At 39.7% G+C, this 135,868-nt stretch overlaps 1 protein-coding gene across 1 annotated transcript; it reads right to left on the reverse strand.

Moving 5' to 3' along the window:
* Window positions 1-29,847: 29,847 nt before the first annotated feature.
* ANO6 (anoctamin 6) lies at window positions 29,848-100,555 on the reverse strand. The gene is made up of 20 exons (XM_066550711.1): window positions 100,462-100,555; window positions 74,080-74,156; window positions 65,425-65,553; window positions 57,464-57,529; window positions 55,631-55,909; window positions 55,156-55,269; window positions 53,191-53,306; window positions 52,645-52,779; window positions 51,230-51,335; window positions 49,947-50,007; window positions 46,472-46,617; window positions 44,979-45,056; window positions 43,301-43,526; window positions 42,252-42,421; window positions 41,606-41,703; window positions 40,841-40,971; window positions 39,829-40,034; window positions 35,528-35,727; window positions 34,969-35,074; window positions 29,848-34,038 (listed from the first exon to the last, which is right to left on the reverse strand). Exons 1-20 carry the CDS (start codon window positions 100,553-100,555, stop codon window positions 33,832-33,834), a joined length of 2,745 nt encoding a protein of 914 aa, XP_066406808.1. The 3' UTR covers window positions 29,848-33,831.
* Window positions 100,556-135,868: the final 35,313 nt, after the last annotated feature.

Genomic DNA, 135,868 nt, shown 5'->3' on the forward strand with positions numbered 1-135,868 from the left:
AGAAGTGCACTCCAAGAGGACTCACTGAATGATTTCCTGAGGAAACAATAGTAGGCTGAGCAGTCTGCAGTTCCCTGGGTAGGTTTTTGTGCCCTTTTGAAGAGGAATGAAACACTTTATGTCAAAGGAAGAGAGTAGAGGGAATAAAATAGAAGATTGGACCATTTTAAGCTCTGTCTTACAGCTTTTCAGCTTCCAGATTTTCAGCTAGGCCAGAAAGAATCAGAAAGAACCCTGAAAGATCTATGAATTGTATTCTGGAATGTGAGAAGGACTAATTAGGTCAAATTATGACTCTGCTACAAAATGCTAAATCTTTTAGTGATCAGTGTAAGATGCCTAGGGTTTGGGTATTAGAAAGAATATAAATGAAGGGTTCTCCTGTGTAGAACACCATCTGGTACCCCAGGACACCATCTCATCTTCAGCAGTCATTGAGTTTGGACTGCTGGGCTCTCAATTCCACCTAAACCACTCTGGTAAACAGTCCTGGTAATCCCATTGTTTACAAACTCACTAAATTCCTTTATAGCTCATTATAACTTTGGTAGCAATAAATTGCATCATTAAATTCTCTGTTATGTTGGAAAAAATGTTTCCTTGTGTTTGACTTAAGCATAGAGTTGAGGCTGTCCCCTAGCTCTTGTGTACCAGGAAACAATGGGAAACATACAATTCCCCGTTCACCTTCTTTCCACGGTGTACAGTTCTCTTAGATCCCATCAAAGCTGCTCTTGAGCATTTTCTTTCCTGATGAACTTCCTTTGGGATACATTTCATATGTCCATCTGTCTCTCATCCCCTTCCCATGTGTCTCTCCCACAAACACCAGTTTGAGAACTGTTTACAAAACAGTCCACAGATCTCCTGGCAGACTCTTAAGCAAAACACAGCCTCTAGCCAAAGTCTGTGTTTTGGAAACTGTTTTTCTTAAGTAAGTATAGTTTCATTTTTATTTTATTATCTCCATTTGCTAAATGTGGTTAGCTGGCATTTTACAACAGCTATATTTCATCAGCTGGAAAGAGAGGAGAGACTCTTGTGCTGTATTTGGAAATAGGAGTGAAACATGTCAGGAATGGCCTTCACCAAGGTCTTTCAAGTTTTTTGTATTCAGAGGGCTCCCCACATCCCATGTCAAGGTGACTGCCCCATGGAGGCCATTGCTGCCACTCAGGAATTCAGGTGGGAGGCTTTGGAGGAGGACTTGGAGATTGGAAATGAGAGGCAAAACAAGGATGTTGGGGTGTGAGTGCCTGCACACAGCGCCTGCTGGCATCTGCCCTCTGGGCATCCTGCCAGAGCGGTGCCTGCTCACAGTCCTGGCTGCCTCATTCCCTCAGGAACTGGAATAATGCTTTTCACACCAGCACCTTTACCTTTGCCTGGGGCTGGGTGCAGCACCTTTGCTGTGCCAGCACTGGGTGCAACACTTCCTCTGTATCAGTGCTCCTGCAGAGCACAAGACAGTCTTAAAATATTACTCTTGGTGCAGTCAGTATTTTGGTTTTAGTGACCTTAGAATTAATAGTGATATAAAACAGTGCTGGAAAATTATTTCTTGCTGTGAAGGGAGAGTTTCAGCACACTGAGGTGATGAAGCAGCTTGTCCTGGACTCACTGTACGCACAACTCCATGCACTGTTCTATGAGGCTTTAGTATCCATCACGTGGCAGAGAACCTCCTTTCCATTGTTTTTATCATATGGAACTGTAAAGTTGCATTTTATCCTTTTATTAGCAAGCCAGGTCCACCAATAATTTTAATTCTGCGGGGAGAACTTACTTTAGGGGTAACTTTTCTAGTCATTCAGTTCAGAGTTGCACATGTTGTCCCTACAAAGCAAACTCCTTTCTCTGTGTCTCATCCTGTCTCTGATAAACACAAAACCCACCAACTGGAGACATTATTCTAAACAGAGCTGGGAAAGGCCAATGTATTGTTTTTTCCTTACAGTGACCAATAATGGTTATCAAGTATAAAAAAGAATAACAAGGCAAAGCTACTGATTCTGTCCTGGGTGAAATTTGGTTTTAGTCTAGGCTATGGAAAACGTAGAGCATTTTCTTTAAGTTTACTGTATTTTATGTGTATCTAACTTATTTCTCAGGTTTGAGTTTGAGCAGAAGTGTGGGCCTTCAAGACATGTTTGTAGTTTGTGGGTGGAATATGGGGAACTTCCTCAGATAAAGCCTCTGAATTTTCTGTTTCAGGAGTCTTTAACATTTCCTTATTAGGTAGTTTAGTGCAGTAAGGGTGGGGCTGCTCAGCCTGGAGAAGAGAAGGTTGTGGGGAGACCTCATCTCAACCTCCCAGTATCTGAAGGGGGCCTGCAGGGAAGCTGGAGAAGAGCACTTCATCAGGAACTGCAGTGACAGGACAAGGGAGTAAAGGGGACAAATTGAAAGACATTAGGTTTAGATCAGATGTTAGAAAGAAACTCTTTACTGTGAGGGTGGTGAGACACTGGAACAGGTTGTCCAGAGAAGCTGTGGATGTCCCATCCCTGGAAGTGTTCAGGGACATGTTGGATGGGCTTTGAGCAGTCTGGTCTAGTAGGAAGTGCCAGGCCCACGGTGGTGGAGTTCAAACAAGATAATTATTGAGGTCCCTTCCAACTCAAACCATTCCAAGATTCTATGATTCTATATCAATGCTCCAGCCCTTATGTTTTCTCTTCCACAAATAAAGCCTTTTGTTTTCTAGCAGCTCCATTGCCATGACAAGCCACAGAGATAGTGTCTGGATCTAGAAAACTGATATTTTTCTATTTTCCTGTCACAGTAAAAAGAGCCAGCTGAAGGTACTGAATAAAGTCGATGTGCATTTTGTTTGGCAGTAGTGTCAATACTTTGAAGATCTTTCACTTTTTTTTTTTAATTCAGCCATTTAGTACATTGTATAAGTTTTCTTTAATACCATTATGTGCTAGAACTTTTCTTCTTTTCTTATCCAGACTTCTCTTCTAATGGCCGCAAGCCTTAATTGTGTAAAGAGAAGAGAAGGCCATAACGCATTTGTTTAGCCAGTGCAGATAGCATACAGAAGATAAGAGCATTTACCTATGGCTTACTCCAGTGCAATCTCTTAAAAGACTGTGCTGAAAATATGCAGACAGGCAATCTGCATAAGGTTTCTGTGTGTGCTCTGGACAATATTTCTGACTAGATCCTCAGCTAATTTAGATCAGCATGCATATGCTGACTTTAAAATTATTTCAGTTATGTGCAGTGAACATGTTTATCTCAAATTTAAACAAAGTTTAAAGATAGCCAAACATCACAAGCTCTATTAACCAAGAACCCATTTATTCCTAGTTGAGTGACAGAAATTTTAAAGCTGGTTAAAACTGTTATGCAGCCAAATGGTTTTCATTGGGCAAACTTAAAAACCTGATTCAGAAAAGCTTCCAGTATATATTCAGTCTCTTTGCTACTCAGTAAAAAGAATTAATGCAGTACAGAAAAGTTCCACAAGTTTTAAGAAAAAAAAATCCATATTAACTCCACAGAATTCATATGGGGGAAAAAGAAAAAAGTAGAATTTGATTTAAAATAAATTTTCATGTGACCCATAAAATTGCAAACCTACCAGTGAAAGAAACAGACAAATATTTAAAATGCGCTTTCTGCAGGCAGTGTTTCAGATTATGATACTTTGTTTCAAAATTTATCAGTTTGAAGTTACAATTCCTATGCACTCTTACTCTTTGAAGTAGTTCTATTTTGCTACATTATGATGAACACTAATAGGATTACCATGGGTATTTTGAAAAATGTTCTCTATAGATGTCTGTATTCCATTGTGTGTATTGTTACATCAGGTTAAATTCTGTTAAATCCTATCTCATAACTCTACGGGTGATCTTATTTTCATTTATGATTAAAAATTATTGATGGTTTCTATTTTCAAAATTTTTCAAGAGATAAATTTATAAACCTTAGTTCATATACATATTCATCTCTAGTACTAGGGTTATAATTCATTAACTAGAAATAAATAATATACACATTTATTTTGTATACTGTCTAATTACACTTACTTTATACAATCTAAATTACTTATGCTAATTTTTTTTCTCTGAGATATACATAACATTTATTTTCCACTTTGGTTAGTTTTATTTAGCAAGTAACTATGACAGATTTTATTTATTCACACCTCTGTTTTTCAGTGAGGGTATTTTCCTCTCAAAACTACACTTAGACATTTTTTCATGTGTAGCTGTAGATGTACTTGTATTGCTGGACAAATCAGAAAAGTTGAGGTATTGTCCTTCATCAATGTTCTTGGTGGGCATACTTTATTTTTAAAGGACTTGTGGAAAATGTGGATATAATTTAAGGAAAGAGTCAGTTTAGGACTTAGACTTTGTTAGACATTGAAAAGAGTTTGAGGAAACTACAGTACTTAATCAAAGTGCTTGAAGATCCTATTTCCTAAAGTATGAGAAAAGAAAGAAATCAATATTTTATTAAATAAGCTGTTAACCACAAAGGTTTACATCATCAAGCATGAGTTTCTGAACAAGGGAAAGGTTAAAAAAAAAAGCAGAAATTCCCCTGCTTTACGTCCCCATGGAGGACCTGGGCGAATTCCTGCCTCCATGGTGAACATTTCAGTGTCCCCTGTGCCATGGTGGGAACTGGAGGAAGCAGAGCCCCCACAGCCAGTGCCACTGACATTGCTGTGCCACTGCCACAGTCCCTCTGCCCTGTCCTCCTGCCCCTGCCTGGCTTTTGCTCTCTCTTCTGCTCTGGGAGCAAGTTAATAGAGGGTCCATAAAGAAAACTGAGCTTGTGCCTCTCTCCAGTAAGGATTATCTCTGTATTTTTCCAGTCTCTGAAAAGGTTGAAGTTGAAACATTCTGTTTAAGCCCACATGAGTACAGGACAGTTGAATATTTAGCTGGCTCTATTTTATTTCAAGAAGGACAGAATAGAATCTGATGCATTTCTAAGTGATTGCAGTATCTGGAAATACATCTTTCTTTCCTGCATGGAGCTGTTGTATACCCATTCTGAAGTACATGGAAGAAGATTTCTGCTTCTTTTTAATTCTTCTTCTGACATTTTTCATAGTCTTACTGTTTCTGGAAAGTCTCCAATATGGAAACTGCTAATTCACAAATTTTTGTTGTGTTTTGTTAAATTTTTAGTTTTTGGCAGTTCTGAAGAATCAATCTTCAATCAACAGCCTAGACATTTTCCCCAATGCCTATATTCAGACTGTTAAAATATTCTATATTTATATATAAATATATATTTATATCACATATGCTATTATCAAACATAATTCAGTTCTGCAGGGTCTTTCTGAGGTCATCTGCTGTGGAAAGTTCACAGTTCTGATCAATCTGTTAGATCTACAAGTCTTTCAGTGTTTTCTACCCTTTGTCATAGTTTTCTGTTTCACAGTGAGTTATTAGGACCCTTTTAAGCCTTGCCCCTTAAGCAATGCCCTAGGCTCCCTGTCCTTGTGCTAAAGCTAACTCTGGATGCTTAACCTCAGCAAGGGCACATGCTTCCTTCAGATTCACACACAACAGGCCAGCAAGAATGCTCTCTTTCTACTTTGACACCATGCTGTTAGAGGGTTAAGAAACTATTTATTTGACTTATCTTCCATTACACACAGGGATTCTCCAAGATCCATATATCTCTCAGCTCTCTGTTTGAATCCTTCACTCTGCACAGCCTTCCCGGCAGTTCCCTGCCTCTCCAGTCACATGTTGTATGGTTTTAGCTCCTTTTAGTTTTCTGTTTGTTCTCTCAATCTCTAGTTTCCCCTAAAGGTTGGAACACCTTTATGACGTTCCCACCCACACCCTGCTCCTGGGATCTGGCTGCAGTGTCTCAGTGTTCCATGGTTAAAACTCCCCCAGGTACCCCACGATGCTTTTGTCCACATGCCTGTGACGACAAGCCAGTTCTGACATTGATAGAATTGCAAAAATGAATAACCAGCAACTTCTCCACACCACGCCTCATTTCATTCCCCTTAAATATCTTTTTGCACATAATGAGTTCTGCTGGTTTAATATTTCCCCGTTTGGAAGATATTCCCACTTCTGGACCATCCCCACTGTGTTTCTCCTACACCTGTACCATTTCTGTGATGATTTTTTAAATAGCTGGACCTGAACTGTCACCAGTAAGGGTAATTTCACCTCATCTACATAACACATAATTTCTGGTTTTACTGTTATTCCTTTCTTACATATTGACACAGTCAATAGGCTGGCTCTCTGCAATCACTTGGCAGAGCACAGGGGAGCAGAGAGACCAATGCCGTCCAAATGTTTGTTCCCTGTGTTCATGGTTAATAAAGCTACCCTCTGACCTGTCCTACGTTATACTTATGTTATGAAGCACTTGGTATCCCCAGATATGACACTTGACAAAACTATGTGTCTTTCTGATTGCTATTAACAGTGAACTGAGTGCTTCCCACAGACCTACCAGCAGTGACTCCTATTTCCTTCTTCTGTATGGTGATAGACAGTTTAAAATCCATCAATTTATATATGCCTAGTTAAAAGTGTTTCCCTCCATATTCATTATTTTACATTTATTGCCATTGAATTTTTGTCTGTTATTTTACAGCCTGTATATCCAGAGCCTGTTCATCAGACTAAATGAAGGAAAACATCATCTGAGCCAGGTACCATGTGATCCCATTATAGGCAGCAGAGAGAAAGAGGCATCTCCAGGGCCATGATTCCTCCAAGTCTAATGTATATATCCCAAACAGACCAGGGGAATCCAGCCCGTTTCTCTCCACTGAGTACAAAATGAGCCTCAGGTGGTTCTTTGTTTCTCTAACAGCTATGCTGTGCTTAGGTAAAATAAATCCCACCTGTTGTGAGCTGTCTCTTTCACATTGCAGGCAGCCTTTGTTTATATTGCCCTAAACTATTTTGTATCATCTACAAACACTGCCATGCTGCTATTCGCTTTTCTCAGATGATTTTTGTGTGAATGGGACAGGCACACAGGTCCACAGATGCTGGTGGGACTGCTCTGGAAATGTCCTTTTAAAAAAACCCAAGAAAGCCCCCATGACAATTTGTTCCTACCCTTTCTTTCCAACTGTAAGAGCTTTATCTATTTAACATTCTTTTGGGAAGGATGTTCTCAAAACCACTTCAGAAACACAAACATGCTTCTTTAACAGCACCACCATAATCTTGCTCTCACTAACTATGTCCAAGGAGCTCAGTGGATTTATGATGTAAGATTTACTCCCTATGGAAGTTCTAGGCTTTATTGTAAGTTTTCCTAAGTCGGTGTTCCTAGGTCAGCATTACACATCTATAGGTGTTTGGACCTTTTCTAATTTTCTTTTCAAAACTGAGTTCACATCTACCTGTTAAGGGGAGGGCTGAGCAGTTTTAGCTGTTCTTTTACAACTCTGGGGAAATACCTTAGGGTTCTGCTGATTCATTACTACCTATTTTATTGTTCTGTCCTAAGTAGTCCCGTACTATATTTGAGCTGCTCCTATTTGCTGTCATTAGGAAAGCCTATGCAGTGGGACTGTCCCTCAGTTCTTCTTTATGGTCACAATCCCACCTAGTTTTCCTCTTTCTGGAAACCCCATTGGCCCTATTGATTCCCTGATTGCCCACAGCAAGTTTGAGAGAGATTTCACTACATCTTTTGGTTCTTTTTGCAAATTGTCTTCAAAATGTTTTTCAGACCTGACTCCTTATGACCTTACCTTTTGCTTACCAGAACACAATCTACACCTACTTCCTGGAGATTTTTCTTTGATGTTGTTAATATTGATAAATTTTTTTTTGTTCTGTTTTGTAGAGAAAAACAGTATTCCAATAATAGTGGATTAGATTAAGTGAAGCTATGACCTATATTAGGCACATATCTGATTATTATGGTGAAGATGTAGTTTGCCTATTTCTGCTCATGGTTGGTAGTTTTGGTAACAAGAAAGAGAGTACATCCCATTAGTCTGGGATGGCCCAAGGTGGGCAGCAGAGGTATTTGTTCTTTGGTACCCATCCTTTTCATGGCATTTTTAGAATGCTCTCTGCTTCATTAAAAAAAGAAGAAACACCTTCCATTTTAAAATTAATTGAGTTAATATTGTCTTCACGAGAGAGGAGATTCCTCAGAGGAAGGTCAATAACATAATTAGCAAAATATAATTAAGACGGGGGTGCTGAAGAACAAGAATCAGGTCATTGGCCAGATGCTTCCCTTAGTATAACTGGTAGGTTGCTTCTGTCCTTTGGCTAGGCTTGTAAAAAAGACAGAATTTAACAAGAAAAAAAAAGCTCTTGGGTCTGAATATCTGGCCCTTGAAAGTCAGCACGTACTACGATTTGCAACTCAATTTTTTGCAACTTTGCATCATGAGCAAGAAAAAAGGCATCTTTTATGTTCTTAACTTCAAAAGTTAATTTTATGTCACATATTAATTTGTAATATTCCGTGGTTTCCATTTGCCCTTTCATGTATATTTGCAGACATGAGCCTGACTGAAGCCTAAAACAAGGCCACTAGTATGGCCTACCAATGCAGTCCATACTCTCAATTATGTTATCTTAATGAATACTCAGATCTCTGGGACATTTTATAGAAATAAAAACTAATTTTAAATAATAGCCATATTTGAAAGTTTGAACTTTTGTTTGTGACAGTTTGTAAAGAGGAGAATCAAGAATTATCCAGTAAATTACTGGCAATGAGTTATTGTTCTTCCTCCGTTGATAATCATGGGAACAGAAGAATTTCTGTAGTTTAGCAGACGTCTACTGCGATGAGTCTGTTACCAGTTCTTGCACAGAGATCAATTCCTTATGTTTCAAAGGCATATTATGTAGTAACCCACACAAAGGAACAGTTTTTAATCTCTGGAAACTACTGCCTGATTTAGAGCCTGAAACATGGCAGTGAAAGTCCCAAGTGTTTCAACTCATCTTTTCTTAAAATTACTCCTGTGAATACCTGAAATGCCAAGACCTGGTTCTACCTGCACATGGTAGGTTTGGTTCTGTTCTTAGTTTTTAAAGAAGAGTTAATGGGATTTCATGTGTTTACTTGGCATCTTTAGAAAAAAATGCATCTTTATTTATCTCTTTGACAGATCCTGGAAAGGCAGGAGTTTCCCCACACAGCTTTATGGGGGCAAAGTAACCACAGCATTAACAGAGGGAATGAAATCTGTCTTACCTCCTCATTTTTGTTTTTCAAACTCCAGACTTTTTTCCATGAGAGCACAAGGTGCAGCTGGCTTCTCATTGCTGCTAACTGGATTAAGACTAATTTTACATACAGGAATGCAATTTTCCAATTGCTAAGCACTATTATCTTTCAGCAGGTTTGTTTTTATTAACAAGGGGAAATCTATGTGTATTTTTTATTGTTTGTAACCCTTTTTCTTTGTATGATCCAATTCTCACCTGGGTATATAATTCCAGAAAGACTGTAAACTCCAGTAATTCAGTCACCCAGAGTGCATCTTTAGGTGTTTAAATGCTCTAAATATGCTTTCCTGAAGTTCATTGATTAACACAGGGCTCCCGATTTTATTTAGTGGCCAGTGATTGTTTCTATAAATATATTTTTGGTCATGGCTTTAATTCTTTTGGAAACCTTACTTAGGCATAGATGATGGATGGACCATTACAAGTCATTCACTGTGGTGAAGGTTAATCAGACAAATCTTCTCATTAACCTGAATCTGATTCTCTTCTTTATTATTGAAAGAAAATTTACATTTTCACAGTGAGGTTAAGGAATGAGTTATTATGTTATAAAATATGTCTATTTATTGAGCATGTGTGCAGTTTATATGAGAGTTTGTAGAATAAGGAATATATTGTGCAAAAGCATTTTGTAGTGCTATTCAATCAGAAAAAAACCCACAGTACACTTAAATGAATAGAAGACTGTTCTTTTCCAGTGTACAAGTGCATAAAAATGACCTTGATAGCTCTTTTCTTTTTTTTCTATTTCTGTGTTCCTATGTTCCTATATTGTCTTTTTTTTTCATTCTGCCAATACTTTTTTCATTGTTTTATATTGATGTTTCATTTTCATTGGGCTGCTTATTTGCTTAAATGCATGATTTTCCACTCCCTTCAGTGGTGATCTCCATATTACTTTGTCTAGCCTTTTCCCATTCTTGCACATAGCCCTAGGAACCTTATAGGTGGCACAATGTTGTCTCCAAGTAGTATGTTCACATTTTTGAAACAGATCTAAACATCGTGAGCTTTATTTCTCAGACTAATGGGTAAACCCCTATTTATTTATCTTATTTGGCAAACATGCTATGCCAATATGCCATGAGGAGTGGTATGTAGACTGCAGGCCAACTCATTCCTTCTGTCATTCAAAAATGACATACTTATTTATACAATTTTGGATTATGTATGGCAGTGTGCTACATGTGTGCCTCCATCTATATGTGGGAGAGGGAAAGACACTGAGTCCTCTTTTTTTGCAGTCACTGGACTTTCCCTTAAGATTCACATTGAGAAATCTGGAAGCAGTAGGATTTCCTAACACATCCTACACACTTATAGGGATGCTAAACCACAATTAAATACTTAAAATCTTGTTTCTGTTGCTAGCTAACCCTGGCAGAATCATAAGTCTCTAGGCATCTACATTTCTGCCAGAAAAATCCTTAATTTTTTGAATGGTATGTTGGGAACATGACCAACACCATCTCGTTGCTGAGAGTCACTAGGTGTTCTCATATATCAACTAAACATAGTAATTTCTTCTGTTAGATCAATGTTTTGATTTCTTCTCCAATCAATGTTTTATATCAAAAAACTGAAAAATCTTGAGAGCAGAAACTGTAATGACATAGTCTTCCATGCTTTCTCCAAGTGACTAGATTAGAGTAATTCTCTGACTTGCTAGCTCAACAGACGTGCAATCATTTAAGTAAAACTGGAAAATTAACCTGAAGAAACTGGAGAATGACATACAGTTCTATGTTTCTGGCCACCACCAGATTTAGGTTAAAACTGCCTTGGCAGAGGTGAATGGGCAAGGCTCCCACAGACCTGGATGGTTGTCCTCATTGCTCCTAGAAAGCAAGGAAACCAAGAAGGTTGCATCAGCAACTTCCTGGGGCTGAGGGAGAAAAGGTTTTCCCCCACAGCTCAGTGCTAGCTAGATGAGAGAGTTCTGTATTCCTTCTGGTGGCTTTCCCAGATCCTGCTCAGAGACATGTGGATGTCCCCACATACACAACAGGGAGCCTAGGTATATAACTCAGGGCTGGATGTTTCTGTGTGGGATAAGATATTGGATTCATCCCATGTAAGAGTCAGCCTGAATTATTGCTCGGAATTCTCCGTTAACTTCAGAGGACCTCTGTAAGTCCTTTGTTTCTGGCTAAGGTTCCCAAAGTTAGCGGGATGAAGCTGGCTGAAAGTGTCAGAAGTTCAGAATTGCGACACTTGATATTGCAACTTCTAAAGGCTTTTGTGGAATGACCTGGTGGGGAAATTTTTGGTTAGGTAAATGCAGTGATATTTTACGATTGACTTTAATAGCTCTGGAAGTAATTTAAAGAATTTTGTAAAATAGCTAATGCCACTACTCTAGAAGTAGGTATTAACTGCCTTTGGTCCAATAATATTGAGGGATCAAAGCCGTTCCTCCTAGGTCTTGCTGTAATGAAAGATGGGGTTTTAACCATTCTTTAAAAGCATTGAATCGTTTCAATTCTTTCTCTCCTGAAAGCTCTTTCTATCAAATGTATTTTGATAGAGATAGAATCATGTCCCTGTTTTCTTACTAAATGTTCCTATTTATATGTTAAAAAAGCTGGCAGGTTTGCAAGTACTGAAAAAAAACCTCAAGGGGACAGCATTTTTTAAATGGAATGGTATTCAAAGTGAGAATTCATGAATATGCCTTTGGCTGGCTATGACTGCAATTCTTAGAGAGATCTGTGACACTCTCATTCAGCAGAGTCCAGCTGGGAACTGGCATGTTGTGTCTGTGTAGCCCTTTGCTCTCTGCATCCGTAGAGAAGGAGGTCAGTCCCAAGCCCCGCGGAGGGGGAGGACATGGGAGCTCTGGTGCAGCTTGGGGAGGGGCTGTGGTTATAGCTGGAGAGTAAGATCTCTGCAGGGGGTCATGAAACCTGGATCCTGGGCTACTGTCAGCCTTTTATTTGGTTCTTGATGAAGAAACTGCGGACTGGGGAAACCTTCCTGAGCTCAGTACTAACACACACATCACTAGAAATCTGTTTTGGCATTTGCTGGTTTCCTCTCTTTGACCACTGACTCTACAGAATAGAAATTACATATTGTGCTGTGCATCCTTAATACAGAAAGCAATTATAGTCACTGCCAAGTCAAAAACATCTGCCTGAGGGAAGATCTTGCTTCCAGGCCATGAAGCTGTTGCTGTGAGGTTATTCCAGCAATAACCATTTATGGTTATTCCAGCACTGTTCTGTTATGTGGCTCAGTTCACTTCTTCTGATGGTGCTTCCATCTCACTCTTTTTCTACATTCCCATAAACTTTGGGATGAAAAAGGCCTTAGGAGCTGAGAGGGTCTGGAAGAACTACTGTCAGCTGCCACAGATAAAGTGCTGTGAGGGCTAGAGGGAGGTAGGAAAGATGGCACCAATCAAGATACTGGTCTAAATTCTTTTGCCTGATTGAAAGTCACTAAAGTCTAACAACATACACAAAGATAAGTCATTATTGTACTTAATGGGCAGTTAGTTGTATTGCATCAGGTTTCCTTTATGTTACAGAGTAGTTGCACAAAGCAGAGTCTTGCCATACCAACAGGCATCGTCTAAAAGCCAGGAAATATTTCTGTATATAGAGATGGAGGGACCACAGCTGCTTGATTCAGAGAACGAATTAAAAAAGTAAATGTATGAATAGAGTCAATATGGAATGGAAGATGCACAAAAAAATAAATGTTTAGAAAATCAAGGTCTCCTATTTATTCTTGAGCATAATGCCAAAACAAGGTAATTTGAAAGGGAAGTGAAAAGCAGCATATCCTGAGTGGTATTTTATTAATTTATGGCATTGATTGGCTCATCAAAATGAAGGATTTAGTAAAAATAAAAGCAAGGAGAAATCTCTGTATGGATAATGAGACAATCTGAAACCTGTTAGACAGCACTGGATGACACAAGCCATGGGAACAAAAGGCAGGGCCTTAATTAATTGGCAGTAGATTTCTTGTCCCTTCATTTTGGCAGCAATCTAAACAGGAGTTTCAGATGGCCAGATCATTTCTCTGGTCACGTGTTGCCATGCTGTACAGTCAAGCTTAGACATGATTTTGCTAAAATGCTCAGAAAGGCTTTTGTGTATCCACATTTCCAGCTAAAATATGTTTAACATTACTTCAATTGCATGTGCCATGGACAGCCTGGTGTCAGCCACAGTTGCTTTTCACAGCCTAAGCAGCATTAAGGAACGTGAATTTGACAAGAAACAGCTGAAGAGGAGTACACTCATTCCTAAGGTAACTCCACTGACCTTGCTAGAGCTGATCCAAAGTTCAGTTTAGCCTTGACCTCTTTTGCTGTAGTTTGCAAGTTGTGTGCCTGGAGAACTGCATCTACTTCTGCTCTTCTATCCATCTTTGTTCAAGGTGATAACAAAAGAAGTAAAAAAGGTTCAGGGAATGGCGACAAACATAATTGGAGCACAGGAAAACTCTCATATGAAGGGAGGTTAATAAGATTGGAGGGGTTTCTCTTAGAGATAAGACAAATCAAAAGGAGGCCAACAAAAAGAAATCTAGAAGGACTCATCCATGTACCCCTTGTGACCCACTAAAAGCCCTTTAGAGGTCTACAGCCGTGGAATTGAACTAAACTGCTGCTACCTGCTGCTCCCTGCCAGCTGGATGTGAAGTTGGGCTCTCTGCCTTGTGTCTTTTGGGGTATAAAAGCTAAAAATCATCCATACGATATAGGGAAGGAACAGTTGTTGTGCCTGTTTCCCACACAACAGAAAATAGGGAGAGTCACAGAAAATCTGGGAGTATTCCAAATAAAAGGAAAGGAAGATACCTTTCAATGTGGTACATAAATATCCATGGAACCAGGCAATTAATAGTGTTTGAACTTATTGTGGTTTGTAACAAGACTTTTCTGGCTTATAAGTGATCCTGGTGAAGCTGAGTGCAACTGTGCAGCCTAGGGGATGCTGCATGCTCCATGGGTGGAAAGGGGATACACAAAGACTGGCAGCGAGCATGCTTCCCAGGAAAAGGCAAGGCTGAGCTGTCTGAGGCTTCAGCCACCCTGGGGAGTCAGCTGCCTGAGTCCGGTCATTATCCTGCATCATCTGAGCCAAGAGAGTCAGCCCAGCTTGTGAATGTAGCCTGTGGTCAGTGTGGACAGCAGCATTCACAGAGGGATGAAACTGGGTCAGAGCAAGCACAGTTTCTCACGCATTTGCAGTAGACAGGCAGCAGAAACAAGCAATCAGTTACCATGGTTCAGCTGGTGTTTACTAACTCGGGGGTGATGGTGAAATATCACAAGACCAAGTCCTAAAAACATGCCACCTCGTACCTCTGTATTTCACAGGCAGCAACCATTGTAACCATCTCTGAGGAGTCACCAAACAAGTTCCCTAAGCAGCTGATGATAGTGCTGTACTTTCTCAGCAAATTCAATTTCATGGCAGTGTACTTTATTTGATGAGTATTTCTTTTTTTGCTTCAGGGCTTCAGCAGCAGTGTGGATGGAGACTGCCATGCCCTTGCTTCCTACCATGTGGTTCACTCACAGCACACCTGGGTTTGTACCCCAGCAAGTCCCAGAAATTGTATAAATGCATCTTTTGTGCCTGAGCTGGGTACTCTGGCATGTTCCTCACTGCCCAACAAAGACCTACAGACTTGGCTGTCATTTGGGAACTGGGACGGATCAAGGCAGTTCCTGGGACATTGCGGGACCAAGCGCCAGAGATGACTGCTCCCGAGCCTGGTGAGAGATCTGAGTCTCTGGGGCTCTTCTTTCTAACTTCTCCATCTTCCTTAGAGAGTCTTTCAATTCCAGTTTATTCTTCACTTGATATGAAGGGATTTACACTGATCACTCTCGTTAATAACTGTTAATGGGAATTTTATTCTTGAATCTCCTGTGTTTGGAAGTATAATTTTGTTTTCAGAGCAAATTTAAATTTCTAAGTGTTCATGGGAAGAAAAAGTTATCAGACCACCTTCTGCACTTCCTAGCTGATGTTATACAGCCTTGTCTGATTAGCCTTTAAAAACTATTTTTAGCTTAAATATGTAGCATAGAGACCTAGACACAAAGCTTGATGGTGCTTATCACTTCAAATACACTATCAACAACCTCCTCCCAAAAGAAACAGATTGTAGGTGTGTAAGGGACTCCCTTTTTTCCTCCTGCAGAGAGTCTTCACTTTTGATATCAAAAAGCTTGGCTGCAGTGAGTCCCCCAGCTGCTTCAGCCTGACTCCAGAGATGGCTGAGGCTGCAGGTGAGCTCCCTGCAAAAACTGGGGCAACCCCAAGTTCAAAGTGAAGCAGCTGGAGCTGGATGGGATGCATTCCACAGACACTTCTCCATTTTTAAAAATTCCCTTTGCTCTATTATATTATAATATTTCTCTTTTACTTCTCATTTTTTCTGACCCAATTAATGTCTTTGCACTTGAAATGGTTGATACAATTGTTAGGATTTGAGGAGAGATAGCAGAGTAATGCTGTAAAAGCTGGGAGGTTTTATCCTGTAGCCCTCTGTAAGTGCCCCTCTTTGTACTCTCAGAGGCCTTTGGACATGGTAACTTTACTTAGGGGAGTTTATCTAAGGAATTGAGGTTGTCATACAGATCTTAGTTTGTGGGGATGGTTGGGTGGATTTGGGATGCTTATGTGAAATTGAGTATATATATGAGGGTAAAAATAATAGTAGAATAAAAGAATATGTAAAGTAATAGCATTTCAGATGCCCAGGCAAAAGTAACAGGTTTGTGTGTCCTAAAGCACATAGGATGAGCTTTCTGGTGACTAGGTGTAGGAATGCTTACTTATGCCTTAAATACCACATTGCATTTTGCTTTTTCTTTCTTTTTTTTTTTAATGCATGTGAAAATAATTTGAGAAGTCAGCTCTAAAAATAATAGTGCTGTGCAGCAACTGCAGTATTTTTTCAGGTGAGGTTTGAAATCTAGTGTTTGTGTATATAGTTAAGAACATATAAGTTCTTCCATCCCAGTCTCTCACATCTGTTGAGCTGATGTCTTGTATATTTGCTCTTTTCTAGGATAAAATGACTTGCTTTTAGGTTGAGCAAAAGTTTCTCAAGGACCTCAAGTAGAAAATGGTAGGAAATATGGCATAATCATCTTTTTTTCTTGTGAAATTTTCCCAATTTGAGAGGTTCCGAAGCTACTCTTCAGAATATGGATGCAAAGGTTAAATTATAAAGGTTTCTGGCAAATTATTTTTATAATGGATTTAGAAAACTGCCCTGCATTGCTGCAAGTGAGGATGGATAGGTATTTACCATTTCTGCCATAGCAGCCAATCTCTAGAAATGGGTCTGGCCATTTCGTCTTCCTTATTCTGATAGAAGAAGGAAGACAAGTGTAACAATCTGTATTTCATTAACATTCAAAGTTGGTTGAGTTTTCATGGTAATAGGCTTTTAATGATTTTGCATGGGAGAATGTTTAATGAAAGCGGAAACAGCTGTTAAGTTCAAACATAGGAAAAATAATTTAATATAACTCATGTAGCATGGCAGCATATTGAAATTTTTATTGTAACTTGTGCTGCCTCAGTTGTGAAGTGCCCTCATCTTTATTCCATTCCATATACAGTTTAGTACTCAGCTGAAAGACTGTTAGTGACTGTTTATTTTTAAAACCTTCACTAACAGCATTATTTTGCAGCCCATTTTCAATCTAGGATGCATTTTAGGAATAGACCCTTTTTTAGGTCGCATCATATAGGTCTCTATTCCAGAGGGCAAAAATAAGATGCTTAAATGACTTAATTTTTGCCTCAGTGGATGCTTGTACAGGCCACTCTGAGCCATCAGCTGATGGGTGTGGATGCTGTGGTGGGCAGGTGGTTGTGTCTGCTCCCTCTGAGCAGCCTCCATGGAGACTCTGCTGGGGAGGGATTTCTCACACACCCCTGCAGCCACCAGCAACAGCTGCCCCACTGTCCTTAGCTCTGCATCACTGGGGAACACATTGATGGATGACAGCACATTTTCCTCTGATCTAGAGACATTTCTGAACCTTACTAAAGCTGCCTTTTGCTTCAGCCAAGGGACAACTAAATTCACTTAAAAGGAAGAACCTAAAATCAGAAGTGCTATAGATAAATGAGTACAGAAAAAAATAATTCAGTTGCTGCCTTGCTCTTGTTCACCCGGTCTTTTGAAATTGTAGTGAAACTCCACACCACTTTCAGGTGAAGAGCAGAGCTGTCTGTGACTTACAGGCTTTACTTTACACAAGGAGGGATTGCTCTCCTAATCCATCAGCCAGCTGAACTGCATTGCATTTTGCCAGTAAAAGGTGGATATTGGAGGAAAGAGCCAATTAAATTACCATTACCTAGGCCTAGAGAGATATTCCTGAAGAAACAGATCACAAAGGTGTGAAAGAGCAACCAAGTCTCTCCTCAGCTCCTAGTTTTTTGGGTTTGAAAAACAGGCAGCAGTGGTGCCTATGTCTGGGTGAGTCATGCAGCTTAGAGCAAGGACTTTTAAGATCTTCTTATCCATTGGAGAGAGACACGTGTGCTACACCTGCTGTGTGTTACGTGTGAGCTGTAAATCAGATGCTGTAGAGGCCTTTTCCACAACTGAACCCCCAAAATGCCTCCTGATAGGCAGGGTCAGACCCAAGGGCAGAGGAGAGGCAGCCTCTGCCCTGGGACAGCCTGCAGCAAGTGGCTCTCCCCTCAGCCACCCCTTCCTCAGACCTGGCAGTAAATGGGCTTGGCCACTCTCCGGTGCTGGTTTTGGTTTTGTGTGATTCCCACGCCGTGCAGGCCGGGTGAGGCAGGGGCTGCTGCACAGCTCAGTGAAGGCTCTGGGTGGGAGAGCAGGAGCCAGGCTGGGCATGGGCTGGCAGTGCCTTCCCACCTCACCAAGTTTTGGTCCTGGGATCCCCCAGGTCTGAGCCCTCAGACCTGCTCAGCCTCACCTGGCTCCCCTCAGGGATCCTTTAGCTCATTACCCTAGCAGAAGATGAATAAAGCAGTTGTATTGCCTTCTTTTTTATCTGCAGGAAAAAAAAAAGAAAAAAACTAGCCAAAAACTTAATTTGAATTCTGGTTTGGGGACTGGCTTTACAATGAAGAAAATGGGTTTTAATATAAATCCAGCCTTTGCAAAGCAATGCAAACCAGTACTTCATTTCATGCAGTATCTGTACATCTCCTTTTATTTGTAAGCTAAACTATCATTCACAAGTGGAAGGTAAAGATCAGAAAATATTGCATACATTTGTAAATGGTGTAAATAACCAAGTGATTTTTTTTTTTCAAATTACAAGATTCCTTGTGAATTGTCCTTTTCCCTAATTTAAAATCCTCGAAATTTGTTCAGCTAAATTTGGTATGTTCCTAAGATCCAGATCCAAAAATGCTCAGATGTCTTAGCTGAAAATTCCTCTAACACTTAAATTGACAATGATGAATCTTAAAATCCAGCTAGCATCTATGTAGCTTTTTTTACTAATCAATTCAAAAGTGATGGAACTTTACCACCCTTCTACAAGTTACACTGCACATACAAGGCACTGCTCAGGTTTTCATCAAGCCTCCCAGCAAGGATAAAACACACTTCTTGACAGCTACAGACCACTGAAAATCAGCCTTAAAGTGAAATGGAAACAATAATAAAATTGACTTTTTGGATCAGCTTTGGATTGCAAATGGTCTCAAAACATATATCAGTGTCGCTAAGTGGACAGGGTCACATAAAAACTTGATTCTTTAAAAATTTCCATCAAATTGCATGACAAAACTAGGAAAAGTTAGGTCTCAGCTGTTATCTGCTCTATGTTGTGGACTTAGATGTGTCTTAGCAGCAATATTTATAAAATGTTAATTTTCACACTGTGAGATCTATAGGTTAGTATGGCTTTTTTCACATTGACACACTTTCTAAGGAGTTAATCACTTTAACTTTTTTTTTTCTTTTAAACCTATTATTCTAAATTGAAGCTGTTAAGAAAAAATATTCATTTTCGTATGAACACACAGAAATCCTTACAGAAAGGCTCCTGACTAAAGTGAGGTGTTTCTGGTCCAAGCTAGGAGGAAGAGTGAGGAGAGGAGGAGGGGAAAGAGGAGAGCAGGAGGGAACGTTTCTCTTCTTTCTTTCACTGTTGGGGAATGTCCCAGGCCCCTCCCTGGGATTCTGAAATCTTTGACTGAAGTCAAGCTTCCCTGGTTTCAAACTTGGCAGGAGTGTGCCCAGATGCTGGATGGTAGCTGGAATAAGAATTAACTGGGAAGGACTCACTGAGTTACTTCTAATGAAATAATTTTGTACCATAATTTTAGATAATTAGACATTGGCATAGAACCTCAGTCTACTTTCCCCAAAGCCCTGGCGGAAAAGCTTTACTCCAGCCTTTTCCAGACTTTTAAATATGTTTGTGGAAAGCTTCCCAAGGTCTTGGGTTTTCCTTTGGTTGCAAAATATGTAAGTTTGGACTCTTAGAAACTATCTGGGGAGGAAAAATATTTCCTATTCAGCTCTTGTAACAAAACAAAAGAAAAAAGAAAAAAGACCTTTTTCTTTTTTACTTAATTATAAAGGTTGCTAAGAGATAGATGCTTCATTCCTTAAAATTGCTTTTTCATGGAACAGTACAAATGTTAGCAGACAAAGCAAGCTGGTCTTGCTGTATTGTAAGGTGTTGCAGAGAACAGGCCAATAAATAGATTGAAAAGCAAAAATGGTGGGCAATGCTTGCTATGAAATTAATTAGATATTTAAATAGGAGGAGCTGATTTCTGTAAAAGCAAGAGGATTTCTGTAAAACCAAGAGTGCCTTTTAATCTTTCATAGTGGTTCAGAGATTCAGTCCTTGAGTGAAGAAATCCTAAAGGACAGCTCTAATGTGTTGGCAAGCAAAAAACATGGAGCAGTGAATAAGAAGGCAGTATCTGCTTTATAAATACATAGAGACAGCTTCACCTCTATAAAGTATTCATCATGAAGCATTAAAAGCACTTTGGCCCCATGTCTTGAGGAACATTAAAGTGTTACTGTTACTGCAGTACATTGCCTGTCCTGCTTAATGTTACTGCACACTCAGGGTATCTTTTGGGCTTGTAATGGTGGTATGTTGCAGGGTATTTCTTTCTATTTAAATAATCATGGCCCTAATTTTCAGAGAGTGTCAATATGTCTGGCTGAAATGGAATCAATGGTACCAAACTCCTTTATATTACCTAAGGAGCTTGGTCCTGTGTGCTTAAAAATAACCTAATGAGGGAAGGACCTACTTCCCTCATAAAATAACCTACTGAGAGGTTTCGTGACCTACTTCTGCAGCTCTCCTGCTCTTCTGGGAAAGATCTGCTGGGCTTCTGGTTCTTCATCTCCTTGGTCTCCCCCAAATCACTCACAAAAGCAAATTCCACGAGAGAGAGAGAGAAAGAGAGAGAGAGAGAGAGAGAAAGAGAGACAGCTGCTTCTTCATATATGAATAATACAAAGCCCTATAAATGATTAATAAAAGCTAGCAGTGACTTTGAATGATGGTGTAGTAATTCACACTAAGCTGTTTAGATGGTTCCCAGCCTTCATCCTGGCAGTGCACGAGGCACCTGGGATGAATGATTATCCTGTCATGCAGACTGTTGTTTCCAGTTGCTTAAATTGAACTCTGCACATATTGGACAGCATCATGCAGCCAATTATGGCCCACCACATGGATGGTCATAGTCAGAATTATTAACTTTTTAAATTGCTCAAAGATGCATCTGTGGGAATGGTGTCAGCCACAGACTGTGAGAGCTTCATCCTTTGACATGCTGGAACCTAGAGCTGGACCAAACAAACATCTAAACTTGATCATATTTCATGTAATCACATGTGCAGATAGTCTGGTGAATCCTGTGGAGTGCCTAGTACAGAGCAAAGTCCTGTTGCTCCTCTGGTGGTGGATATGTTCATGTTATCATTCTCCAGCAGTTCACTCCATGGGAAGTCATTGCACTCTCTGCTGTGCCTCTCTGAGCTCTCCATGGTGATTACGTTTGTGTGAGATCTATCCCTAAAAAGGGGATAACAATTTTTTAAAAAGCCTTGCAAAAATGAAATTGTATTTAAAACTAACAAACAAAAAACCCAAAAGTGAGAAGCTGGGTGTTAACTGAGTAGCTGGGAGCTGAGTAAGAGAAGCTGTCCATGGGAGATAGAGAAGAGGAGCAGAAATCCAACCCTGTCACCTGCAGACAACTCAGCTTACATCCACCGCATCCCAATGTCAATCAAAATGGATCAGAAAGATGACACGTGAGAGGTGCCAATTTTTCTCTGTTAATTACAAAGGGATCCTGAGGTGGCTTGGTAAAGTATAGATGTCTACCCTCCAGAGCCCTAAAACTCAAGGAGGTGAGGCTTACCTTTTAAATCCCTGTATTCCCTGTTCTCTGCAGTGTTCTGTTAGGCTGCCAGTACACAGAAGAGTAAAAGGCCACAGCTTAACTAACAACCTGTTGATCAAATAAATGTGCTAAAATGCTGTAGTGGAGAAGTGACTGCTGATGCAGAGTTTGTAGGGGTGTAAAATCTCCACAGACACCTTGTCTCTGACTATGGCCTGCAAAGGGGAGGTGGAAAACCTGGTTGGATTATCCCAGATAGAAGGAAAAACACCAAAGTATTTAGATCAACAAGTGAGGCTTCCCTCCTCTTCAGGGGAAAAAACAGGGCCCCAGAAGGAGTTTGGTGCCTTTGTGCTGGTTTCTGAGTGAAGCAAACCTTTGAGGGGAAACAATACTAATAGAGTCATCGCTTTGGCACATGAGCCCTGCTAGAAAGGAAGCCTGTTAATCCCCTCTATAGCCTCTCTATTTATACCCTCAGGCTGCACATAAACTGGCCAAGTACAGGAACAAAAGCTGACTAGAAAAATCACTCCTGTGATTGTTACTCTCATGAGCTATTATCCCCTTTATTAAGGACCAGGCTCAGAACAACCTCTCTTAAGGACAATATTTGTGTAGAAATGTGATTATTATGCTGATTTAGGTGAAACTTGGCCCTCTAGCAGCCTCTCCCTCTGCCCTCCCTGCCCATTTTCCTTATTGTGCTCTTAAGTGGTGGTGCCATCCCCAGGCTGGAGGAATGCCCGGACCCCAGCCCTGCCCCTTGCCTCTTCCGGAGATCGGTACCAACCTACAAGGTAAGTTTGTCTTCCCAGCCATTACTTAAAGACATTTGGTTATAGAAGTTTTGCAGTAAAAAGAAAAAAAAAGGATTACGAATTTGTGTGTAATTTTAGAGGTGGGATCTTCTATAGAAGGACAAGGTGTGGAACTGTTCACCAGATTACTGGTGTCCTTTCTGATGTTTTTTTACTTATGATAATATAGAAATCAGTGTTTGTGATATTTAGTTTTTTTCTTTAGTATATCTGAAACTCGTTAATATTTGGGATTATCCTCTCTGCAGTTTTTACTTAAGAATAAAAATCCTCCCCAATTTTTCAGTCACATGTTTCACTGTGACTGAATGGAGATGCATCTTCTCAAAGCTGGGCGGCAATAGAGCGCAGGTTTGTTTGTGTCAGTCAAATTACAAGAGGAAAAAGATGGCTCTTCTGATCTTTCTGCAAAGAACATTTCCAGAGGCTTTTGAAGAAACTCATCCTTCATTGAAATGCACTTGACTGAGAAGATACATTGAAAATATAGAGTGCAAACAACTCCTCCAGTGGTTTTGTTGGAGGAAAGGGAGCAGGAGGGATTCATCATACTTGGCTATACTGAGCATGGAACGTCTTCTTTGGAAAACTGTCTGCATCAAGAATAGCTGTGTTGCAGCTTATATTCCTGCAATGAAAATTGTTAAAAAGATCAGGTTAGACTTATCTGTGAAAATTTTACAAATTTTGACTAAATGTAACATTTCCATTAATGTATTGCCAGTATGATTGAGGATAATTCATTAGGTTAACATGGACTTAAGGGGCCTATGAAGTGAATAATGGAGATTCTTGAAGTAGAGTAGTAAATATATTTTTCAGACTATGTGCTTACAGTTTGCTAGCCCTTCCAGTGTTGGGCAATCAAAAATTTTATCTGCAGGATACCCTGACTTTTGAAGTCACAATCCTATTTAAGGCCAGACAACAGGAATAAATGAAATCAATGTAAAGAGCCATACATTATTTTGTGGGATTGTTTGTACTCTATAAGCTATTTGTGAAATGAAATTAAGTTACTCTAATAATGGTTTAATTAGGTAGTCCAGATGAGACTGTTGGTATTTAAAGACAAGGAATGGGTATATTTAAAGAGACGAAACTCCTGTCACACTGGAAAGATAAAGAAAAAATAAAAGGATGATAAGATAGAGTGGTGTTTAGGCTTATGTCTGAGGCTGACTGGAGCTAGATGTTGGATTTAGATGTGGTGGTTTCTGGATTCTTATGAGCTTTCTGCTGCTGAGGGTGCACCAGAGTGGGGCAGAGAAGTTTCCTCACGTTGTTGTGACCATAAGCTGCAAAGTACAAGTATAGTCAGTCCTCCTTCTTTTGAAGACCAAGTGAAAACCAGAAGCGACAAGAGAAATCAAAGGTTTGGGAAATTTTGCACAAATGTGACTCATTATGGGATATTAAGTGGTCAAATTGGGTGTATCTAATTTTTGCAAAAGCCAGACAAATAAGAGGATGTTTATTAGGTCATATGTACAAATCAGTCACTTCTGCAGCTGGAGGGAAGGAAAACCTTTCTGGTTCAGAACTGAGGCTTGGGCACACTTATATCTTATTCCTGGGTGAAGAAGAGGGAACTGGGAGACCTTTTGGCCACCATGCTGAATACACATGGGCTTGGCTGTCTGAACCTGCAGATCATCTCTTGCACATTTAATCAGGAATAATCTCGGAAGGTGCTGCACAAAGCCCCCAGCACCCATGTAGGACCTCCGGTAGCAAATATGAGAGAACAACCACTGGGAATGTCCTGACTCATTATTCTAAGAATTTCTTTTTCTATTAAAATATCTATTTAAATATTTCATAAGTTTTTATTTTCATGAGAATTCAACTTTAATTGAAGAAGGATATCTGAAAAATGAAGTGGTATTCCTGAGCCAGATGTTTGCCAGCATTATTAGTGACTTTTTGAGAAGCCAGTCATGTGAACAGGGCTTGCTCTGTCACAGGTCCTTCAGTATTCTCCTGGCCAAGCCTTGGTAGATGTTCATCTTTCTCAGAGGGCATGATTTTGGTCTCCTTCCACTTTCCTTCTGGCCTCGCCAATGCATTTTGAAGATGCATATTCACAAGTTAAGACATCACACATTGCTTTCTCCTGCTCTAGCACAAACAGGATTTAATATTAATATTTTTTACTTAACAGTGTAAGTTGTGTTTAATCTAAGACCTGTTAAATTTAATACTGATAAATTGAGCACTTTCTTAATGTATGTTCACATTCATTGAACATTCATACATTCAGTCACATTTATAATCTATTATATATGTGCAGTATAGATGTGATGCATTGGCTTTGTAAACAACAACAAAAAAGACAAGAATAAAAAAAGCATTTTCAAGCTAAGTAACTATTCTGTGAAATAATGGAACTCTGAGAGCTGCAGTTCATTCCATGGGCTCGGCTGATCTAAGATATCATAAACCCTGACAGAGCTTGATCCCCCAGGTTTGACTCTGTGTTCCTTCAGCTCTTGCTCTGATTCTGGTGGTGTTTGGATCTGTAATGAATCAGGTTGACTCACTTATCCAGAATAAAATTGAAGAGATAAAAATGGGGTAATTTTGACTTGGGTTAATGAGTTCAATCATCTTCACAAAGGGCCTGGGGAATGCTGTGCATAGTGAAGGTTGATGGAGAGGGAGAATGATGACTCTTTGGTAGTAGAGATCTGTTAGACCCCCTTAGCTGCCTCTTCCACCTCCCCAGCCAGAACACCAGGATCTACAAGACTTCAAAGCACTCCAAGCGGGTCTTGCTGTCCTACCCTGCTTTGCAGTGACATGGTGCCTTGCTCTTTCTGTGCACCACCAGCTGTGCCCACTGGCCCTGTGATGAGCTGGTAGAAGAATATTCAGTATTTGTATGATTTTAGTTAGGTCTCTCCCAGTTTTGCATCTTGAGCTGATTCTTCAGGATGTCAAGTAAACACAAGTGATAGTTGAAAAATTATCAGGAAAGCATGGGGACACAGGATGTGATTGAGCTCTGACAGGGGTGGTTTAGATTACTTGAAGCTGTAGGCTTCACTGCTACAACAACCTGTTTTCTGCATTTTTGTTTCCCCTTTGCTTGGGTGGATTTGAGAGGCACAGTTAAATTTTCTGAAACTGACTGATTTTTCATCTGCACAAAGCCATATGTATACAAGGGACCTAACTCTGATGTCTGGGTTGCAAAACTCTCTTTGTACCCACAAGATACTGAGAGCAGGCTACAAGAAGTTGAATCTATCTCAAGAACAAAGATACATTAATAATTTTAATAAGATTGTACGCAGACATGACAATTTAAACCCAAATCGCCAACTCATATTTGCTCATCAAAAATATCTGCAGCTGGTCTAAAGAATTTGATGAGGTACAGAAATCAGCAAATAATTTGTCATAGACTCTGACAAGACAAAATCAGATTGCAAGAAATAGATGGACCTGTATTTCCAGGCTGATCCATGTGTCAAGTACAGTGTTATGGAAAAGTTCCAGCTCTGTTCCCATATGTACCATAGATCTTCCTTTCACTGCTTGCTACTTTGGGCACACCTCATGTAGTCAGGTCTCTGTACTTGACTGAGTTTGTGGTGTGGGTGTGAACTATGCACACCTTCTGTGTGCCTGGGACTGCTAAAGGCCATTGGAGAACTAGAGCAGACATTGTCTGTGATTTAGCAGTAAAACCTGTTTTCATTACTAGGTCTCAGGTACTGAAGACAGCCCAAATCCTCCAGTACTGGAGCTTTCAATAAGACATTGTTTGTTCTGCTGCACTGTCAATAAGATGTCATTACTTCAACTGCAAGATAAGAAAGGATTTGTTAATGGCTCCTCTTGGGGGATGGTGACATTTTTTTCCCCTCATAGATCACTGGGGAAAAAATACAGGAGCAGGCTGACAAGGAAAGAAAATCAGTTTAGCACTTTTTTATTTTCTTTTGTTTTTCAATTAAAAAAATTATTTATGCTTCTCAGTAAAAGCTGTAAGTTATGAAAAACACAAATTCAGCCTTTTTCTTTTATTTGTAGTCATGTGCAAAACCAGTGATATAATGTTAAATGTTCACGTGCCTATACTTTTCAAGAGATTAAAAGAAATACTTTAGCATATTTTAAAAAGAAAGCTGCTGTGAGCTGTAACAGGTCTATAACCTTTCATTAATCTGGAGGTACAGTACTCCAGGAGAGGCAGATCAGTTTTTGCCTTTCCCAGGTCCAAGTAAGTAGTTATTAATTAACAGCAGATATGGCAAGAAGTTTTCAGTCCTTGCTTTGGCATAGCTGTCAGTGCTGTAACCCGGGGGCTGCATGGCTGGGCAGGGGGCTGCTGCTGCCCTTGCCCTGAGACCTCTGCCTCTGGCCAAGACCTCCTGCAAGTACCCTTGTCTTGTGTCACCTCTGTCCCAGGCTGCATGGCTGGCTCCTTCACGGTGCTGCATGAAATTCCCACATTGTCCTGGGGCTTTGGGAGTCCAGGTGACATTCTGGCAGTCTCTGATAGAACAATGACATATTTTTTGCAAAACCACATTTAGGACAATGATAAAGGGCCCGATCCTGTGAGTTTTTAGCCATCTGTATAGTCTTCTATATAGTTAAAGATGCGAGCACACAGACAGCATGTCTGAACTTGGAAAATTCATTTGGCTTCAGGTGAAGCTTGAGCTCAAAGCACAATAGCTCCACCTGAATAGGGATATTCAGAGGACACAGAGCAGGTGCCAAGACCAGACCTGCTTGTTTGCAGCTGCGCAGGGGATTCTTAAAGGCACAAGCCTGCCCATTCATCTGTGTAACCAGCTCAGGCAGGCAGGCAGGTCCCTCTTTTTTAAACTCATTAAAATAACTATGGGATGAGGAGCCCATTTGGCTGTGCTTTGGTAGAGTTTTTGGGCCAGAGGCTGCCCTGCAACTGGGCTACCTCTCCCACCATCTCATCTCTACTTCCCACCCTGTGTGACCCCCTGTGGCCACAGCCACGCATGCCAGCACAGCCACCGTGTCAGCACAGCCACTGTGCCAGCACAACCATCCATGCAGCCGCACTCCCCTGCCCAGTGCACAGCTGCACAAACACGGGGCTTGGCAGGAGGCAGCTCCAGGGCAGCAGGGAGAAGGCAGAGCCCCTGCCTCCTTATGCTGGCATGGCTGCCAAAATATTTTCACAGGACAAGTAATCTTAACCCCTGTCAGCCTGGGTACTCTGAGCTCCATAAAACTCAAGAACACAACAAACCCCAAGCACCCTCAGTCCTCAGTGGAGGGGATGGATATTGAGGGCTGAATGCCAGGCTGGGGGTGTCAGTCACAATTTCCATTGGCTTTCCTGGCTCCAGCAAGCGAAGATCTGCAGTGCCCATCCAGAGAGGCTCACAAGTTACTGCTCACTCGGAGCAGCCAGACCGGTTTAGAGCATGACTGCATGACTGAGCACAGTATGGCTGTAACAGGACACCAAGTGGGATCCCAGAGAATGGGAGGTAAGGCAACAGCTGCAGGGGGCTGTGGATCCCAGCACAGCTTACTTAGGCACTTGTGGGCATCATAGTTTCTCAAAAAGCTGAGAAATTACGTGAGAGACTTACACAGATACTATACAAATACCTAACATCCCCTGCCCTGATATTATGTTAATGCTATAAGAGTTGGTTGTAATTTCTCTTGTGTAGCACAATTTAAGATATGATTTTCTCCCCCACCTTGTTCTCCCCCCAGCTCCCTCTTCATATGCTAGAGGTGGCTTTTTGATGTCCTGGCCTGTGCATGCTGCACTGTGGAATGCAGTGGGATTTTCTCCTTGGTCTGTGTTGTGTACTTTTTCTTCTTTTTCTTTCTCTTCAGCATTTAGGATATTACCATAGCCTACATATTTTTAGAGAAGAGTATATCTTGATACAATTGATACAATTCCTGATTCATTAACTATAAGGTTAATCTCAGCAATTAGCATTGTTTTTACAGGATGTATCAGAGAATGCAGCAGAAATTGTAGAAAGCAATTTTAAAAGACTCTTGTTTTGAGGCACTTCCAGCTTGTAAATAAAACCCACTTTCTTCAACTTTCCTAAAAATAATTTTTTACTATTATCAGGCTATTAAAACACATTATTTTCTTATGAGGAAAATACTGCTCCAAGCTGTGTTGAGATTATTTATTACTAACTACATCCATATCTTTTCAGTGTTTTGCATACCTGCTGCTGATCCATGCTTCAGGTCCACAAAAATGCAAATAAAATAAAACTTGCAGCTGCCATCACTTGCTCCCCTGTATTGGAAAAGCAGCCTTATGTAACAGACTGGAAATGACAGGTAGGCATACCAGAGAAAAATCTAGACTTGGTGTGAATTGCTCATACCTTTGCTGACATCTCTGGTGATGTGCAGGCAGAGCACAATAACAGGGTTGGGTGTTCCAGGTGGGGCAGAACACAGTGTGCTTTCATCTGGTATAGACTGACTATCCAAAATCAGTGCACTTCATCTTTTCTATGACAGAAAGAATTACATTCTAACATTACCAGAAATAAAATCCTATGCTTTGACTATTTATATTAAGTAGAAAAATAAGTAAAGGCTGTTGTTTGAACAATTTAAAATGTGTAAATCAATTCAAAACTGCACAATCCTCACATGGATTTGGGCTATGATGATACTTTATCTTTCTGCTTGTAGGACAATAATCCTTTTATGCTTTATTCTAAAGTTTCTGCTGTTCTTACTCTGACAAAGCCACATTGAAGCAAGAATGGCAGGGCAATGTGGGTACTGGCATGGGTAAGACACATAGCCCTTAGTCAGCAGAAACCAGGTTGGAAGTCGTGGTACTTCTGCTTCTACAACTGTCATAAAGCTGCTGGAAGCAGATCCTGAGAATCTCTGTGTGAAATAAAACCAACACACTGCAGAGCAAAGAAGATATCAGTTTAAAATTACCCTCTAACCTTTCTGTTCTCTACATCTTAGGAAAGGATTTCCCAGAAGCAGAGAGCAGGACCCAGAGCAGAAGAGAACTGATGGCTGGATGGCAGGGAGAGAGAGACAGAGTGGGTTGCCTAGAGGTGGGAGCATCTCAGAATTGATCCAGATGAAGAAATAAATGATGACTCTGAAACATAACACAAGGTTTATCATGACAGGAGTGAAAGGTTATAAAGACCTAAACTGTTTATTTGTATGAGAACATTATGGTTCTTGTCATTGATATGGTGTTGGAAGGAATGACTTCCATCTAGGGGATGCAGAAAAACCCAGAAGATAAATTTTAGCACTAGTAACACTTTAATGGAATAAGATTGAAAAGGAGGATGAATATGGAAATTAAGACAGGGATGACACTGTAAAAATTTAAGTGTAGCATTTGGCAGCAGCAGTATCATTCAAGGAAAAACAAACAACACTAATCAACATCAGATGTATTGATATTTTAAAATAGACTTTATTTAATGACAATAAATATAAAGAAATCTTAATATTCAGAAACTAATTGCAAACATTCTTAGAAAAAATAAAAAATACACTCTTACATTCTGAATTTTATTGACATACACAGAGTCTAAAACAGTGGTGATAGTCTGTAATTTATGTTGCTCGGTAAGGCAATGAAATGGTCACTGGTTCAAATTCACCCGGACTTCAATAGATCTGTACAAAGTAGGAGTCTGGTCTACGTATCAAGTGTAGAAAAAAGGTAAAATGGATTCAGTTTAAAACAAATGCTGATTTTTCCTTCAAGCAGATCTTTAATTAAAGACAAAGGCTAGGAAAAAAAAATACAAATACTCATATGCTGGCAACTGGCCCCCAGCATTTTTTTCCTTAAGCCTCCGCAGAGCTACCGGCATGCAAGCAGAGCACATTTCAGCAGCTGGAGGTAGAGGCTTCAGAAACTGCATAGCTTAAATCAAACTATTAAAATGCAATTATTAGGCACCTGTGGTTTCCCTCTTCTTTCTCTGATTCAGAACTCTGCTGTGAATAACACTGAGCACATAGCAAACTGAACTGAGCTCCTGATGTAATGTCTTCTGAAATGAAATCTTACAGCTACATTAGCAAGGAGCATGGCATTTCAGAAGCAAATCACTCAAGCAAAAAGTTAATGTTGGCTAGGTGATGCCCATGCAGAGCTCACCACTCTCTTCAGCCCAGCTCTGGTTTCAGCAGACTAAGGGCCTGTCAGTGACCATTAAGTGCATATCTAAAAGCTGCCTTCTGGCTCAGTTTGAACCAAAAGGAACCCAGTCCATGTGTGCCCAGACTAATCTGTGATGCCTCCCAGAAAATGGAGACAAGTGGATGACCGGTTTCCAAAGCACATTTGTCATTTGAACAAAAAAGGTTACATAGAAACACACTCAGGGCTGATTAGGATTTTATTATGGGAGGAGCCCAAGCCACTGGCACATAGGCTTTGCTGATGTAGCAGGTTTTTTAATTGTTATTTTAAAGGCGGGAACATAAACTCTTTATGACACTGAGAGCTAACTCTCCCTTTAGGAAATGATGACAAATGATGTAGGAAGAAACAACTTGGAGACTCCCCAGGTATCAAACAGGGAGCATAAGTCTAGGCACTTCTGAAAATCAGCCTTAAGCTCTGCCACTGCTCAGAGTATGACAATTAGTTTGTTTCCTAGTCTCTTTAACTCTCAAAGAGCTTCCTTAAGACCAAATAATTACCTGAAATGGTCCATTTTGTGCTGCATTTCCCCCCACTTTATCACAGGATGCCTCCTTACCTGCCCTCTAACACCACATCTGGAAAGGTATTTTAGGCACACTGATACTATGATCACTGATGAAGGAATAAAAATGGCATCTCTCATCTGAACACAACTGCAAATGAGAAAGGTCCAGTTGAAAGTGAAAATCAAAAGCTCCAAGTATGAAAGGAGCCGACTGTCCTTTCTAAACCAACTCATTTTACACAGGGAAATCCTGACTACTTCACTAAAATTGTTCCTTGAATAAAGTTTTTGGACAAAACTTTGTTTTAACTGAAAGTTTGGTATATTATGCAGTGACAGGACAAGAGGCAGAAACTGAAACACTTTTTCACTCTGAGGATGACTGAGCAGTGGAACAGGTGGCCCAGAGAGGTTGTAGAGTCTCCATCCCTGGAAATATTCAAAAGAAGAGAAGACCAGCCTGGCTGAACAGGGAGCTTTGGCTGGAACTCAGGTAAAAAAGGAAGAGTTGATGACCTTTGGAAGAATGGCCAGGCAGCACAGGAAGACTAATGCTATGAGGTTTTGCAGGAAGAAAATTAGAAAGGACAAAGCCCCACTAGAACTTAATCTAGCTACTGCTACAAAAGACAATATAATGTTTCTATAAACATATTAACAACAAAAGGAGGGCTAAGGAGACTCTCAATCCTTTATTGGATGTGGTGGAAAACACACAGACAAAAATGAGGAAAAGGCTGAGGTACTCAAGGCCGTTTTTGCCTCAGTCTTTAGTAGTAAGACCAGTTGTTCTCTGAGAGCCCAGCCCCCTGGGATGGGGGGAGACAGGGGCAGGGAACAGAATTAAGCACTCATGATCCAGGGGGAAACATTCAGTGACCTAATACACCACTTAGTCAGACACAAGTCCCTTGTGCTGAATGGGTGCTGATCTGCTCACAGCTTGGGCAGACCTACTGCTGGCTAGATAAAAACCTGGCTGGATGGCTGGGCTCAGAGAGTGGTATTTAAAAGACATGTAGATGTGGCACTCAGGGACATGGTTTGGTTGTGGACATGGCAGTGTCAGGTTAATGGTTAGGCTTGATAATCTTAAAGGTCTTTTCCAGTCTGAATGATCTTATGATTCTATAGGGTTTGCTTCAAAAGACAGGCTTGAGTTACATGGCACTGAGTATTTGGAGATTTTGCTGCAAAGTTCATAGGTTTAATTCCTTCTGATTATTGACTGGATAAAATGCATCTTCCAAATGCTATTTAATTTCTGTAAATGTACTTCATACTTAAAAAGTTATATGAATGATCTGCCTGAAAATTCTGCATATCTATTGCATTTAAGAAGAGTACAAAATTACAAACATAATCACCTGATCTATAGAGCACAGGCATATTTTTCTTTTTTTAAAAGGTTTTGGTTTTCATGATTTATATCAATTTGTTCATTAAAAGTGTTAAAAGAGAAAGCAAGTTAATAATCTGCAATATCACTTCTTCAGGCACAAAATAACCTTCCACCTATGTGCCTAATCTGTAATTCTCTAATTCCCAGTTTGCAGCTGGAGCCAAAATAAGCGGGGAGATCGGCAGCCTGATTTGAAGATGACTGATGGCTGTAGCACATGCCTCCACACCCCTGACATCCTTCCATATTATTCAAAGCTTCACAGCATGGTTAAGGCCTATAAAATGGTTTATTCCAATCTCCAATTCCAACAGATTCATAGTCTTGTCAGAATTCACTTTATCACGCAATGTTGTATCAAAATGTTCAGCTGCACATTCGTCCTATGTCAAAACCTCAGTTAAGAGCACGTTCTGGCGTGACAGAAATGCAAAAGACAGCCCTCCACAAATATTGATTTAGTATGTGAAAAGACTTTTAACACTTATTGCTTTTACAGGTAGGAGACCTTCAGGGCTATGAGCATTTAGCTCAGAATGGGCGAGTGAACTAATGAAAGTACATTGACTGGGGAAAGATAAAATGCCTGAGTTTTCTACTCACTTGGCGTGCTATAAGGTCAGTTTGTATGCATTGATTTCAAAGGCAATTCTCCTGTTTACACAGAGATTGATGAACAGGATGGGCTTACAGTCCTGTTGCTTCTTGTGATCCAAATCCATGATTAATTGAAATATCTTGTTATCCATTTAAGTCTCAGTATGCATAGCTAATTCAGAGTAGCAAACAACCATGCTTAGTATGTCAACTCCAATGGCTTAACAGTGGGATTTTGACTTGTATTTTCTTTCTTTTTCCTTCATGTTTTGGCTTTTCCTCTTCATTTTATAGCCAAGGTCTGTTTAGCAAGCAATCAAAACTCCTTCATTGGATGCGATGATATTCTTATAGCAAATCATTCTTGTTCTTAAGGTTTATTCAAGTTAGACTAGTTATCTAATAGCTGATGCCTAAGAAAAGTAGAAAGCAGCCTAGGTGTTTGGGAATTAATCTGCATCTTCTTAAGAGGATAAATAATTTTCACTTTTTTCTTTTTTTTTCTTTTTTTAATATGTTCTAAAAATCTGTTAAAAAATGATAACTCTTATCTGCATTGCAGCGGTTGCATTTGTCCAAGGGAAACTGGTAAATGAGCATGTAAGAGTTGCAAGAAAGAATGTTTAGTAAATCCAAAGTGCTTGATAGCTTTTGGTAATATCTGGACAAATATTAGCTGTCCAAGTACTGTTATTCCATATGAAAAAGTACTTATTCATCTTTAGGTTGGAAAGTGCTGTCTGCTCCTTTGATGATTTTGTCAGCTATTTTGCCCATGGTTTTTTTCACACCTTTGAGATCATTCTCGTGTAATAGTTTCTGTGTGAGGTACTTCTCTCGTTTGACCTTGCTCTTGGTCTTCTCCGATACATCCGGAATTACATATGAAATAATAAACTTCACAAAGTATATGACATGCTGGGAAAGGTGAAAATGAAAAAATGTCAGTCAGGCTGAACAGGACATTATTATCATTCTAAATGAAATGTCACTTTTTGTCTTAAGACACTGAGCCGATTCAGTGCCAGTATCTAACACTGTAGAAAAAGATTTTAAAAAGACATGACTAATAAGGTAGAATAATTATCTGATAAACAAGAATTTCTGATTTTCCAATCCTGATTTGGGCAAGGACTTCTATGCTTGCTTTGGGGAAACCCTGGTACACAGCACTTCCCTCCTGCATGGAAGCACTTTTTACCGTTTCCTATAAGATGTTTTATCTTTGTTCAAATGACTCTGGGGCAATTACTTTTCTGTGATACAGGAAATCTGCTCTAACCAGTTTCTGATGACTTCAGTAGTCCCTGTATCAGGACCTAAACACATTTTATAATTAAATAATACTCAATATTTCTCTCTCTTCATCTTGGACTGATTTCCATCTTTCATAAGCCCAGGCTGTAGCTGCAGAGGAAGGAGCAATTGTTTTTTGATGATCATCTAGAGATGATCACTTCTTACAGGGACTGTCTTTATAGACTTCACTCTGCCATGTATTGTACCTGCATTATGTACATGCATTACAAACAGGTATCGTGCACATGCATTCAGGACGCTGTGTGCAAACTTCCTCTGAGTACATGTATTCTATTTCTGCCACTAAAAATTATTCTACAGTTCTTGAGAAAAGAAGCTGCAGCTCTGTGGGGCAATCTTCAGCTGATGTCATGATTTCAGAGAATTATTTTTCCAGTGCTGCTACTCTTAATTTACATCTCCCAAGTTCTTGCTCATGCTAGCACAGATCACAGCTCTGATAGCTGTGCCTGGACCGAAAGCCTCTGAAGGATTTTCCACAGGGAGGGAAGAGACTAAATAGCAATGCTCAAACCCCCATACACCGACCTCCATGACGATGATGAAAGCCAGCTTGGCTGCAATGACATGCCAGTAGTAGATGTTGTGCTCGTATTGGTGCTGGTGACCAGGAGGGTAGCGGAGATCCCGGTATCTGAAAGCAAACAGGAAAGTCAGGAGCTGGTCTCTGGCATCTCTGCAGTATGGCGCTGCGGCCAGAGGATGGAGCACCACATGGCCCTGCTTAATGTGTCCTGGAACAGTCAGCTCGGGGAACTACTGTGATGGGTAAAACCATATCTGCAAGATAAGCTATATTTGGCTGAAACGTCGGGTTTTTTGCCATTTTATTAAGAATTACTGATAAAAATTGTAAGGTGCTTTTTTGGAAAACTATCAGCTAGGAGAAAGCCAAATTAAAAAAAAAGAATTTTCTGAGTAGCACTTATGGGTGAATACTTCCATTCCATTCTGCCATTCAAAATAAGCTGGGTTTTCCTGTGTTTTAATGTTTCTTAAGGGATATTGTTTACTGAATTAGATGGCTCAGATATAAAACCCACTATTTTTGCAATTGGAAAATGACAAATACTTATTTGACACTTGCCTGCATGTTGTTTGTTTCCCAAGCCAAGGGGAAGAAGGCTTGCTTTCATTCTTGAAGTCTGATATATTGAAGACAGAAAGTGTGCTGTTTATATACCCCTCCATAGTGTGAGTGCTGTGGCTCCCGTAAGGAGGGACCGAAAAGGACCAGTAATAAACCAGACGAGGAATCATGTCAGATGTAAAAGCAATGATCAAAGCCTGCATTTCAGACAGAGAAGACAAAAGAGCAGAGCAGCATTAAAGAAATAAGCTTTAAAATGCATTCCTTTGCCATATACTTATTGTCTCAAAAGTTAGCATAGGAGCTAAAAATAGAAAATATGTTCTTTTCCCGTCAGTGGTTGTTCATTCTGTAAATGAGCATGTAGTCTCTCATGGGCACAAAACAATCCCTTTCTGGCATGTGTACTCTGTACAGTTCCTAAATTCTGCTAGCTCTGCTGAATGTCTTAAAACAGCTATACTATAAAACACTTCTTTCACGTGCATGCAGAGAAGATCAGCAAATGTGCTTCTTATGAGTACTAATGAGATGCTTGAAGAAATTCTGCCTGATGAAACTAATGGAAACAACAGAAGATTTTTTCAGTAATAGAGAATTAAATGTCACCAGGTTCTCCAATGTTTGAGTAAAGGAATTAAATAAATTAGATATATAACTGATCCATCTCTGATCCTAGAAACCTCCCACCCCTTCTGAGGTGCTAGCCAGCCCAAATTCATCTTGGTACTTGTTGCCTCCTACTACAGCGTAGTACGTGTGGAAACTACTCTTGATGCCAAGATAATTTTTTTTAGTAGCAGCTGCACAGTGCTGTTTTACATGACGTGACCATTTGTTTTTATCTTGCTCCCAAGAGAGTCCCTGTCCTACTCAGTCTACTAGTCACAAACTGGGTAGGAAATATGATCTGTGGGTTTGTTGTGGGAAGTCTTTTCTAAACTCATGAGCTTCCCAAAACATCCTATTCTGGAGGACAGGTTAACTATGTTTAATCCAATTTCCTCCCCTGCTACTTCAAGTTCAAAAGGTTTCCCTGTGAGGAAGACTTTCCACTGGCAAGATCTGCAGCTGAGTATTTAGCAAGAGGCTGCCCAGCCAACTCATGACAACAGGCGTCTCTGGTGCCCAGCACCTCGGAAGGAGTGACCAGCTGCACTCCAGCACCCCAAGAGAAGTGTTTTGTCCCATACCAGGATAAAAATACCCACTTGACAACATGGATGGAAAGAACCAGGCCAGAGACATGGAAGAGAAAGATGTGAAGTAGGGATCTGATGAGATCAGGCGGAAGGAGTTTTAGGCACAGATGTATAAAAGAGGCAGAAAAAACTACAGGAAAATCATAGGACAGAGTTAGGAGCAAAGTCAAGCAATAATGGGTAACAGAGGAGCACAAAAACTGGTTCATATCTGTTTCCTATTCCCCTTCATGCCAGTCTGTAATCAATGAGATCTGTATTTCCTTATTTTGATGACATGGGACAAAAAAAAAATCCATTTTTGTGCAGCATTTCCAGCCAGACAATCCCAGACTGAGGAGGTATTTGTAACAGTTGCAGAAAAAGGGAAGGGGAGAGAGGAGAAAGGGTGAAAAATAAAAGTGGATAACTCTTCTACAGTTCCTCGGACAATGTTTTGGTGGCAGTGCTAGCTAAATCAACATCCTGCATCTGCCTCTTGCAGTTGACTTGTGCTCTGTGCTGGCTTGGGCAGTCCTGGCCCCATTCAGCAGATCAGATGAAGATGCTGATCTGACTGGGAATCACCACTGAATCCTTTCCCTGGTCTGATTCATCATGTGTTTATACAGCACTGGTGCCAGCACAATGCAAGAGGCAGGACCAAGGGGGAAAGACAGCAAAGGGAAAGAGCAGGGAATTGAAAAGGGGGCAAGACCCACCCTATCTCAAGTAGCACCACTGCCAAATGATGAATAATATCCTAGTGTCTGACCTTTTGAGTTGGCTTACTTTGAAGAACCTGAGAAGCTAAACTGTAGTTAAGATAAAAGTTGCAGAAACAATCTTTCTGAGACTGTGGCCTAAGATCTGTATTTAGTTCTCCAGAATATTGTTACAAGTGAATTCAGCTGAGAGAAAGTTTGGCTGATAAGAAATAAAATAAGGCATCCTAGGTCTAAAACTCATTGAAAATTTTCAAGGATAAGGTGTTTTTCTTGTACTGCACTTTGGCTTAAATCAAATGTAGTTGGCATGCACTTTTAAAAACTGTTTTTAAGCATTACATGCCAGTGTGAAATGAAGTGAAAATTATGTGTTGTTTATATTTACATGCTGAGTAGGAGTTTTTGACTGACAAGAAGTATATATTACTGTGTCTTGCAGCTGCAGGGAGACGACCTCACAGCTAAATTACTCTGTTTTTAACTCTGAAGTAGAGTTAAAAGTAGAGTACAAGTAGAGTATTTGTAGTCTGAATTACAAGCATAGAAAATTTTTGTTAAATAAACTTTGTTTCTGTTCATTAGCTCATCTAGTCAGACCATAAATGAATTAATATCAACTTAACAGTAAGGCAAAAAAATTTCTTCTCCCTTTGGACCAAATGAGTTTGATGCTGCTTCTTTGTATCAGAAAGACGCTGGAATATGGTATTTACAGAGCTTAATATTTGATCTTACTGAATCTTTTTTGCAAGGCCCCAGGTCTCTCATCATCCTAAATCTGAGCCTTGTCTCACTCTCCTCCCTCTCTCAGAATGATCTCCAGATGTGCTCCGGAGAGCTTCAAGGACAGAAATACGAGAACTAATCCTACGGCATCGTCTCAAAGGAAAAACTTTTTTCCTCTTGAATTATGGGCTGCATTTCAGACTATTGCACTGGAGAACTACAAACAAACAGCACATTCTTTGCTTCCCAAGTCTTACTGCACACAGTTTTCCATTTATACCATAACTAATTAAAATCAGTCTTCAAATCAACAACAGATACAATAGCAAGTCCAGTGCCTCACGGCAATTCTCAAAACTGGTAGCTTTGTGCAAAAGCTGATTGCAAGCACTAGCAGTTGCTACAAAGGTAACATGCATGAGGGAGAAGATGCACCAAGGGGAAGATGTTACACTACCCAAGTATAATTAGCTGTAACAAGTCATGTAGAAGAGAAGAAACACGTTCTGCGTACTAAGGTAAAATCAAGGCAGGGTTGTTAAAGACTGGTGACTTGGCTCAGTTCCTGGATGTCAAACAAGGAAAGAAACACACTTAAAGGAGGAAAACAGCTTCTAGCATTTGCTCAAGCACATGGCTTCATGGCCCACACTTCATTAGCAATAAATACCAATCTCTTTGAGGTCCTCACAACATGTGCAGCAGGGCTGTTGGAACGTGACAGTCTCTGGAGCTGAGCCCCTCACACGCGACAGGCCCCGGAGGTGAGCAGCTGATGCCCTGCTTGCACACTGACATCACCTGCAGAAAGCATTCCTGACAGAATTCCTGACACATTCCTGACAGAAGCCTACACATGGCCAAGTCAACATGAGGTCACCAAAGCCACTGTAACTCTGCCCTGAATACCATGAGAACTGTGATAAGGCACAATATTTTAAAGTAATCTTAAGATAGATGTTCAATTTCTGGTTTCATATTGGTATTACAAGATCCAGCTGGATTGACTAGGAAATACAGTTATCCAGTAGCATAACATATTTGGATCTCTCTGAAAACAGAAGAAAACAGCGACCTTGTTGAGAAAGGCTATTCCCCATGGATAGTCTGAGGTGTTAATTGTGCCTGCAGAAGAAACCAGTGGTCATTATTCCTTTAAAAAAGGCCAACAGGAAGAATTTTCTGTAAGTTAATACATACTAGGTCCTGTTTAGTATCCCACAAATAGTCCACAGTGATAAATAATAATGGCTTATTTTTCTTCCCACAACGCAGCCTACAAATAAAATATTGGTGAATTGGTACAAAAACCATGAAATGTCTAAATTTCATTGTTATAAGTATATTAATCAAAATTTTTTCTTAATAATTTCAAGAAACTCTTGAAAAACTCCCTTAAAATTCAGTTTATTGTGTACTTAAAAAATTAAGTACAACTGAAGAACAGATTAGAGTCCAAATTCTCAGAAAATTCATTCTGATACGCAATTTTGAACACATGTGGTATTTTTAGGCACACAAGAAAGAAGCTGAATTTCTATTTTCAGAAGGTGTGCCTTAAGGATCATTCCAGTTGCACTGCCACACACAGCATTCCCACATTTGGATGTAGCACCTGCAAAGAAGGCATTTTCTCTTTTGCAGCTGCTGGCACTGTACTTACATTGGTGACCACGGCCAGAATGGCTATGCCCTGCAGGATGGGCTGCCAGGCTCCAATGTCCTGTGCCTTCTGTGGCACCATGCGCCTGAACTGCGTTGTCAGCTTCCACGCATCCAGCCGGATTTCCAGCATGTTGTTAATGAGAGCCAGAAGAGGAGCCAGGGGGAACGACGCCACAAACAGGGTGACAAAGCCAAACTGTATAACTGTGAAAGGGAGAGGTTACATGCATTGGTGAGGCCTTCATTTCCTGGAGATAAGCAAGTGCAGGCATGTATAGTTTTTGTACTCCAAATTCAGGTGGAAGAAACAAGAAAGTGTAGCTCGATTCCTCATGACTCTTTTTTGGATGAGAAAATAGTAGCACAACAGTACTGGAGAAACCTGCTAGGTGAAGGTGACAGGAAAATATTACAAATCACAACACTGCATGAGGAACTATTCTGGGTATTAGAATATCCATTTCTTTCTGACATCTTTATCATGAAGACCTGGAAATCTCATGACTATCTGTCCCCATACTGAACTGGAAGGCCCAAATCAACAATCATCATACTGGTGTCTGGGTACTGCCTTAAGCACACTGGCAATGCTGTCACAGAATGGATGATGTCAACAAACCAGCCATGGCCTGCCAGCTCCCAGATTACCATCAATGAGTCCTGGTGACTGCAGAGCTCCAGCAGAGCAGTGTGACACAGGGCTCTGCTGTGCAGCACCAGAACATGACAGGGGTCTGCCCTCTGAATGCATTTCTCACAGGATTAGGCAAGGAAGCAGCAGTACTCCTCCTTGTACAATCACATGCTGATTCCTAGTTATAAAATGGATTAAGGCTTAGCTGCTTAATAAAAGCTTGTAAAACCATCTGTAATGGCTCAATCAAAACTTGTCTCAGAAAACATTAACGTCTCCTCTGCCCACCATATTCCACATTGCTTGTGTGAAGATTTTCTTTAGAACATGTTTGTATCCAGCAGTGGTAGTGAATCCAGACTAAACTGTTCCTTACCCATTTCAAGATACTCATAAAATAGTCCAAGTTTTCCAATGGGTTGGAGGTGGTAGTCATGCTCCCAACGGGGAACAACTTTTTCTGATCTAGCAGCTGCAGAATATCTTCCAATTAGATTCTTGACCAAACTATCAGACAGGAAGAAAAGGAACACTAACATTGGTAAAAGAACCTAAGAAGTCCAGTAAATGCAAAAAAAATTTGGCATTTCTGCTTTTACATTTCTGCTATAGATTTAAACAACAGATTTATTTATTTATTTATGAATTATTCAAAACTTTCTTCCTAAGAAAGGCAACTTTTGTTGCCTTACCCTTCAAGTGGGTTTTTACAAGCCATAAATGAGAGTGTAAATATACCAGAATCACAGTGATTTATATCTACTAAATGAGTTTAAATAGTAACTTATACATGACTTTTAAAATCTTGATGTATAACAACAAATCATTCCAATAAATATTAAGCAAGTCTTCAGTTTAATATTGTCATAGCTTTTACTACCTCAGTTTTGAATATTTAACCTTAAACACATCGAGTTTGATGTGCAGAGGAAGGAAGAATTTCTGATTAGAATTAAAATCAGTTAAAACAACAGAGACAGGAGCCCAGACTACCAGACCAAAAAAGACTCTGAAGACAAGTCTTATTCTTTCAGAACACAATATGCAGTTACCAAACTTAGTGACCAAATGCCTGAAGGCATCAAGCAAAACAGTATTTTTCAACTATGAAAGAGCAGATTACTTAATAGTTTGAACTTACGGAACGAGCACTTCCTGAATGTTGTTCCAGATAGCTTTCCCTCCCACTATGATGGCAAGCTGGGTTGTGAGCTCCAGGAGACATCCACCTGGATCACACTGAAGGTTGGGAGAGACAGGAAAATTTTTTTGAGGTTGGGTAACTTTTCAAGCATGCATGAAACATTTAAAATTATGCATCCCTGATTAATTATAACAACATGACTGAAAGCATTCGAAGGAGACTATCTAGGCAAACTTTTGCAGTAAGGTATTCAAAAGCAAAATCCAGGCCACATATGGTAGGTTGACAGAATACCAGTGGAAGAGTGAAATACCAGGTGAAGTCATGCAGTTCTGTGCTATCACCAGGTCAGGGTCACCCAGTAAAACAGGAATGCTTCCACTGATATCCTCTGTTTTCTGTGTGCCCAGTCACAGATTGTAGGACCATGGTAAAATACAGTTTTCTGGGTATGTGCAATACATTTCTAAGCCCAACTGGTCTTGTGCCATACTCTTTCATGCTAGGGGTTAGTAAGGAGGTAATTACCTTGTGAGGCAGTCACTTTTAAACCCTAAGGTTAAATATGTACAACTGTGTTTTACTTTATACACTCCAAACTGCAGCACAATACCTGGACTAATTATACATTCTACATTCTTACCTCTTCATTGCGATACTTTCCCAGCCAATAAACTGGGCTTCCAGGGTGACCCACAAATTTACCCTTAAAGAAGGCTATGTAGAAGCATGAAGAATAGTAGTTGACAAACTGAAACAAGAACATCTTGGTAGTCAGACTGTTTTCATAATCAGTCTGTGTCCTTGGAAGTTCTGCAATGAAAAAAAGTAAATAAATTTTAAAAACCCCAACCCAATCTTCAAGTAACCTACAAACTGTTCCAGAGCCTCAGCTGCAAAGTATCTGTAAGCCTCATATTCCTTTATATGACTGAGAGCATTACCATTTAGATTGTACCTAATCCCCATGTATACTGTAACCATTATATAATTCTAAAACTGTATGGGTTGTAAAAAGAAGAGAACTTGTTCCCTGACAATAAAGAAAGAGAAGAAGCAAAAATTCTAATAACTCAGAGGAAGAAAAAGCACCCAAATCCAACGGACTCGACAAAGATGCAAATGTAACACTTTGAACTGATGAAACAGTATTAAGTGAAAACACCAAACTACTTCATGCATCTAAAGTAAAATAGCTACTTTGATGTTGATGGCTGGGATATAGAGAATAATATTTTTGTTACTGTTTATCTGTTTAAGAACATCAGAGTGGTATGCAGCTTTGGAATGGTGATCTTAGTTCAATAATTTACAAGAAAATAGCTATTTTCCCCATAAACAAAAGCTAATATAATTGAACGTGTTATGCCTTACTGATCTGTTTTCATAAAGCTTGGTTGTTGTAGTAATTTTCTTTGTTTTGCATGTTTCACAAGCACAAAACTGTAAACAATTGATCTTTCATGCTGCCTATGTAAGGACTTTTCAGGCAAAGAACTGAATGTCATATTTCTCTGATATTGAGAAAATCTATATTGGAAAATTTCTAGGTGGTATCGTGTGATTTTGTGGGAAAATTCTGAAAGATGTGGTACAGGTGTTCACCTACTGTAATACCTACTACACACATAAATGCGATTTTTTCTAGCTATTTTACCCCATGTTTCCACCTGAGGTAGAGCAGCAGCATACCAAAGTCAGTGATCAGGATTGCCACTTTTTCGTAGACGATGTTGAGAATCATAATGACAACAAAGCTGATGAGGGAGGCGGTCACTGACGTGGCCGTCTGCGGAGTCAGGTACTTGCGGAGGGCCTCCGTTCCATTGACGTGCTGTGACAACTTTGAGGAGAACGCCAGGAAAACTGAGAGCCTGTAGACAATGATTCCAACAACTGAAGCAATAATCAAAAGGATCTGCCAAGGGAATGCAAGAAAATATGTTCATATTCAACCACTGGGTTAGGAAAAAGTGAGTTCAAAACGCTTTTTATGATAGGCAAAAGGAAAGCAATTTTGTGCCTGTCATTCCATTGCAAGAGGATGATCAAATAAGATACAAAGCAATAAATAGAGAACCCATGAAAGAAGCATTTTTTCATGTAACATAGTAAATCTGCAGGAAAGAAAAGAGATGGTTTGTTTTATGACTAAGAACAAGGGTTTTTACTGATGTAAGCCAATATAACAAGAAGTGTAATCAAATCTTGCACCTAGAGGCATGTGATGGGAGAAAACTCTTCATATTGGACAACTGGCAGGATGGCAAATGTACTAGTGAGTCTACATTGATTATGAAGGGGGCTGCACCTTCTCTTCCACATGATACTATTACAGACTAAAGACCCCCTCAAAGGAAAAGAAAAAATTTAAGCCAAGTCATGTAGTCTGCAGGAACTGGAGTAATGATCCAGGCACCCCATCTTGCTTGCCATCCCCTCTTTCTGTGTCTCTTCCTGCTTTTATTTTTTGCTAGTTCTCTAGCTATTGTTCAGTTTAAGGCCCACAGGCTACGTATCTTTTTTTCACTATCTCAGCAAATTGCCATGAACTACCTTCCCTGACCCAGCACACAGTAACTGTGCAGTAACACAAGTGACAAACCCAGAACAAATCTCTTCCCTGCAACACGGAGTCTGCCCTATTTAAATCCAACTGCAAATGGGTATTTCTTCCTTTGTGTTTCAAATGTGTCAATGCTGAGGCTCTCCTGGGCTGCCAGACACCACTCTATCTCCTCTCTGCATCTTTTCACTGAGAATGAGGTCTTTTCCAGCTGCTATTTGTGCTACAGATGAGGAGCATGCTAAAACACAGAGCTTTTCAAGGCGATCTCTCTAGGCCTGCTCATTGTGTTATATATTGTGTCATGGTTGACTGGACTGCTTTCAAGGTTTAGTTTTAATTAAAGTAGCAGCTCTGGAAGATTAAAGAGCTCCCAGCTTTGCTCTGTTAAGTGAAACACAAAACCTGAAAGAGGTCATGGACTGTGAGACACAATATGGAAGAACACAGCTGGAACAAATCAGACAGAAACTAGCAAGGAGTGCATATAAACCAAAGTCTTCCCCTTACTGCCCCCCTAAAAGCAAAGGCATTTATCTTAAAATAATGAAGGAAAAATCAATGGACCACCTTCACAAGCATAACTCACAAGCTACAGCTGCAGGATATTTTGATACTGTATGCTAATGACTACTGGGTGACTACAGCTACCTTCTCCATGTGGGTCCATACCTTATGGGCTTGATTTATGCATGAGATGGAAATCCAGCTGAACCTGCTCCATTCTCATTTTTTGTTCAGTTCAGGAGGACAGTTACTAGAAAAGTGAATTTATGAGGGGAAAGGATAAGAGAAGAACTTTACCCAGAAGAAGATGGCACTTGTACAAAAAGTCATCCGCACACACTTCCCACATGCAGTGTATGGCACATGTTCTTCTTGCTGTAAAAGATTAGGAAACAGATCAAGGAAGCACACAATCCTCTTTCATTTTTTTGTGTGCTCCAATTGAACTCTATTATACTGAGGGAAGAAAAAAAGGAAAAAACTACCTTTTTTTGTTTCCTGGAAACTCAACATTTATTCACAATTTCAGAAGTCTTGCCTGATTACAGGTGTCTTTTTTGCTGCCGCTTCTAAGACAAAAATGACTTCCATAGAGTTGGAGGGTTCTCAGATCTTATTTACTTCAGCCATTACAGAGTACATACTCCTTTTGAATGGACCCATCCTTCTTGGCTGATCATGGCATCCAAAGTCATTATCTTTCAAACTTCAATGGCTAAATTTAGCAGGCACTAAAAATTTTGGTCCTTGATCTCTGTATTTCTCAGTGTATTCCATACGAACAATGGGATGGCTTCCCCAAGGAAAATGACTACCTCAATGTGGTACTGTGAAAATTCACTGAGTCTTTAATGAATCTCTGAGGATCAAAATAAAATATTTTAGCATATTCTTCACTCTTTGAACTGTCTGGAAGGAACTTTCTAGCTATGACTTTATATATTCAAGGTGGCATAGGTTTATAAGCTTTTTGATAGCACAAGATATAAAAAGATCAGTATAGGATAGTTTCAACTATGGCAGTTAATTTTGAAACTTTTCAAGTGCCCTCTAATAAACATTACTATAAGATGGATGGAATGTGAAAGCAGTGCAAATGATTAGACAAAAGACAGAGTAATCTATTGACAGAGAATAATAAAAAGTGAAACTGAACTTGAGTAAGCTGCCAAAGCTAAAGCTACTGAAATGTATAATAAATAGAAATCTAAACTAAGATCCTCATAAATATGAATCCTCTATCATTGAAATGAGGCTTATCCTTGTCTCTGCAAATTTGTTGTTATTAATCATAATTTCATCCATATGCACTTAGCAACAATAGCTATTTATACATGTTTCAAACAGAAACATCTTCAGTTAAAAAATATTCCTGGCATAATGTACAATAATGCATTGTTTCCCTTTATTCACCTTTTTTTTCCTGATGCATTCCTAGGTAAAGATAGCAAATTCTCTGTGATGTTGGCCTCTGGCAGCAACAATTAACAATTTCTTGGGGGATTTAATAAAGTAGACTTAGTCTTCTAAGCTGGGGATGATGCCTACTTCTGTTTATTTAAGACAGAGGAACCTCAGCAGTTCAATGTCCTCAAACAGGCAACTACTTTAAAGTGCTTTCAGTTAGATTTCAATTCCCTCTCCCTGCATCTGTACTTTATCAAGTCACTGTTTTCAGAGCAGCTTATCAATTTGAGGCACTGCTGATTTATAAAGCTCCAGTCCTGAGTCACCATTTTCACAGTGTCCGCTCACAGCATGACTACACCAGTTGTCAAAATATTCCTTACCTGTGTGATTTCATTCATCACTACGTGAGTGCAGCGAGCTTCATATTCAGGGCGAACTTGCTCCTCTTGCTCTAAGTACTCAACTGTGTCCCATTCATACTCCAGCTCAGCCTGCCGTCGCTTCCAAAACTCCAAAAAAAAGGTAACTATCCAAAGGATAGACAAAATGAGCAATACCATGTGAGTACTGGATACTGTTTTCCCCCTCTGGGCTATAACACATGGCTCAGTATTCCATACAGCTTTTCACAGACACGGAATAAAACCTTTATTGGCTAATGCAATGGGTGAAAACAACTGGATCTACTCCTATATGCAATTATGATTTTGGATGTATATGTACTTTAATATGAGAAACCTGAGGTAAATGATGGTGTAACCACATGCTAAAGAATGTATATACTTTATCTATGTATTTTCTTTCTGCCTGAGGCGAAAATATGAGTACTTTGGATTTTATATTACAGACTGCTTTGAAAAAGTTCAACATGGGATACTTAAGAAACTAATTTGTTTGGATACGTGAAGACAAAATGCTGGAAAATGCAGACTTCTAGAAAAATTAAACTCAGTATGCGAAAAGTTGTCACAGGGAAGAGCTCATGCTCATTCACACTGCAATTTTTGTGTAGACAAGTTATCAAGTTGCAGGCTACAAAACCAATGTTTGTTCAGGTAAAATTACTTAAATACAGCTGTCTTTCCTGCTCTGCAAGCACAAAAGTCTGTAGAGACTGCAGCTCTTTCATATGGCATGGAGCTTAGAAACTCCCTGGGCTGGGCCAGCTGTTTTCCTAGACTGTGCTCCTGCAGCTGGAAGTGCTGAGGGATCAGGTACCCAGATGCCTAAGTGATAACAGTTAAATATGAATCCAGCCAAACTCATGACCTTGTCCCAGGACATTACACAGGCAGATCTGGCAGCAGAGGCAATGACAAACCCAGATGGGAAGGCTGGGAGGAGCTCAGGATGCTGGGTGTCAGAACCATGCTCCCTGGCACACACCTGGATGCTTCATTCTTGAAGAGGGTGCAGTCTCAGATTAAATGAGTGGTGTGGCTCTGCAGCACTGTTTCCAGGAGGAGTAGTACCCAATCACTCCACTTTCATTACTCTCATTGTTTGTAAGTAATTAATCCTACAATTTGGGGTTTTTTTTACTAGTTTGGCCCCTCATTCTGAATGATGAAACCTCAGCGGCATGCAGTTACAAGTCCAAACATTAAAGGTTATGTCTAAAATCAGGTGTGGTTGAAAAATCCCAAACTGAAACTTTTAAAAGCCAGGAAACTCCATGGGCTGGGCTGTGAGATGACCTTGGCATCTGCAAATGCAAAACTCCAGAAAACCCCGCTCCCCTGATTCCTCAGGGGCCGCTTTCACAAGGACTTCCCCACCCCTTCATGCTTGGAAGCAGCAAGGACACTGCAAGCAGAGGACCAGAGGATCTCATCTGCTTTCTCTTGCAGAGCAAGGACATTAGTCTTCCATAAAACTTTAATTGCTGCCCAGCCCAAATCACAGGAATCTACAGGCTACAGTGATTTCTTCCAGCTGCAAATTCAGCTGCTGCTGGAGAGCCCAGAAGTGCAGGGACTCCTTCTGTGATGGCAGCCTTATACGTTAACTGCGACAGAAGGGCACATAACACAGGGACAACTCTCACAGCCCCCTATTAGCTGTGTTGTGTCTTTCAGAGCAGGAAAGGAGCTCCTCCTGGATTTGCCATTTTCCTTTTCTTTTTGAAGCAAGACTGTTTCAACAGTGGAAACACATGACATTTCAGAATCAGGAGATCAAAGCAGTCATTTCATGTCATTTTGAATGGTGTCCCCTTTTGTGTGTTCCCCAACACTGCCCTTCAGGCTGGCCCAGGTATTCTGCCTCTGAAGCTGTGTCACCAAGGTCTGACAAGAAGTGCCTCCATTAGAGAACATTTCTGGGCTTAACTGACCTTGCTTAGGGAGGGGATCCAGGAATGGCAGCAAGTGAAGTGGAAGCTGCCTCTTGCTCATGACCTCTGCCAATCTAGTCTTACCAGCAAAGGGAGAATTGGCCGAGCATCAATGTATAAAAAGGGCTAACTCCTGAGGCCAAATTCCCTGGTGTTTTATAGTGCTTTAAGATTTTTGAAGGGAATACACACATGAAAATATGCTCTTATTAGAAGTGTATTGATGCTAATGATGCAATAATATATCTAAGAGTCTAGTATTAATTTTAATTGTTTTGGACAAGGAGGTCTAAAAAAGTAATAGAGCAAGATAAAAATTACAGCTGGAATTACACCAGGACCATGGGTCATTTGGATGCAGTACAATTTTGGCTGAATTTCTGTAATATAATTCACCTCTTTATATAGTGGACTTACAACAAGAATACTAATAGACCTTGCAGCCATCTCTATAACCATGAAGCTTAACTTTGTAATTATTGCTTCTGGAACCATTCTTCAAAACAGGAAGCACAATTTTAATTAAAAACCAAATTGCCAATAAATTAACTCTTGACGTGATGGGAGAAGATTACATTAGTATCAAACTTCTAATAACTTTTAATTTAGTGAATTCCCTGCTGGTATTTTGACTTCAGCACATGTTTAGGAAAAAACTTCCTTTTGAAGTTATACATTTCATCTTACATTTCTTTAAAGGAAGAGTTATTTTGAAGCACTTTAGGTCATCATAGGGAAATAAAAATACAATATGTTTTACGAAGAAAGCAAATTTTGCATTCTTGTCAGCCTATATATGAATTCAAAGTATTATATGAGATACATTCTCCATAGCAACTGATATGCAGACCTAACATGGAACTTAATTTCTACAATTACTGGATAAGACACTGCAATAAAAGCCAATTAATAAAGCTGCTAATATGAACAAAATAATTTTTTCTAGGGAAATAAACCTTGCCTAATCCCTTGAATATAGCACCAAGTGTTTTCACCTGAGGGAAACATTCTGATTTCATATATATTTTCTCTGCTAAAAGATAAATCTAGTGCTTATTACCTACTACACTTTTTACAATCAGCTTCTTAACTATAGACAGAAGGAAAAAATTCCTGGGAAATATAACAAATGACTATTTTTCAATTGCATTGTGCAGTTACACAGCTGTTAATAGCACAAGCATCTCCATAAGTCTTTGGGAAAAAACCCAGCTCCTCTGACAGATATACTTAAGCATGTGGCTGGCTCCTGCTGGACGAACATGTAGCAGTATTAACCACCTCTCTCAGACTTTTCTTCAAGTCATCAAAACAGAAAAGATACTGATGGCTCATTTTTAAGACTACAATTTTTTGTTTGTTTGTTATGAGTTCCTGTGAATGTGCTTGTTTTCTATGGAACTACCGTCTAGTGAATTCCTAAGTGCTAGCAAATGAAGTCAGTGCAAATTTATCCTTGGCTGATGCTGGAGGCTTGGCCAAAATTAGATAACAAACCACAGTTGTTGAAACTGACTTACCCCATATTCCCATAAATACTGCAAACACCAGTGTTCCATAGCTATCAAATATACAGAGTTTCTGGAAAAGTGGAAAAGAAAAAAAAAAGTCTTAAAATATAACTGACCATTTTTTATTCTTCTACACCAACCCAGAACAGAACCCAGAAGCTGCTTACTGAAAATGTTGATTTTCAGTTTTTGTGTAGTTTCATAAACAACCCTTGTGGATAGTGTTTCCTCAATTTCTGTCCATGCACACCACTCTCCAGTAAATAAAGGAAATTAAATGCAAAGTTCAGAATTAAAAATAAAAGCCATATATGCATTATGAGTGATAGTAAAATGGAGTGCTATCAAACTTCCTTCCATCTGGTGCTTACTAAGAGGAAAAACAGTGCTTCTGGTCTGGGAACTCATGATAGAATTATGGATTTTTAGTACAGCCACTAAGGCCATGGGCACATCTGGTTCTCATAAGCAGGATAACAAATAAGTTAGTTAGTAAAACTACACTGATGAAATACCTTTGTGGTCACTATCTCCCTTTTTTTCCATTATAGCCTTTTCCCTGCAATCTTATTTCTTTTACTATGTAAGTGTGCTGATGCAACACATTAAAGTTGGGCAAAATATTTTTGATGAATAGCTGAAAAATTGCAGTTTTGGGACTGAATCTACAGAGAGGAATGATGAAAGGCTAACATTAGCTTAGTGAGACAAGGTAATGGGGAAAGAAAGTGAGATTCCTTTTGACAGGAATAAAGAGCAGACAACAGGACATGGCTGTGTGACAGCTTCTGTCATAGCCAACACCAGCCTCCCCTTGTACCCATCTTCTCCTTGGCAACACGGATCAAATTCAAGGCATAGATCCAGATAACTTCTTCATGCAGGGAGGAGGCAGAAATTAGAAATGTCAAAACAAGCTTTAAATGTTTCCTTAGAAAAATTGATTCAGAGTTACTGGATCAAAGTTTTAACTGAATCTTTCCTTCCCTCAAAAAGAAGTACCCCCAAATGAAAACAATTTTCAATTGAAATAACATTTTATTCTCCTACCAAGTATCGGCAGCAATGTGAAAAAAAAAGACTAAATTTTTCATCTTAGATCAAGTTGGAGCAATTAATGTTGTTGTTGTTACTTTTCGAAGTTGAGTCAGTGTATCAAAAGGAGCAACTATTTGCACATCTTTAGCAGTTCTGCAGGATGCTGATGGAGTACCAACATTGTTTTATATGTAGTACTAGGGAAAGTGCAACTAAAGACCAAAAGTGTGTCTAGAAGCTGGAAATGGAGTTACCTTGGATGATTCACAAGTGATGGTGAGGTTCCAGTAGGTACATGCTCTATCACACTGAGGGCACATTATGATATTACCTCCTATGTTGGGGTCACACACTTCTTGGCTAAAAACAAAACTAGTCAGTCACTCACCAACACTAAATAATTCTTTAGTCCTTTTTCACACATGAAGACAGTGCAATAATCTCAGGGAATTAGGGAATAATTTACCAGTGATCTCCACTGAAGAATTCCACCCCTTGCCCTGGCAACATATCCCCATTTCCATTCATAGTCCTCATCTCAAAAATGGATGACACATAAAGGAAAATCATTTCCATCCCTTGTACATGGTGATAATTCTCAAAACTGCCCACACTAAAAATAAAACTCTTAAATAAAGCTCTTAAAAGATCTAACTCTCTTCAGTAGGAAACCCACAGTTGCATGCTCAGGCTTGCTATTGTAGCAAGTCTAAAGGGAGAAGAAAGAGCAGCACTGTCTAGCAGAACAAGGAATAGCTGCAGAGCCACAAGGACTTCCTAGTCCCTGTGGTCTCCTAAACAGGATCAGACTGGAAATTGTGCAGAGGGGAGCTGCTGCAAGGATTCATGGGTTTACAGATCCATCCCCTAAGATATGGCAAAAGAGCTGCCATCTCACACACACTAACCCAGCATGGTGGAGACCGAAAGGTAATGTAATTACTTCCTACCTTACATCAGGGGGGTGAACACCAGGGAGGGAGCTGCTGCTTAAATGAATTATAATTCTGGAAAAAAGCTAAATGGGTATAAATTGGGCACAGGAGTGGAGCTGTGGAAAAGCCCTTCAGCATGGAATGTGAACACCCTTCCAGGAGGGATATACAACTGTATGGTCTGTAGGTCCTTTGACACAATGCCATCATTTTCTTTCCCCTGAGTCATTTGGCCGTGATTGAATTTTGTTGTGTTCTGATGAGAGGATCTGTGTCATGGCTATGCCTTGGCATAGATCCAAGGTATCCTAAGCAGCTGAAGGCCCCTGTGCTGTTGCTCTTCCTATATTTTCCCAAATTAAAGGAAAGAAACTTTTAACATCTTTGGGTACTTAGTGTAAGGATTACCACAGTGAAAATTATGTATTATGTCAATTCGTATTGACTTCTGATTGTCACTCTTTTCTTTGTGTTTCTACACCAGCAATGGTGAACCTCATGCAAAATAGAAATAAAATTATGAAATAGCAAACTCCCAGATGTCTATCACTGTAATGGTCCATGGATATCCATTATTTATCTAATATTTTATGCCTTTGCCTTCAAATCCACCACGGCAGTTGTTCTCGGGCCCTTTAATTTTTCTTCCTTTATTAAGCAATGTCTTGCAAGCCCTGTACTGTCCCTCTGTGTACAGGACTGACCAAAATTGTATGTGATATTAAACCAGGTACCTCCATGTGCAGTTGTCCTTTGTCAGGTATCCATAGAAAAAACAGCCAACTCCTACAACTGCAGCCACAGTCAGCATATTTGTGTAAAAGCCCAGCCAAGCAAAGTAGATGCCAATTTTCTCTCCATAGTATTTCCTGTGGAGGAGAAAGGTGTTGTTTTTTTTTTTCCTGAAATGCAAGTAAATTTGCATTTCTGTTTCAAATGGCTCTTCATTTCACACATTTTATGCCAACCCATATTGTCATAGTCCTCTGGTTTCAAGTTTGGGATTGCAGTAGTATTGCATGCTTTTGTAAAAGGATAGAAATGGGGGGGAAAGGAAAAAGAGAAAAGATCATGGCTTGCAAAGAAAAATTTTAAGTGGTTGCCTTTTCATAAATCAGCTCATCATAAAACCAATCTCAAATTATGCTCCTGTGCATGAGCTGATCTGGGTGTATGTATCTTCCCTCAGAACTGACCTGTGTCTCTGACTTCCCCAAAACCAGGCCTATGATGTAGATTTCTCTTTCTCCCTGCATTAGTCCAGTGCCAGTTACACCAACCTGATGAAATCCAGGGGTTGCAGTTTGAAAATGTTTTTAGGATGAGCCCATTCTCTGTAGAGGAGATATCGTTCACTTGGGCAGCTGGGGTCAGTCGACAGGTGCCTAAAACTTGACTGCAAAACAGAACGAGCATGAGAAGACAGCACTAAAATCTAACCAGAGCTGCTCATCTCTCATCTCTACAGATGACTTCTATGCCACAAAGCTACAGTCTGGAGTAGCTTTTAGACAGTCTTTCTGCAAGCTAGGAAAAGGAGCAGCAGCTCTGAGAGCACACCAGGATTCAGAATAGAAGATTGCCAGAAAGGCACTGAATGCTAAAGTAAATGCTGTACATATGTGAGCTGAAAATAACAGGGACTCATCATGAACTTAAGCTAAGCACATGTCAGCATCTTGGCACTTAGGAATAGAAAATAAAAAAGGATCCATTCTAATTAGAGAACAGGACTGAACTAAAATGGATTTTAAGTAGCTTTAACATCCTACACGTGCTTTGCTTCAATACTGTACTAGAATACAGGCTGGAAAGACTGAGAGAAAAATCCAGGGCCTCTAGTCTCTGTTTTAAATTTAAAAGAGAGTCCACATGGAGATAATCTTTGTATTTCTTAGTAGGCTATTAAAAAAGCTATTCCAATAAAACCTGTTTTGTTTGAGATATTTTCCATTCTATATCTGTGATGCAACAACATGAGTAATGTTTGTAGAAATTTATCTGCTACTTTTCATTTTCAGCATTGCTGTTATGTATAATTTCAACTGTATAAGACAGTAATTTATTACTCGTCATACTGAGTCCAAATTTCCCCTGCTATGATAAAAATATCCTGCAAGGCAGGTTTTAAACCTTTAAAAGGAAACCTTAAAAATGGCTAGTCACAAATTATATGAATTCTATTCTGTAAATCTTTGATTACTTACAAGAAACATGGTTTGTCTTGATTCTGCCTTAAAAATTTCTGTGAAAACCTTGGAGGCCTCCTAAATATTTTAAGCCAAGTCCATGCGGCTGAAACAGTTATCATTCCTGACCTCCCATGTTCTCAATGTCTCCTCGACAGAACACACCTTGGACACAGAATGGTGGCTCTGAGGGGGACAAGTTGGGATGTTGCAGTTATGCAATAGATAGAATACAGAAAATCAGCCCTCAGTCTTTGCTCACTTTGCATTCACAGACTCACATGGAGTTTTTTCTTTGTCAAATATTCTGAAATCTGATTTTTTTCTCCTTGATTTTTTTGGTGCTATTGCTAGCCTCAGTATGCAAAACAATTTTCAGTATAACTTTCTTATTCAAATTATATAATTTGAAAAGCTTCAGAAGTGTAGCTGCAAAAACTGGATTTTTTATTATTGCGAGGTGAAATTGAAAGCAGTGAAGCTTTTCTCTGCAAGATTCTGACAACACCTTGGACTGGCTGGGCAGTGTCCTCCTATGGAAACCTGAGTCTCATGCATGTGTGCTGCAATGTTTGGGAACCAAGGGACTACTTCTCACTGTGCAAGACTTTCACACATCCTAAAATGAGATTTGTAGTCTCCATCTTTATTAACAATGTTGATAGGAATTTTAATATTGGAAAATTGCATACTAACGAAACATTGATTTAGGATTGATAATGCTGTGTGTCATGGGAACTATCTCTCAGTCCAGGTACTTTACTGAAATACATCTCCCAGAAAATACAAGTCTAAGAACTTTCAAGTGAAATATATTGTTTTTCATTTATAGAAACACATTTTTAACCAAAAGTGCTTTGGAAGAAAATCTCTTTAGCAAAACCACATCCTGTTCTTCTATGTAGATATAATACCAGTCCAGGAATAAGGCAATGTATAGTGCTTCTGTCCTTTGATATACCTAGAGGATATATATATCTAGATATAGTTCAGACCTCTAGATATATTTCAGACCTCTATTTCAAAGTGTATTTTAGTTACAAGCACCAGACTTACATCATGAAGGGGAAATGCTGCTTTGTAGATTCCAGTGTCCAGTAATTTGTTAATGCCAAACTTTTTCACATTATTTTTTGTTGCATATTCCACACGGGACAGGATAAAATGAACCTGAAATTTAAAAAAAATGTATTTTTGTGTCCTTGCAACCTGAAAAAAATCATATCCAGCTATATCTGTCTCAGTATACAATCAGTATACATGTATACAAGTATACAAGTTAAGAAAGAGTAAGCAGTGTAGAGAAAATTAATTGCACAGGGTGTACAAACCATTTAAATTCAGGTGGAAGAGAAATAGGATAAATGTAACTAAAGTTTTCCTTCTGGATTGCCCAGGCTATTTAATAAATCACACAGGACTGTTGCATCCCAAACATTTTTAGGATGTTCTACTGAGATAATTACACTGATTTGATAAAAGGATTAGTTTCTTTTTCTGGGTAAATGCTAGAAATATTTTATGGACTTACAATTCGGCTTCTGGTTGCAGGATTGAAAAACGTGTCTTTGTCTTGGATGTAGAAGTTGGACAAATGTTCCTTTTGAAAAGGGGCAGTGAAAAACTCTTGCTCAGGTTTGATGATATTTTCGTCCACCCTGAAGAGTCTACTGAACCAGTTGAAAGCTGACTTTCGGGTTTTCAGGTCATTGTGTTGCAGGGGCAATTTGATGTGCATAACCTCGGCGTACGTGCACAGCACTTCCCAAGGTGCATGCACCTTCACAAAAATAAGTTTCTCATCCAAAACCTGAGATGAAAGAATACTGAAAATAAGTATGCAAGCAAAGAACTTCTCATTGTAATAATTCCTGAGCTATCTAGATGCTATCTAGATGCTATCTAGATGCAAAGTTGCATTCATTGTCCATCCCAATATATCATTGGCTTTTGTAAAAGCACTGACATGAGGAAACACCCATGCAAATGAAGGTATATAAAGGTATAGAAAAATGTTAAATCTTCCCTTAATGCTTAATGTTTACATCTCTGCCAAGTACTTTACACAGCAAAAGTGTAACACTTTGCCCATACAGGGTCATTAGGACTCTTTTTACTTGTTCTTTGACAGGGCAGGCATGGCTCTGGAGCTGCCAGCAACTCCCCAGCAGCTCAGTTACAACCCAATATGATGGGAGCAGGCTAGGCACCCATGGGTGCTCCTGGGCAGCAAGAATTCCAAGCTTCCTAGAGAGAATGGGAAGAGGGAAAGGGAAATTAGAAACTGCTGAAAAAGACAGCATGGGGCACATTTGCCCCCAGGGGAATGGCCAAACCAGCAGCAATATGCAGTGGGAACCCTGACAGCCACTCCTGCCTCCTGTCCACATGAGGCCTGTAGTCCTACTGCTGCCCTGCATTAGTGAGTGTCAGCCACATGAAATTTCCTTATGTAGCTCATTGGCTCAGGGGTACTGGTCAGCTATCTGATCCAGCCTGGGGAAATGTCCAGTTTCAAATGTTTTTCAGTCCTAATCACAGCAGAACTATTGAAGACTGCAACAAGTAAGTATTGCACCAGGTCTACAGCAGCCTTCCAGACAGCAAGCATTTACTTTTTTATGAATGTGAAGAACCAGGCTGCATTCTTGGACATGCAGCAGGAGCCCTCACAGCAGACAAATAAATACTGTGATGCCATAGATTCTGGGTAATTTGGGAGGAAGGGGCAAAGCGACCATTTCTGGACCTCTATAGACTACCAAACAACAACAAATTTAGACTGGAGTGATTGTCCTGGAGAGGGAGACACAGATGGAGCACTGCAGTCCTGCAGGGTAGGAAAAAAGAGAAGGCATTTGGAGGGGCTATAATCCTCTCTGCCAGAGACAGCAGCTCTGCAGCTGGTGTGCATTACCTCAGTGCTCTTGAACTGCCTGCAGGCGACATCGCGGCATTTCGAGAAGCAGGGTCATGCACTGCTCTTCTGGCAGGGGCATTCTGCCCCAGACACACACTAGCCTCCCACCTGTACTACACAGCCAGAGTATGGGAAGTACCTCTCTGCAGGATACAGACAGTAATTTTTATCTTGCAAGCTCTGAGCAAACATGACCTATGTAATCTCCCAGATTCATGATGTAATCTTCCAGCTTCCCCTCTTTTATTTTGCAGAGGAAGGAGCCAACATAAGTTAAAAAAGATTTTGCATCAGATCTCAAAGACACTGCTAATGGAAGAAAGGTGGGATTTTTTTTTCTTGAGGGGAGAGAAATCTTACAGTGAATTAATATATCCAGTTTCCTTAATCCCACAGGGCAGCTCTGCTCTCAGAACAGCCATTCACACAGAGAATAGCACTCACCGACCTCGTCGCTTCTAGTTGCAAGCCATTGTTTATCAGGTTTGATTCATATACTTGTCTCTTCCTCTGTTAAAAGATATTGAACACTGTAAAATATCTGTTCCAAATTTCACAAAAAATGTATGCATAGAAAAATGGAATTGCCTCCCAAAACCTTCATTATGTTATCTCTATAACACTTGATAGCTACTGTGGTGATATGTACAGTCCTACCTACTAATTAATCTGGATCAGTTTTTTTGTCTGAGGTGCAATATTGTCCTCAAGTGCAATTGTGGAGAACTTATCCTCTCATTTTCTGGTATATTTCAGAGGTGTAAGTATGACTCAGATTTTGAAAATTTGTAAATCTGCTCCAGAAATTTTGATCTCTTTTGCCTTTAGTCACTAAGTGAACTACATTAATCTTTCTTTAGAAAGTCTTCATCTCAAATGCTTTCCACCCCACATTCCTTCCAGAAACCTGTAACTTTATGCTTCTTTCACAGTAACCATATGAGTTCACACTGTGGTTCAAACTGTAGTATCCCAATATATTTTAGTCCATGGACTACATCCTCAAAGGAAGAAGCTGAGAGCTGTAGTACTTGTAGAGTCAGTGGTGCTATTCCAGGAGCATTTAGTGTCCCCAGAAGGACATAACAAGTTTTTCTCAGTAAAAAACAAATGTGTCGTTCATTTTAATTTCACCTCATAGTTACCAGCACTTGGCACATAGTGAGTGACAAAAAACCTGAAACGTCTTTCCAATCTTGAATCTGCTTCTCCATACAGATGACCTCCTCCCAAGAAACACAGAAACATCCCCTTTCCCCTCAAATAAATAATGTACAACTCCATATGGGATTAACAAGAAATTTTGAAACTTTGTGTGAAGCAATCAAATTTAAAGCTATCTGCACCAACTGGGTAGTTTCTCAATGATTTATTTGATTATGTGAGTCAAGGGTAGCCAGCTCTCCCTGAACTACAGACTGCATGTGAAAATACCAGCCTGGGTAATGGGGGGCACCTGTACGTAGCTGGGGCTGAGGCTCTTTAGTGAGCAGTTTGCTGGAAGAAGATGAATTTAATGTAAAGCTGAGAGCTTTATTCCTGTACCAGGGCTAGGGCTGAAGTGAGGAATGACTTGGGCATACTACTTTCTTACTTTCAGATTCCTTTCATGCCACTGGCCAATTTTTTGTTGATTAATATGTGCTTAAAGGAATTGGCATCTCCCACCATAGGAACTTAAAGAAGAAGGTCCCAGTGCTTTTTGTCATGTGGTTCTCTATAGGAATTCTAGCTGCCTTAAGATCTATGCACAGGATCCAGACCTGCTGCTACCATGGATGACCAGAGTCAGTGAATGACCCTCTAGATAAAGTCTTGGGAACTTTGATAGGTACGAAGAAAGTGGTCCTCAGGGCTAGACTCAAGGCTCACCTGCTCTAGGGGCAAAAACATGCTTCAGCAAATGGTAAAAATGGTAAAAATCTTCAGAAGTTCCACAGGAACAGGTCAGTTGTATACCCAAATAAGTTTCATCCAGTTCTTGAATATTTTAAGATGGTTTTAAGTCCCCAAACAAGAAAATGCTATTTTTCCAAAACTCTAGCAAGTCTTGAAATTAATAATTATAGAACTGAATAACAATATGAATAGCTTGTTACTTCCCAGCTGCAGCAGATGCATGTGAAAATGATCTCAATAGACTAATTTCATATTTTGTGAAAAAGCATTTTTCTTATCTGTTTTGGGTTTTCTGCCTTTTTATTCCAGTGAATATCACCTTCTACTCGAGCTAGGCACAAGAAGAGCCAAATATCTCAACCTGTTTTTTGGTTTTTTTTCTCATCAATACTTATCACTTTTCTCCTTATTCCTTGCTTTTTTCAGGACAAAACCACAAACCCAGACTTTGATAGCACTCTCCATGGAGGCATCTCTCCATGTCTCAGTCATTCACTTGGCTATTGGTGACAATATAATGCTGTTTCTATTTTTTCCTTGTATATATATGTGTGTGTAATACAGACATTTATGATGTGCACATCTAATTATCTTTGTTGTACTGACAGCTCTAACTTAAAATCACAAATGTGAATGAGTGTTTCTCTTGCAGTAATATATTTTCTTGCATTTTCAAGATATTCACTATCTATTTCATAGATATTAGTGTTCTCCAGTCTCCTTTAAAGCTAAAGGTTTTCAGCCACCTTGGCTTCTAAGTAAACTATATAATGATTTCCCCTGCAATTTTTGTTTTATCAAAACTCAACCCTCTTCCCAGTTCATTAATATATGTAGTACACAACACACAGGAGTTTGTCACTCTAGTAGTAACTCTCCTGCCATTTCATCCCACCTCTTTGCTTCTTCCATATTCACATGGTTGTTTCTAAAGTGAATACTACTCAGTCATGAAATATTTCAACCCAAGTTCTGCTTTGTTCCAGCAAATAAAACAGGCAGGGGGCTAAATACCTATTTGATTTTCTTTCTAAATAGCATAAAAATAGATTCAGAGCAATTCTCATTTGTAGAAGTCTAATACTATTTTTAAAAAACTTTTAATCAGATTCCTTTAATAATTGATTATGGTAATAAGTTCCCAAAATTAATTTTGCCCTCAAAATCTTAGATGAATGTTGACAATATTAAGGTTTCTAATAATGCATAAATTCAAATAGTGAGAAAAAAAGCCTCTGGGAGGCTTTGCTAATTAGGGGCTTTGCTATTTTATATAAATGATTGAATTATGTGTATAATGATCTATGGAGGAGCTAGACTTTTACCCAGAGGAATCTATAGTTTTGCATTCACTGGGGAATACAGTATATAGATATAACAGTTTATTAGGCAGGAAGGTGGAGACCATCCAAAGTTTATTTTAGTATCTGGCATTTTGCTCAGCTACCTGCAAGCCTAAGTTGCAATAATAAAGTAATCATGGTAATGCTGCTGATCTAAATCTGACATAGGTTTTGATGATTGAATGGCTAGTCAATAGACTAAGACACCTAGGATGCATAATCATATACAGTCTTAAGAAAATGAAAGCAGAATGTAAGTAAATGCCAAGTATTACAGGCATGTGGAAGGATCAGCTTTCGTGAGCTCCATTTTCACCATGGTGCTTTCAATTTCTGGTGATTGTCTTGCCAAGCTGAGGAGATTAACAAGATTGTGGGTCTGGAAATTGGTAGCAGACCAGTAGCATCTTTCCCCCTGTGTGTTGTAAATGGTAGGGAAGACTTGCTTTGATGACAATGACAGAAGAACACCAACTCATATCTTTGCTAAGTTTCTTTTGTGCGAAGAGGAAAGTTCCCTATCACAATATCCATGGGGGTTCAGGGAAAAAATCCTAAATAAAAAAGAGAGCTTGAATAGCCTCCTCTGCCTTATCTGACAGGCAACAGATAAATCACAGTCAATAAGAGAAAGTACATGGGGCCCAAAGCCTCCCCTATGAAAAACAGCTGAAGGAAGTGAAGAGGATCATTGTAGCAATATTAGCTGCCTCACAGTTTCTTTGATGGTGTTTGGAAGCTTTCCTCACAGTCCCAGCTGTCAGCATCAGAAAACTAATTGACTGAGCAGCTTGGCTCTGTAAGCTTCTTCCCCTTATGTTTGAAGACAATCATAAAAATGAGAAGCAGGACATGCAATAGAGAATAAGCCCCCAAAAATGCAAACCCAAAGAACTCCAAATACATATTTTCTGATATACCCTTTGATTTTAAGCCAGCTTCATGGTTTTTTGCAACCTGATCCGTGACTGCACAGAACTGGTAATACTGCAGTCTAGCCCTGCCCTCAACAACAGCTTCCAGTCAGCCTGTTTGGAAAGACCCATTTCTGTCTTACAAATGTATGTAGTAACTGGAGAGTAACTCCTCCTTCTATCTGTCTTCATGTTCTTCTGTCATCCTTCCTTCCAAAGTAGTAAAATTTGGGTTTGTGGTTGCCTCAGGAGCAGAGGTTTTATTTCAGTGAGTTTCAGCTTCAAAACCATCCAGCTGAGATGCAGGCAGGTGTGGCTGCCTTCCTCCCAGCGCCAGAGGTCCCTTCCATACTTATCAGACTTCCTGAGTAGGTTGGCTGAGCACACCACAGGCATGCAGAGCCTGTCATTCTCTACTGCCTCACATCACTGCATAAAATGGCACAGAGATACCCTTTTACTGTAAACCTGAGTGCTGTTCTCTCATTGCAGGTATGACACATGCTAAGCAGTGGGATAAGTGTAATTCTTGTTTGAAAAGTTACACAAGCTTATTTTTGGTAATTTTTTTTCTTTTTGTGGTTTTACTGTTGTTGGTTATCTGAACTAGACAAGTAGAGAGGCAGGAACTGTTCATTGTTTGCTTATGAAAACAAAATTCTCCAGCTCTGATGAATTTGTCAGAAACACTGTACTTAAAAACCCAAACAAGATGTGTGTAATATTCTCCATGAGTGATAGTTTCATTCAATTTGGAAAAAAAAATCAATACATCTATTTCTGAGAAGCACAGATTCCTCCATGGCTGGAAATGAAGGTTTTGCCCACATTCAAATTTAAATTGTTGACAGTCTTTCTGTTTATTTCTGTTGGGGGGAAATAGATGGACTAAAATGACATTCTGCATTGATTTATCTTGAATTTACCTTTCTGGCCCTGATCCTTTGACTTTCAACAGTGAGCTCCTTGAGGACCTCAATAGATGAAACTGGTATTTGGGAACATTCCTGAAGAGACTGGCGATATTTAAATTCTATTCTGATGGTAAGCTATCCTGACAAATAGGGTACATAAACTGTAGATTTAAAAGATATGCTTTGAGCAAGAATTTCAATTGCTTGCAAGGTACAGTTTCTGGAATCTTCTCCTGGCAGTCTCATTTTTGCTAGTGCTTGCAAAATTAATTGTATACCAACTTTAAAAAGTTTGGAGTTTGAATTGAGTTGCATATTTGAAACTTACCTACTATCTTTTGCATCTATAAATTATGTTAGACACTTCCCTGAGGCTGTCATTTCATTAGTTTGACTTTGCCTACCCAAAACCAGATTTCAGAAACAGATGAAAATAAGAGAAGCCCTGTGGATCTCCAAGAGCTTCAGAATCCCATATATTTTTTTCCTTCCATCAAATCACACCCATGTTTTATTTCCTGCTGTCCTCTGAGCTATTTTCCCAAGAATATTGCTTACTACTATAAACTAATGCTGGACCTTTCCATTACATTTATCCAATTATTCAGAAAAAGAGCAGAAGTCATTCAAATCCAATACAATGATACTCCCAGGATCTGAGTCTTCACTTGCTGCAGAAGAACAAATGGATCTGTGCCCTGTTTCTCTGAATCTGGTCAATTGGATACCTAGGTTGTGGCCTGATTTTCAAATACTGTCTAAATGCAGTAAAAATTTGGGGACTCCTCCACATTCATAATGTATCATAAAAAAACCACCCACTGCAGCACACAAAACATTTCCCTTCAGAAATCTACAGGTGTCCACTAATAATTTGAATTCTGAAGTGACTTCCACATCATGCAATTGGGTGGGGTGCTGTGTGTGTTGGACAGATTTTTTCCCAGCGACAAATCTCTAGATTTCACAGACCTGTAACATTGCCCACAAACAGCAGAAAACTTGCTCCTGATTCCAGTGACTTGAGGATATCGTCCTACAAGAACAGACTTCACTGAATCTTCTATATTTTGGTAAGCTGGAGTATCCAAATCCTGTGCACAATAAAGCTCTGGATAATACCTCTATAAAACTGTCAGGGAAGTCAAAGAAAGAGTAGCACGGGCAAGGAACCTAATCATGCTTAAAGCACACTGAATTACACAAGATACTACCTATAAAATTGGGTGTTTTCAGTTCATCATTGATCAGACAGTGATGTATGCAGCATTTAAAACTGATTGTACATGGCAATACTCCTTATTTTAGTTCCATTTCATCACAAGGGTGGAAGCAATTTTTCTCAGAAAAAATTACAACCAAATCAACAACAATGTCAGTGAAGACAGGCTATAAAGTAGGTTTTATGCCAACATTGAGGAAATCTGAGTGTATCTTGGGCAGTACCAACCCCACACCATTCTGGGAACTGTGATAGGCCAAAATGTTAATTTCCTTCCTGGAATTCTAAGGATGTAAAGCTGCACCATAAAGGTAATCTTAATTTCAATCTCAGATATAAGGTATACGTGCACAGTCCCCCTGTTGCTTCAGCTTCTACTTCTGCATGGAAATACTGGTTTTGGCTTCCTTCTGACACATCCCAGTCACCCTAGGCTCGTGTGTCACTCTCCTGGCTGTACTTCTGTCCATACAGGTTTTGTTGGCCACTTTGCTGTCAGGCTGCACAGTTGGCTCTTGTTCAGCTTGCTCTCCACAAAAACCACTGGGCCTCTTCCACAGAACTGCTCCCCAGCCACTCAGTGTTCCCCCTATCTGGTCACTTGTCTGATATGGTCTTGTCCTCACACGTATTGCGTGTAGGTAGATTGCTTCCTCTTCCTCAGCACACCACAGAGCCAACGTGGCTGCAGATCTTTGTGGAACTAAGACCTTGGAAAGTAAAGTTTTTATGCAAGCATCTACCCACAATCTCCTGGTCTAATTATTAATGGTTTCATTCTGGCTAATGTCTTAACATTAATGCTGCACTGAAAATACTACTCCACTGCTCACATTTAATTTCCATCACTACTTAGAAAAGATGCTCATTATATTTTTAATATATTTGGGCAATGGCCAAGTATTACAAACATAAATGTAAAATGCTAATTGATAAAAACAATTCTTTCCAAAGGGGCAGCTTTTTGTCTAATTACCTCTTTCAATTAATTTATATTGCTGATCCTGTGATCATGTGTAATACAACACCCACCCACGGCAGGACTCCCTCAAACCCTACTAACGACATTCCTTATGGCTGTCCTCCTAATGCCAACAACAACACTGTGTAATGAGTATCAACCAACTTAGCTACAGGCCTTTTTACTCCTACTCTTCTATTTCCTAACTGCAAATTATTATTTGTATACAAGCTGCTTTCAGTGATATCTTTGTTCCAGCCTCTCTCTACCAGAGGCTGCTGCTGGGACATGGATATTACTGAATCAGAGGAGGATGTGGGTGGGTGGGGGAGTGTAGATGCCAAGGGAACAATCTCATGGATGCTTATTTCTCAGACAGTTCAGTGACATGGCTGAGCTCATTTTTGTGACTCTGTGTGCCATAAAGAATGTAGTCTTCTGATGAAACTGATGAAATTATTAAAGAATAATACTTTATCTATTATTGTGCTTCATTGATAAGGAGCTATGGAGCTGTGGATGCTAAGGAGCATCAAAAAGTCACTGGCTTGAGTCAGAAACTTTGCAAGGTCTCTAGCAAGGGCGAAGCTGCTGAAGTGCCAAGGGAAAGAATTATACAAGAAAATTTCTGGTGGCAGATGTGCAGCTATTTCCCTTGTTTACCTTAGCGATGTTATCAGAAGTCAGAAGAATGTCAGCAGCTGTGTTCATAACTGCGATCTGGTGCAACTGGACATCCACCTCCTTCGGGTTCCCCTGAATACTCTGATTTTATTGCCAAAGTCCATTAGGGGCCTAATTGAATCACTATAGGTACAGAAAACTTTCCCAGTGTGAAGATCTTGGTGTCTAAATCTAACCTGACACTGGCATTTTCCTGCTCACATCTTCTGAAGGGTGGCCTCCCATCCAGGAGGGTGCTCTGAGGTCCCGAAGCACACACTGACAGACACGATGTGCAGTGCTCTGCCCACCCACACAGCAATCTAGCAGCTTCCAGGAGCCCTGTTCCCTCCCTTCTCATTTGATGGGCTTCAGTCTCCCAGCTCCCAAGAGTACTCTGAGGATAAGGCAAAGCAATTGCTGTTCTGGGTGAGGGCACTGTCCTTTCTGCCCACAGCTCTAACACCCAGTATATGAAAAATAACTCACCTTTTGCTTTTTACGATCACTCCTCCTATGAGTCATCTTTTTACTTTCATCTTCATACACCAAAACAAAGTCAATTCTTCGCTGCCCATCTTTGAAGAACAAGGAGTCAGGCTTATCATCAAAATCCACCTGAAAGGCAGGTGCCATAGGTTAATATGAAGATCTTTACTTGCTAGTTCCTTACTTGCTTCCGTTTACACAGTATTTCACTGAACACAGAAATTCAACATAAATCAGCCTTGTGTAACAGGAAGCCCAAAATGACAAAGTCGCACAGAGTAAAATGAAGAAAAATAAATTATCCAAAGGAATTTGTCAGGTCTCTGCATGACATCAAATCAACAGAACCTTGACCTAACTTTCTTCTTTAAAAATGGTACATTGGCTTTTCATAATGAGAGAAGTACTGGGATGCAGCACCAGTACCAAATAATGCATCTGTCTAGTAATTTGTACACCATAATGGACATATCATTAGACAGTTTGTCTAGAAAATTGCTATTGCCTGATGGGAGTCTCAGAATTAGTGCATTCCCATCTGTTCCCTTACCTGAAAAAATGTAAGAATCTCTGCAATTACTAAAAAAAAAAAGCAAAAAAAAAGCAAAAAAAAAAGCAGTCGTTTCATGCATGCTTACTTAAACCCACCACTGCCAAGAGAACAAAGAACATGGTCAGAGCAGAGATGAGATCTCCAAACAGACACATATTATGTGGATTTATTTCTCATTTTATCTGCAACAACTCAGCAAGCAAAACCACATTGTTGTGTGCCACACATCCATCATGTTATAACAGATGCCAAAATCAAAAGTTTTAATATATCCATAAGCCATTATCTAGTCCCTGGAGGAAAGTAGGATAGATTGTCATATCCACTAATAACATCTTAATGTGTTATTTCATGTGTGAAACGATACAGATACTTCTGTGACAGGGAAACCTGAACGCTTGAATAATGATTCTGTAGTTTCTTAGAATACTCTGGGGCAATATCACACATTACCACCCCCCTCCTTTCAGGTAATATACAGCTGTAACATTATCCAAGTCATGCTATGTAATGTGCACCAGCCTCTCAGGTACTTGGCCAAATCCGTCCATGCTGTTAACAGAGGTGGTGCCACTGGAGTTGATCCCGAAGGCTTGAAGTGGGACTCAGCATGGCATCAGAGACAGGAACATCTCCAAAGCTGGCAAGGCTCCCACTCAGAACTGCAGAGGAGCCTTGGCCTCCAGCTGACTGGGCATGGAGTGTTGGCTAAGCCGGGATCAGATCAGGAAAAATGAAACAGAATAATCTCTTACATTTGCTGTGGATGTGGCAATGATTCCCAGATGTCCCTTCCCCTGGAATTCCCCTGTCAGTTCATACCAAATTTCGTGAGACATGCAAGGTCAGGTTTTGGAGGTCTAGGATGTCTGGTCCACAGAAAGACCACAGAAATGTGGTTATGGTGTCAGAAACCACAGCAGTGCAGCCTGAAATGGCTGTTCTTCAACTGTGAAGAACCAAGAGGAATGTCAGTCTTCAGTCAGGAACACCCAAGTTCCAGGGAGCATATAGTGTTTTAGGAACCACATGTCAGTTTTTCCAAAACAAATTTTCTCATGGTTTTTTTTTGCAAAACATCTCCCTGTAGATTATTTTGTAACTGTTTATTGGCTGAACCAAAACAGGTGACCAAGATGTGTCCCCCTGTAATTATGATAAAATTTCCATATTTTAAATAAACTCGGGGGAGTTTAAACTCACAATTTTTTATGTTGCATGTGCAAAGGCTAGGACCTGCTGCAAACAGGTTCTGTTGACTTAGTTGCTTCAAAAGTCTGAGCAGATTCTTGAATAGAACAGTTTTCTTTGAATGCCACCTGTGTGCTGGGATTTGTGACAAACCTGACAGCAAGCAGCTGCTGACACACATACACATATGGCCAGTATACACACAGTCTGCATGTTAGTTTCACAGCCTGGGATAGGATTTAGAGACTACCTATGCAGTCACCAAATCAACATACAATTGCATACTGTGAAAAAAGTTTTAGGAAAAAAAAAGGCAATCAATTTCCAGATGACATCACCAGACCACAATGACACCAAGTATCTCTATCAGCCAAAGCAAGTCACAGGTGTGAATTTCTAAATTCTTGAGAGATGAAGTTGGCATAGTCCTATCAAGAAATCGGAACTGGCCGTGACAAGCTCTCCTCCTGCTGAGGACTAGTCACAGGTGTAAAATGCAGCCTTGCTGCTATAATTTCCAATCTCATTTAAAACATAACCACGATGATTTCACGTTGACAAGATTCACTGCTGGGAGGAAAGCACCACCAACAACCAACAGCCCCTGTTGGGACACAGCCTGGAAGGTGCCTGAGCAGCAGGCACAGAGCCCAGCCTGGGAGCTGCTGCTCTCCCCTGGGACCCCAGCTGGCTGTGGCACATCATGGGCTATGATGGCTCCTGTTGCAATGTGGAAACACAGGGCCCAGATCCTGTGAAAATGAATAACAGGGGGAAGGGTTGCCACTGCATAAAGCATGAGGTCTTTTAACTGGTCTTTTTCCTCTTTGCAACCTTAGAAACATCATAATAACTTCTGTTTAAAGACACAGAGTTTAGTTGTGAAAGTCAAGCACTCAGAAGCATAAAAGTAGTAATAGCTTTAACTTTTTTTCACGGCAGCTTTTAGCACATCCTGTCCTCAAGATAAAGAAAGACATGGAAAAGAGCAAACATCAAATCAAGTTTTGATAGAAGAGGATTTGATGGTAATTTGTGTTTGCATAATTTCACTGAGTACTTTTCCTTTAAATGTAGTCTTTTTTAAGATTAAAAAAGTAGTGATAATTGGATTATCAATAATAATTTATCACATTAAAAACTATATATACAATAGTTATAAAAAACAATTTATAAAATAAAATCTGCCTGTTAACCAGCATTCTGACTGATAAATTTACTTACATAAGTGTTGTCATTCACGTGTGTATAACTGTTATTGTATGCATGCACCTTTATCTCTCTCTTTCACACACTATGCATATATAAATTGAATATAGCTGAAAGATTAATAAATATTGGACTGCATGAATCCAGATACACAGAAGCTTATACTTATGGAGCTAACTTCTTATATGTAATCTCCATTGCTTTTAATCACAAGGACATTGTTCAGCTGGCCTTTCCATGGATACTTTATATATCAATAAAATAATAAAGAATTGATTCATGAAGGCTGAATACTTAAGAGATCAAGATTTAGATCTACACAAATAGATTGTTATGTAGCTCATAATAAATTAAATATTGCTCAATTAAAATTAAGAAGTAAAACATAAAAGATAAGGTAATAGCCAAGTTTCCAACATCCACATTAACTTACATGTGTGGTGTATTTTGTAATCCCTACTGGATAGCTGGTAATGAAAAATCATATATTATTCAACATAACTACCCAGGGAAAAACAGGACTGGAAACCAAAACGATGTAGTGTACTTTGAAGTTAGCATTTCCTTTGAGACAATGTTTGTTTTGGGTTTTTTAAAATATGTAATATTATTTGACAGTTTTACAAATGTTACTATCATACCAATGCACACAAGCTTGCATGCATAGACAAATTAATGGGGCTGAAATTTCAAGACATAGTTTTTTAAAGTATCAGTAGCAGATTATAGCCCTAAATAACCAACAGGCCCATTGGCACCTCTTCTAAAACACAGGACTATTTACTGCACTATTTAATTTTCTAGCCTTGGCATAAACACGTTTTTAAGTACTGATGGAGGCAATCAGTTGTGCACTCTAATGTTTTAATAATACTCTAATGGACAGCAGGTTAATACTGATTAACACCGCTAATAAATATATATATATATCTATATAGCTGTGAAATACTAATTATACTTAGCACACAATCTGCAGCCTTTAATAACTGTCCAGGAGCTGCACAACCAACTGCTGCCTACCAGGGAACTATCAGCTGCTTTTTTAACAGAAGGAATCTGAAGGAGAGAAGGACCTGGCCACGAATAAAGTTTTTTGTAACACTGAGGTTACACTTCTGTGGGTTATCCTAGAGGCAGCACAGCCACGTCCATGTGGCTGTACCTCTGTGTTTCAGTTTGGAGCAGGTCAGATCAGGTGAGCACCACAGGCTCTTCACTCCAGAGAATGAGACCAGAGGAGCCTGTGGCAACCAAAAGCCCAGAAATGTGTGTAAAGCACACATCACCTCCTCAGCACCAAAGCCTTCTCCACAGCCCCACTGCTGGGGCCTCACTGCCAGCAATGCACACCAGGTGGTGGGTGTGGGATCCTGCTGCAGCTGGGAAGTGCTGCACTGCTGCAGCCACACTGAAGGCGCTGGTCATAAGCAGTGCCATGCCATCAGTGCCAAGAGTGCTTTGCCATGCACTCCCCTTCCCTTACACACCTTATCTTCCTGCTCCCTGAGTGTGTTCCCCTGTGGCCACTTTGGCAAAGGAACATAGAGCTTCCTGCCCTCTGGTAATCTGCCACAAGCCATCACCAGCCAGCAGCACCAGCTCTCCCAGACCCTGGGACACAGCAGCACTTGGAAAAGGGCAAGTGGGACAGGGAGACAAGTTTGCCCCAGCATAGGAGGCTGAGGGAACTGTTTTGGCTTCAAATGCCCACACCATGGAAGGTCTCCTCAGCCCCTTGACTCAGAGTTCATCAGGAGGGAGACTTCTGCATGCCCTCCTCAGGTGTAACCAGGCTGGCTGGTGTCTAAGGGAGCTGCTGTGTGTCACTCAGAGCTGCTCCTGTAGCCATGGCTACACACGATGCCTGCACTACATTAAAGGAGAACGTGCAGGCAGAAAGCTCCTTTCAGCAGCAGCTGCGCTCCAGGGAGGAAAAATGGTTGCACTTCCAAGAAACCTGCCTCACTTTTCCAGGCTTCTTTAGACATGATATAGTTAAATATTCAGTGGGGATAATGGTGGGATGGGCAGCACAGAGACAAGTGTGAAGAAAAATATGTGAACAGGAATTGCAGCTATTTATTGTTTACTATACCCTGAACAAGCACAGTATTGTAAGCTGGATTTTTTAAATAACAAGAGATTCTGCAGGAATGATTTATCTAACTGGAAAGATGATAGAAGTGCTTTATTTTGCCTGCAAGAGCCTTTGGTGTGACTGTCAATAGTGCCAAATGTAATCATTACGGGAGGGATAAACTACTTGTCTGCAACCTCACATAATATTCAGATATGCTTCAAAATAGCATCTTGCAGCATGCCAGTGAATAAATCAGTACTGGGAAAGAGGAGAGCAGAGCAGAGCCTGTGTAACATTGCCTCTGCTGATAGGCACCTGCAAAAAATCCTCCCACGGGCACAGAGACAGGCTCATGGGGGATCTGCAGGTTGCACTTCAGTTGTGGGTTTTATGAAGGGGAAAATTTCAGAGTGACTAATTAGGAGCACAGTTATTTCTCTCTGTCTGCTTCAGGAAACTTGAAAATAGTTTTCAAGTAAAAAACCAAGTAAATAAAAAGAAAACAATCTATATTACCAGGGTATCAGGAAACATAATTATTTATAAATGACTTTGAGATCATCTGAAGAAAATGTTACAGAAATACAAAGTTCTTCTTACTATCACAGCCATATAAAAAGATTTTTATTGCTTTAGGTTCTGAGCAACCTATAGAGACAACTTTCTACATTAAGACCAACACAAGCATTTATTTCTGGATTATAGTGATATATATAATATATAAGATAGTACTGGAAGATGTAAGTTTATTTGGATAGTGCATAATAATGTTGGTCTGTCTCCAGAGGACCATAAAACTGCTGTGCCTTTAACATTTTCCTTTATTATTCATATTTTTAAATAACAACAGAGGACTGTTTTCATTCTCTTTTTAGCAATAATGCGAATATTAGCAAGCATTTCATCAGAAGAAGGGTTTTTTTTTTCTTTTCCTCAACACACAAAGGAATTTCAGCTATGTAACAAATTGAAATAAACTGAAACTAAAGAGAAGTAGAAAAAATATGGGGTGTCACTAGAGTCATGCATTTCTGTCAGCAGAAAGCAGCTGGTAACTGGCCAGGCATTGGGATGCCTTGTCCCCTGAGCTAAGTTTGGACCAGACACCCACTTGACTTCCTGTCAGAGCGTCAGGTTGCTGCTGCTGCAGGAGGAGTTCCAGTCACTCCTGATTAGAGAGAGACTAAATGGCCTTGCTTTTAAAGAAAATGAAGAAAGTGCTCACTGAGAACCTGCTTTTCAGCAACTCCCATCTTTCATGAGATGCAAGAGGTGGGAAATTCACTCTTTTGAACTTCCCAGAAGCCTTCTTGCAAAAGAAATTGTACGTGAGGGGCAGCAGTAATAGAAAGTTTGAAGAAGTTAACCTTCTCCCTGCAGATATTCACTATCAAATTATTGTTACATGCCAATTCAAATTATCTACCTACAAAGTAGATAAGCTGCAAAATGAAACACTTCAAGGAAAACCCTTGAATTAATGCTTTCTGTGCGGTTTTGTCTTCCTTGTACATGTTGTTTATGATACATTATTAAATTGTAGCATCACGTACCATATTTCTGGGCTCCTTGTAGTAGCTATGGAATACTCCTTATTACCATCTTCATTTAATGTCTAGTGGGTTTTTTTTGGTTGTTTCTTTTTGTTTGTTTGTTGGTTTTTGTTTGTTTGGGTTTTTTTGTTTTTTTGGCTACACCTCATTTAAATAGCTCAAATGCTTAAAATAGGGATTTCCTTCTGACTATGCTTTTGGTATTCTCCTCATAGAATCTCAGTGTTTTGCAAATGTTGTGAAAATTTTAAAAGATCTTCCAGGACAGAAAGCAACAGTATAACCCTCATTTTAATGGTCATAAGGCATCTAAACATCTATACCAAAACCTGTTCACTGTCTCCTAAGTTTGGAGTTACAGCTTTATACAGCAGGACAGTGGCATCTTTCCAGAGAGCTTAGCAATTCTCTCTCTTCAAAGAGCAATACACTCAATTCCAGGTCCACATGTCACTCTCTTGCAAATGCCAAGGATGTTCTCCTTTGGCACTCAGGAAAATGAAAATCTGGCTGCAACTCTACAAGTCTTGCACAAAAATCCTTTAGCAGGGGTTGTCCAATTATCTAGGACTAAACTCGGTTTTTCTAGTGGTAAGAGCCTTTCATTCCTTCGCTGCAATTTCCTGCCACATTTAAAGCTTTATGAAGTACCACAAACAATATCCTCACAGATTTTTGGCTTTTTGGAGATAATTGTCCTATTCATGTGCCAAATGAGGCAGGGATCCTGTGGCAAACTTAGCTTATGATCCTGTAATTAGAGAAAGCACCATAAGAAGAACAGGACTGTTTCTATTAGCCAATAATTTACTTAGTTTTGGCTCCTCAGAAGAACTTGCAGAATCAAATCAAATTTCCAGAATACTTCTGGCTGCAACACATGATCTAAGTTTAGACAAAAGGCACAGTACTTCCCTTCTATTCAACTGTTTCGGGTCAGGCTTCCTCTTCAGTCTCTGTTTCTAGCTACAATTAGCTAGAAACAATATGCAATAATGCATTTAGCAGAGGTTCAGCAGCTGTCAATTATATCTTTCTGTCTCCTCCAACACACTGAAATTATCTAGATCAACTGTTCCAGAAGGAGCACTGCAGAAATGCTGCTAAAACTGAGAAGAAACTACAATTGCTGGTAAACATGAGTAACCAAAAATAAAAATCAATTTTGACCATCAATTTTCAGTAGAAATAAAAATAAATTCTACCAAGACTGTTCAGAGGAGACTGTTCTAACCACAAGGTATACAACATTCCAGCTGTTTTGATGCTATTTCACTTCATAAAAATACATAAAAAATCAATGAACCACAAGGAGACTCTGAGAAGGATTTTTATAACATCAAAGTCTAGGCACTCATTTGGGAAATGGAAGCTCTTGATTGCACCTCATGCTTCAAAAATGTTTAAACAGCTTCAAATGAACATGTTGCTGCAAAACACAGGGTCAGGGGAGGTGAGGATGTCCACCTCCCAGAAGGAAACTCATTTCCAGTTACTTTGGATATTGGTTTCCTATGAGATCTGAAGCAGGGGTTCTTGAGCTAGAGCCAGCAGCCTGTTAGCTGCAGAAAATCTTAGGTGAGCTGGGAACCTGGAACTTTGGACAAAGGGAATGGACACCTCCAAGTCTTTTTTTTTCATGTCAGTTCAGTGTCTGGAGTAAGGAATTTCTTAGTGTCTCCAAGCTTTCTTAGAGCTTTCTTGGGTATGTGTGTTTATATGTAGGGTGTGTTCAGAACTACTTATTCTTGTACACACATAGAGAAATCCTATGCATTTGTGAACAAAACTACATAGAGAGAGAAGGTGTATGTGTATATATCAGTTTACAGTGAGTTTATATGGGTCACTAATAACTGAGTCCAGTGCCTGTGACAACCTGTGCTTTCAGATCTGGGCCAATTACTTCAGGTACCTTTAGGGAAATGGGGATTACAGCATCGCAGATTTAAGCACAAAGATGAACTGTGTGTGATGCAAATGCAAAGGAATGCTAGCCTTCTGGACTGCTGCACACCTACAAGAGAGAATTTTACAGGTATTCACAGTTAAAGTAAACAGGTACCCACCCATTCAGGTGTGTGAAGGTTTTGCTGGTCCGGCACAGTTCCATAAGTGGGAATAATCACCTGGTTCAGTTCCAAGACTAAAATTAAACATAAAAAAAAAGAAAATATGTTAGCATTTTTTGTGTTATGGCTTTTTATGGGTTTATAGTTTTAAAATTATTTTTATTAATGCTTTGGGAAGAAGCCAGTTTATTGCACTTATTTAGTGTTTCAGAAATGGAACAATTGTGTGTCACACTTCAGTTACAATCAGCAGGTGGCAAGAAAATGAAACACCAGGATGACAAGGTAATGCTAGAAGAACATTTTGTCAGTGATGCATCCCTACAGTGATTCAAACAGCATCCCTTTGCTAGTATTTTACTAGTTATTTAGTGTTTCGGAAACTCCATGGACAGTGTAGCAGAAGTTTATTTTTCAATGAATAAGGGCGCCAGCACTGGCTCCAGCTGTGCCAATAACCACAGCTCATACTGGCTGTACCTGTCAGGCAAGAACAAGTAACAGTAGCAAGAATTCTTCACAAGGCTTGGAATGGGTGCTGTACAGGTGTGATGCTGTAACATTCATTCAGTGACACATAACCTAAAAACACACCTACAACTTCAGTGGGTATTGATGCCTCAGCTACTCCTCACCCATTCCATCAATACCTGTTAAAAACGAACAACCTGGAAACTGAATTGGTTTCCTGAAAATACAACATGAACTAAAAATGACTTTTTCAAATATGCTACTGCATGAAGCCATTATCAAGCACACCGGGAATACTGGCTACCAAATCAAGCCCCGGATAACACACAAATTCATCCTAATAAAGCTACTGGAAATAAGGTACAGAAGCTCTACAATTGCTGCAAGGTTTTGCAAGGTTTTGTATCTTCACAACTATTTTTGTTTCTTAAGGAGAAGTCAGATAACATCCTGAGGCTGAAGATAACATCAAGTAGCTGAAGGGAGCAGGCTGCTTCCTGCCTATGCATGGCAGGCAGATGGATCCCATCTGTTATTTTTAGATCCTTAAATCTGAGACATATCTTAGTTGTCCTGTGCTGAGGAAGGGCCATGGATAATACAGGTACTTAAATGCCAGTGTTGTCTGGAAAGGATAGCCTCAACCTACCAAAAAATACTATAATACTAAAAGAAGATCTCCAAACTCTAAAATAATTAGCCTATAGTACTTTTAGAATAGCTCAACACCCATTAGATACAAAGCCAGGAAAAACACAGCTGATATTCCTAGTTATGTTTTGGCTTAGTTTAGCTTTTTTTTTTTGTTTGGTTTTGGGGTTTTTTGGCTTAAAACCTTAATTGCTAAATGGCCACATTTTCAAGACATTTTAAGAAGCTTTTCTTTTTCACTGATGATGCTCATTTATACCAGCTGAAGATATGTCAAAACTTAGAAAAATAGTACAACAAGATTACAAATCAACAGAACTCTCACATGGCCTCCAAGCAAAAAATTCTTGTTTAAATACCCTTTCATAGAGTTTGGTAGGGACTCAGTTCTAGGTGGTGTTGTCAATTTCCAGATCTCTGCTCTGGTGATAGTAAATGCTCCAGGGAGAAGACAAAAGCAAGTCAATCTTTTCTGAAACATTAGAGCCATAACCCAAAGGTCTGCCCAGTTGAATAATCAAGGTCTGTGAGCTCTCAACAACATTAAAATGTTCAGAAACATTCCCAGAATGAAACAAACAAAAAAAAAAAGAGATGGAAAATGTGGACTAGTGCAGCATTCAAACGTCACATGGTGAGACAATAACATTCAGACTCAGAAAACACAAGCACCTCTCAGCAGCTACTGAAAAATTGCTGAACATGTGCATCATTATGGTTTAATGGATTCAGTTTAGACTAGGGTGAGAAGGGAAATATATATTCTCAATGTCAGTGTAATGGACATCTCCCTGCATTTCCTTCATTCTTTACTCTCTGTGTGGACACAAAGATATCCAGATACAAAGTATTTCTGAAAACCCACAGGAGAAAGAATGTTTCTGCCCACATGTAATGAATGGGCAGAGGGAAGCAGAAATATAAGCATCTTGTTTTGAAATATAAACAGTTGCTCTGAAACTCTGTGTGCCATTACACAAAACATGCAGGTATGGACACAGACATGAAGACTCCCAGCCACTGAACTGCAGAATCAGGAGTTAAAGTTGCCTTTTTGCTAAGTAACCACTCCCCCATGACCAGTTCTGTCTAGAGAACCCATCAGACAAAACTGAAGCTGGGAACATGGCATTCACAAGAATTCCAACTCTCCCAAATCCTGATGGATCTGGGGCTGGTCAGAAATATCTTTGTGGAATTTGTGAGTGATTACAGTTTGTCTCTGCATCAGGGTCTCTGTCCAGAGTACCTTCCTCCTGATAAGCTGAATGTCATGGAAACTTTAGAATTGGGTCTATATTTAACATCTTAACACATTTGTACTTGAAATAATGCCCAAGGGAGTCCCTGGGTCATTGTCCCTAAGGAAGACTTTATGTAAAAGGGGCCTGCCACTCTCACCTCTCATGAGACAATAGCCAAGTACTTCTCTCAAATTAATTACAGCTTAACGTTCATGTGAATCCAAAATTACAAAGCCTTGACACTACTTGAATGGGTACTTAGATAAGATTTGTTTTGACAGTGGTTTGCAGGGGCAGCTGTGCCAATTTGTGCAGTTTTTATCTGGAAGAGACCATTCTAGTCTCTCAGAAATACAAAAACAGTACTGCAAAACTCAGCTTTGCCAGAAAAAGGTGCACCCACACAAAGTCCTTTTTATTCCCCCAAAATCACTTAATTTATTTCTCCTCTGTCCCCTCCAGCATTATGGTAAAGTCAGTTTTAAGTATGGAAGGAAAAAAAAAATACAGCATAAAAGTCTGGTGCTAGACACTAAGAAAAACTTCCTAACAGCAAGAACAGCAGAAGAGAGTGCCTGGGAAGGCAGGTGAGGTCATGTGAGGTCTTTAACATCAGAGATTATTTAGCAGAGATGAATTAAATATCCTGGAACAATTTAGGCCGTGTTGAATCTGGCGTCACCTTTATGAGGTTGGCCTAGAGGAGCTTTCAAGGTCTCTCCCCAGACCCAGGTTCCTCTGAGTCTGGTCGTAATGTTCTCATAGTTATGTCTAAGGGCTGCTGAGACTTTATACTAAAATAATAGTTCTTCTAACTCATATCTTCTTCAGAAATGTTATTACTCCTGTTAATATTTGAGTCACAGTACATCAAGGCTAGATGTTTGTGTTCTATCACCCAGCCAATTAAAGCAAAGGAGGTTCAAGGCAACAAAGAAATCTACTGGCTTTGTGCCAGCATACTCTGATTTTAATTGACAGATACATCAAATTCTGTCTTCAAGCAATCCAACAACATATGCTTTTGTCAGAACACTTAACCTAATTTCTTTCTATTGTAGTCATAGTTCTGAGTGCCTGCTCAATGATACCAGTTGGTCTTTGATCTAGTCCTCTCAAAAGATGCTGTTGTAAAAATTTTAGGTACTGAAAATGTGCAAGCTACTTTACAAGAACGTCTTGGTGGTATTTGAGCTGCCAATGTATCAATGGCATTTCCAGCTGCCTGGAGATTGTTCCTCAATGCAGGACACTGAAGTGAGCTGTCATCACCTCACACCTTCCCTCAAATTTGCCTATGCAGAAGTACTAAGTAGTCCATGTTAATCCCACACTACTTTTTTATAACATAAGTGTATCCCATTATTTTGGCCAGGCCATGGGAGATGAATCCTGCTGTTTATTCTACCAGTGATTTTTAAAATGAATTTTCTCTACAGCTTCGCTTTTTCATAGGTGAGCCAGAATTTCTGACTGGATTGAATAAAGACACAAAAAATTCCTTGATAGCCAACGCAAAATTTCCAGTCTTTTCATTAGTTAATTGATATTGACAGTGGATGGTTTTGTAAGTTCAGTGATTTCTCATTGCATAATTCAAATTTAAAGGCTTTAATGAACATTTCTAGTAGCAATCTCTACCTATTGCTATAGGTGAGAGGCTATGGCCTACTGATAATCATGGAAGATGATCTTCCTTTGTAAAACTATAAAGAAGAATTAAATATAAAGAAATAAATCTTTCCTTGGGGTCTGAATAGTGAAATAATGGAAGCTGTCCAAAGCACATGCAGTAGGGATGAAGGTTTTTTTTTGCATCTGTAAATTAAAGAGGACTGAGAATGAAAAAAAAGCAGCATCCAGAAGTGATAAAAGATGCTGTCCAAAAAAAATTAATGACAAGAAAACCACAAAAATGTTGGATAAACTGATGTTTGAAAAGACTACTTGGCTTGGCTTTGTAACAAGGACATTGTCAAACGTGCCTGAAGATGCCAATCTTTTTGTGACAAAGAAATTCTATGTATTTGTTATCACTGATTTCCTCTTAAATGAAAACAGTCAGAGGCGAAAAAGAGCTGCAGCACTCTTTTGGCTTGTAAATAACCTGCATGAACCCAAATTAGTAGGCACCAAATTATTCTGAGAAGTCAAGAAGATTTCACAACACTAAACTCATAGTACTTGGTATCTAACAATCCTGTGAGACATTGTTAAGGACAAAGATCTCAGCCCTGGCACTTAACATGGCACCTCATGAGCAACCAAGAATGTAAAGCCAGGAAGTGACTTCTGGAATCCCCAGGCTTTGCTGCTTTGCTGTGGAGATCATATCACCTCTCACTTCCCAGAGAGTTTTGTGAGAGTGCTGACAGTCTCTCATAGAATTTTTAAACAGTCTAAATTCTCTTCCTAGTCTCTCACAGAATTTTTAAACAGTCTAAATTCTCTTCCTACAGAGAGACAAATAAGTTAATAGAACAGTGTGCTCTCTGAAGTACAAACCCAATGTGCTCAAGAACATCTGCTCAGCCCCTCAGTGGGACTAACCTACAGCATGGAGTTCCTGTTCCCCAGGGAGGGAAGTTTACAGTGTGGTTACAGAAAATGAGGTGTTGCAAAGCCAGACCACAGTGCTGGGGCACAGCAACTGGTCTGCAGTACCTGGCTGAACGCACAGAGCAGCAGGTGGGAATGCAGCAGGGCAGGAATGGGCAGCAGGCGTTTGCTGAAGGAGAACTGAGTAGATGATATATTTCAAACCCCCATTCAAGCTTCCTCAAGTCCTGTCCTCACACAGCCATGCCTGAGGCAACAACATTCACTGCACACAGAAATGTGTGAACACTATGTACACAATTAGACACGCTCAGGTCGCTCAGGCCTCAAATAGATTGCAAAGAAAATCAGTATAATAACAAAATACGTCACTGACTGGAAAATATCAGGAAATATTTACATGCAATTTTTATCTGAATTGACGCATTTCCTGATACATTTGACAGCATTGTCACCACATTAGAAAAGGAAAAAAAAAGTGATTAGTAAAGTCTACGTGTTCTAATGAAAATCGAATGAAAAGATCATATCATGTTTGCCACAGCGACACTCAAATAACTGGATGGAGTCAGATTGTTCCCATCTGCTGGGATAAATAAGAAGATCCAAAGACTGTGGTCTTTGCCCAGATGCTGATTTTTCCTGACTAGTGGTTCTCTGGGCTATGATATTTTCTCCATGCACATAGGAGAGCAGACATTATAAAAGTATCACTGGTTTCTACCAAATACTATTGGCTTGCATTTAGTGGCATTCATTCTGCTAAGTGATTAGAATGCGTTTAAATTACTTTCGTTTCATATCTGTAGACCTCATTGAAGAATGATTTGATAATTTCTTAGAAAGGAATTATTCAAAAACAAATTGAAAATCATGCTACTAAACCCCACATTCTTCACTTTCAGAAAAATTACGTATTTAGAGAAATTGAATTATTTTTATATCAAACTATGCTTTATAACTTATCATTTACAGTTAATAAGAGATCTACAAGCTGCCTTCCATGTGAAAGTCTTGTTCACTTAGGGTCACCTGCAGCCTTACAGCATGTGAGAAACATGGTGACAATTAGTAATGTTAAAATGTAGTAATGCCAAAATGGCCTTCCAGCCGTCAATAAATTACATACTTTGTGCACTCATATAGAGCAGATCTGCAGGTATCATCAACCCAAAAACCTAATCTATGCCACATAATAAGGAAAACATTGATTTTCATTTCAGAAGCCTGAGGAAACCTAATAATGAAGCTATAGATGCTGCTGGAGCACAAAGGAAGTGAAATGGCTCTCTTGGAAGATGATTCTTTCTTGTCTGAAAGACTATTCTTTCCATTAAGTTATCTTCTTTTACAGCTGTGCAAACAAAGGATGGGAACATGTGGAATGACTTTAAAAAATAAAAGCTCTTTCATGGCTAACCCTAAACAGGAAAACATTCAGTTGGCTATATAATAGAAGGCATTGCAAGTCTGAGTTGCTCTAGTTCACCAAAAATAATAAAGTAAATAGCAGGCAAGAAATTTCACTTTGTGGAAATGATTTTGCCGATAGCAATGCCTAAATATTTAAGAGACACTGAATTGAAATGTTTAGGGGGCTCAGTAATTGTAAAACATTTCTTATGTGTTCAGAACTCAAAGAGGGCCAATTGCCCAAAACCTGTGGCAAAAATCCTAAAACATTTTCAGTGAGACCTGGACTAGCCCCAACTTCAGTTTCAGAAACAAAACACTGGGCTAATGATGTTTTAGTTACAATTCTGTGTTTTCAGAGTAATCTGCTGAAAAGCCAGTGTTGGCTCCTGTTTCTCACTGCTGCACTGCAGGCCAGAACCAACCTGGCTCCATCCAGTATCCACGACTGACTCCAGCTGACTGGAAATCACTGCAGAAATTCAGCTGCTAATTACAATATTCCACATGGTTTTTCTCAAGCTAAACAGTTTACTCACGTTCAGTTGAAATGGCTATCAGAAAGAATTATTTTGGCTCTCATCTGTCAATAGGCAATTTAAAGATAAACAGCCTTTGGTTTTAGAATGTATTAGCATGTCTACCTGCTATAATTTTAAACAATATTTGATATGGTTTTCAGTTGTAAACTGATTATATGCATGGCAAACACATGGCTTGCTTTGTCAAAGTATAAAGTAATGGAATACAGTGATTAAGTCAGTAGGCACCAGACTGATTTACTTTTCAGGCATTAATATCAAGTTGGACTATGGGCTTGAATCATTTTCTCTTCTCCGCATATATCTTTTTATAATTGAGTAAGCAACTTAAATATATTAAAATGATGAAACAAACAAGCCTTCTTAAATTTTTCAATTAAGGGCTGCTTTGGTTTAATTATATATGGAATCAGGTAGAAAACTACTGTAATGTTGACTGCCAAATGAGCCTGTTTCATGATTGATTCTGTCACAGTCCTACAAACTGAGGCATACTTACATGCATATATATTTCATTTATTTCATTTTTAACAATATAATTCCTACTGTCAAAAATGTAAGTTCTTAGCTTCTAGAGCTGAGAAAAAGAATGACCTCAGTCACATTAAGAACATAAGGCATAAGGGATCAGCTGGGTCACTGAATTCAGCACCAGCTTACAGGCAACTTTGACTTTTAGCTCTGTTAGAAAGTTCTGAGAGAAAAATTTCTTTACTTGGAATAATCTGTTTGAGCCTGAAAAAGGGATCAAGAAGAACTGGCTGCATTTTTTTTCCTGTTGCAGAAAATAAAATCCAGGTTGCAAAGGGTGAGATAGATAAATTTTAAGAACCCAAAGGGCATTAGGACAGATTTGCAGAACATAGTAGGCATTTAAAGTTAAAGATAAATTCTTGCTGATGTATTCCAAAATGCCTAAGATTGAGAATTTTTAAGCCAAATTGTATCAACCATAGCATATGGCTCTTAATGACCAGAATGAATCAATTAATTTCATTAATCGATACATCAATTTCATTATTATAATGAAATGAAATTACTAATGTTTCTCTTGCTTAATACATTATTTTAAATGCAAAATGTTTCATAAATGTACTTTTAATAAAGGTTACAGCATCTTTAAGTCAACTAATAAAAATGTTTTTCTCTATGGTATATTAACTCTACTTAACAAGATGCATCTATATACAAGTTTAGAGTAAATAGGAATTATCTAGTAGATTAGAAAGAAATTATTCAACAACAAATGGAAAATCAAAGAAAGTGTGCATTGAGCTATATACCTGCTGAAATTAATGTGTGTCTATGGAATTAAAGAAGAGATGTAGGCCCCTAAAGCAGGACTTGGGAGTAATCAAAACATTCAATTCCAGAAGTACAAACTGAAATAATGATTTTGCAACTGCTGGCTAACAGGAATTTCCTGCCTTACTGTCAGGCACTGTGGGTAATTCCCTGGGGGTTGCCAGGAAATTGCTATACCCAGACTGGGTACAGCCCATGTAGTGCCCTCAGAAATGTCATTACACAGTAGAACACAAGGGGTTTACTGCCTTAGCTACTTTACCAATAAACAAGAAAAACTTCTTTTTCTAAGAGAGCCTTTAAAATAAAAAATCAGGTTGCTCCATATTACAACCCATGAATTAAATCAGTAATGCAATCATTCCTCTTTGGTTAATGTGGCTCTAATGGCTTTCAGGGTTCTTCTGAAAAAGAAAATTATAGAGAGATGTGGCAAGCAAGCAGATCAATAAGACTCCAAACTCAAACTCATGAACACTCAAATAGTTCTGGTTCACGACCCTTTGTCATTGCAGATCCTCATTCTAAAAACACAAAGGAAAGGACTGGATCCTGGTTTTTCTGTTTCAGAATTTTTTGTGACTACAAAAAAGGTAAAAGGTAAAGTGTAATACCACTTGATCCAGCCCAGGAGATGTAAGCAGATTTTAAGGCAAAGGAAATAATTTTTCAGTATAAATCGCAAACTTTTTTCTCCAGGACCCTACCTTCTTTTGTGTACAAGATGGGGCTGCAATGACGATGACTTCAGGTTTGGCTAAGTAAAACTTGTCTGTCTAGAACTTTGAGTAATTTTTGTAAAAGACAGATAGCATATAGGGCTGTTGGAAGATTGAAAGAAGAAAGATTATCTCTTTGTCAAAGAATTTGCATACAGCCTCAGAGAAGAGGCCTGTGTCCCTGCTTCAGGATGTGATACATGTGGTGCTGAGCAAGCTGCTCAAACAAGGTTTGGCCCAGTTTTTCTCAGCAGAGTTTTCAAGCCAACTGCCCAGGGTGCTGCTGCCAGGGAGCTCAGCACTTCTACAGCACAGCTGGGCGTTGGTCACTGAGAGAGACCATTTACAACAGCACGTAGTGACTAGGGGGAATGGCTTCCAACTGAAAGAGAGTATGTTTAGATCACATTCTAGAAAAAATCCTCTGCTGTGAAGGTGGTGAGGCACTGGAATAGGTTCCCCAGAGAAGATGTGGGTGTCCCATCCCTGGTTGTGTCTGAGACCAAGATGGATGGAGCTCTGAGTGACCTGGTCCAGTGGAAGATGTCACTGCCCATGGCAGAGGGGTTGGAACAAGATGATCTTTAAGGTTCTTTCCAACCCAAACTGTTCTATGGTGATTCTATGATGAAGTGTGGTATGGCATTTGTAATAGCAAAATTGGAAAATGCTCTTGTTTCTGAAAAATGTGTCCCAAAGCTTTTGTCATTGGTGAGCATTTTTTAGACAACTTTTTAAGAAAAGCAGGGAGTTTATAAACTATAAACACAGAATGGGATTAAGATCTGACTGTACAAAAATGGTTAAAAATTAATTATTTTCTTGTGGCCCTCCAGAAGATGCATTCCTGCCATTGCAATTGCACTGGATTCCTGCCAGTGCAATCTGGATCTCTCTGTTCAGCATCTTGTGCTTGCACAATCCATTCAGATGTGTTTTACCTTCCCCACATCTTAGTATTCACTTCAGCATCCTACATTCCTCTTAAAAGAGCCTGGGTTCCTAAAACTCCATGATTCCCTAGAAACAGGAGTTAGGCAACCTGACACTCATATCCCTGTTGGATATAGTGTTCAGGTGTGGCAAAAGCACCATAGAAATACAGAGGATGAAAGAAATGAAAATGCTCTGTGCAATGCTTGGATAATTTGAGTTAAACAAGATCTGGAGCCATGCTGTTTATGAGGAAGATAAAAAGAAATCTGCGATTACTACCAGTTTACTAAATGAGGCAATGGACTTAAGAGGAAAAAAAGAACAATGATTGCGTACATAAACACTGTAACTTGCATTTAAACAAATGGCAGGGAAAAGGAAGTTGTCTGGGCAATGCTAATGCTGACACTGCCTAACTTCTAAGTGCTTGACTTCATAGCCTTAATGTTAACATTTTTTAGTCATAATATATTATTAGCTGCAACCAATTAGGGATGCTACGGCTCCTGCTGGTAACTGGTAAAATTTGCATTTAAATACAGAGAAAGATTACTACTGGCTATACTGTATTATTTAATTATACAGTCAGTTTAGAAATGAAATTATATCTGAAGCATTTGAGTGATTCCCTTGAGCAGAAATGATGTAATAATTATTGCTACAATTGGCATGAGGAAACTTTGCAGAAAGTCTAGAATTTCACCTAATCAGGCAATTTGATTAGTGGTCCATATGCAGCAGCACTCTGCTGCTGCAGAGTAATCTCAAAATGCACTGCAAGAAAAGTAATCATAGTAACTATGGACACTTTTTCTCATGGATCAAATTTATAGATCAAATTTATAAAGTTTCAAAAGTCAGTTCAGAATAATGTAATTAGTGTAAATTCAGTACCATGATGGAAAAACCCACAAACAACCAGTATGGTTGTTTTAGCTTTTTACAATAACCATGAATAAAAATTCTGGTTTCTGCTGAAAATTCTATTTGTGATGCCCAGTAACTACAGCTAGTAAGGTCTGACAGCTTCGTGCCTGTCAGGTCACATACCACAGACCCTGTGGCTTTGAAGACACAGAGGTTTCTAAGTTCCTTTCTGAGAAAAGAGGCATTAACAAGAAGGATGCATGTGTGCACACAGCTTTCTAATAAAAGTAGTGTGGGCAGTCTGATGGAAAATAAGAATATGCTCCCTCTGCCTGGCACTGAAAAGTCCACTCTTCAACTAAAAATAAAAAAATAAATGCATATGAAGCTTCTAATTCAACAAATTTATACACGAATACATTCAGAAAACACGAAGGCAATAAAAGCAAGTTCTAGAGACAACACAAAAATTTTTCCCTGGACTTTGAAAACACAGAAATAGCAGGATGTAAGATCCCAACAGCCATTACAGTCCTCTAACAACACAAGGATGGAAAAAATGAAGTATATTTCTCTGGAGAGAGAATGGCATGCTGAAGATCCCAGTCATTTTAGTCACTGGTGAAGAGCCCCCAGGTTTAGGTGACTGAATGGATCGATCAACCACTGCACATTTACAGACCAAGCCTTGAGCTTAGGCAGGGTTGACAATTAGCTTTCTAAGGTGATGCCACCATCAAGCCATGCCTTTGGCTGCAATCAGCCTCTTGTTGGGATGGGTGGTCTGTCATCTGGTTTGTAAGCCCAACTGGTGGCTTGTCCTTTCTGTCAGATGATGTCACACTACTGCCTTGTGGTCATTCAGCTGCAGGGCTTAGCGCTAGTTCCTGGCCCTTGTCCTTGGGCAGAATGCCTGCTCCCAGACCCAGATTTTGTCACAGCACAGTCATTGGCCTGCATCTTGCCTTCTGTGCAGTTCTTGCTGTGCCTTTTCACCAGCCAGTGAACACTCAGGCTGTTCACTAGTTTTACACAAGGTCAGTGGTGCCCCCAGCCCAGCCTCCTGGCCCCAAGAGAATCCAGTGGTGCTTTGGGTCAGAACCACCATTCAGGGTTCCAAAGTGTAAAATGAGGGCACAGAGGCAGGGAAGCTCCCAGTGTATAGAATCAGACAGAAGTAGTACATTTTTTTTAGATCATCTTAAATGCTTTTGAGCCAGCAGCTGCTTCTTGCACATCTTGGCTCTGGGGTCAGTGAGGAGTAGCAGGTTTCTAATCACCTATCCATGAGGTGGTGCATTAGAAATATTCTCAGATATATTACACAGTACTGCAAGCTCTGAGGCAGATGCCAAAGATATCTGAGAAAATGTAAGAACAGTGCTGACCATAGGACAGCAAGAGCTTTTTGACTGCTTGACGTGCAACAATGTTAATAAAATAGAAGGTATCTAGCATAAGATTTGTGCTTACAAGCGACTGGTATAGAAGGATTACTCCCTGGGTAGAGTCATATCTCAGATTTCAGTATGGTCACCCACCACCATTGTGAACAAGCCTCTCAGAGTAGGAACAGCAGGACAGCTTTAGACCTAGCAGAGTAAGCACATGATGGTCTGGCATAAAGTGCCATTTCTAGATTTCTCTAGCAATTGCTGCTCCTTCACAGAAGATTAGCCATCCTAGATTGAGTAAATTTTCTCTAAGAACTTATCAGGAAAGAATACTCGTTAATTTAAAAATACAAATCTCCTTTTGCTTAGCACAGAGAATAAAAATATGTGTATTTTGATAGTGTATCTCAGGAGGGAGCTAACAGAGCTCAGGACTATACTGCAATGATCCTGATGAAAAATGACTAGCATTGAATCTTAGATACTGTTCAGCTATAACAACACCAAGCAGCAAGAATAATAAGGAGGAAAAAGCCAAACCCTTCCTTTCTTCCTATCTCACCTATACCATAGTGTAATTCCATGAAATCTTTAAAAAAAGCCCACAGAAGAGGAAATGCATGCTTTGTTTTGGAAAGCAGGGAAAGACATTTTACTTTGGTGTCCGTAAACAATCCTGCTAAACTGTTTTACAATGTGATGAACATACCAGATGGCAGTAACACAGGAACAGCCACAGGGTTTGCTCATTTTGTACAACATTACGGATCTCCATCAGAGAGACCAGTGCTGAGAGACCCAGTGATGGCCCTTGTCACAAATTCATTTCCACTGAGATTCTAATCCATTTCTTCAAAACTGTGGAAGGCAGAAAATGTAAAAAATCAGCTTTCCAATGAAATAAAACCAAAACCCAACCAGCAGCATCTAGAAAGTTGTTTTTCATTTAAGCTGAGTTTAGAATGCTTACGCATCTCGTTACCACAGTAGGGAAAATGCAAGTGTGATGGGCTGTTAGGAGGTTAGTCATTATCCCTTGATATCAGTATGCTGATATTTGTTCTGTTTTTGAAGAGGCTTTACTGCAGATTCCATATTTTGTGTCAAAGGTAAGAAAAATGACCTTTTAAAATGTGTGGATCCAGCTCCTAGATAGTAAGACTAAAAGGTTCTAGTCATCCAGTGATCCCTGCAAGGTCATCCAGTATGATCCCTGAACACAAACCAGAGGATTTTACTTCCAGATTTTAATTTAGTTTATTATCAGCAAACTGGAGAAAAACAGAAACATGAAATCATGGAATGACTCCTCTATCCCTGCTTGCTCCAGGCTGGCACTTCAGCTGTGCAGTTTGGACCTGAAGGGCACCCTATGCCACTTGTAAGTGACATTTCTCTTCTGCATGAGCCAGATCTGTTCATATGGACTCAAACCTGTCATTCTGAATGCCAAGAGACTGACTGGCCCTAAAGGTGGCACAAGAAAACGGCATAGAAGATAGTGATGGATATGGAGAAGAACAGAAAGACTCATCATGAAAGCAAACAGGATTTCTCTAATGTTTATTTTTGCATGCAAGGTGTTTCTAAGGAACATTCTGATGAGACAAATGGTTAATGTGTTTGGTTGGTGAGCTATACACACTGAGAGATGCAGAAGCTCTTCTGATGGGCACATTTGATCTTAGAGCACTGGGTAAACATCTATCCCCAATGCATTTAATTAAACTCTCCTCCATTCTGAATAAACAAATTCAAATAAAGCAAACACATCACAAATGATAAATGGAATATTATTATTATTTATGCTATGCTTTCATAATGAAAAATTTTGGAAAATAAACAACTGAAAAAAAACCCACACTGAAAAATACCTACTGAACAACTACCCCCAGGCTCTGGGGACCAAGACTGCAATATTTACACACTTAGATAACTACATAGACACTGCTGGATTCACTCATCTCAAAAGAATCCTTTTCATATTTGTGTTCTCATGTTTGGCTTGTAATCCTTCCCTACATGGACTGGAACATAGAAATGAGCAGCAGCCTGCTACCTCAGGAGTTTACGCTGTTGTGTGAGAACTACAGGAGCAGGCTGCAGGTAATCCTGTAAAAATCAGTATTCCTACCACAGCCTGAGACAAGTACATGGAATGGTGGCAGTGTAACAGCTATCAAAAGTTTGAGTCCAAACTTGAGCCCAAACTCCATAAAATATCATTGGTTTTATGTTTTCTTTCCCTGAGTAATTCCAGAGGAGTTAGTGAGATCTTACCTAAAGCAGCTGCTAAAACACAGTATTGCTGATACTTTAAGAAGTAGAAAGGAGGAAACCAAGAAGCAGCACAAGCTGTTTACTATTTCTGTGTGAACACTCTCTCTCCCCTAGGTCTCATGCATGCCCAGAACCATGATACACATGCTTATACTCTGGAGGCTGACTCGCTGTAGGACTGTGATGGAACGCTTTGGAGAGGACTGTCGAGTTTGGCCTCTGGTCAAAAGTCTCATAAGCTGTTTTTATACCTCCTGCAGTGCTGAGGGTCCCCAAGGGCCTTCTTGAATCAGAAGGTGTTTTCTTCATTGCTTAAAATAATGTGATTTGGTTTTGTTTGCTTGTTTTTATCCCAGATCAACTAAAACAAAACAGCTGTCCTAAAGCAGAAAATATAAAGAAGACAAGCTACTTCTGCTTTTGTCATGAGACAAATTTGCCAAGATCAACCTCAACCATAGTGTCAAAAATACAACCCCTTTACAGAGGGAACTAGCATACCCTGCCTTCCTTGTGTTTTCCAGGAGGGCAGCCCTCCCACAGCAGTTGCCCGGAGCTCCAAACATAGCAGCCAAGCTATGGTTTTTTAGCAGCCAAGCTGAGTCCTTGGTGTTCCTCACCAATGCTAAATCTCCAGGCAGCAGCTATGGAGCCTTTTCACTGGGAGCTGACATGATTAACACAATTGTAATTGCAGATGGCTGTTTGGTCAGCCTTCAATGCCTGTGGATCAATGAACTATCTAATTAGAAATCTTGAGATAGATTTATAAAATTATACCCACTGCTATTAAATTTACATGTCTCAAAGGAGATATATTTGAATTTCTGTAACGAGATTCTCAGCATGTTTGCTTTAAAGTATTTCCCACACTCTGATGTTAGACAGTGTGTCTATAGGAGGGTCCCAAAAAGATACTTTTAATTACTTTAAAAACAGTGAAAATATTAAGTCAAAACCTAGATGTACTTTTTAACTTGTGTGTAGGTGCAAAGACTCTGCCTGCAAGCATTCTTGGTGCTGGACCCAGAGTTTAGAAACAAACTGTACTTTTGTTTCCTAATCAGGAAATTGTAGTTTTAGAAATTAAAGGACTGCTTAGATTTTACTGTGGTGACCAGTGACAGGACCCAAGGGAATGGCCTGAAGTTGTGCCAGGGGAGGTTTCGGCTGGATATTAGAAAAGGGTTCTTCACCCAGAGGGTGGTTGGGCACTGGAACAGTCTCTGCAGGGAAGTGGTCCAGCACCAAGGCTGGCAGGGTCCATTTCAACCACGCTCTCAGGCACATGGTGTGATTCTTGGGGCTGTCCTGCGTGGAGCTAAGAGCTGGACTCACTAATACTTGTGGATCCCTTCCAAATCAGCTTATTCTGTGATTCTGTGAAAGATGAACTTTGCTTTTATTGTAAACTCCAATAAACTTACAAAAACATCTGGAGCTCTCCTTGGCTGGACTGCATTGCCCTTGAAGCTTTCTCTCTCCTTACTTGCTTATCAGCAAGTAAGTTAAAAAATATATTCCAGCATTAACTCTTCTATTCTTCAGGTCATTTAAAAAAAAATTTATTACATGTTTAAGTCTTACCAAATATTGTAGGAGCAATTTCTGTGCTGTGTCTTAAGTACTACCATCATTTTATAGATTAAATTGTGCTTTAGTGCAAAATTCTTTCTTGTATTTTATAGACAGCAGAATGATTAAATGAATTTAATTATTTTTCCTAGAATAAATCAGCATATATGGAGATGATGAAACATTTAACAGAGATATTACCTCGATTAGGCAATAATTCTGCTTTTGCAACATTGTTTACAAAAATGATGCTATTCCCACTCTAGTCAAAGGGACTGCTCGCAAGGGTAAAGTGTGCCTTGCTTGACCTCATCCTTATTCATTAATGCCTGTAAAAACTCCATTAGACTACTTACAGAAAAAACACAGAAAAAGAACACCAATAATCTTACTAATATTGCACACAAACTAATAAAACTCTCTGGCACTGCTAGAGCCCTCTGGATTATCATCTCAGCCTTCTTATTATCTCTAACTGCAGTGCCAAACCTGCAGCAGTGGAAATTTTTTTGCAAATAACTAAGAGTACAAAGATAGCAATTTTTTTCCTGCTGGATAAATTACCAATGAACACTTTTCAATTTTTGCTATATATTAAAAAATATATGAAAATGGCACAGGTTAATTATTTCGATTCACTGCACTCATAGCTATATTATCTTAGTCTTTTCTGCAGTTTATTTTCCTGATGAGCTCAACTGGAAGAATCTTTATGCCACTGCTTAATGAGTTCCTGACCAGATAAATAGGTGAATATAATTACAGAATCATAGAATCATAGAATGGCTTGGGTTGGAAGGAACCCTTAAGGCCATCTAGTTCCCAATTCCCCTGCCATGGACAGGGACACATTCCACTAGACAGGTTGCTCAAAGTTCCATCCAGCCTGGCCCTGCTCACTTCCAGGCATATGGCATTCACAGCTCCTCTGGGGAACTCGTTCCAGTGCCTCACTACCCACAGCAAACAATTGCTTCTTAACAGCTGCACTGGCCAGCCCTCCCCAGTTAATACTGTCAAGAGTTCTTCCTCTTTCACTTTCAACTGCTTTCTTTCTTAGTCTGTACCCAGAATTCACATGTTTTGCCTTCACTTCCATTCCCATACTCTTTTCATGATTTGAACACTTTTTATTTTTTGAGAACCTTCAGGTAAGACCCTGGTTTGTGCTACGTGAGTCTCTCCACTGATCTAAGCTCAAGTCTGGTGCTTTTCTCAGGCTTCCTTGAACTACAGTAACAGACCACAGCTTCTTCACAGGCTGTTTGGTCATGGCTCTTAACTCCTCCACTGTGTTAGCACACTCTTGGATTACTAATATCAGTTGCCAGCATCTTTAGCAGAGTTGCTACACCACCAATATTTTACAATCACTTCTCATTCTTTCCAACCTGATCTGCAGCCCAGATGACATTTTTGAGTTACTATTCCTCCCACAAAGGAAGGAAAGAATCCACGATATTTCACCCCCTGAAAAGTCACAAATCTCATCCCCTTCTCCTGACACAGGTCCATTAGTATCACCACACCATAGGAGGTGCAGGGTATCTCAAAGAAAGCTCTTCTTGCTCCCACTCTTCCTAGACAGTGGAGATTCCTTAACCGACTGTAATTTCCCAAAATAGTAGAGGGACAGGTCACTGGTCTCTGCTGCAGCCATGGAAAAAGAACCAAGAGCTTTCAGGCTGAAGAGAAGGCTCTGGGGAAACCTTATTGTGTCATTTTAGGACAAACTGGGGGCCTATAAGCAAGATGGGGACAGATTTTTTAACAGGGCCTTTAGAGACAGGACGAGGGGTGATGGTTTTAGGCTAACAGAGGGTAGACTCAGTATACTTATAAGGAACAAGTTTTTTAACAATGAGGTTTGTGACACACTGGAACAGGTTGCCCAGAGGTGGCTGATGTCCCATCCCTGGAAACATTGAAGGCCAGACTGGATGGGGCCCTGAGCAACCAGATCTGGTTGAAGATGGGGCTCACGGCAGTGGGGCTGGACTAGATGAGCTTTAAAGGTCCTTCCAACCCAAACCATTCTGTGGTTCTGTGATCTATCTCCACCCATGCTGGAAGCCTGCAGGACAGACACACACCAGGGGAACTCAAGTTTTTCAGGCATTTAACCTGCTACACCAGCTGGTCTCAAACAGCACTGAACACAGAAGAGGTAGTAGCTGTTTCCTACAGCAGAACACTGCTGCTCAGCTCATTCTGATGACTGTAATGAAAACAGTCTCCTATGCAAATATTTAATGTCCGATAATAAATCATATCTAAAAAATGCTGGAGAACCTGACTAACCAGATTAATGGGGCCAGATGAATTCCATCTACAAAAAAAAAAAAAAGAAAGGAAGGGAAACAGTAAAAGCAAAGAAAAATCTGCTATTGGTGGCAGTTCTTACAAAACTTTAATTTTCAGTTGTGTCAAAATGATGTTGATGAATAGTGGTTTAGATGGAAATTATTTTAATTGTATTTAATGTAAAAACTAAATTGAAGTGCCTTTACACAACATTCTGAAACTAAGCTGCTGTTTCTACCACATGAGTCACAAAAACAATGAAAGGAATGTTTATGGTCCAGCAGACTTGTAACTACACTTCTTAAAGTTCAGTTTGCAGTTTAATATATTTTATTAATTTTCCAATTTGAATCTGGCACTCATTAAGGATGCCTCAGAAGCTCACTTCTCAAGTCCCTGCAGGGAACCATGCCTATATGTCTACTGCTGTTATCAAATACTTGAGCATGGGGCAGGTAAGAAGGAGTGTGATTCCACTGATTTAAGCAAAAATATATTTCAGATGTCTGTGTATTCCCTTGGGATACAATCAGGGGAATTGATCGTCTGTCTTCTGTCACAAAGCCTTCAGAGAGATGTGGGATGCCTGAGTAAATTGTGAGAGGTGGAAAAGACAATAGATCTATGCTTAGATATTTGCATTCTTAGACTGACAACCAAAACCAATCCATTGTTTGGTGGCAGTGCACATGACTGCCAGTTTTCATTTGCCACAGACAGCAGCAATAAGAAGATAAAGTGTGCAGTGTCCTTCTCTGCAGCTTTGCATTCCTACCACACTGGCACTGAGACTCCCCAGTGAAAGACAGGACTAGAATGCCAAGGAAACCTAGGCTGCTGCTGTGGGCTGGCTGTGGGTGGGAATACTTTTTGTAGCCAAACCAGTTTGTGCTGCTTCACTTGTTTGCGACATTACAGCCTCCAGTTTTCACTTCAGCTTCCAGATCCATCAGACTGGAACCAGATAGCAGCAATGTCCAAGGAGTCTCTCCTCACAGCCAATGCAGCAGATGAACTCACTCTCTTCAGCGTAAGACTGTTCCACCTACACTCACACTAAGACTGAGTTTGAAACAGAAAACCCTAAAAATTGCAAGTGATATTAGGCCCATTGAATATTTGGCCCCTAGTGAATATTTTTAAAAATTTCATATTAAAACATATATACCAAATATCAGCTTAATAATATGTATTTTGTACAGCAATATTTCAGACTGTTAGAAGGACCATGTCAAAGACATGCACTCTAGCAGTACTGACAGTCCACTAAAAATAATATGATTTTTTCTATTCATCAGGATAGAAAAGCACTTGCATAATATTTCTTCCTTCACCTTTGTTTCCTCAATATGAGAACAGCACATAAACCAACCCATGGCACCTTCTTCAGAGCTGTCCTCCTTGACATTCACCCTCTGTTAAATAAATTATCTTGTTAAACACGCAACTGCAGCAGTTCCATATGCTTAAGGCCTCAAGCACCTTTTCTAAAGGTTTTCTCATGTCAAGCAGACAATATTTAGTTTTATTATTTGTGCATTAAGTAAAAAGCACAGCAGTCAGTAACTCCTTTTCCTGGATACACCAGTTAATCCCAAACTTAGGCTAATGCTACTTTATTTGACTTTTTTAAGGGGTACAAGACTATTTAATTTATGCCATGTAACAAAAGCAAACAAAAACACCCTGTGTTTGGTTCCTTTTTTTTTTTTTTTTTTTTGTAATCACAGCAGAAAACACCCATTTTAGTGTCAGATTCCCCTTGAGGTTTGCCACATGTCTAGTGGCAAACTATATCTTAAGTGCACAGCATGCCACCCATCATTTCCAAGGAATTGGCAGGTATGAGGAAATAGTATGATGAGGTGATTTCAGTGATAACTTTATTGAATGGCATAAATTATAACAACTTTATGGACAACAGAAAGCTGGAAGGCGTGGCTCACACCCCAGAGGTCTGTGCAGCCCTGCAGAAGGACCTCAAGAGGTTGGAGAGATGGGGAGAGAAGAAGTGTCTGAAATACAGCAAAGGCAAATACAGGATCCTGCACCTGGGGAAAAATAACCCTCTGCACCAGGACAGCCTTGGGGCCCTCCTACAGGGAAGCAGCTCCGTGGAGAAGGACTCATGGATCCTGGTGGACACCAAGCTGCCCATGAGCCGGCAGTGCCCTTGTGGCCAGAGGGCCAATGGAACCCTGGGCTGCATTAGGAAGAGCACTGCCAGCAGGTCCAGGGAGGTGATCCTGCCCCTCCACTCAGCCCTGCTGAGGCACATCTGGAGTGCTGTGCCCAGTTCTGGGCTCCTCAGTGCAAGAGAGACATGGAGCTCCTGGAGTGGGTCCCACAGAGGGTGACAAAGATGATCAGGGGAAGGGAGCATCTCTCTTATGAGGAAAGGCTGAGGGAGCTGTGCCTGTTCAGCCTCAAGAAGAAATGACTGAGAGGGGACTTTGTCAATGTCCATCAGTATCTGAAGGGAGGGTGTCCAGAGGATGTTTCCAGGCTCTTCTTGGTGGTGCTGAGCAATAGGACAAGAGGCAACAACTGATGCACAGGGAGTTCTACCTGAATATGAGGAAGAACTTTACTGTGCAGGTGACCAAGCTCTGGAACAGATTGTTCAGAGAGATTGTGGAGTCTACCTCACTGGAGATATTCAAGAACAATCTGGACACAATCCTGTGCAATGTGTTCTAGGATGACCCTGCTTGAGCAGGGAGGTTGGATCAGTGACCCACTGTGGTCCTTTCCAATCTTACCCATTCTGTGATTCTAAGAAGTTCCCAGGCATATAGTAACAGATCTTATTACTAATTCTTCTCTAATTACTCTTGAAAGGTCCTTTTGTGTGGAAAGACATCTGTTATGGCATGTGTACATCTTCCCTTCCAAGTCTCTGGTCTCTTCAAATTCGAGTTCTCTATCTGCATTTTCATATTCTGCCTAAAGCACAAATCAACTGATATTAGGACTGTTTTTTGTGAGCTTTTGATTGTATTACTTTTAATAACTGTAACATTATAGAACTGCTGGAGTTCTGTACCACATAACAAAATTCTGGCTTTTCCCTACATATTGAATTTAATGAGATTTCTTTTTTAGAAATGGTAATGCTTGAAAAGTAGTTTTAAAAAATCTTAAGTTGTTGAGCATAACAGTGTAGAGTATTCCTCCTCTTAAAGGCTTGTGTAAATAGAGGAAAAAATTCAGGGAATGACTTGTGATAAATATCCACCATAAAATTTATTACTTAATAATTAGGAAAAGAAACAAAACTATTACTATTAAAGTTGTGCAATTTGCACAACCTAATACACTGGCAAATAAGTCCTCCTACAGTTTGTAGACTTACCTGTAAAATGCACTCTTATGTTCAGTACAGCTAAATTTAAAATACAGGAAGAAATAAAAGAATATTTTCACAGTATGATAAGTTTTTATTGGACAACTTTGAATTCAGGTATGGTAAAAACCCTTTAAAAATAGATTTAAATTTGGTATATGTATGAAGGTTGTATAAATTTCCTAAATTCCCGCCTGATTCTCTGATCTCCTCCAGAATTTATGAATTATAAATAGCTGCAAACTGGTAATTATATTGCAATTAAAGATTTATATTCTCAGCATTTGGTTTTTAGGAGTTTTGCAGAAAAATAATTAAATCAGCCTTAAAAAGTGAGGGTTAACAGCAGTGTACTTTCAAATGGAACCACACTTGGTGACAAGTCGATGTCATTGCATGGCTTGGATTGTATACTCATCTGTGGCCTGGATTCTGCAAAGGGGAAGTGGCCGAATTTTGGGAGAGAAAAGTGCAGAAGCATGAAGAGACAAAAAAAAAAAAAAGTAGGTAAACCATCTGTGTAACAGATATAAGAGAAAGGACATAAAGGCATGAAAAGTGGTTTAGATGTTGGCCAGTGTAACACACCAGCGTTTCCTGAACCTGTGCAAGTCCCAGCTCACCAGGAGGAGTTTCTCACTGCCCCAAGAGTAACTCCAATAGTAATTTAAAAGAATAACTGAGACCATGTGTCTACATTCCTGCTTGTTTCTGCAGGAACATACACGCACAAGATGTACGCACACAAGAGCAGTGTCCCAAACAGAGTGCAGGGAGGAGAAATTCTTGATTCTCAGCTCATCAGACAGTTTATTGCCATCTTCAGGAGAATGGAGAACTGCAATGTGCCCCAATCATTTTTAAGTTGATTGCAAGTATGAGAAGCAAAAGAGAAGAAAATCAGGTGTGAAATGACACCACTGGGGCAGTTTTACTCACTACTACTGTAGGTAGACTGAAAAGGAAGAAAGTGTCCATTCAGAAACAAAACTACTTTTTTAAAAGAATCTGCTTATAAAGTCTTGTGTTTAAAGAAAATATAAGATCTGGCCCCTTTGAAATTTTCCAAAGGTGGGGATTATACTTAATAAATTGCAGGACAAAGCCATACTTCTGAGAAAAAGTATTTAAATGTTCAGGCTTTCCATTGCCTTTAGAAGACTTCTGTAGAGAACTGCCCATTCCAGAGAATCATGAAGGCAAAATGGAGTAATTTGGAGGACACTGTGGGTATGTTGTATTTTCATATTGGAGTACAGTATATGATATCAACAATATTTGTAGGGTCATACAAGGAACATCATGTTACTGGAACTATTGAAATGGAAAAAATAAAAGCTCTGGGCAGGCAGCATGACTAAATGCAGTATATGCCACGAAGAAACAAGAGAACATAAGAGTGAGCAAAAGTAAGGAGGTGAAGAATAGCTATGCCTACTCTACACCATTTGGATTACAACATCACCCCTCAGGGCTCCAGCTGTACAATGGGCTGAACAAAACTGGTTGTCTTAGGCTGTGACTCCACAATTTATGTTGCTTGAATAAACCACTACTTTTGTACATTTTTATTGTGGTTGCTAAAAGTGTGTCCTGAACAACAGCATGAAAGCCTTCTTACAAAGAACAGCCAAAATTCTCCCTGAATCCTCATCAGCACATTGTGTGAGAAGAAAAACTCTGACATACGAACATCCTTTTCTTGGTCATCTATAAAGCATGGTCTGGTCATTATTGCAGCAGTGTCAAAAGATGACAAGATGTAGCCTCAAGGCTCAAGAAGCAAATAGGATATATATTTGAGTAAAACCAAGACCACAAGGAGTAAGCAAGTGGCTAACATATCCCTATGAAGACAAAAGCATTTCTTGTTGTATAGGTAATCAGGATGGATGACCCTGGATATTGTCTGCACAAGTTAATTTTTCTGGAAACCATACTCAAATATTCTGTAAATCCTCAAATACAAGCAAACCAATTTGGATACGGTGTGAGGTTTGCAGCAGGGAAAGAATAAATTACGGGAGGGAAAAAATGCCACTGATGTAAAAATCCTCTTGAAAACAGCCTGAGTCCAAATGAAAAAGTTGTCCATCTTGTTTAAGCATTGGAAAGAAAAAGCTTCAACTTGCCAAAAAGTCTAACCTTAGGACAAGACTTTCTTCCCTAAGCACAACTCTGATCCAAACAATTAGTGTCAAAGCTCTGTGCAACAGGCAGAGCAGCTCTGGTACCTCCCTGTGGACTGGGCCTTGAGTATAGCTCTTTCTCTGGATGCCTGCCCAACACTGTTTCTGACATGAGTGGCTTGCTGGTCATCAGCATGGATAACCAAAACCAACTGTATGCCAAAATGAGACAGCTTGCTCCCTTTATGTGCCATGACTGCAAACTTTGACATTCCATAATAACGCTTTTCTGATGAGATATAAACACTTTGGATTAACCTTGAATAGAACTGGAAAGAGTTCAGAAATCCTGCTTACTTCCTGAACCAGGGATGGTGTCCTTGGGAAAAATGCAGATGCAAGTGGCAAAATAAAACTGGAGGTAAATAGATGATGAACATATTTGTTAGATTAATAAAATAGTTCTCCTGCTATATTATTATATTACACCTAATATAAAAACCTTAAGACAGTTACACATGTATTTTGCAAGGCAGAGTAGCAAATGTGACAAAGCCAGGTGCTGTGTAACAGGCTCTGTGTAACAACTCATGAAATCATCACTGCACAATTTTTAGGCAATTTTGCCACATAGCATGAGTTGCTCCCAACTGTTGTATACAGTATATGAAGCTCATGATTTGCTGGCTCTGAGAGCTGAACAATCCCCAAGTTGGATAAAGAGTTATGAGTAGGAAAAAGTTCAGTTGTTCTCTGGGGTGAAGAATGGAAAAGACAGCTGTTGATTAATACACTGCAGTGCTGATCCACCCTTTAAATTCAGGGAATGGAGTCAAACAATACCTTTGCTGCACTTCATATGGAAAACTGGATTTGTCTTTGGACTATTACTGTAAGTCAAGGGATACTCCCATCTGAAACAAAGGCTAATAATGTTGGAGGAAAGACATTCCCTAATTTCCACAGACATTGGGTGAGGCTCAAACTTTATGCACTTCTGGAGTGAGCTAACTGAACAAATGTGGCAGGCTGTATTTACCATTATTAAGAATTAATATTTGGAGGCAATTAAAAAGAGAGAGTTAATGTCACTAAAACTTTCTACAAATGCAGAAATTCAGACCAAATATTAAAAAATCATCAAAAATATGTGCTTTTCAGCAAAAACATTCACAGTCTTTTGAAAAATAATGAGCAGAAACCCTTTTTATTTGTTAAAATTTATATAAACAGATCTAGCTTCTACTTACTTGTCTGACTTTTGTCTGCATTCTTTATTTGTTAGATTTATTTTAACAAGTGAACTAGAAATAAAAGGCTTTAGAATATCTTGGCTACTGCAGCTGAAAAACAGCTTCTGAACTGAAGAAAATCTGTGTCTCTTCAGTGAAATGAACAGACCCCTTCAGTCTGAACCAGCTGAGAAACAACCCCTTCTGGGCTGTTTTCTGGAAATGCTCTAATAGAATTAATTCCCACAGTAAATACAATGTCATTGTCCTGGGATACTGGCATTGGAACAAGACTAACATACACTTTGAATTTAAAACTCTCTGACCATTTTAATGTCTGCTTTTCTGGCAGACACAATATGCCTTTTTTTTCCCCCCAGCAAAATCCCTATCTTTCTTTGCTTTGCCAATTTTCCCCTTACATTTTACTTTGTTTTGTTGGGTGCTTTGCTCTGTGGGGAGGGAGTGGTGTCACTGAAGGAGGGTAGGTTTAGATTAGATATTAGGAAAAAGTTCTTTACTGTGAGGATGGTGAGGCACTGGAAGAGGCTGCCCAGAGAAGTTGTGGATGCCCTTCCCTGATTGTGTTTGAGGCCAGCTAGGATGGAGCTATGAGCAACCCGGTCTGCTGGAAGGTGTCCCTGCCTATAGCAGCTGTGCTGGAACTGGATGATCTTCGAGCTCTCTCCATCCCAAGCCATTCTGTGATTACCCTTCTCCTTAGCTCGGTGTGAAGCCAAGGCACGCCAGTCGGGCAGCGCGGGGAGCAAAGGGATGCTGCGAGCGCCGGGCGGCCGGAGCGATGGCACGTTTGTGTTTTCCTAAGGACCGAGGCACCGGGATGGCACGTTTGTGTCTTCCTAAGGACCGAGGCACCGGGATGGCACGTTTGTGTCTTCCCAAGGACCGAGGCACCGGGACACGGGCTGTGCCCGTGCTGGGAGATCACTGCCGCACCAAAGGTCTCCGGCATCGCGCTCCCTGCAAAGCTTCTGCCCCCTCTCACGGGTTTCCCTCAGCCCACAGGGAAAGGAACAGGCAAAGTTTTCGCCCACTGAGCCGTGCCGATGCTACGGAAGCAGGACCATCGGCACGGCGCTCCGTAAGGCAACCACACCTGGCGCACACCCGCCAGCAGGGACAAAGACATCCCGTATTTTCCGCGGAAAAAGGCTCAGTAGTTTTAGCGGAAGGAGGCGAGCGGCGGGGCGGACTCGCTGTCTGCCGGTGGCTCCCGGCCCCGGCCGGCCCCAGCCCGGGCGCGGCGCCGCCAGGTGCGCTCCCCGCCCGCGGCACCGGCCCCGGCCCCGGCCCCGGCAGGGACTGCCCGAGGCTGGAGCCCCGCGGAGCCACACCGCCCGCGATGAGCCCGCTGTCCAGGGGGACCCTCCCCGCACCAGTCCCCGACTCACCGATCTCCCCATCATCGTTATCATCATCTTCCTCCTCCTCCTCCTCCTCCTCCCCCTCCAGATCCAGCAGCACATCCTGGTTCTCCACGTTCATCTCGCCGAAGTTGCGGTGCCCCGTGCCCGCTCCCTGCCGCCGGGAGCGAGCCCGCCCCGAGCCCGGGCAGCGCCGGGGGCGGAGCGGCGGCGGGGGGCGGGCGGCGGGGCGGCCACCGGCACCTTCCCGGCAGGAGCAGCCGCCCCCGCCCCGCCGGGCACGGCCCGGCCCCGCTCCAGCCGGAGCCCTCTGAAGCCCTGGGTCTTTAAAAACGTGCCAAAATATGCACCCAAGCACTGAAGGACTCACCACTGCTAAATACTGCTGGAAATGTGAAGCCTACGGATGGAAAAAGCTCCAAAGCAACAAGCAGAGTTATTTGGAAAAAGTAATGGAAATTGAAGGGGAAATGCTGAAGGACTGAATAACAAGCCCATCTCTAGAGCTCTAGTAATGTTTTAAACTCGTTGGTTGTTATTTCAGAGGTAAGAGATTGTCCTCATCTCCATCTGAGCCTCCAGACACAACCTAGGAGAATTTTGTAGCACAGAGAATGAAGAATCGTCACTATACAGGAATACTGTGGGGCAGAAGTACTTATAAAAAGGGATTTAACTGCTCATCAATATACTCATCTACTCACATGTGTTGGTTCCAGGAGAAAGTAAAGAGTTCCTAAAACTGCAAGATATCTGGAGGAGTGCCCAGACAGGAACTGGACTGAGGTGGTATTGTGGGAAGAAATGGAAATAAGACTGTAAAAATGGATTGAAGAAATGGAGGAGCAATGTTTGGGGAAAGGAGAAGATAAGAAGCGCAAGATACCATTTGAAGCTTTTTTTCCTGCAGAAAGCAGTAAAAACCCTATAAGCAATCTATTTTCACTCTCCAGTCTGTTGTTGATACTAAAATGACTCACAGGACTCAGGATGTTTAAAGTACAAACAAAAAACTGGATGAAAAGCCGTTTGTCAGATAAGCTTGTTGCTTGTTAGTATGGTTATCTGTTGTCAGGCAGCTGTGGTTAGAGTCACAGCAGGGCCTGGTACTACAGCAAGTCTAAGTGCAAGCACTGTCAGCAAAAAATTAGTTCAGAAATTTAATTGCAGAGTTTTGAATCAGCTCTGCTTGGCAAAGACCTTCTCTCATAGTCTGCTTAAAGACAGAAGTGGTCTGCAAATGCATCAGAAGAGAAGCTACTTGTTTTGCCCAGTTGATAATGCCTCACTGGTATTATTGTTATCTGCACCATCTGACACTGTGCATTTTTCTCACTCAGATTAGGAAAGACTCACAGAACTGAACCAGAGAAGGAGGGCAATATGATGGGGGGATAATGGTGCACAGCAAGATTTGTTCTTTTGTGTCCTAAGTTAGAAACCTAGTGTGCTGCCCTGTGACACATCCAATCTGCCTCTGACCATCTAAGAACATGCCTCACTCACTGCTGTGACTGCTTGTCAGGTTTCACACTCTGTGAGGTTATGGGGGGAGAGTGAGTTACGTCACTCCCAGCCGGGAGTGTTCACTCCAAGATGACTCATTTGCAGACACATCATGGTTTTGATGTGCCTGGCACACAGTTGCAGTAACATCCTTACATACCTGTATTGTGTAACATTCAGCTGCCCCCTTTTCTTGCAGGTCCTCCCCAAAATGTGGTCATGGCTGGTGAGATCTTGTTTCACAAATCATAGGAAGAGGAAGGTTACAGTCAAGGTACAGCTTGGTTTAGGATGGTGATGTGAGATTTATGCACTTGGATACTCTCCAGGGATATCATTGTTACCTTGGTTACATACTTCCCATTTTCACATTTAATGAATGAAAATATAATCCAATAATAGCAAAGTTAAAAAAAGAAAGAGCACTTCAAAACCAGGCTTTAACAAAATGTGGGGTTTTTCTTTAACTCGATCCTACTAAAAATACAGGTAGATGATCTACCTCTCAGCATAAAGATTTCTCCCAGTATTTTACAATCTAGATTGTAATAACACAAATAAAGATTTTGTAGGCTTCATTCAGCCTTCAACACCTGAATGTTCAATTTCATAGATTACAGAGCTGAGTTTTACAGATACCTTAGAAAACAAGGGGAATATTGTGTGCAAAATTCACATGAAAAGCATGTATGTTGGGAAATGCATAGCTATTTGTTTTTTGACTTTGTACCTGATGAAAATACTTCTATGTGTAGTTTTGGTAAAACACCTAAGCTTCAGAAGCTCAGTTTTGTTACTCCTGAAAAACAGATTAAAAAAAAAAAAGTAAATGAAGACAAAAATGCAACAGCACCACCCTGCTGCCATCTCTTTGTCAGATGGATAATAGCAAAAGATCCACTCAAAGAATTGCAGTTGGGTTAACTCTAGCCAAGTTTTTCAAAAGTCATCTGAAATGAAAAAGTTAGGCTAACTAATCCCCACCCCAGCTCAAGCATGACTGTATTCAATTTTATTGAAGAAATAAAACTTCCTGGTAGTGAGAAACAGAGACAGTTCATGGAGCCAGTGGAAAAATTGCTTCCATGGGTAAGGGTTTCATAGCAACTATAACAATATAGGTCAGGAAGAGAGTAAAAGAGATTGTTTAGCCCAGTAGTGACAAAATTCTGGCACAGGCGGCAAGTCTTTAACTGGCGTGGATCTGGGCTGGCACCAGGAGCTCTGAGTCACAGGGCTTTTGACAAAGAATCTGGCACTGAGCATCAGAAGCTTGCTGTCAGTCACTGCTCTGGTCCAGCCCCCAGCAGAAAGGCAGGTTTGAACATATCCAGACACTGGTGAGAAATATTTGCCATCACATGCTTCACATTCTCTGGTGGGGAGTCCATGAGGCCCCCAGTTTCACTCCTGTTGGTGCACAGCCAAAAGAATTTTGCAGCATTTGAAATTTTCTTCTTGTCCTTCTCCCAGCATCTGTGAGAACAGCTGGTTGTTGTTCTCCTGATAATGACATATTACACGTGAAAAACTATCACCCTAATGCCTCTGAAGTTTTTCTCATCCAGATTACACAAATCCAGGTCTTGCATCCTTCCAGCACAAATCACTGTCTGTGCTTTTCTCTCTGTTACAAGTTAGTGTAAAAAATGAAGTGTGAGAATCTATGGTAGGAGAAGGTGATATCATTTTACAAAATCTTTTAAGTACATTGGCTTTACCCACTCACAGTCCTTTTCTCAATGACTGCATTCCTTTACACTCTCACATCCACACAATTACAAGAACCAAGAAGCAAATGTTCAAGTGGTCTGGGCAGGGTCACTTGTACAACACAGAGGACCAAGGGGCCATGGAGCTCCATCCTTGGAGATACTCAAAAGTCACTTGGACACAGCACAGGTGGTCTTCCTGTAGCAAGGGGCATGGAAAAGATGACCTGCAGAGGTCACTTCCTGCCTCAGCCATTCTGTAATTCTGTGATTCCATGAAGGGATGCCAGGTATCAGGTCCTTATCATCTCCCCTGAACAATGATAAACTAATTTTTGGACTGATGTTTTGTACCCAAGAACCAAAAATCACTATGACATGATTCTTTTGCATTGGACTTCTGCTTATTTCCACCTCCATAAATTTTAGGCAAGTCTGGCCTGAGTTCCTTAAGGCCAGAGTCTGTGTTATAGATGGGCTAGAAATAAAAGGGATGGTGTATTTGATGTGATGTGATATTACTTTCTTTTGTTAGAGTCTTCTGCTGGCAGGCAATCTGTGGTCTCATTTGACTGGAATGATAAATGCAGGAAACAGTCCCCCTTTCTGTTGGGGACTGTGCCCTTCCTTTAGTATGAATATGGTTCATTTTTTAATTGAATGTAGTCCATTGTTATCATGCTTATGCAGTTATATCCACTCATCCTTGATTTCTGTCCTCTTAATATTTCTACTACCTGTCAATACCTCTGTACACTTTGTTTCATTGCCTCACCCTTTATTTTAATGTACTGTGCTCAACAACAAATACTGGATTCCAAGTAAGAACTCACCCACAGTGAATACTATTGCTGTACCATTTTGGACATGATTTTCCTTCTAACATGTCCACAGCAACAATTTTAATTTTTGTCTTTCCACAGTTGTCAACTTCTATTTCTATTGCATTGTGCAATGAGTCTTAGATCAATTTGTCTGGCAGTTTCCCATTTTGTATTTCTGCAGCTGATTTTCTGTTCCTAAGTGGACATTTTTACCCTTGGTTTTATATTTCCTCATTTGATCAGTTCTTTCTCATTTTTCAAGATAATTTTGAATATGAGTGTTTTCCTTAGTATCAGCAAACTGCTGGGGGACAAAATTCATATGGCCTAAACCATAGGCCTAGCAGAATAAAGTCCATGTGCATGTAGAAAGCAAACAGTCAGAAGATTTGGAAGACTGGTAGGTCAGGTGTGCTCCAAAAAAAAAAAAAACTGGCAGGGAGTTTTGTGGGAAAGCTATCAATTATTGAAACATATTAGGGCCACGCTGGAATATTGTATCAGTGCACATGAAATTTGGGAGAAACAGCTGGAGACAAGTATCACTGTGTGAGGATTTCTTTAAGGATACAGGAGTTGGAGTGGTTCATCACTGTGGGATTCATTGCAGAGCAGAGAACACAGCTGTCTTTCTATTCTGCATTCTCAGTTGGAATGAAAGAAATAATTATCCTAGGGACCAAACAAAGTCTATTATGCCACATTTCATAAAACATTAGACTTTTTAATAACTGCTGGGATATTGTGCCTTTGTGTCTGAAAGCAGGGGACTTTAGCATCATTACTGAAACTTTGAAACTCAGTAACAGAAAAGAGATCATTTGAAATGCAAAGCCCCTGCTATAATGGAAGAACAAAATCAGAGAGAAGATAAAAACTAACTAAAGAAATAATAAATAATACATATATAAATATAATATACACTTAATAAAATGGTATTTCCCCACAAGAAATTCCCTTAAGTGCACCAAATTATTCACAAATTTGCTGCATTACCAGTCAGTAAAAAAAATGTAGAAGAAACTTCTTCCAGTTCACCGCACCATATATTTTTCCTGTATTGTTAAGTTGGTGCTTGCAATCTGTTGAAGCCTAGAGAGAAATGACTGTGAAGAGTTTTGAGATAATTTTGTTTCATCAAGCTCTTATGTTTATTTCATCTGATTCACAGATAGGAAGAGCAGTGAATCATCAAGGGAAATTAAATTACCCAATTTCTGTACAGCCCTGGTATTTTTCTTTTACCTCGGTTATGTTTCCAATTGCATGTAATCCTCACAGATTTCTTAATTCTCACTCTTGCATGCAGCCTCTGGTCTGAGATGACAACTTCAGTCTCTTTTGCCCTCTATTGAAGTGAATTGGTAATAACAATTACCAAGGAAATGTGAGCTACAATGCATAAAAGAGGATATAAATGATGGATCTCAGACCAGTGGTGTGTGTAATTACTTGATGCAGAAGTCTCATAAGGGCTGCCAAGTCTTCTGCTGACTCCTACCTATGAGTTCCTTTTGCCTTCTTTCTCTAGCTGTTCTTAGTATGGTAAGTAGACGTGGTAATCATTTGGGAAACCTTTTGTCTGATATTTCTAACCTGTTTAATACCAAGTTTTTAATTCTTAGGAAAGGTATGTACATGGCCAATGTGTATATTAGAAAAATAGAGTTCAAGTACTGTTATTTTTCTAACAAATATCTGAACCCATATAGTTCAAAATATTTAAACTTCAGGGAGATAATGAGGTTATTTCAAAAGGTGAATTATGAACAATAACATTCAGTCATTTTCTTGGCTGTATGCTGCTCTAGTTTTACGATATTTTAATTCTACTTGCAAAAAAAAAAAAAATTAAAAAATGCCCCAAGTCTGTCTGGATATCTCTAAGTCCCAGGAAACACCCACGTGTGTTGGTTAGTCCAGGTGAGCTATGTGACTAACATGGCCAGGCCTTTCAAAGCCAGGGCTGGGACCTCTGTGAGTTCTGGGGATACACTGAGCTGCTCTGAACTAGCTGTGGTACCCGTGCAGCGCTGACCTCCCCAGTCTGACTGCTGGGGGAGTTATGGCCCACACCTGTAGGGCAGCCAACAGGTTTTGTCTTAGTGCTCTGAGAAAATGCAAAGGGCTGCATTTAGCCCTGACCTGAACGCCACTGAACAGACCCAAACCCCACTGAAATGGTTAAAGTAATTTGAATAATGCTGTGCATCTTTACTGTGTCCAAGTGCAGGTACATTCTGGTTGGGAAAGTAAAGGATAAATAATTTGCCACACTTGTTGCTAAGTGTTTTTTACAGTGTCACTTTCTCAGTTACTTGGGGAAAAAATGTCTGATCTAAGCCAACATAGAAATGACCTAACCAGAGGTGAATGTTCAGACCACAAAAAAATATACAATGACGTCTTCAACAGTTTTTCTCATTTGAAATAAGAGCTGTATGTCCTGGAAAGATAAAATTTGTGAATTTTTGAACATAAGGAGATAAAACTGACTGGAAAAGTTGGAGTGACCATAATATTTTGGTAATACTACAGTTCTTTTCTGCAGCTGCCACAAAAACACACATTAAAAAATAAGAATGTTTCCAGAAATTTGCCCATAGAAGCCATGATATTTTATTTTTAACAAAATACTTTTTTAACCTTTCTATTTCCATGTTGGCTTACTCATACAATCTTCCCTGAGCAACTGAGAGAGCTCCACTCTGTAGAACCCACTCAGCAATGCATGTCACAAACTTACCATTCCATTATCAGTGGAATAGATATTTTTTCAGGAAAAAACTGGATTTATCTGGTGAAGAATATGCATATGGGAATTTATCAATGATAAGGTCAGAAGGGCTTGTCTTGGCTGTTACTTGTGCAGGTTACATCCTCTGCCCTCACTGTCGTCATCTCCCCTCACTGTGGTGGCTGATGCATCCAGCACTTCAGCCAATGTTCATCTTAACTGCAATTCCAGTGGGATAAGCAAGTGCTACTTCTGCATGCTTTCAGTAAAGCTCTCTATTTGTGGTAAGCTTGCAGTGACTGCTGCTGTATGTCTCCCACACCACCTGCAAGCACAGATTTTCCATTAAAAGTTGAAGAGAGAGGAAGAAAGACGAATTCTGAAATAAATCCTACTATTAGGTAAGTGACTGAATGTCAAAATACTTCCCAGCACTTTTAAAGATAATTTGGTTCTATCCTGTGGCCATGAAACTTTCTTAAAATAACTTGTCAATAACTGTATCCTGCAGGGATAGAACAGGACCTTCTGACATTAATGAAAACCTGGCAATCAAACTTCATAAGGCTTTACTTATAGCTGAAGAATGAGTATAATTGCACATTTAACACTTAAATGGCTTTCCTTTATTTCCCAATCAGACTTCTTCTATCAGGATGGGTTGCTCTTCTGCTAGGGATGGTCTTAATTTTCATCTAATCTTCAGTAACACTGCTGTTTCTGGGTTGTTCCATTGTTAAATGTTATGTCTGTACTGGCTTGTGGTCATGTAAGTGGTATAAATCAGTAGACTCCACAACTGATGACGTGAGAGCATTCTGTGGCAGGCTTTAATGCTTACACAGGACTTGGAGGAGTACATGTATCTCCTGTGTCAACTCCTCTTCCCCTCTGCTGCAAAAGGAAGTGATCTTGTCACCAGTCCTTCCTCCTCCTCCACTATGTTATGTCATGTTGCACATCACTGTATTTCAAATTTACTCCAAGGAGGAATTACACTGACAGGCAAACAAGGAGAGTTTTGGTCTTCCTGAAGAATGTGAAGAAGGGGTTTTGCTGTGTGCTGGTTTGGAACCCCAGGAGGATTACACACATGGTCTGCAAAGTAACTTTATTGCACTTTAAAGAGAAATGGATATTTCTTCACATGTCTTCCATGTCTTGCAAATGCCAAGAAAGAAAACCACTCTTATTTACTATGAAACATTAAATATGTATCTATATATACATATACACACACATATATACATACATATATATAGATATATATATATAGATATACACAGAGTGTGAGAATTTCCTTACCTCAAGGTATGAGTCAGTTTTAAGCAGCTTCTTTTTTCTCTCCTTGTGTTATTTTGCTTTTCTTGCTTTCTATTGAAAGTGAGATTATATGAGCCTTAAGGTGTTAGTTGGGCAAGACTGATCTCATTCCCCAGGTAGAAGCAGAAAAGGAAACAGAAGTGTGAGGAAGCTGGGACCACAGACCAAGTTACCCATCCTTTGCCAGGTGTTTGACACCTTTGGTGATTTTAAAATGAGGAGTTTTCTGTTTGTCTCTGTGGCTTTGTCCTCCTCAGTGCAGGCTGCTGCATCGCCAGGAATGTGGATGCTTTCTGCTGCCCAGGATCCTGTTTTGTTAACGCTTCCTCCTTCGGCCACTTGCCAGAAAATCACCTTGGAAACCAAGGCACCAGTTTCCATGGTCACTTGGAGGAGCATATGTTTCCTTCCATTGCATGGGGTATAAGGAGGAGGAAGCCCACAAGCTTTTTTTGCCAGAATAAATTCTGCAGGATTGGGCTCAAAGAGCTGCATCCCGACCTTATTTCCTCCATCAAATCCCCAGCGAAACCACCAGAACTGCAGAGGACAAACAAGTGCAAAATGTGGCTTTACATTAATGTCCTCACAACTGAGATGTGAAATGACATCTTACAAACAACTTGCTCTGACTTATTACTCAGAGAAACTCAAGAGTGAGATAAACAGGAATAAAACAGAACCTTGTTGTCCTCCAAATGCCGGCACATAAAATTACATGAACAAGAAAAAAACGTCTTTAAAAGCACTCACCTGATGGTTGAGGTGAAAACTTGCAGTAGCTGGTCAATCTAAAGGTGTGACTGTGCCACTACCCCACACTCAAAAAGGGCTCATGGCTGGTTGTGGAAAAAAATACAAGAAATAGCATGAGGATCTTTCCTGACTGGAAAAAGTTGGATTCAAGCACTGTAGGATCAAAGGCTAAAAATGCAGAGGAGGAACTTGTTGACTTCCTCTAAGGAAAAGCAGAAATGTTCCTCAGGCTGCTGTGTTCAGGCTTCTCTCTGTTTTGACCACCACAGGCTGCAGCAGAAGCACCTTCACATCAGGCATTGGTTCAGGTCAGAGAAAACAGCAAATTTTAATGCTCATCTGTGGCTTAAACTTTTCTGGGTAAAGGCTGTCACAATTCCCCTTCTATCTAAAAGTTAGTTTCCTACTGAAAGGTGCTATACCCATCAAGCTCCTTAGAGAAACAAAATGCCTAACCACAGGATCCAGAATGATGGTTATCATGAAGTAACCAAATCCATACTGCAATCCTGAAAAGAACCAGAAATCTATTTAACATTTTGAAACAGTTTTCCAGATCTGCAGTTTGAAGCCATGGTGATTGCTTGTGAACAGCAACTCTGTTGCTGTTGGAAATTAAAGTTTCAAAGCAAGAAATCTTCCCATTTACAGATGTGACCATTCTCAAACTTGAGTCTGAGACACCAAGTCACTAACTGCTCCTGTTTCTTGATTCTTACTTTTTCTAACCATCCATTCAGAAGGAAAATTATTAGATAAACAGGAAATTAGGAGAATCTAAAGTCAAATACCATAAGATCATCTTCTGTTATATCTGATGTTTCAGTATGGGGATGTGACAGATCACTGCCAATGCAAAGAAGGGTGTGAACAGCTTTGATCTTATTTTGCTGAAGATATGAGCTGACTAAATGCCAACCAGCCAGTCTAGGAATGACACAAAATGGTAGCATTCCTGATTAGTTGCTCTCTCTGAAAGCTAACACACCCTTGCAACTCAAAATGGCCCTGTGTATTATTTTCCACATGATACTGAACTATGCAGAAACTAAATTATATGACTGCTGTGGCCCTTTTAAAATTAATTTAAAGTGAATAAGTTCAGTAAATTCAAGCTGTTTGGGGGCAAACTGGCTAACCTGGTTAACCCTTTTGAACACATTAATTCACAGAAATACATTTGTGGGAGCTCCTGTTCAATGATGAGTTGGTTCCTGCTACATGATATCCCCTCAGAACACCCAGGATGCTTTTACTGTGTTTGTATTGCCATCAGCAACTTTGATTCCCCTGAAAGCAGCTGATGGTTTGCAGTAACCACAGCACAAGTGAAGAGTTCACCTCTCACAAATTGATCAATTTTGTGGGTGCCCTGCAGAGTCATGGATAGAGTTACAGCCTTTAACTGCTAACAGGTGAGAAGAAAATCAACTCTGCTTAAATTAACATGAACGTTCACTTCAGAAACATGTATCTGCACCTTCAATACCTATTTATTTGCAATTTTACCACCATGTTTTTGTATTCCATCAGTTACGATCAGTTTCTAAACAGATTCTGAAAATACTGCAGCACAGATTTCATCTCTTTATGGGCAGGGTGCAATGTGAATTGGAGCCTTCACTGCACATCAGGACCTCAGATAAGCTCTGTTCTCTTAAGTGTTTTCTGTTGTTGGCCATATACTCCAATTGCCCTGTACATGAACTATTTAAGTAAAGTCTAATATTAGGCCTGGCTCACTAACGTTTATTTACTTTTTGCTAGGAGATCGTGTTCCTTCTAAATTATGCATGCCTAAACTGCAAACATCAGTTTCTCCTTAACTCCGTCCCTTAGCTGGATATGAGTAAATTAATTATGTTAGTTCTGTTAAAACTGTTTTCAATAATCCATTATTTTCTGCTGCAGCTATTTAAGCAGAAGCAACTTGGCTTGGCCATAGGAATGTGGCATGTCAAACTACTCTATTTGTCACTCTTTCTAAAATGACATTAAAATAATTAAACAACATGAAATGGCTGTGATTTTAATTGAGAAAAATTTAGGAAATGCCAAATGTTGGCTGTCTGCACTTTCTTAATGGGTTTACACAGTGTATGTACTTTAGTTTACACTACATAAAACAGCATCATGTTCATTTTTTCCCACCAGTCTTATGGAAAAATAACAACAGCAGCAATAACAATAACATAATTACACATAATTATTATGTGGACAAAAAGGCCTACATAATACTTAGTATTCTCAGGAATGGAGCCTTAGGTAGCTAAAAATTAAATAATATTGGAGCCCTGCCTTGGGAAGCCTTAAGGATGCGTGCTTGTGACAGATTCACTTCAGAGGAGAAGTGTCAGAGCAGAGCCACAGGGAGGTAAGTTGAACACAGCCCTGCACATGGACAGTAGATATCCTGCCCAGTAGATACAGGACAGTGTGGCTAAAGCAAAATACAGAATAGTTTCTTCTCTGACAAGGTTCCAAGCAAGGGTCCTATGGTGAAAATAGCACTTTTTAATGTAGCAGTTAGTGTCAAAATGTGGAAGTTTTTTCAATAGCAGCCTTTGTGAATGCACACATGCCAACAAATCTATACTACTTTGCAGTATTTACATTATTTGCAATGGAGAATGAAACTTCTATAAAAGAATTTCTCTGATCATTTCTGTCAGTGATACATCTCTGTCACTGAATATATTGTATATGGTTTTACTCTCAGACTCTGAATATAAATGTCTTGCTCCATGCTGGATTTGGTTGCCTCTGCAGAATGATTTTTCTCCTTCCAAATGTGACTGGCAGCTCTTAAGAGCAGCACACATGTACTGCAGCTACCAGGGGACAGAACACTATTAACTTCTCTCAGGTTTCCCAATGCACGTTTATGTTTTGATTGTTGGGAAGAACTTCGTGAGACAAGGTCATACATTAGAGAAGGAGGACAAGGAAAAGATGGAGTTTTAGCTCAGCACATGGACCAGCATTGTGCTGCCTTGGCAGTGAACTACCCTTTGCATTTGCAGCAAGGAGATCCTGCTGACATCACCACTCACCCCTGCCCTCCAATCCCCAGTCCATCTCACTTTTTGGGCTTGGTTTATGACATAGGAGGTTGTACAAGTCATAAAGAAAAGACCTTACTCTAGTCTGGAGAGCTGTGAAGAGAGCTCCAGTATTTCAGGATGGAGATGAGAATTTTAAACCTTCCCATTCCATTTCTCAGGACTGTGTAAATCCAACCATCTCTCGGTTAGCAGGGACAAAGGAGGGGGATAGTCCTTGGTGGAGCTCACCTCCATGTTTTTGGGAGGGAAATCTGGTCCCTTTTCATCCTTTCCATTCATGAGTCTTTATGTTGGACTTGAGAAATCATCCTTCACATGTTCTTGCTGTTTCTGCCCTTAGAGACACAACTCTCCTGGTTCCACAGACAGTCCTAAACACACTTTTCCCCAGATATTTCTGGGGACATTCCAGCCTTCCAGGGCCAAGGTGCAGTGTTGCTCTGTGATGTCCAAGAGACATCCAAGCAGGCAGATGAGATGCAAAGGACATCAGAGAGCACTGCTGTTTAAAATTACAGCCAGGCACACCTGGCTGTGAGCTGAGACTGATGTGCTGATGGGTTGGTTCATGGAGGAAGAAGCCCAGTTGAAGACAAGAGTCTCCATGGTCATGAGAGGAACAAACCGAGGTGCTGAACCCAGCTCTGTGTCTGCAATTCACAGACCAGCTGCAATGTCTGCCTTGCACATGATACAGTGTTTTGACCTGGTTTTATAGCTCTTTTTGTAGAAGAATATTTCTGACTCCATAGTCTGGTCTTTCACCTTTATATACCCAACTAATGCAAAAAGATTTTTTCTGAGCTCCTCAAACCCTTGTAAACATCAAATCTCAAAGTCCGAATTTCATTCTGAATGATGGTTTCAGTGATGGTGAGGGTGCATTATACTAAGGCTTGGACAAAATCTCCTTGAAGGAGTTTTTTGTAACAGCTGCATTTAACTCATAATAAAATATAGGTAACAGTAAAGCTCCTTCATGGAATTAGACAGCTGAAAAAAGAGCCATTGCCAAGATCATAGCAATATACACTATTGTAAAGGTCCCAGATAAAAAATGGGTTTTTTTGGGCTTCATAAAAATGCAGAGGTGAGGACACCGTGTGATGGAGTTAAATGTGAAAAGAAACTGCACAACCATCACAGGCTGACACAAAAACATCAGACAAGCAAGCAAATAGCCACAGCAAGTATTAGAAATTTAGCCTCAAAAAATGTCAATAGTCAGAGACATCTTTCCATGGCAATTCCACTGCAAGGATTTAAAAATTGAGAATAAGATTGTTTTTTGATAACTTTGGTTTTAGTCTTTGTACATTAAAGGGACAAAAGTCCGACAAATATCTAACTTTAACATTGTTTTTTCTTTCTGAAGGAAACTTCCATTAAGTCTCTGAACACTGAATAGCAGTTCACGTTCAAAAAGAAAAGCATCTGTCCCCAGAATCTTGTCATAGTTTCCTGTGAAATTCAATGTATTATGCCAGGAATAGCAGTAATGAGAGCAACAGATAAATATCATTCTGGTCTGTGCTTGTTTCATACCTCTACTAAAATAGCTCCACCTCTCCTTCCTGCTTTCACGTGGAGGTAGGAGAGACTAAGTGAGCAGTGGTAGCACTTCTCCATGGGCACGGGCTTTGCCCAGCCAGTAGGAGAAGGGTATCTTGCCCAGGAGCTCCTACCTCTGTCAGCCTGGAGGAACCTCCATCTGATCCTTATTGGGAAGATTAAGGCTGTTTCCAGGCTTGAAGTAGCACTTGAAGCTTTGAACACCAGGGATGCTCTCTGGTGCTATAAGGGACCTTCCATGAACCTGTAAGGGGTTCATGAAAGTACCATGGAAGGCCAGCCACTAGGTCTGGCTTTGACCTAATAGATTCTCCTTCTTTGGTGGGTTTCTTACCTGTACAGTAACTTGGACTTCCTTGAGGAACATGTCTTCCTTCATAATTTGCAAAGCTTCCTCGTAGCATTGTCAGAAGAGAAAAATCTTTTTTTCCTGTGAGATCAAAGGGCCAGAACTCATGGAGCATCCCTTTGACAAAAATGGTCTAAGTTTAAAGAGACTCCTTACACCAGGATGTGTAAGAAAGGAAAGGGTGGTTGTAGCAGAAAGCCTTTGGAGGTTTGTCCAGACAAAATGAGTCACCAAGAGAAACTGTGTACTGAAAGTTGGTAGAAAGCTCAAGCCTGGAAGCACAGACTAGCAGCTCCTGTGAAGTTTTTTTGTGCATTTGTCAGCCTAAGCCTTATGGGACTAGTTAGTTCTTTAGTATAGTTCCATCTCCCAGAGCTCTTTGAAACTTTCTGTAGTTGCACACAGCCTTGAAAATCCAAGCTAGGCTTAGTAGGCTTAGTATTTAAAATGTGTTCATCATTTCTGAAGTGCAGAACATGGGAGGAGGCTGCTGACATCCATAGTGTATAGACAGAAAATAAAGCAAAATGATAATTTTCAAGCATAAGGGTTTATTAAGAATGATGGTTCTGGCTCCTTTAGTTATGGCCAGTGGTACAATACTCTCACAAATTCAAAAGAGAGATGCTACTTCTTGTGAATAGAACAGCTTAGTAAAGAAAATAGTCTCAGAATACATACCAGCAGTACAAAAGAAAAAAAGACTGCCTATTAGGAGCTAACAAAATTTGGAAATTGTTTTAAAGAAAATAGAGTGTTCCTTGAAATCTTCCTATTTCCTATTTATGGCCATAAAAATGCTGTGGGCTTTGACTATCTGAATGTCAAGGAGTTGCCTCTTCCTCACCCAGGAAAGGTGCCTGTCAAGTAAGCCAAACTGCTGGGATCTGTCCAGCTTTTGGGAAGGATGCAGGAAGGCAGGGCTATGGGCAGAGGTAAATCTTGTGTTCTGGCTTCCCTTGGGTGCTTAGGACCCTTCAGCAGTGCCTACCAGCACATAGGAATTTTATGCTGTTTTCCCCATTTTCCACTGCCACACTGGCCACCATCAGTGGTCTCAACATGCAGTGAAGGAGCCAAGTGTCTGCCTGGTCCTATGGATATCTGTGTTTTAGGATGAAACATACTGCTAATCAGAACTAAAGATAAGCTTTTTCCCCAGTCATATCTGGGCTGGCTTTTCATGCAAACAGGTAATCTATCACTAGTATTCATCAGGACCTATAAAATGGTGCGTGTTGTAGGGGTACTGAGATGGTTGGTGTGAAGGTGGCATTTGTAAGCTGCTTCATCCTGTTATGTCACTCACCACTGTCACAAGGAAGCTGTCACTAGAAAGCCTCAGCAGATGTTATTGCATTATCCAGCAGAAGAGATGCCATTAGGCATTTTGGCCATTATGCTTCAGAACTCCTTTCAAGTCCCACATAGGTTAATAATTCATGACAATTATTTAGTTGATCTTGATCTGAGGATCACAAGGCACAGCTAGGCTAAGAAATTCTCAAGGCCACAAGACAAGTTATTGATAGACCAAGGAAATGCAATGGAAAGAATCCAGGCTCACAGTCTGGCAAACGTGAGTATGTTTAATTTAGAGACTGCTTGACATAATTGCTTGTGTCTGCCTATAGAAGTGGATCTTTATGGAAAAGGTTACCTGAATAGGCCAGGACTGGGTAGTTAGTTTATCTAGGGAAAAAATAAAAAAACCAAAGAAAAAAACCAAGAAAACAACCACCACCTCTCCCCCCTCCCCCCCCTCCTTTCTAATTAGCTTTGGATAAAATATTTTCTTTATATTTAAATTTTCCCACAAATAACATAAAATAAATTATCAGAGACTGCAAGGGCAACTGTAGTTCTAGCATTTTCTACAGAGGCATTCTTAGAGAAAGCTGTTCAAACCATTCATCCTGAAGTAGCTCCAATGACTCCAATTGCAGTAGGTGACTGACTTACCCAATACATATGTGTGTGTCTGTAATCTAGAAATATACTTAAATTGCTATTGAAAGTGAATGAAAAAAAATTCCTAAACCTAATATACTGTTTTGGTGGTATGATAACTGATATCAAATTGTTATGGTCTTATATGAAAGAATACAGAGTGATTTCATCCGGGCACTTAGTTTCCTGATTGTTTTGAAAGAGTCACCACTAGCACGGAGTGATTTCCAGTGCTGTATTTCTCAGCGTGTGGCAGTCATGGTAGTGCAATTAAACACACATTGACTCATGCATGCCCAGTGCAGGCACCAACAGCCGCTTCACTAAAGTCACTTTTAGCCATGATTTACATGCAGCTCAGTAGTTCTCTGTCACTGCTGTTTATATAGCTTTGTCAAGGAGTGGGGAGTGTTTAGAGGTGCCTTTGGGGCAGAAGGCGCAGCGCTGGAAGGAGCCCGGAGGAGTCCAGGCAGCCTCCTGGTGGCAGCACGTTCCCGCGGACCGAGCGCGCCCACCCTGCTGCAGCCCGCCAGGAAGGGCAAGCAGTCACCCGGGGGGGGAGAGAAAGGAAAAGAGAAAGGAAAAAAAAACCCAAACCCACCCAGAAACAAAAAACAATAGCAACAACAAAAAACAAGCCAAAAACCAAAACCAAAAAACCAACCAAAAAAAAAAAAAGAGAAGGAAGAAAAGAGAGGAAAGGAAAGGAAAGGAAAGGAAAGGAAAGGAAAGGAAAGGAAAGGAAAGGAAAGGAAAGGAAAGGAAAGGAAAGGAAAGGAAAGGAAAGGAAAGGAAAGGAAAGGAAAGGAAAGGAAAGGAAAGGAAAGGAAAGGAAAGGAAAGGAAAGGAAAGGAAAGGAAAGGAAAGGAAAGGAAAGGAAAGGAAAGGAAAGGAAAGGAAAGGAAAGGAAAGGAAAGGAAAGGAAGGGGAGAAAGAGAGAAAAGAGAAAAGAGAGGGGAAATGAAAAATGAAAAAGATAAAAGGAAAATAAGAATGAAAAATAGCATAAAGAAAGAAAAAACAAAAAGGAAAATTAGGGAAAATAGGGGAAATAGGGGAAAAGAGAAATGAGAAAACAAAGCAAAGAGAAAAAAGAAAAAAAGAAAGAAAGGGAAATAAAAAGCAAATACAATTTTTAAAAAGAAAAGATTAGAAGATGAAAAGATAAAAACATTTATATATAGGCTTGGTAGTATGACAGGTTGGGATTTGGAAATGTACTTAACTAGAGAATATTAGGTGATACGTCTCTAGGAAAGTAAAAATGAATTTAATCATTCCTTTAAACCTCTGGAGACTTTTAAACAATTCAAAAGTATTAGACATTTGTTGGCATTTTGATGTAAATTTTACCACACACTATGTAGAGATGAAAGCATTTTGTATGGTTTATGTACTCTGTATTTGAATATACTATTTCCCCTGTACATAAATTCCTTTAGTAAATAGGATTTAACTGATAAGTTACACAGAATAAGAATGATTTGGTATTTTTAACCACACAAAGGATTAATACACAAGAAAATACACAAGTTCTGCTCAGATTTTTACCTCCCAGTTACTTGTTTTAGTCCCTAGAAGATGATTTCTCAAAAGAAAGAAAAGCTTTCCCTTGCAGAAATGACCTTGTAGCACTAAAAATTTAGGTTGGCCAACCCAGCACAGGGGGTGCAATAAAGAATAGCAGTTCTCTGCACCAGACAAGAATCTGAGAAACAAACTTGTGGAAAACTGATCCCCAGAATAGATGGTGTTGGTCCCTCCTTGACTTCTGCATACTGGAAAGAGAATTGCAACAAGGAGTGTACTACTGCACTAATGGAACTTTCATCCTTTTCTCCTGCAAATCCTCATACCAAGAATTAAAAAAGAGGCTGAATCCAACAAGAGAAAATAAAGAGTAAAATCCTGAACATTTCAGTCAATTGCAATGATTGATTATCTTAGATTTACCTTCTTCCCTTTCCAAACCTTACCCACTGAATCCACCCCACCAAAGAGAAATGTCCCATATTGTCCTGTTGAAGTGAGGTCTGCCTGGAGCTCTCATAGACAGAACCCCAGAGCTGTGAAGTTCCAGTTGCTCTCAGTGCCTGGAAAGCTCCTTCCTTGACCCCATCTCCTGTTGCTTACCAAGGAAACCCAGGCACAGACACACAAGAAGTTGGATCTCAATGCAGGTTGATTTTACAGAGAAGGAAGAACCTCTAGCAAATTAAAGTAATGGCAGAGGAACTCCTGTGGAACTTCCCTTTAGACACACATAAGGAAGCAGGACTACACAATAACTTCCAAGGGCTCTGCTCACTGTTTTGTCTTCAAATGCAAAACCTAGTTCTGTCCATAAGTTCTGTGGGCTGGATAATAATATACTTTTGTGTTGACTGGCACTTAGAGGTTGTATGTTCACAACATCTTCAGTTGAACATATCTTCCTCTGTCTCTGTCTGCAAGGGGCACTATTTCCCCCCCAGAAAATAACAATCCAAATGCAGGTCATTTTTGCCAAACACTTGAGTAGAAGCAGCTCCTTCAATTAACAGAAGAAATGGTCCTATAGGTCTCTATAGGACCCCATCTGGCTGTCGAAATAATCTCCTCGTGTTCAGTGTGCTGAAGTAAAGGAACTTTATTTAGAGTATTTGCATTTTACAGCTTTTTTCTTTACTCTCAGGCACTCGAAATGTGTTATCTCTGTTTTCAGTGTGACAGACTGGTACTTAATCTTACCTCACAAGACTGAAAATCCTTTTGTAAATAAAATGAATTCAGACTGGATGAAACCATTATACAGGAATGATTCAGATATTTGATTTTGACTACAAAAAAAAAATGGGCCATAAAAAATGGAGGAAAGTTACTGGTGCTTCTGTCAGAGTCCTGGCAAGAGTTCCCTCTAACACAACACAGTCCAGGGAAGACATTGAAGTGATTCTGATTCAAATGTAGAAGTAAGAGACATTTTTGTAATTTAAGTAAGAGACCTTTCTGGACTTTACTGAATGGGAGAATATTTACTCACATTTTGCACCTTCATGCTAGGAAGAGAAGTTCCATTATTTTGATTGTTTCAGTGTAAAGTTTTGAGGATATGATTAGGTTTGAAATCGAAGTATTTATTTTTAATTTTGTCAGTACTTTTTATTCTGTCTAAGCAAATAATTGTCAGTTTAAAAATATTGGATAGACAATTTAAGCCCAGGACACTGACTATTGAAGAGGCAGACTTTCCTTACAGGTTGCCCATAGTCTTGGAAACCTTTTGTGGGCAGAGCTCTTGCTACCATTGGTACACAGAAAAATGGTGTGGTTTTTTCATGATGAAAAAAACAGACTCTGGACTTCCAGGAAAGGAATGGTACTGCTGCTTTCAGTTTTTACACTATAACTTTCAGTAGATGCAAGCCTTTTAGTTTGGGGTCACACCTCCTTGACTATTATGAGTTCAGTTCAAAGTAAGTTGAGTTGGCCTTACCATACCCATTCTTCTCCACTGGAAGCTGCAGTCCAGGATTTTGGTGGCAGATTTTGGTGTGAGAAACCTGCCCACAGCCCTGAATGATTGTTTGCCAGCTGTCTTGTCTGCTGGTTTTAGTGTGCAGCCTTGTGCAAAAGCTGCTCCTGGAAAGGCATTTACTGGGTTCCATTGTTGCAAAGAAATGTAAAAAGATAACAGGTTATACCCGTATTTTCCTTCAGTCATCTTGGTCAGGCACAAGATTGGACTCTGTTTGCTGTCAGAATATTGACTACAAACTGGTATATGTTACTAATCTAAGTATATTGATATGAGAATACATATTACACACTACATCATGTCAAAGGAAGGCTTCCTATGATGCTAGAATTCTGTGTGCTTTTGGCTTTTGCATCCCGTTTCTGCTCTTTTGATCACAAGAAGTGAGATACATCGCCCCTGATAAAGCCTGTTCTTGGCTCTGTGAGCAGTTATCATGCTTCCTTGACTGCTGACAGTGAGAAATACTTCAGCTAAAATTTGAGTGCATTATTGGAATTAAAATTTACCATTTAAGTAAAAGAGACTTTGAGATCCAATATGTGCAGCAAGGCTTAACTTGCAGAGTTTGCAGAGTTTAATGCTGGAGAGTTGTTTAGAGTCTTTAAGCTCTCTCTTATTTATTTGTAACAGTGTAAACTGAGGAAAACAATAGGTTGAGTTTTTTAACAATTTATTTACAGGAAAGCAAAGCAGAGCAGCAACTGACTATTTTATTAATAACAGTAGTTATATAAATATTATAACACAGAAGTTACACATTCCTTGTTTACAAATGTAATTTTCTTCTTCCTTTCTGTAAGAAACTCTGTGTGTGCTTACACTTGTGCTCTCCAGACCTCTGCATTAGATAGAAGATTTTCAAAATAACTAGTTCCTTTTCAAAACTTGCATAGACACATAGGTCAAGCCCTCATGTATAGCTGGAGAGAAATACATTGGAATAAAACTTACATGTATAAACTTCCAATTCCTGTATTTTTCAAGGTTTATTACTTTTTCTAGATATGTTGTATAGTTTACATACATATATATATATATATATATATATAAAATATATATACATGTGCAGATTGCTTATTCCTCAGAAGAGATTTTTACTATTCACAGAAAATCTGCAAGACAGACGCAAAAATATATCTGCAGTCACTTATTCTGGAACAGATTTTTATATTCTGCTGCACGTTAGACTCAGTCGAGTATGTGCCACTGAGTATGGACTGTTCTTTCTCATTGAGGTAGGAAACTTGGCACATATGGTTTTCTCTAGAAAACACCAGTGTCTTCAGGCCAAATGAGAGCAACAAGAAGTCACATAACATGCTACCCTGAGGAGCCTTATGATTAAAGTAAATTGCACGGTATGAATTAGGAAAGAGGAATGAAACTGGCTGATTACAGCTCTAACCCTCATGCTCCAAAGACCATGCCATCTGAAGATGCTATCTTGTCTCTTAACTATGGAATCATTTACATCAGACTTCATGAGACAGCTGGTCTGAGCCAGACCATAAAAAATAAGAAAAGCCCAATATCTCAAATCCTAGCTGAAATTGACCCTGAAATGGGATCTAGAAGACTTAAATGATGAGCAGGAAGCTATCTAAGGGTAACCAGTGGAAAACACAAGACAAAAAAAGTCTAAACTCACTACTTTTCTCTTTTGTTGCATATTCCATATATTTGTATATACTCATATTTTAGGACTTCATATACCACTTGTTCAAGAACTGAGAGCATACTTCAAGCCCTCGTCTGAGTGTGTTACATACATTCATTACTTAAAGCATACAGTGTTTCCTTGATTATTTCACCCACTACTCAAAATACAACAATTACCTTGATTCTCATTGTTTGAATCGTAACTGTATTGTTTCATTGTGGTTAGTTTTCCTACACTTGGGGTAGTTAGTTCAGATTTTAACTGGCTTTGAATTGCTAGCTTCATAAATTTTCAATAAAAGCCTAAAATCCTGTAGTTATTGTTTTCTTTCAAGGCTGCAACATATGTTCACCAATCATGGATAGTATGAAGTAACCTTAGACGATGAAGTCTCTTTGTTCTCCTTATGATCTGATAGTCTCTGGCCACTTTGCTCACATTGAAGTGGGGAAAAAGACTACTACAATCCTGGATATTTGAATCTGTCCTCACTGACTGACAGGGAAAGCTATTTTTTTAAATGCCCTAGTCAAATTCAAAATGGAGCAGAGTTCTATGCCAGGGAAGAGGTTATTTTTATTTCACCCAGTACAGATAAAATTTAAGCTCAAAATTAATGCAGAGATGCATATTCCTGCACTAGAGCTGCATTGTCATTAAGAATCCTTGACTAGAATTTTGGTGTCTTTGGTCTTAAGGTAAGTTGCTATTGGTGCTGCTACTTCTAAAGTGCCAGGATCAACCTTAATTGGCTTTTCCACACAAAGCTTTGAGCTATACCAAAGTTTGGGAAATTATATTGGAATACATGAGGAGTTCAACGTGCTTTCCTTCCCTACTCATGAAAATTGAGTTAAAAATTTAAAAACACCAAGAACCATATTTCTCAAAATAACTTGACAAAAAAAGATTAAATTTAAAGTATTATTCTGTTTTATTATTTTCTAATGATTAAATGAAATGTTGAACCACTAACTTTCAAAAATGGAGGATGAACACCTAATATTACTGTGAGAGGCAGCAAATGGTGAAATCAGTAATAACCTTGGCAACGGCCTTGGTTTCCCTTCTTTCTTTAGCAGTCACAACAGATACATCAGTGGAGCAATTTGTTGCTTTGCTTTTCATGGCCACCTCCTCCATTGTACAGCCTGGCTTGCTGTCCGGGCTTGAGTGGTCTGGAAGCATGGATGAGATCATCAGCTGGCTTTAGCAGCACCACTGCTATGGGCTCAGTTTTCACTCTGGGCAGGGAGGTCTCCACCTGAGTCCTGCAGTGAGACAGGCACAGTTTAGTGCAGTTTCTGCTGCCAGCTGTGGATGTTGGACCAAGCCAGACCAGTTCCAATCTCCCACCACCTCCCTGGCCAACACAGGGAAGGCTCAGTTGCATTTGAGTTTCTCCACAAAGTCTCTGTGGGAAGAAAGGCACCCTGGGAAGAGGACCTGTTACCAAACTACCAATCAATCTTTAATTAACCTCAGAAGGAGGAAGAAAATTGTAATTTAGGTAACATGTTTGCAACTGTCCTAAGGCAGAAAAGCAGGCAATGCTGCTCCATTGCTTTTGTTTGCTTACCAAGAGCAGAGACCACCCCTTCTGTCCCCCTGGAGTTCCCCAGGCAGGTCAGGGCCATTTTTTGCTCCCATCACCTGAAGGACATACTGGTAAATACCAGGTCTGAATTATGCCACACATCACACACGGGAATTTTTCCTTTTTTTTCCAAAATAAAAAGATTTTTTTTTTATTTTTCCCATTTCAAGCTTCTGTGTGAAGCTGTATTTCAAAGGGACAACACACACTTCTTGCAGAGTAGCTTCTCTTTGAATTATTTTATTGGAAAGCAAGTTGCCTAGTCATTAAAAGAGAAGTAAATTCTGCCCATTGAAAAGAAGAGGGCTCTTTTTGGACACGTGTTTTTGCCACTTTCAGAAAGCTTACCAAATCACTATTTATATCTACATTTTATTCTTCTAACAATACAAAATAGAGACAATAATAAAAGCTCCTTACCTACAAATGAAGTTTAATATAGAGATATTTCAAATGCAGTGCTCTGGGCTTACAACTGTAAGCCTATGAAAAGAAGTTAAACAATTATTAAATAAACTGTTGAGTTGATGATACCTGACCCCATATTACTTCAAAAATTATCTTGAATTATGAATTAACTTCATTAGTCAGATGAAACATTAATTACACAAATAAATATTTCAGGGCTAAACTAAAAGTGAGAAATCTCATTCACTTTCTGATAAAATTGTTGATCTGTCAGTACTGGAATCTCAGCCACTGAATGAATAAACTCTTTGCTTCTCATATGCAAATATTCTCTAACTGTGATCTAATAGATTACAGAGGTTTTCTTACACGTAGGTTTTTCAAGGTCAAAGATTAATGAGAAGTTATGATAAATATTATTTGCTAGATATGATATTTAACACACATTAATGTAATTAATCTCTTAGTACATGTAGGTAAATTGTGGTGTTTATTATACAAGGATGCATTGCAAAGTTATTTCATACATGGGGGATTTTCAAAGTCCCGCATGATGACATTGATGTAGTGCTACTACTCTGTTATAATCTTTGTATATTATTTAAGTGTAACAAATACTTCATTCACTGCCTGCCCTAAACTTTGCATTTGATGACATTCTTGCTGCTGTGTTAATATCGGGTCTATTAAGCTGGACCTCATGGTCCATTACCCTTTCTTTAGGCCTGACCTCATGAAGTTTAAGGGTCTTGAGCACAGTGTGAAAAAGCAAAGGGTTTCACTCTCACCCAAGGAGCTCATTAGGACTTTATAGAAACACAAGAAATACTCACACAGTACCAACATTTGCACTGAGGGATACTCACCAGACAAACAGCCTGGTGTCAGGAGGTGTTCATTGTTCCCTTTTTCCAGGCCTGCACACCAATTTAGCAGGCTAACTAAAGGGATCACTCATTTGTAATCCCCCATTTCAGCCTTTGTAGTGCAGATTCATTTGCCAGCATCTTTTAACTCTGCTTCCTTGAAATTCCCATTTCACTTAGGACAGTGTATTTGAAATCAACTGGCTACTTGAAATACACTGGCCAGGATTACACTTGCCAAACGCTACAGCGGGATTTGGAGGTTGTCTTTGTTTGCTGCCTCAAGGCAAGCAAACTGTCATTCACGGCACATCTTTAAAAGACCTTTTCACAAATGAGGGCCAGGTTCTGCTCTGTTTACCTGCCTTGAATAATGCTCCTTTTCTCCTAGATTTTAGCTGATTTACTGAAGGGGGAAGGAGCTATAAAAGCTGCAGAAGTCTGTCAGAGTCCCACTCTAACTAAGATAAGAATAAGGAATTGCTCTCTCTTCTTCCACTAATGAAACAACTTTGCAGTTCTTGGGCTGGAGTCCATCTGTGCACCTGTCTCCACAAAGTGTCAGCATCTTTGGCAAATATGCTGTGTGTTGCTAGCGGCTGATAGCACAGTTCCTTATGGTTTTGGGTGCAGTATAAACATCACCCTATATCAATAGATCATTAAGGCTTTTGCAGTATTCAGTCACTGAGCAGAACGACATAGGTTGTGTCTCAACCTATAAGACTCATTATAAATGAGTCTTCTTTTGTATTTAAGACTTGGATATGAAACTCCAAAGTACTGATTTTTAATTAATTCTCATTTTTTGAAAATTGATGCTCATTGCCTTGGGCAGCAGCAGCCAGCTGTCTGGGTGGCAACCTTTGGCATACTTTTCAGAATTTCCACACTTCCCATAAACACAAGAACAACAGATTTGCAGACCAAAGGGACTCACTTTACACCAAATCCAAAGGGGTTTATGTTTTCAGGCAAACAGGAAAGATTGTGTAGATAATTTTTTTCTGGCAAAGATTCTTTTTAATATTTCACAATATCTTTACATCAAGACAAGCTATTTAGCATCCTAGCCACTTCTCACATTCTCTGTGAGATATTTTGCTCTAAGAAATAGCAACTGACATTAAAATAACTACAGCTTTGGGTTTGGCCATGTGTGAAATCTGAAGTAGGGAAATTGTTGTTCACACATATGGCATTTAGATGGGTATTCCTACTATTCCCTTATGTTGATATACATTACACTATGAAATCAGTGGAGAAACATACAGCAAGAATTTGTTAATTAGTTTTAATATAACAGCAACAGAAAAGTAGTACCACATATCTGTATATTTTGTATATATGTATATATGAGCAAAAGGAGTTTTGTTAGTCCCTGTTTAATTTTTCTACTTCAGAAAGAGCCACCACGTAAGTCAATTTGGTGCCATCAGTGGATATAATGTAAAATAAATATAAACAAAACAGTCTGTTAAGGAAATATCATATCCCTTCAGAATCACCAGAATGGATTCGGGTCACTGTTATAGTTCAGGAATGCTGTACATTTGCTGACAAATATGTTCACAGTTAGTTCTTGGTCAATGAGCCCTGCCTGGAGTATTAGGTGGGATTTATTCACTACTATAGCCTAGCATAGAAAAGCTTGTGTCTTGCTTGGCTGTCAGCCATTATAAAGCTAAGACCTCAAATCTCCATGGTCACAGTTTGGTTACTTTTTAGTTGCTGTGCCATCTCTCTGTCATTTTATTGACCCATAAATTTACATTTCTGGCAGTTTCCTAGCCCCAGCCCACAAATGTTTCATCTGTTTACTCTTAAGTAAAATAGTGAGTATAATTTTGAAAGGGATTACAGAGGAAGAGATGAAAAGGCCAATGAAAAATTCCACACCTCATTTGAAGGCAATCCAAAAGCTTAATGGAAATGTTGAAAAGGATGCAATCAGAGGAGGTAGAAAAGGGAAGGAATCTCTGGTCATCTGAAATGACCAGTGAACATGTAGTGAAAATAGTGATTTTTTGAAGATAGCAGCCACCCACACCATTTCAGTATCTTCAACAAGTGGCAGGGCCAAAGGACAAAACATGAAACCAGTTAACAGCAATTCCAGCATAGCCCCTAACAACAGTGTTCAAAATGACTCATGTGAAGACTCATACTGTCTTCATTGTGAAGTCACAGAGTTTATCTTAACAGCTTTTCAGAGATAATTAAACTGATCTCATTTGCTGATATTTGGATTCAGGAAGTTGCAGAGCCAGTTACACAATCGATTTTGGCATCTCTGCTTTGGGGATGCAGAGATAGGGGGCTTGAAGGGGCAGAGGCATTTAAACAAACAGTGTCATTTCTGCAGTGAATGTCTGATTGCGGCCTAGGACTTTGGCCTTTGGCCTCCAAATTTATTTAATCTGAGACATGGTCAAGACACTGCAAACAGGAAGGCTCCTGAAGCTATCACATCAATAGTCTGTTAATTTCACTTTGTTCTCTCACAAACAAAACAAACAAACAAATGGAGAACCCATTCTTCCAGCTGCTGTTGTTCTTAATTACAATGCAGAGGAAGAGTTAAGTCAGCAGTTACTTGACTGGAGTCCAGTAAAAGTCGTTCTTTTCAATAGCAAATGTATACTGCTTGAAAGCTTGTTAGATAAAGTGTAGCATAAAAATCAACTATAGGTCATCGACAATTTTAATATTTCCTGTATGGATTTGTTTGCATTCTTAAATAGGCAGAGGCTGGGCTCCTCAGTGCAAGAGAGACATGGAGCTCCTGGAGTGGGTCCCACAGAGGGTGACAAAGATGATCAGGGGAAGGGAGCATCTCTCTTCTGAGGAAAGGCTGAGGGAGCTGTGCCTGTTCAGCCTCAAGAAGAAATGACTGAGAGGGGACTTTGTCAATGTCTATCAGTATCTGAAGGGAGGGTGTCCAGAGGATGTTTCCAGGCTCTTCTTGGTGGTGCCAAGCAATAGGACAAGAGACAACATGAGGAATAACTTCTTTACTGTGCAAGTGGCTGAGCACTAGAACAGATTATCCAGAGAGGTTGTGGAGTCTCTGCAGATATTCAAGATATTTCCTGGATGCCATTCTGTGCAATGTGTTCTAGGACGACCCTGCTTGAGCAAGGAGGTTGGATTAATGACACACTGTGGTCCCTTCCAATTTTATACATTCTGTGATTCTGTGAAATTGAGGATTCTAAGCATTCTCACTGAATAGTTATAATGTACCTATGGCTAAGTATAACTCATACTGACTTTTATGTCTGCATGTTCAGCTCTTTGTACAATGGATGGTCACTAGCCAACCTCTAGACCTTCCAATTATAGTGACACCAAAAATGTAAAAGTAATACAGTATAGTAAGAATAATGTAACAACAGTACTTAGGATAACTAATAGGACAACCAGAATAGGTGTAAAATAAATTGATGCTTTCCTGTGTTAATTTCATAAAAAATAAACCAGATGTGTAGCACCTATAAAGGATCATACATGAAATTCAACAGAACCTAAAAAAATTATATGATCTTATTCAATTATACAAGAGCAGTAGATATTCTAGTGTGGTATCAAATGGCAAAAAAAATCATGAAGGCAGGTTTAGATGGGAACAAAGAAAAGGAAGATTGCATGAGATTTGAAGTGAAATTAGTGATGAGGTGCAAAGATTGGGCTAAAGTCTAATAAGGGCAAATGATGTTGGGATATTACAAATGCATCTTCAAGATGAGTTACTATATTAAAACACAGCTATGGGTTTGATATCTAGGAGAAAATCAGAGAGGTAACTGGACTTTGAATCAAAACAGCAGAATATCTTTTAAGTTGGATAAAATAATAAAAACCTCCCTACTGTCAGCAGCTGATAAGTGTAAAAGAAAAGCCTGTGCATGACAAAGAGAAGATCCTATAGCAGTGACTGGCAATAATATATTTCAAGTAGCTTGAGAATAAAAATGGCCCCCCATTAAACATGGCATGAGGACAGTCAGAAAACCATGAGTCATAAATCCTGAAAGTGACCTATTTCATGATCACTTCTGACCTTCAGAAATTGCATTCCCAACCTGGGACATTATCAGTTCCTACACAGGGAAGTGTTGCCTCTGGAATGTGTAGGTGATTTTACTGTTTCACACTGATTAGCATGAAACTGGGTATTTTAGCATCAAATCAAGTGACGATAGTGACATAATACAAGTTTTCAGTTTTTTTAAAGAACTTTTAAGCAAAAATGATCAAGAAAGTATTTTCCAACTAAAACCATTTTGTCAGTAAGTGTTTGACTAGCTGTAATGACTCTTACATGGTACCATTAAGATGTTATTTTCTTCTTCAGAGTATAAAGTAAGACATTTAAATGACATGAGTGTGTGGTGAGGAAAGAAGTAATTGTATACAAAGGAGTAGGCACTATGCAAATACCTGGCTAGATTACGATCTAACTTAACTGAGTAATTGATCACATCCTTTTGACTTCTATTTCAATGAGTTGAGAAGAGGGTTTAAATAGAGGTTACTCGGTGCAGTAATGTTCTTATAGGTGGTTAATGCAGAAGCAAAGTTTATGTACATAGGACTGACAGAATGACCAACAGTGATAGGTAAAATAACACATGGTAAAGATGCCAGAGTGCCTTTCCCTAGCAACTGCATTTCTTTGTAACATTAGTCTATCTCCTAAATAATTTTTTCCTGTTCCAGTTAATTGATCTTTCAAATCCATGCTACCTAGGTATAATTTGTTTTACTTAAAAAAAATCCAACAAACCACAAAAATTGTTTCAGTAATTATTTGGGAAGATAACTGGCAAACACATGAACAGATACACACTAATCAGCATGGATATAAAGGAAAATTGTGTTTAACTAACACAATTAACTTCTTCATGGGAAAAACAATGAAAACTGACAGGTGTGAAGTAGGAGACATCCTGAGTCGACTATGAAGAGGCTTTTTAATTTAGTATCACATAAAAGATTGATATGTACCATCATTAAACATAGTATTGATGGTGGCATCTTACACTGGGGAAAAATGGTTCCCTAAATGAGATAAGAGAACTGTATTAAATGATATAAATTTAGGGATGTCATAAGAATTGTAATGAGAATTAGGTTTAGAATTTCCTCCAGTATGCACACTTGTGCAAAGGAGCAAATAATTATAAGCTTGAATTCTAGTGAAAAAAAAAGAATGTTTGAACTATAGATATTTTAAAGTAATGAATCTTAGACTATATTTATTGTCAAAATTTATTCTTGCATTTTTGTAATAATAATTAAAGAAAAGATTTTTAGAGTAATAACAGAAACTCAAATACAATACTTGATACCTGTAAAAAATTTGGGAAATATCTTCTTTGCTATTTGTTGGCTTGGAGACCAAAATGTAAATGAACAGCTATGGTTTGATATGTTAATTTGGTCTTACTTCAAAAGCAGACAAGCAAAGAATGCAAAGGACACAGAGCACAGGTAGTAACACAGTGTATCTCATATATGAAGAGCTTCTAATCTACAGATAAGGCAATTCTTTCCTTGGCAGCCTGCAAGGAATAAAAAGAAGAAAAAAAGGATTTCTTATGCACAGTTCTGTATTTTCACCATAGCATTGTTTATGCTTACAGCTTTGCACCTCATAATACTCTGAATCTCATCACTCCCAAAATATTTAAGGTTTAATCTTAATCTTCAGTGAAATTTTTCCAGTGTTAACACATGCTTGAAATAAATTTCCATGTCAGGAAAAAAAATCAGTACACCAAGAAAATGAACACTATTCTTATTTGCAAAGTATTCCTAAAATAGATGATCTTCTTTTCACTAACTTTGACTTATGAAGTTTCTAAGTGAAATTCCAAAATTGGGCAAGACCCATAACAGAGGTTAGACAGAGCTTTCATTTTTATATTTGTCTTCATAAAGCCTGTATAACTCTATGGTTAGGACAAAAAATAGCAATGCTGGTTCACACGGCTAATAAAATAGTTAATTTCCAAAGATATAAGTACCCATCTACTGACTATATTCGTTTTTGCCATTATCAGCTCAAGCAGAAACCCTTGGAAGTTTTAATCATACCATTTCAGCCAGATCCTTACCAGATACAACCTTTGAAGCATGATTATACACCCCTGTGTGTATGGCACTGCCCCAAACAAATTTCTCACCAGCTTCTGGGCAACTACAAAATGTAGTATTGTAGTTTCATGAGTTAAACACCTCATGGGCTCTGAGTTCTCCTAGACTATGGGAGTCTGTCACCCCAAGGGCGAGGTCAGCACCCCAGTGGCCGTCACATGCCTAAGCCTTCACTGGAGCACACATTTTCCACCAAAATTTCTGTAAGTGTCCTTTTTGTTCAACAGAATCCAGGCATGTACAATGGATGGAAAACAAGATTAAAGCCAGTAGTTAGGGCCTCCTTTAGCCAAAAGACATTCAGTTATAAGATGATACTCATTTTTATACTTTAGCCAGGTGTACAGCTATTCAGGACAGCTAATGCCAAGCATAGAGCAATCTCACAGCAGAATGTGAGAAGTCTTCATCAGGTCACAGAGTGCAGCTTTTCTTAATGCCTTCTCTCCTGCCCCACAGACCTCCTAGTCCTCACTGTGTTCATCTTAAGTGACATGGTGTGTGATAACCAAAATTAAAAAAAACAAAACAAAACAAAACAAAACAGTATTTTGGTTTAAAAGGGGCTATCTGCAAAAACAAGAATTAATATTTTTTACCTAGAGGATGTCCAGTATGAGAACTTGAGGTTTTGTGGATTCTTGTCTTAATCACAGTACAAGGACCCATAAATAATGGTTGTACAGAAAGATCTAGAAATATAGTTTCTTCATCACCTTTTCTCAGCTCAGGGAGCTTTCTGTTGAGAAAAGAGAAATATTGTAAGGCCTATTCCTTATATGGAATACTCACAATTATAACATGATTAAAAATTGGTTTGATGTTGCAGCACTGTTTACACACACCTGTCATCAGGAACATTGTTCCTGAATACTAGAATAAATTCATTGGATAATTCAGGTTGAAAAGACCTCAGGATAGTCCAATGGTCAATAGTCCAATCTCCTGTTCATAGCAGGGTCACTTCTGAGTTCAGACCAGATTACTCATGGTTTTATCCAGTTAGGTCTTAAAAATCTCTGGGGATGGAGACGGCACAACCTCTCTAGGAATTTTCTACCACTGCTCAATTGCCCTCATGGGAATTTTTTTCTTTCTTTCCAGTCTGAATTCCTTGCTTCAATTTATGCCTGTTGCCTCCTGTTCTCTCTCCATGCTCTGCTGTGAAGAACCTGACTCTATCTTCCTGCTAACCTCCCCAGAGGCACTGGGAGGCTGTTGGTTGCCCCTGAGGCTGTGTCTCTTTCAAACTGAACAAGCCCAGTCCCTTCAGTTTCTGCTCTCTGGGCAAGTGCTTCAGATCCCAATCAGCTTCAGGACAATGCTGAACTCACTCCAGTTTATCATTCTCTTTCTTGCATTGGTGTGGTCAAAACTGAACACAGCACCTAGATGTAGACTAACAAGCATGGAGGAATGGGGAACAAATCCCTTCCCACAGCCCAAAGGCTGCATCCCTATTCACACCTGAGGCAGCCTTGCTGTCAGGGCACATGGTTGTCTACTGGGCCCCCAGGGTGGGCCACTCCTGCAGAGCTGTTCCCCAGCCTGGGCTGCTGCAGGGCTGCTTCACTCTTGGGGACAGCACTTCCATTTTTCCCTTGCTGAATCTCACAAGGTCCCATTAGCTCTTGTAGCTTCCCAGACTGTCCTTTTGGGGGATGGTTGCAACATTTGCCTTTCTTGACCTTCTCCAGTTGTTAGGGGCCTTCAAGTCTCTAGGACCTTCCAAGGACAACAGATAATAGAGAATCATGTTTTAAACATGAGGACATAGTTAAATGTAATTTGCTCCTATTTGTTCCAGAAGGAAAAAAAAAAAAAAGGTTTAACAATGTTAGGAAGACACCATTTGGTTCAAAGACCTCAAATGCAGTGGGTGAAATCTAGGCTCTCTGGAAGCCTCTGACAAAGATCTTTTTGCCTCCAGAGGGAAATGTAATGGCATTTATAGTTCGGCTAGGGCTTGGGTTTCCTTGCTCTGAAGCTGTATTTGTCAAAGTAATTGAAAGCAACTTTTATTTTTTAAAAGGTATCTCTGTTTGCTCCAGGCATAATTCAAAGTCCCCAACAATCGTAAGACTACTTTATTTAGGTTAGATTAGATCAGATATTTAATATGAAAATTTCTGTAATTAATTAAGCCTGTTAATCAAGGGAAAAATAAAAAATCTGCATGGAGCTCACTGCTGTGCAAAGTTAGGAGGGTTTGCACTGTGTACTGTGTCTTTCCTATTAGGTATTATTTTAATGGCAAGAACACAGGAAATTTTCAGGAGAGATTAAATTATGCAATGAGTCCTTTCTTTCTAATTAATCTCAGAAAACTGTGCAGATTTTACTGCTGCAGGAATGCTCAGGCAAAGCATATTTATTTTACTTAGTCTAAATCTAAAAGTTACTTTATCTAAAATTGTCTTTCTACCTGACAATCAAAGAATTTGTGTGTTCCTGTAGGGATTAAGTCAGGAAGCAGTTTTCAACAACAACAAATTGAAACGTTTACACAAGGAAGTGTTGCTTTTATAAGTGATGGGAAACTTCAAATTTGATTACAAGCAACCTTTGGCTTCCTATCTGTTCAACAATAGGCCATGTTGTTAAGGGCAATTTCCATGCACAGCATGTGGGTCCCATTTTTTCATCCTTAGACATGGTTGTTTACTGTTCAGAACTGTTTATGCATTTTAATCAGGCTTATTCAGCAGCCCTTAATAAATCACCACTAAGTGAATGTACCAAAACAAGAACTATTATACAGGATTTGTTCCCCTTATGCAGTATTTGCTGCCCTCAGGTTCCACTGGATATAAAAATAAAGAGTAAATGGGTAATTGAGTCAAAAGAATACTTATGAGACATATGATTTTAGTGCCTTTTGCTGAGGAGTTGCCTCCAGCAACTTCCGTTAGCTACAGGAGCTTGCCTTTAAATTCAGCTCGGGCCAGAATGACTTAACAATTGGAACCTGCCTTCAGCTCACAGCACTGGAAGGCTTTTTGAGGGGGTGAAGCTGACAGCCCAGTTCCTTCCTGGCAGACGTTTACGTGAGACAAGGCAAAAGTCACAGAGATAAGTGCTTAAACATTCAGGTATCTTGGGGTCTGCCAACAACAGAGGAAAGCCTGCTAGTAAGAAACTGCTATGAAGAAGTAAATAGATCATTTTAGTTACTAATATAAGAAACATACAGAGAAAAATTCTTTTTGCATAGTCTGGTGAACAAAAACTTTCCGAAAGAGTTTCAATAAATAGTAATGGTTCCATTAATAAATGTTTTCTGTGACAGCTCTACTGCATAAATAGAAAAAATTCCAGAAATTAAGAAGTATTTAATCTTGAAAGATTTTTCCAATGTGGCTTTAACTGGATTTCACTGGATTACTATCCCTTCCTGTGAGAAACAGGGGAATTTTATAGACATATAGATCATGTGCAGGAAAGATGTGACACACATGGCATGGTGCCCTACATATGTCAAAGAGTAATGTCTGAGAAAAACAAAGGAAAATACTTAAGTATTTGTATCTGAGTACAAAAAAGGCTTGTTCTATGTAGGGCAGAGCTTCCCAGAAACTACTATTGAAATGTAAAATATAATTTTGGAGATTATTTTGCATGTTCTTTGCCTTGATCTGTCAGTTTTCCCTACTGAGGCCACTAGGAGAAATGAGGCTGGGTAAATTAGGGCTCTGTTTCTCTTGCAGAAATCCTGCTTCCTTTTGGGTCACAGTTCTTGGTTAGGCTACCTAGCCCTGATGCTGCTCGCAGCCATAAAAGCTTTGTCCAGCAGTCAGCAGCCATGCAAGACTCCCCACCTACTCTCCTGCTGGATCATAACCCCTACTGCAGCTTTGCAGACCTTTTCTCCTCTCCCCCAGCATACCAATTTGTTTGGGTAGCACTTAGGCTGGTTTTCTAAAAAGCAGGATATTTGGGGCTTTTCTTCAATCTATTACTGTTACCATGATAATAAACATTTGTGAGCAGAGAAATTGCCACAACGTAACAAAACTCTGTTAGCTAAATAGTGAGATTTCCTTTGGGAAATTATACGGCTCAATGTTCCATAAGCCTAACTAACATAAATTATCATCTTGACTTTAGTGGTGCTCAGTTATCATGATCAGCATGGAATCTAACCTTTCAGCTAGCTGGATCAAGAAGGCTCAAACCTTTCAAGAATACCACACTGAAATATTGTTTTCTTCAGTAATAGTTTGGCTAGACCTACACAAAAGATGGACCCTGAATTGTGCAGGCAGGCTGCTCAATTACTAATATCAAACTGGCAATTGTGCCATTCTCCCTTTGAAAATAGGTCACAGTCATTTCACATGTAGAAAGAGAAAAGATGTTTTCCTTTGATAAATTAATAACTACTCAACAATAATGCTGTTTTATTAAATTGTTTGTTCTTGGGCAAAATATGGCCAAACCTCTTTGTTGTGCATCACTTGCAAACAATGCCCAGCTCAGACCATGTTGGGCTCTTCACCCTGAATTTAGGATTTTATTTTTGTTTGATGTTATTCTATTAACAGCTTTGCTTTCCTCAGTGAAATAAACACAATCTCCTCAACTCTGTGTGTGCAGGAAAGAGAAACTGTCAGAGGAAACCAGGCCACTACGTTTCATACAGTGTTACCTGAGCAGGACTTTTACTTGACTAATGGACCTTGTAATTGTATCGTAATTGTTAGGTTGAGACCTGGCTGTTGAGATTTTACTTCTTTCACAACTGCACAAGGTATATGTGTTTTTCTTTGCCTTGAAATTTCATTATATTACCTAACACTTCAGTTAGGAAGTGCCAGAGTCATTCAAGTCAGCCATTTGGGACCTAATCAAATTGTGAATCTTCACCTCAGTAAATACTTTTGAATGCAGTAACTCACCTCAGATGCTCCTCTGCAGCATTATCTTACAAAGTGTAAAATAATTTAATTATGTCAATAAGTGGGCAAATATTCTTTTTTTTCATACACAGAACTGCACTTGAAACTCTGCTATTTTTTTGGAAACAATTATTTCTAATGTTTAAAGACAATGTTTAAAAAGTCTGTGAAATTTCTCTTTTCAAAGGGAGCATGAAGAGAGTATGCACCCTCTGATAATACGATGGTGACTGATTTGTCTCTTAACAGCCTTATCTCTATATATCTTATTGAAGGGCCCTTCTAGGAACAGTAAAGAAACTAGTACAGTAATTGAAACATATATAGGGATAAAAAAAAGTCCATCTGTCCCACTTACTTTGAGACAGACTCACCTGTGCTGGAGCAGTGCAGCACCATGCTGTGCCCTTTGACCTGAAGATGTTAAAGCTTTGGAAACTGTGTCAGCAGCTATAAAATAGGAAATATGGGTTAAGTAGTCCACATGAGAGAATGGACAGAGGAAGTCAATGGGAAAGGGAGGAGAAAT

Source organism: Molothrus aeneus, chromosome 5 (genome assembly GCF_037042795.1).
Source record: "Molothrus aeneus isolate 106 chromosome 5, BPBGC_Maene_1.0, whole genome shotgun sequence".
In the NCBI taxonomy this organism is placed as follows: domain Eukaryota; kingdom Metazoa; phylum Chordata; class Aves; order Passeriformes; family Icteridae; genus Molothrus; species Molothrus aeneus.

What these genes read in the sequence shown, in the direction of transcription:
- ANO6 (XM_066550711.1), bottom strand. Translation starts at nt 100,555, where the DNA reads ATGAACGTGGAGAACCAGGATGTGCTGCTGGATCTGGAGGGGGAGGAG. An exon ending in TAACGATGATGGGGAGATCG is followed by an intron (nt 74,157 to 100,461) that starts GTGAGTCGGGGA and finishes GTTTAATTTTAG; the next exon opens with TCTTGGAACTGAACCAGGTG. An exon ending in CAAGTGCCATCTTCTTCTGG is followed by an intron (nt 43,527 to 44,978) that starts GTAAAGTTCTTC and finishes TTCCCTTGGCAG; the next exon opens with ATCCTTTTGATTATTGCTTC.